General features: G+C 39.5%; 2 protein-coding genes across 6 annotated transcripts; both read left to right on the top strand.

Annotated features, from left to right (window-relative positions):
• Positions 1-51,384: 51,384 nt before the first annotated feature.
• On the top strand, positions 51,385-91,812 carry MDM1 (Mdm1 nuclear protein). Of its 3 annotated transcripts, none has more exons than XM_039342690.1 (15): positions 51,385-51,547; positions 62,403-62,517; positions 62,996-63,360; positions 64,182-64,316; positions 64,769-64,945; positions 65,820-65,941; positions 66,515-66,614; positions 69,385-69,423; positions 69,748-69,923; positions 74,028-74,300; positions 75,124-75,248; positions 75,642-75,775; positions 77,696-77,942; positions 84,947-85,015; positions 87,772-91,812. In XM_039342690.1, exons 1-15 carry the CDS (start codon positions 51,530-51,532, stop codon positions 87,885-87,887), a joined length of 2,211 nt encoding a protein of 736 aa, XP_039198624.1. In that variant the 5' UTR covers positions 51,385-51,529; the 3' UTR covers positions 87,888-91,812. The 3 variants fall into 3 exon arrangements, with proteins under 3 accessions (XP_039198624.1, XP_039198623.1, XP_039198625.1); XM_039342689.1 differs by lacking the exon at positions 51,385-51,547 and adding an exon at positions 51,710-51,847; XM_039342691.1 differs by lacking the exons at positions 51,385-51,547; positions 69,385-69,423 and adding an exon at positions 51,710-51,847 and having other exon boundaries at positions 87,772-91,811.
• Positions 91,813-106,856: 15,044 nt separating this feature from the next.
• On the top strand, positions 106,857-111,154 carry IL22 (interleukin 22). 3 transcript variants are annotated; one of them, XM_039342670.1, is made up of 5 exons: positions 106,857-107,818; positions 108,583-108,648; positions 109,064-109,204; positions 109,604-109,669; positions 110,730-111,154. In XM_039342670.1, exons 1-5 carry the CDS (start codon positions 107,624-107,626, stop codon positions 110,844-110,846), a joined length of 585 nt encoding a protein of 194 aa, XP_039198604.1. In that variant the 5' UTR covers positions 106,857-107,623; the 3' UTR covers positions 110,847-111,154. The 3 variants fall into 3 exon arrangements, 2 of the variants coding, with proteins under 2 accessions (XP_039198604.1, XP_039198605.1); XM_039342671.1 differs by having other exon boundaries at positions 109,604-109,708; positions 110,730-110,800; XR_005556603.1 differs by having other exon boundaries at positions 109,064-109,669; positions 110,730-110,769.
• The last annotated feature ends 33,025 nt before the right edge of the window (positions 111,155-144,179 follow it).

Genomic DNA, 144,179 nt, shown 5'->3' on the forward strand with positions numbered 1-144,179 from the left:
AAAACATATAAGGAACGGTTGCTAGAATTGGGTATGTCTAGTTTAACGAAGAGAAGGACAAGGGGGGGCATGATAGCAGTATTCCAATATCTCAGGGGCTGCCATAAAGAAGAGGGAATTAAGCTATTTTCCAAAGCACCTGAAGGCAGGACAAGAAGCAACGGGTGGAAACTAATCAAGGAGAGAAGCAACCTAGAACTAAGGAGAAACTTCCTGACAGTGAGAACAATTAATCAGTGGAACAGCCTGCCTCCAGAAGCAGTAAATGCTCCAACACTGGAAGTTTTTAAGAAGAGACTGGACAGCCATTTGTCCGAAATGGTGTAGGGTTTCCTGCCTGAGCAGGGGGTTGGACTAGATGACCTCCAAGGTCCCTTCCAACTTGACTACTATTACTATTACTAAAAGGTATTGAGTTAGAAGCTGAATTTTTCAGTCTCAGGTTTGTCTCTGTATCTCTCTGTAAGAAGTCTTCATTGAGCTATGTTGCTGTAAAGAAGAATGTATGGTATTGTAAATATTTTGATATGAATATAAAAAGGTTATTTGAATCAGCAAAATGCAGTCAACTGTGAGAGCTTCTGATTTATTTTTCACCAATAGAGAAATTAAAATTCTCTAACAGGTTATGGGCGCAGAGCTTACTAAGGACTGCATTGTAATTTAAAGCTGGAAGAAGTTGCCTGTGTTTAGAAAGTATAAGAACAAGGCAGAATTAGCAGAATGGCTGCAATGGAATTTAAGGAAAGCTCTGTGCCTCGTTTGGGCCAGAAGAATTACATTGTGTGGACTGCTAAAATGGAATGTTTCCTCAAGGCTAAACAGCTGTGGTATATCGTAGAAAATCCACTGCAAGTGTTTGCAGCTGCTGATCAGAAAAGTCATGATCAAGCAATGGCTTATCTCATCTTGAATTTAGATGATGAACAATTTCTAAATGTTGCAAATTTAAAGACTGCAAAGGAGATTTGGTTGAAGTTGAGAGCTGTGCACGTGAATGTTTCTGCATGCAATATAGTGCAATTGTCAAGAAAACTTTACAGGGCCTGTTTGCAACCAGGCGAATCTGTGGAACAGCATTTAAATAAAATGCAAAGTTTATTTTTGGACTTAGAACAACGTGGGATTAAATTCCCTGAGTCCCAGAAGGTTTTATTGGTGTTGAACAGTTTAGATAAAACCTGGGATACAGTTTCTGCGATATTTGAATGCAAAGAAGAGCAAGACTTAAATTTTGAGGCTTTAAAGGCATGTTTGCTTAATGAAAAGCAACATTTTAGGAACAGCCATGAGGAGGTGAAATTCCTGAGGAGGGGGTCCAGACTGCAAGTCTCCAGAGAAGAAACAAGGAGCAGATGGGACCAAGTTGCATCAAAAGAGAGATTTTGCAAGCAGAGAGCTCAGCAAGAAAATAATTGCTACATTTGTGGAGCAAACACACATCTGAAAAGGAATTGTTTGCAGAGGAACAATTTGCAGTGAAGGACATTTGTGCAAGCAAAAGGACTGATTTGCAAAAGGAACATTTTGGAGTTGCAAAAGTTTGTTATAGCAACAACAGAGACAAGTGGCTAATAGATAGTGGAGCAAGTCAAACAATTGTTAATGACTCTGAATTATTTTGCAGGTTTGTTCCAGTAGCACAAGAAGCTGTGGCTTTGGCAAATGGCCAGAAAGCAAAAGTCATTGGAAGAGGCGATGTAAAAATTCCATATTTGGAATCAAAGTTTACCAATGTGCTTTGTGTACCTGAGATGGAACATAATTTGTTAAGTGTGTCTAATTTAGACAAACAAGGTTTTGAGATCATTTTTGTAAATGGGAAGTGTCTCATCAAAAGGAATGGGAATATTTGTGCAGAAGGCATAAAGGAAGATAATCTATATGTATTGCAGGGACAAAAGGTTCAATGTTCCCATATATTTAAGAATGTTGCAGAGCATGATTCGTGCGTTCATCTTCTACATAGAAGACTTGGCCATGCAAGCTTTAAGGTTTTGCAGCAAATGCAAGAGTTTGCAGAAGGGCTAAATTTGAAGGGATGCAAAACATATTTGGACAGTGCAGTATGCAAAGCATCAAAGTCAAAGGCATTCCCAGTTAGTAAATATAGCTCAAGACAAAAAGAGCTCTAGAGCTGGTCCATGCAGATCTGGTGGGACCTATGCAAGCCAGTTTGAGAGGAGCAAAATATGCACTGGTAATTGTTGTTGATTATAGCAGGTATTTGTTTTGCTACTTGTTTAGAGGTAAGACAGAGATGTTACAACAATTCAAACAGTGGGTAAGTTTTGTAGAGAGAAGGTACAGACAACAAGTGTGTCAGTTGCAAACTGACAGAGGTACTGAATTTATGTCAACTAAATTCCAACAATGGTTGGGGCAGTTGGGGATAAGACACAGACGTACAAATCCTTACACAGCAGCAGAGAACGGTGTAGCTGAAAGAAGGAATGGTATTTTGCAAACAATGAAAGATTCATTGTTAGAGGATTCTGGTATGAGCAGGTCATATTGGGGAGAAGCCATATTGACTGCAAATTATATAGTTAACAGGCTGTGGAGTTCATCCATTAATAATACTCCATATGCCATTCTATATGGGAGAAAGCCATCACTGGCACATTTGAGAATTTTTGGAAGTACTGCATGGGTACATATTCTGAAAGCAATCAGAAGAAAGGGACAGCAAAAGGCAAGAAAGCTCAGGTTTGTGGGCTATGAGCCAGGTCAAAAGGATATCGCTTTAGCAATGGAAGTAAAAGAATTGTAATTTCAAGGTCTGCTAATTTTGCAGAACAAAATTGGGACAGAATTAATACAAATTCTGGGTATGTCTCATTAATGAAGGTGATCTATTTAACGACAATAACTCATCTAATGATGGAAAAATGATTATTGAAGATGTCAATGTTCAGGGAGGAAAGACTGAACAAGACATGAAGCCAGATAGATTTGAGACACAGGAGCAGTTAATACCACGTAGGTCAGAGCGATGTAATAAAGGAATTCCGCCTGACAGGTAATCTGCCAGCAAGGTAAAGGTTTGCAATGTGTGGTAAGAGCCAAGAAGTTATAAAGAGGTGTTGGCATTACCAAAAGCTGAACAAGAAAGATGGAAGGAGGCCATGGATAAAGAGATGAAATCCATGGGAGACCATGAAGTATTTAAATCAGTGACTTTGCCACAGGGAACCAAAGCTGTGGGTTGTAAGTGGGTATATAAGAAAAAGGTATTGCCAAATAATGATATACAGTACAGTATAAGGCCAGGTTAGTGGCACAAGGTTTTTCACAATTAAAGAATGTGCACTACGATGAAGTATTTGCGCCAACTGTGAAAAGTGAGAGTATAAGATTAGCACTGGCCGTTGGCAGCGGCATATAAACATAAAATCTGACACTTTGATATCACAACTGCATTCCTCAATGCTGAGTTAGAGGAAGAAATTTATATGATCCAAGCACCAGGATATGAAATTGCAAAACCTAACATGGTGTATAAATTAAACAAGGCTATTTATGGGTTGAAGCAGTCAACCAGAAATTGGAATATCTGTTTAGATACTGCTTTAAAGGATCTTGGATTTAAAAGTTGCAAAGCTGATAATTGTATATATACTGGACAGTTACAAGGAGGGAATTATCTACTGTTATCATTTGTGGATGATCTTTGCTTCATCGCAAAGGATGCATCACAAGTCAAGGAATTTGCTGATAAATTAGGAAAGAAATTCGAATTAAAGAATTTGGGAGAAATAAAAAATTACCTCAGTGTAGAGATACAGAAAAATGAAAAAGGTGATTATATTCTCAGTCAAAGGAGAAAAATTGAGCAGTTATTGGAGAAATATAATATGAAAGATTGCAATACTTCTCCCACACCCATGAGTACGGATTTTTATAATAGTTTAAGTGCGGACAAAGGTGAAACCTGTGATCAAAAGATATATCACTCGGCAACAGAGAGTTTGTTATATCTATCACAGTGGTCCAGACCAGACATCGCATGCGCAGTAAGCATTTTGAGTCGTTTTACTGCGGCACCTACAAAATTACATTGGATGGGTGTAAAAAGGGTTCTCAGATATTTAAAAGGAACTATAAATTTGGGTCTTCAAATACAGATTACTGAGGAATTGAAATTAAAGTGTTATGTCGATAGTGACTATGCAAATGACATAAACACAAGGAAATCAAATTCTGGGATTATAATATTGTTTGGAGGGACTCTGATTGGATGGAAGTCCAGAAAACAAACAACTGTTGCTATTTCAACAACGGAAGCAGAGTTCATTGATTTATCTGAATTGTGTTCTGAAGTAACATGGTATGTACAGTTGTTGCAAGATTTAAATATTAATGTAAAAGTATCTGTAAAGGTATTTGAAGACAAAGCTGCCTGTATAAAAATGGCAACTGGTGACAGGATGACGAACAGAAGTAAACATGTAGACATTAAGTATTGTAATGTCAGGGAAGCTGTAAAAGGAAAATTGATTAGTTTATATCATTGTTCTTCTGAGGATAATTTGGCAGACATGATGACTAAACCATTGGGTGGTGTTCACTATGGAGAATGTATTAAGTCAATAGGTCTGATATCTCTTCCTGTCATGAAGGGAGGAGTGTTGGAATATTCATGAGCAGGAAGAGTCATGTGGTAACTCAGTCAGCCAATGTGAAGAAAGTGCTACTGAGTCTGTGCAAAAGGTATTGAGTTAGAAGCTGAGTTTTTCAGTCTCAGGTTTGTCTCTCTATCTCTCTGTAAGAAGTCTTCATTGAGCTATGTTGCTGTAAAGAAGAATGTATGGTATTGTAAATATTTTGATACGAATATAAAAAGGTTATTTGAATCAGCTAAATTCAGTCAAGTGTGAGAGCTTCTGAATTATTTTTCACCAATAGAGAAATTAAAATTCTCTAACACATTTGTGTATATATGTTTGTCTGTGTTGTTCTGTGTTACTTCCAAGACTTGGAAGAGGGTCAAAACCCTCTCTGATAACAACACACAAAAAGGCCTTATTAAAGAATAAACGGTTTGCCTAGAGAAAGTATGAAATGAAATATTTGTGTGTGGAATTGTTTATGTAAGCAGTTAGAATGGAAGTGAATGAGTTAATTTGTTGCTACCTAAGTGTGTGTGTTAGCCCTCAAACCCCACCCCCACCCACTCTCTCCCAGGCTGTGAAAGAAACAGCAAACTGCAGATTTTATTGTTGTAAAAGTAAATTGAAATAATGTTTGCATGAGAAGAGTTCCATGGAGGATGTGTGAGAGAATTTATGGAAAATGCATATGAAGGAGAGAAAACTAATTTTTAGTGGTGAGATTTTTATAAACTTTCTTTTTAAGAGTGAGAGAGACAGAAAGAAGAGGGGGAGAGATAGAAAGAAGAAGGGGGGGAGGCTGTTCGTTTTAACTTTTTTTTCCTCTGCTTAGAATTGCAATTTGAGAAGGGTGGAGTGGATGTGAAATTTGATGCCCACTCTTGTAGTTTCAGCTTGCAATTTTTTACTCAAAAGAGGAGACAGTAATTGTTGGACAATATTTTTTTTGGGGGGGAATTGTTGAGTTTAAATTGTTTAGTTAGACCTATATATCCATCAACTAAAAGAACTGACTCTGAATTGTTTTGCTTAGATTTGTAAATGTTTAACCTAGTTAACGGAAAGTTGTTTCCATCTGAATGGAATTTAATTAAATTGGAACACCTGTTTTTGTCATAAAAAAGAAAAGTGGTAGATGGCGCTTCCTTCACGACCATAGAGCTGTTAATGCCTGTATTCAACCTATGGGCCCTTTGCAGTGTGGAACGCCTAACCCTAATTTGATTTCTCAAGATCATGAAGTAATGGTAATTGACTTAAAGGATTGTTTTTTCTCCATTCCTCTATGCCCCCCTGATCAGGAAAAGTTTGAATTTACTGTGCCTGCAGTGAATCATTCAGAACCTAGTAAACGTTATCACTGGACAGTTTTGCCATAAGGAATGCTGAACAGTCCCACCTTGTGTCAGCTTTATGTTGCTGCAGCATTGGCTCCTTTTCGCAAACGTCATCCATTGGCTTTGGTATATCATTATATGGATGATATTTTAATTGGAGCACCAAAGATACAATCTAATTGGCTTTCAGAAATACAAAATGATTTAGGTCTTTATGAATTGCAAATTGCCCCAGAAAAAATACAGTTGCGTTCTTTATTTAGAGCATAAAATGTTGCAATCTTATTCTGCCCCAGCTTTTTCTTGTTTGAGCTTACCCAAAATTATTTCATTGGTCAATTTACAGCAATTGTTAGGCACCTGTAATTGGGTTCACCCATATTTTTCTTTGCCTCCAAATTTGCTCAGTCCATTATTTGACTTATTGACCAAAGGAAAAGAACCTGGAGATCTCATTGTAGTTCTACCTGCAGCACTTACCACGGTTGAAAAAATTAATGACATCTTGAGTATTCAATTTGTGGACAGAATTCTACATAAAAATTGTCAGTTAACACTTTTGATATTTACTTACCCCACACCCCATCCCAAAATGTTTTATTTTTTATCCAGGTGGTTGCTGAAATAAAAACCTTAGGACGCACACGAGCTTGCTGTTGGAATGGGACTGATTTAATTAATATTGTTCTTCCTATCCCAAAATCTGATTTTCAATTTTATCTCTTCAGTGTGCTTTAACTGACTATATAGGCCATGGGTCGGCAAGAGCCGAGGTGGTGCAGCAGTTAGAGTGCAGTACTGCAGGCCACTTTAGCTGACTGTGTTTAGCAGGTCAGCGGTTCAAATCTCACCGGCTCAAGGTTGACTCAGCCTTCCATCCTTCCGCGGTAGGTAAAATGAGGACCCAGATTGTTGGGGGCAATGTAATATATATATATATATATATATATATATATATATATATATATATATATATATACATTGCTTACTGGTGTACACCGCTTAGAGAGTGCTTGCACTTAAAGCGATATATAAGTCTCATAAATAAATAAATAAAATAAATAAACCCATGGCTCTGGAGCCGCATGCGGCTTTTTGAGCCGTCTCCTGCGGCTCCCAGCCCATGTGAATTTCCCCCCCCCAAAAAGGGTCTAAACAAATTCAACCAATCAATTCAAACTTCTCATGAAAAAAAAACTTGTGAAGTTTGAATTCATTGGACGAACTTCTCTGGTTTGTGGGACTGCCCACAAACCTCTTCTCTCTCTTTAGTCTTCACAGACTGCTAGAAAGGTGAGTAGGCCCTTTTCAAAATGGCCTCGCGTTACCTGGCCGAAGGGTTTGATGGGGGGGACTCAGCTTCCAAATGCTGCTGGGGACCTCCCTGCTCCCAGGAAAGCCTTTGCCTTGCCCGCTGCTCCCGTTGTAAATGGCCTCGGCATCAGGCAGGGCAAGGTTTTTGCAAGCGAGGCTGAGGGGGAAGCTGCTTGTGTGCAAATGTGTTTCTTTTGCAGGGATGTTGCTTTGCTGAAGGTTATATCTTCCTCTTCCTTCCTTGTTTTCTTTCTCTTTTTACCTTCCTTCCCATATTCTTCCTGCCTTTCTTCTTCCTTTCTTGTCTTCCCTCCCTCTCTTTCTTTCCCTCTCTCTCTCAATAAGCAAGCAATCTGGGTTCTGACTGGCTGCTCCTCCCCTCTCCCAGAAACAAGTAAACTGCATGCAAAAATCCCACAACATCTTGTGCGCACGTACCGTTGTGGAGGCAAGCCATTTCACTTTGCCTGATTCTTTTTGTTTCAAAAGCAGATGCTTTCTGTTTCAAAAGTAGCTTTGGTGTCATCTGGCCGGTGCGCTTGCTGGGAGGAGGGGCTCAGCCTGGATCGGCTGGTGAGCTGGCCGCTCTTCTCCAGCCCCAGTTGGCATGCTTGCAGATTCCCCCCAATAAATAAACACAAAAAGCTGATTTGAAAGGTTGTCCAGCTAAAAGGGGGGAAAGAAGATGGGCTGGAGCTTCTGCACAGGCTGGTTGGGCTTTCAGCAGGTTTCGTCTGCAATTAAGGCAGAGCGAGGTTTTTGCAAGCAGGCTGAGGAGGAAGCTGCTCACGTGTCTGCTCACATAAGAGTTTCTTGTGTTTCTTTTGCAGGGAGGCTGCTTTGCTGAAGGTTATATCTTCCTTCCTTCTTTTTCTTCCTGTTTTCTTTCTTTCTCTTTTTCCTTCCTTCCTGCCTTTTCTTCCTGTTTTCTTTCCTTATCTTTTTCCTTCCTGTCTTCCTTTCCTTCCTGTTTTCTTTTTCTTTTTCCTTTCTTCCTTCCTTTTCTTCCTGTTTTCTTTTTCTTTTTTCTTTCTTCCTTCCTTTTCTTCCTGTTTTCTTTTTTCCTTCCTTCCTGCCTTTTCTTCCTGTTTTCTTTCTTTTTCCTTCCTTCCTGCCTTTTCTTCCTGTTTTCTTTTTTCTTTTTCCTTCCTTCCTTTTCTTCCTGTTTTCTTTCTTTCTCTTTTTCCTTTCCTTCCTTTTCCTTCCTGTTTTCTTTCTTTCTCTTTTTTCCTTCCTTCCTTCCTTTTGCAGCTCCCAGTGTTTTGTTTTTGGTGGGAAACAGGTCTAAGTGGCTCTTTGAGTGTTTTGGGTTGCCTACCCCTGATATAGGTTGTATTTCATATCATCTGCCTACAGATCCTTGACTTGCTTGTTTAATGACTTTTTCTTTTCCTGTCCGCTCACTGCTTTCTCCAGCACTGGAGATGGATAATCCACTAATGGGTTAACTTAATCCTCCTGCCCAATCAGATCAAGTCAGCCAAACTTGCCACGCCTGTCCAGGGCCTGTATTTCCCAGTTTTCAACTTGATCTTGCCCAGAACAGACGTGTAGGTTTGGCTCACAGGCAGATAAGTTATCTATTAGTGGATTATCCCTTAGATTATTAAATTTCTAAAATCCCTTGACTTTTAGTCCCCTGGGCAGCGCTGGGACCAGCACTCCTCCAGATTATTCCTTCTGATTCCCATTGGGGTTTCAGTTCAAACGGAGGACTCCGTTCCCTTTACATTTTACCCCCAATCCACTCTTTGCCTGGAATAGGGGGGCTTTTTCTGGGGGGGGGGGAAATATTCTCTCAGTCCTTTCACCCTTCCAAATTCCCCCCCCCATTCCCACCACCTCTCCTCTGGTGTCGGAGCTTGCGGCTGCAGCTCCGACAACTTTAAATAGCCGGCTTGAGTCGTGGAGGCCGCAGGAGCCTCAGGTCATCTTGACACGTGCTGATCACTCCGGAGGCTTCCGGACTTCTTTAAACACCGACGATCAGCTGGGGAGGGCTCTTTCAGCCCCGTTTTTCCCCATGAAGCACGCAACAAGCCGGGCGACTCACAATAGCCTCTAAACCGGAAGGGGTATTCAAAGTGAGTCACGACCGCCATTTTGCGACCGCGTGGTTCCAAGGCCTTGCTGACTGCAAGGGAAGGTGGTGGTGGTGGGGGTGGAAATAGAACTTTCCACCTAATTAGGCAGTGTTTGCTTCAATTAAAGATGATTTCTCTCAATCACTAGTGTTAATCTGCCCTAACTGGAGCCCTTGCACAGGGGCTCCGCAGTCCACGGCCGCCATCTTGAAGGCTTTGGCCTTCTACGTAGGCTGCCATTTTGGAACATTTTAGTGCTCCAACTAAGGCCTCACTGAGGCTTCATTTGGCAAGGACCTTCACTGTTTGTAGCAGCCAAGGTTTGTCTGGGGGGGGGGGGGATAAATTCTCTCAGGTCATCCTTGGAGATTCCCTTGGAGCATTTGAAACTACCCTCTTATCCTTGGCATAAGCCCAAGACCTTGGGATTGGGCCTCCTGGTGTCTCAAGTCCTGGTCACCTCTTGGCTTGCTGATTAATACAGTAGTTCTTATCCTCTGACACTGTACTGTTGCCATCTTTTATACTGCTGGCCTGGCAACACGACAAGCCTCACTAGCAGGCCGCATTCCATTTTCCAGTGGAAGTTATAGTGACTGCAAGTAGAACTGGTTCTTTGGATACCACTGGTTTGGTGACCGGGGGGGAGGGGTGTAGGGCAACCTAATTCCAGCCTTTGCCTTACAACCTTATCAGCCAATTGATCCCTTTCCCAGGTGCACCCTCTCGCGCACCTGAAGATTTCATACCAGCATGGAGGATAACACGGCTTCCCAATCCAGGGCTGCCTCTCCTTCCTCCTCAGTCCGGAAAAGGCACAGATCTCCATCCCAAGAGGCCGCTGGTAGGATCGCAGCCAAGGTCAAATCCAAGGCTGCCTCTGGGGGGAAAACCTCCAAATTGGCTGAAAAAAAGGCCAGCAGGAGACACCAGGCATTGGAAAAAGTTTTCAAAGGCTCCAAAACAGGCCAGGGCTGAGACTGCGGACACTGAGTCCACCTTCTTTGATCTGCCTCTAAGTCTTTCTTCTTCTCCTCAGGAAGTCTAGGCACCGGCAGAACCTTCCACCTCTTATGGCCAAACTTACGTGGTACCTGAGGCACATACCTTCAGGTCTCCCCCTACCCCACTGGCCCTGCAGGCCCCAGAGGCTACCTTTATGCCCATGGCCGCGGGGCTTAAAGGGGAGGAATCAGTCCTTCCATCCTTGGACGATAGGATCCAGGCCCTGGTAGCTCAGGAAGTGGAGCGGACCCTTGTGGTCAGGGCTCCATCGGTGCCCAAAGCAGAATCCTTGCTCTCCGTCCTTCTCTCACGTCCAGTACATCACAGTTCCTGTGACCCTCCTTCCCCTTCCCATTCTTCTCTTAGTGGAATCTCATTGACCCTGGAACAGGATCAGGCTCTTAACGCCTCGTGGTCAGAGGAGGAGGAACCGGTACCGGATCCGCCCCCATTTGGAGGGCTATTTAATCCAGCTCTTTTTCTTCCCCTGCTTCGCAAGGTTAGTTCGGTTGCACACGGGGGACCAGCTAGGTCAACTCCAGTGGCTTCCACGACGGATTCAGAGGTGGACCCCATCTTCGTTGAACCGGTGGTCACCCAACACCATGTTCCATGTCCAGCTTTGTTCCTCAATGCAATTAAGAAGCAATGGGCAATGGTACCTTCCCCCTTCCAGGTGGGAATGATAAGAAACTGTTTAGCGTGGCCTCAGAATTAGATGAGGCGTGAACATTCCCACAGTGGATGAGCCCCTCTCATCTGTTCTCCCCTTCCACTATTTCAGGGGATATAGCAGAGGCCTTAAAATCTGAGGACTGCAGATCGGAAATGTCCCTTAGGAGATCACACCAGGAGGCGGCATGGTCCATCAGGGTGTCCACTTCAGCCTCCTTTTTCACTAGGTCCGCCCTCATCTGGCTTCGTCAGCTACAGGCCAGGATCCCCCCCCGACGATGTCCGCACACATCCTGACCTGAGCAAGTTAGTAGCCGTGATGGAATACGCTTCCGATGCGACTCTACACGCTGCTTGGTTTTCCTCCAGATCCTTGGCGTCCAACGTGACAGCCCGCCGCATGTTATGGCTAAGGCACTGGCAGGCAGACGCCAAGTCCAAGTGGCGTCTGGCAGCGGCTTCATACCAAGGTAACAAATTGTTCGGGGATGCCTTAGCCCCATTTCTGATCGAGAATAAGGATAAAAAGAAAATTCTGGCCCACTTGACTAAGCAGTCCAACAGAGGGTCTACCCCTTACAACTGTAGACAGTCCTTTCGGTCTGCAACTACTTCTCCAACAACACAACCGCCTCGGCCCTTCACTCCCAGGCAGGACCGTCCGGTTGACAGACTGGCCCCTCAGTCTAGACAGCAATTCCAGGCGAAACGGCCCTTTCGAGGCGGGGGACGTCCCTTCTGCACGAAGTGACTCCCCAGGGGATCCTCCCATAGGGGGAAGGCTTTCCCTCTTTGTCACTCAATGGGAGGTCATCACCACAGATGCCTGGGTCTTGGGCACCATTCGTCATGGCCTTTCTCTGGAATTCATTTCCAGCCCACCAAGACGGTTCATTTCTTGTCCTCAACCAAAAACGTCTCTAAGGAGAGGGCTCATGCAAGAGGCCATCCGTCACTTATTAGACATCAGAGCCATAGAACTGGTGCCTGCGGCTCAATGGGGGCTCAGATTCTACTCCATTCTCTTTGTAATCCCCAAGACCTTGGGGGGATGGAGGGCAATCTTAGATCTAAAACGTCTGAACCTTTATCTGGCATACCGAAGGTTCAAAATGCAGACGCTTCAGTCCATCCTAGGCAGTATCCGAAAGGGGGACTTTCTCACTTCAGTAGACCTCACAGAGGCATATCTCCATATTCCCATCATCCCTGGCCATCGCCGGTTTCTCAGGTTCAGCTATATGGGGCATCATTATCAGTACAGGACTCTTCCGTTCGGCCTGTTGTCGGCCCCAAGGGTTTTTTCCAAGATTCTGGCGGTTCTAGCGGCACACCTGAGATTGTTGCCAGTTCGGCTGCAATGCTATCTGAATGACATCTTAATACAGTCATCCTCCCTTCGGGGGGCTCAGGCAGACCTGAGATTGGTGATCGAGGTCCTACAGAGTCACGGCTTTTCAGTCAATTTCAAGAAAAGTCAGAGAGTCCCATCGACCAGGTTACTCCATCTAGGGGCCATAATAGACACGGTAGAGTGTCGGGTTTATCTGTCCCAGGAACGCAGGGACAGTATACGGGACCTGTTTCTCAAGGTATGCAGAGAAAAGACTCTGTCACCTTCCGGTCTCTCCTGGCTCCTGGGAAAGATGATATCATGCATCTCGATCGTCCCCTGGCCAGGTTACACGTGCGGTCCCTTCAGTGGTTTCTGCTCCCCTATTAGAAACAGGGGACAAGTCCTTCCACCCAAGAGGTAAGGATTCCTTCACAGATCCTACGTTCCCTCAGGTGGTGGCTCTCTCCAGTCATGTCCAAAGGGTCTCTTTTCAAGGAGCCTGGTCGGCTCATGATCACGACGGACACCAGCCTGTTCGGTTGGGGAGCTCAGTATCAGTCTCAATGGGCCCAAGGACGGTGGTCTCGGTCGGACCTGAGACAAAATATCAACTGGCTGGAACTCAGGGCCATACATCTAGCCCTTCTACTTTCGCCACAGCATAACGAAACGACATGTGCTCGTCCTTATGGACAATGTGGCGGCAAAGGACCATGTGAATTAGCAGGGGGCACCCGATCCTGCGTGCTCCTGACCAAGGCCCAGCAACTGGGATCCTGGGCAGAGACCAACCTCGCCTCGTTCAGGGTGGACTATGTCTCGGGGGAGGCAAACAGGAGGGCAGACTTCCTGAGCAGGTCAACCATGGACCACTCGGAATGGTGTCTGCACCTAAGGTTATTCAGGGAAATCACTCACAGATTCAGTCTACCCATAATAGATGTTTGCCTCCATGACAAACGTACAGCTTCCGCAGTTTCTTTCACACTTCCCAGTTCAGGGAGCAGAGGGAGTAGATGCCCTTCGGATTCCGTGGCTGGACGGCCTTCTCTATGCCTTTCCCCCTCTCCCCCTTCTTCTAGTGGTCATCCGCAAGCTTCTGCAGGAGAGGGCAGAGATTCTCTTGGTAGCCCCTTTCTAGCCGCGGAGACCTTGGTTCGCCGACCTAGTCGGTCTTTTTCGATCACGCCCTTGGAAAATCTCTCCAGACCGAATATCACTGGTCCAGGGGGACCTGACTCATCCAGACCCACAGTGGCTCCAGTTAGCCGTTTGGCACTTGAACACTGGCTCTTAGCCCAGGAGTCCTATTCCCCAGGGGTCACTGACATAATTCAGTCATCCCATAGACCAGTTACCAACCGCATCTACAATGCCACGTGGCAGATTTTTTGTCAGTGGTGTTCCACTGTCAACTACCTTTATCGGGATTGACCGTCCCACATATTTTAGACTATTTACTGGAGGGGCTCAATAAAGGATTGGCTCCTAACACTTTGTGCAGACAGGTGGGGTCCCTTTCTACCTTGCTTTCTTGCAATACTGTTAACTCTCTGGGTCAGTATCCCTTGATTCATTCTTTTCTCAAGGGTGCGACTAATACCAGGCCAACTGTGGTCCACAGGTATCCCTCATGGGAATTACCTCGGGTCCTTCAGGCTCTTACCAAGGCTCCTTATGAACCTTTCAGTTCGGGCGACTTGAGGTCCTTATCCCTTAAGGTCGCCTTGTTAATGGCCATCACTTCGGCCCGGCGTATTTCCAAGATGGCGGCACTCTCAGTCAGGGAGGATCTGTGTGTTTTTCACCGGGACTGGATCACCCTGCGTTTAGACCCCACTTTGTCCCCAAAGTTAGTTCTCTTTTTCATAGGTCCCAGGATATCGTCCTTCTGGATTTCTGCCCTAATCCTTCCCATGATCTGGAACGTCAATGGAATTCCCTGGACGTCTGCCGGGCTCTCCGTTATTATATCAAAAGGACGGCCGCCTTCCGCAGCTCTGAGTCACTTTTTGTGTTCTTCCATCCTTCTTCCAAGGGTCGGAAGGTCTCAGCCTCCACAATTGGCCGATGGAAAAGAGCTTGCATTGCGGGGGCGTACCAGTCCGATTCCTTGCCGGTTCCACGTCGTGTCACATCCCACTTTACGCATAGTGCAGCCACTTCCGCGGCCTCGGCTACGCAGGCTTCCATCAAGGAAGTATGCAGGGCGGCCACATTGTCTTCACCGTCGACGTTCATACGGCATTATAAACTGGACAGGTACGCATCTGCTGAGGCATCCTTTGGCAGGAGGGTTCTCCAGCAGGTGGTGTCTCGTGACATGGTTCCAAACTTGCCTGCTTCCCTCCCGTAGGACAAGCGGGCTTTGGTATGTCCCATTAGTGGATTATCCATCTCCAGTGCTGGAGAAGGGGCATTGTCTTACCTGAATGCCGTTTCTCAGCACGGAAATGGATAATCCACACCCACCCAGTTAGGTCCTTAGGCCTAGGGTTTGTTCTGTGAGCCAACATGTCATACTGTCAGTCAGTAGCTGCAGGCCACTTTAGCTGACTGTGTTCAGCAGGTCAGCAGTTCAAATCTCACCGGCTCAAGGTTGACTCAGCCTTCCATCCTTCCGGGGTAGGTAAAATGAGGACCCAGATTGTTGGGGGCAATGTAAATATATATACATTGCTTACTGGTGTACACCGCTTAGAGAGTGCTTGCACTTAAAGTGGTATATAAGTCTCATAAATAAATAAATAAATACAGGCCCAGGACAGGCGTGGCAAGTTTGGCTGACTTGATCTGATTGGGCAGGAGGATTAAGTTAACCCATTAGTGTATCCATCTCAGTGCTGAGAAACGGTGTTCAGGTAAGACAATGCCCCTTCTCCTTCTCCCTTGCCAAAGCTCCTAAACCTTAGGACGCACATGAGCTTGCCGTCGGAATGGGACTGATTTAATTAATATTGTTCTTCCTATCCCAAAATCTGATTTTCAATTTTATTTTCAGAATAACTTATCTCTTCAGTGTGCTTTAACTGACTATATAGGCTGTATTTCATAGCATCTGCCTACAGATCCTTGACTTGCTTGTTTAATGACTTTTTCCTTTCCTGTCTGCTCACTGCTTTTTCTTTCTCCCTTGCCACAAGCTCTTACTGTTTTTTCCGATGGAGGATGAACGAGAGGAGCAATTGCTTACAAGGATCCTCATGATGATACCTGGAAAGTGTTCTACACTGCAATGCAGTCCTCACCACAATGCTCAGAATTATCTGCTGTTATTTTTAGCTTTTCACACCTTTTCTCAACAGCCTTTTAACTTAATATCTGACATTATGTGTGCCAACTTATTTTTAATCTTCCAGGTGCTTACATCACGCCCAGGATTGACCCCAATCTCATGGCTTTGTTTTTAACTTTACAACAGTTGCTACAAGACTGAAAGCATTTATATTTTATTTTTCATATATGCAGTCACTCCTTCCTTCCTGGGCCTATTTTTTTATGTCTTCCTAATCCCCATGGTTTTGCCTCCAATCACCTATGGCAAATGGAGGTTACCCATGTTCCCTTTTTGGCTCCCTGGAATTATATTCATTTATCTATTGATAGCTATTCAGGAGCAATTTGGGCCACGCCTCAACAAGGAGAAACAACTGCACTTGTTCTTTCTCATTTTTTTCCCCGGCCATTACAGCCTTGGGTAAGCCCTCTTCCTTAAAAACTGATAATGGGCCAGCCTATTCTTCAGTGGCCTTTTTGCAATTTTTCACAACCTGGAATATTGTTTTTACTCATGGTCTTCCCTATAATTCCACGGGTCAAGCCATCGTGGAATGTGCTAATCGGTCCTTTAAGGACTGCTTCCACACAAACAAAAAAGGACGGATCTAGGGTACCCAATTAACACAACAAGTTAAAAAAGTATTATTTACATTAAACCAATTGAATGTTTCCATTCAAAATTCCACCACTTATCAGAGATACTTTCAACAGAAAACAAGCTTGCCTCCACCTCTGGTATATTATCGGGCATTACCAGACAAAGCATGGTTGGGACAGGTCCCTCTGATCAATTGGGGGGTGAGGCTATGCTGCTGTGCTTGCTCCTACAGGACCTTTGTGGATTCCAGCACATTATGTTCACCCAGCCAGGGATGTCGTGGCACCAGTCTCTGGACCCAGTCCCAGAAATGGCAAGGGTGACTCTACAGATGGCACAGCGACCAATCCGATCCCGGCATGCCAGTCGGCCAGTGATGTGGGGAGTTGTAAGAACTTGACCGCCAAAGTGCAGGCAGTGCTGCAGCAGCAGCAAGTAGAGCAAACCCGAGAACCTGTGCGCTGCCATTTTTGCGGTTTTAACTGCAAATTCCTTAGCCATTATTCGTATCTGATCGTTAACATCTGCCCTTTGGCAACAGCAGCTGTCATCCTACCCAAACAATCATTCGAGCAACGAATGAAGCAAAATCTATGGGTGCAGCTGGCTAACATCACACAAAATGATGTGTTTTGCTTATCTGAAGCATATGACATGGAAAATTTGCTTTCTACATGTTTAGTCCCTGTTTGCACCCCTTCTGCAGTAATTCAAAATTTTACTGGCTTGAGCAAAATTTTATTAAATGAGAACTTTAATTATAAGGCTATATCTAGATGGGGGGTTACTGCTTATTATCCACCCCCTGACGCTATTGCTTTGCACACCCCGGTGGTAGCAATCCCTGCAAATATAACATGTGCAAAAATAGTTAATTGTACTTCTTCAAGTAAAAAACCTCACTGTCATTGCATTAGCTCACCTGTTTTAAACTGCACAGCTTTTGAAGAGACTTCCTTTCATTTTGGACATGTTTGGCTACCGCAAGGATGGTTTTTTTACATGTAGTCAAGAAACTTTTAATTATATTCCTGCTAATATTAGTGAAGCGCAGTGTTGCCTCAGCTGGCTGATTCCTGTTTTGCTTTCCAAACAACAAGTTCCCTTGAATTGTTCTCGATGTGGGGTCACGCTAGAAAGCACTTGTGACTCTGAGACAGCCTTACTTAATAAAGCAGAATATGTAGCACTGGTTGTGTCTCTGGTGGGTGTGCCAGGACTTGCTGTTCATGCTCACCTCAACATTAATGCTACTTCTTCAGCTATCTCAGAAATCAGCCATGAGCTGCAAGATTTGAGAAAAGCTATTTTGCAAAATCGCGCTGCTATCGATTATTTGCTTCTGCGTCAGCATTTGGGTTGTGAAAGTTTTGAGGGAATGTGTTGTTTCAATATTTCTGATAATTCATGAACCATCCAGCACCAGATCAATATTTTACACAATTTGGCCTCTGATTTGAAAATTGATACTTTAGGATCTTGATGGGAAAGCCTTTGGGCTTGGTTGCCCACAGGATTACTGGGAAATATCCTACGTTATTCGGTCATAACTTGTGCTATTTTGGTTGGTGGATGCTGCTTCATTCAGTGTATTCCTTCCTTTTGCAATATATGTATCAGAGCTTTTAGCCCCAAATCCTCTCCCACATTGCCTCAGGGTCAAATTTTTGCCATGTATAAACAACTGCAAGGATGCTCCTCTCCTGATTATGATCATTTTACTAACTACTCTTACAATGACATTTTGTCTAACAAAACAAAAAAGAGTGAGATGTAGAGATGAGGGTCAGGTAGAGGTCGTGAGCAGCAAACTGCCCTTCCAAAGCCTATGTGCCTCTTCTCTCTACATGATCTCATCCATTCACATCACCATGGCAATGTAGGAAAATACCCCAGGCTGGTACATGATATCACCTGGTTCACATGATATCAGCCAGGTTACATCAACAGGATGTGGTAGAAACTGCTCTCTGGCTGGGGCCTCCTAGCTGGTATATTCTTAAGGATTGGCATACTATGCTGATGCCATCTTACTTTATGCTATTTGGAATACCTGTATATAAAGAATAAACACTGCGAAGGCAGGCAGCTATATTTGCACCCTGCAATGACTGAGCACTGATTCTTTTACCTAATGGAGGATGAACATTCACAAACTCCCTGCTTCCAGTCCAGCATATTTTAATAGTAATATTATTAAAAGCTACACTTATAACAATAAAAATAACTAAGAATAAAAAGAAAAATAGAATGTGCAGAAAAAAAGGAAAAAGAAAAGAAAAAACAACATAGCAAAGAAAATATATAAAGAAATGACTTATTCCTTCATCATGCATATAAACTTATTGCTGTCTCTTAAAATGCAACCAATAATTTCTTTTCTCCATATCCCATTTTTTAAATCTATAAACAGATCCTTAAAGCCTCATCATTTCAGCCCAGATAGATAAAAGTCCGTTAGAAGTAGTTCTCAATTTACAACCACTATTGGGATCAGAATCTCACTCATTGAGCGAACCAGTTAAGTGAGATGCCCATATGATCACTTCCTCAAAAAAAGCTGATCCAAGCATTCCCAGTGCAGTTGTTGGGCGAACTCATGGAGCTGAAATTCTTTTTTTAAAAAGTTTTATTAGTTTTTAAGAATTACAATCTTTAGAACTTAGTAAACAACATGTTGTCTGGGTCCACATATAAGTCTATTCAGTACTGCACAATCCAGTATTTTTTCCCTGATCCTCCTTTCTTCCCCATATTTTTCCATTTCCCCCTCATTACACAATTAGAATTCTTGGTACTATTGATGTATACAGATATAAACATCTTCATCATAGTTTACTAATGTTATACAAAATAACAATAGTATCAATTCATAAATCAATATCCTATTTTTTGTGCTCTTGTTAAGGTTTAATTTCCCATTAATATTTAAAATATCTTTGCCAGTTATGAGTTTCTCAACATTAATTACATTTATATACCTAAAAGTTTTATTCATACCAATCCTCCTCTTATTTTTATATTTCCCCTATCAAAAAAGAGAAAAAAATGCTATCTTAATTCTAAATCATATCTTTCATTATAAAATGTCTAATTATCTCTAAGGGTCATCTGTTCTTTTAACCATATTCAAACAAGTATTTAAACATATGATGCCTCCTCTAATAGGTCAACTCTTCTATTTTTTAAAATTTAACTCTTGGTTTTTTTCTTTGCCAAGTAGCTTTCCAAGCCAAAGCAATTAAATCGCCCAGGAATTTTCTTTCTATTTTTATGAAAGTTGCTTGGCATGAGAAAGAAAATTTAGGTAGGGTATTTTTGAGGGGGAATTCCGCCCATTTATGTTCCTTCAGCAACTCTCACCTTCCTTCTCCCTCAATTTCTCCCCTCATCTTTTGTCTCCCAAATTGTAACATTTCCCCTGACTGCTCTATGTTCCATTCCCCCAAATCTTTTTCCTTGTCATCAGGTGCATCTTGCAAGCTTAAAGGGTAAAGGGTCTTTTGCAATTTCATTGTTATGGGTAAATCTTGCTGTATTTTATTTGTGTATAATAGTTTATATTTCCCTTCTTTCATCTTTTCCATTTCTAGGTCCATTTCCTCTGCTTCATCTTCCAATCTCTGGTTTGTTTGTTCATACTTTGTAGTTGTTGTCTGGGAACTTTCTAGTTGTAGATTTAATTTGGAGATGTGATATTTTATATTATCTAAATTATTTTTAGTTTCATTGTGTTTTTTTTTTAATGTCCTCTTTGTATGCAACAATTGTTTGGTGAATTAGTTGTAGCATAAAGTATATTTCCTTCTGAAAGATATTTGTTTTTTCTTGAGGCATCATTCCTGGAGATCCTCTAATATCACCAGTCTCAGTAAGAGTAGAAAAAAACTTACTCTAGCTTTCTGGTCTTTATATGCAATCTTTATAATCCAATATATTTTAGAGTACAGATCCAGCCCTCCCTTCCTGCGTCTGTCTCGCCGCGATGCAAAACCGGAAGTCTCCATGAATCTGAAATTCTTGTTTCCCTGCCTCTTTGTCCCTGCTGCTCTGTAGGCACAGAGAGGCAGGGAGGCAAGGACTTCAGTGCTTTTAAGTGCTGTAAAGCTTTAACAAGCCTCTTTTGTAAATTCAGTATAGGAAGATTACTCAGATTACTGTCTTGGTTTGTTATTTTTAAATCATTTTTAATTATTAAGACTTCTGCTGACTTTTTTTTGCATGTCCATTGCAGCTTCTTTTTCCATATCATTCTTGTAGCATATCATTTTAAATCCATTTTCAGTTCAGCTGTAGTCTTGCCTGGTAAAATTTGTTCCTCTTCAATAATATCTTTTAAAGATAATCTATCTATAGACCAGACATGTGAAACACAAGGCCTGGGGGCCGGATGCGGCCCATGAAGTGGTTTCATGTGGCCCACGAAGCCATCCTGGAAACAGTGAGGCCGGCCAGGAGCCAAGTACAATTTTGTGGTGGCCATCTATACTGAAACGCATTCAGTCTTAGCTTCACAAGGCTGTCTGGAAACAGCGAGGAACCAACCCCTGCTGTGTTGGCCCCGCTTCCTGGGTGCATGCTGGGGAGGTGTCACCCTTTGTGAGGAATGAAGAAATGCATCATCACTGGAAGTGGCCAGCAAATGGCCCTCACCTACTTCACATATCCAGCTTGATGGGCTCTGGGGGAGGGGTTTCAGCAGGCAATGAGGCTCCTCCAGTGGACCATGCCTTGGCACTTGTCCCGGTCCCATCCCCTCAGATCTGTCCCACTCCTGCCCAGGCTCCCATAGGGACCCTGGACGCAAACGATTTAGAGCTGGCCATGGCCACTCAATAGGCCACACCCACTCCATCCACACCCACCCAGTAGGCCACACCCACCTGGCCCCCACAAGCAACCGCAATGCTGATGTGGCCCTCAATGAAATTGAGTTTGACACCCCTGCTATAGAATGAGGTACTTTTAAATTAACTTCTGGGTCCATTGTTCAAAAATATTCTTCACTATGATGAATGTTAAAATATTTTGCTCCAGATATACAACATTAAAAAAGGACAACTATGAGAGATTAATAAAACAAATAAAAGTAGACTTGGAAAAGTGGGAAAATCTCCAATTATCACTGCTAGGAAGAATAGCGACAGTTAAGATGAACATTCTACCAAAGTTAATTTTTCTCTTTCAAACAGTCCCTGTTAAATTGAGCAAGAATTTTTTTTAAACACATTTTGTTAGTTTTTTTAATTTTTTTAAGAAAAAGTACTCAAGACCCACCGTGGTGTTTGGGTGGTCAAACATTCAAAAGTAAAGACATATATAAACAGCTCAGCACAATACATTTCACTATCCCCTCTCTATTTCCCTCGAATAACATAATACATTTAAAAGGGGCGTTGTCTTACCTGAATGCCTTTTCTCAGTACGGAGCTGGAGAATCCACCAATGGGTTTTCTCTGTCTGCCTGCTCTTGAGACCAAGTAGCCAAACTTGACACGCCCCCTCTTTCTAGGAGATCCAGTCTTAACGAGGGCAAAAGTGGCTGAAGGTGGACAAGGTGTTGGCTCTCAATCCCCTATAATTGGCCTAACTGACCTAAAGGGTGGGTGTGGATTCTCCATCTCCGTACTGAGAAAAGGCGTTCAGGTAAGATAACGCTCCTTCTCCAGTACAGGAGATGGAGAATACACCAATGGGACATACCAAAGCCTCACTGTCCCGATGGGTGGGAAACCGATAAGGCCAGATTTATATCCCCGGAGACCACCTGCTGAAGGACCCTCTGACCAAAGGAGGCATCCGCAGAAGCGAAGCAGTCAATTCTGTAGTGGGGAACAAACGGGGAGGGCGAGGACCATGTCGCAGCCCAGCAAATCTCCTCGATGGATGCCTGAGTGACCCATGCCACAGAGGTTGCAGCACTGCAAGTGGAATGGGTAGTAAGATGACTTGGAGCTGGCAGGGAAGAGGACTGGTACGCCTCTGCGATGCAGGCCCTGATCCATCTGCCAATAGTGCCAGCGGAAACCTTCTGTCCCAAAGAAGCCAGACGGAAGGAGATAAATAGGGCCTCAGATTTACGAAAAGGCTCCGTGTGCTTCATGTAAGGCCGCAGTATCCTGCGGACGTCCAGTGTGTGCCACTGCCGCTCCAAGTCATGGGAAGGATTGGGACAAAAATTTGACAAAATGACTTCCTGTGCCCTATGGAATATTGAGTTGACCTTGGGCACAAAAGCAGGGCCCAGCCGAAGGACCACCTGATCATTGTGAAAAATACAAAGGTCATTCCTGACCGAAAGAGCCACCAACTCAGAGATACGTCTGGCTGACGTGATGGCAATTAAGAACGCAACCTTGAGAGACAAGTTCTGCATTGGAATAATAGCTATGGGCTCAAAGGTTGGTTTTGTCAGAGCACGAAGCACGTGAGACAATTCCCAAGAGGGGTACCTGTGTACCATGGGAGGCCTGGTGTTGCACGCAACCTTGATAAAGGCGTGAATCCTAGGATGGTGAGCTAAGGGAACTGAATCTGCACAAGTGAGCAATGTTGATAGGGCCGCTACCTGTCTACGAATAGTCACAGGGGCCAGGCCTCTGTCCAGACTGTCCAGAAGATAATCAACGATCAGAGGAATGGTTAATTTATATACATCCAGCTGTCGCCTTCTACACCAATGGCAAAAATTCTTCCAAGTAAAATCATAAATGCAATTGGTCGCTGGATGACGAGAGGCCTGAATCATGGCAATTGCGCGGGGGGGAAATAATTCTTGTGTCATGATGCTGCGCTCAAGCGCCAAACAGTCAACTGTAACCATTGAGGGTCCGGGTGTTGGAGGGACCCCTGATGTTGGGACATGTGATGTGGAGGAATCTTCCATGGGGGAGTCTGGGAAAGGGTCACCAAATCGGCAAACCACGGCCTCTGTGGCCAGTACGGTGCCATGAAGATCACTTCCGCCTGCTCCTGCAGTAGTTTGCGGATGGTTGCCGGTATGAGTGGGAGGGGAGGGAAGGCGTAGAGGAGACCTTGTGGCCATGGGGTCTGCAAGGCATCCGTCCCCTCTGCCCCTGGAAGGAAATAGCAGGAGTAGAACCTGGGGAGTTGGGCATTGGTTGACGATGCAAACAGGTCAAGAATTGGATGGCCGAATCTGTGGGAGATCTCAGAGAACAGATCCGGATGCAACCCCCACTCTGAGGGGTCCACCGTAGAGCGACTCAAAAAGTCTGCCTGTTGGTTCTCGACCCCCGAGATGTGTTCGGCCCTGAGTGAGGTCAGATTGGACTCTGCCCAGGAACCCAGGAGTCATGCCTCAGACATGAGAGACCTGGACCTGGTGTCCCTCTGATGATTCACGTGTGCTTTGGATGCCACGTTGTCCGTGAGGATCAGAACGTGATGTCCCCTGATCCAATGTCTGAACTGGCGAAGAGCTAAGTGGATGGCCCTGAGCTCCAGCCAATTGATGTTGTGCCTCAAGTCTGCGCAAGACCAATGGCCCTGCACAAACTGAGACTGTAGATGGGCTCCCCAACTGAACAGACTGGCATCTGTCGTGATGGTGGTGCGGTCCGGTTCCTTGAAGGGTGATCCCTTGGTCACCGCTTGTGAGAACCACCAGCGCAGGGACCTGAGGATGCGAACTGGGATCCTGGCCTGATGGTTGGATGCACTGGCATTCACCCGCTGAAATGGTAGGAGGAACCATTGGAGGTCCCGCAAGTGGAGTCTGGCCAGGGAACTATGGCTATGCAGGAAACCATCTTTCCCAGGAACTGGGAGAGCAAGACCAGTGGAATGGTACGGTCCCTGTACACCCGACGAGCCAGATCCCTGATGCTGACTACTCGCTCCTTGGGAGAGATAGACCATGCAGTTTGTGGTGTCTATGACGGCTCCCAAGTGCAGAAGCCTGTATGAGGGAACCGTCTGACTTTTTTGAAAATTGACCGAGAAGCCATGTTGTTGGAGGACCTGAATGGTGTGTTCCAGGTCCGCCTGAGCTGCCTGGAAGGAGGACGCTTGAATCAGGATGTCGTCCAGGTAACACTGGACGCATATTGGTACCTTCCTCAAGTGGGCAGCTATTACGGCCAGGATCTTGATGAATACCCTGGGAGCTGAGAAGAGGCCGAAAGGAAAGGCCTTGTACTGGAAATGACTGCCCCTGTAACAGAACCTGAGGAACCGCCAGTGAGCTGGATGGATAGGGATGTGGAGATACGCTTCCATGAGGTCTATTGACGCCAGGAAGTCTCCCTGTCTGATGCCCCCCAGGATGGACTGGAGTGATTGCATCTTGAACTTTTTGTAAGTGATGTAATAGTTTAGACTTTTGAGGTCCAGAATCGCTCTCCACCCCACTGAGGCCTTGGGAACCACAAAGAGGATGGAGTAGAATCCCCCTCCCCTGTGGTCCGGCAGTACTGGTTCTATGGCCTGAATCTCCAGAAGATATTGAATGGCCTCCTGCATGAGTCCCTGTTTGAGTGGATCCCTGGAAACGGGACAGGCAATGAATCAGTCTGGGGGCTTGGCTAGGAACTTTAGGGACAGACCAAACTGGATGGTTTGTAAGACCCAGGTGTCCGTGGAAGTGAGTTCCCACTGATGGAAGAAGTGGGCCAGCCTTCCCCCAATGGGAGGTGCAGTGTGAGAGTCACTTGGACTTCCTGTAGGGGCGTCCTGCCCCTCGAAATGGCTGCTTAGACTGGCTCTGCTGTCGGGACCGAAAGCCTGGTCTGTCATAAGGACGGTCATACGGTCTGTCCTGTCTGGGAGTGTATGAGCAGGGGGGCTGAGTAACTGTTGGACCTGTTGCCGGCTGAAAGGACTGCCTACGAAAACAGGGAGCAGGACGTTTGTCAGACCGTTTGTTCAAGTGAGCCATGACCTTCCGCTTGTCCTTGTTTTCCACAAGGTACGGACCCAGGGCCTCCCCAAATAAATTATTGCCCAGATAGGAAGCAGTTGCTAGACACCATTTGGCTTTGGCATCAGCCTGCCAGTGTTTCAGCCATGGCATCCTTCTAGCTGTGATGTTGGATGCTAGAGACCTACAGGCAAAGTTAGCTGACTGAAGCGTTGCATCTGCAGTGTACTCAGTGGCCGCCACCATTTTGCTTAGGTCCTCGTGGGTCCGAATGTCCTCAGCAGGGACTCTGGCCTGAAGCTGACGAAGCCATAAAAGGGTAGTCTGGACAAAAAAGGACGCACAAGTGGCTGTTTTAATTGCCCATGGTGCTGATTGATGGGTCTTCCGGAAAGTTTGGTCCCATTTCCTGTCAGCCGCTTTGAGCGCCTCTGACATGTCCTCAGCGATCACAGTCTGGGATACCAGAGGGGTCCAGGCTTCGTCTACCTTGGGGACCTTCAGTGTACCATTGAGATCTGTGGAGGTGCTAAATATCTTGTCAGTCCCGCTTACAGAAGGGAAGGAAGAAGGGGAGGCCCATTGTTTCTTGATCCCTTTAAGGAAAATAGAAGAACACGGAACGTGATGTTGGGCTGCCACCGTTTCAAAAAATATCGGATTTGGGCTGGAATCTGATGTTGCCTGCGGCTGAGGGAACTGATCAGACCATATGTTTGCCGTTGATGTGGCCTTGCGAAGCAGGGTAAGAAACAGGGCTGGATTGAACAGATCTCCCGAAGGGGAGGGCTCAGGGGGAAGTTCTCCTCTGACAGATTAAAGTCCAGCTGCTCCTCACCTTGCGGGGAAGAGTAGCTGCTCATGGAGGAATGCGCGGGAGACGTGGGCTCCTGAAGTATAGGGAGCCCCATAGGAGGAACATAAGGTGACATGGCTGATGTGGAAGCCCCCTGACCAGGTGGATGGAAGGACCGCTCTGCTAGAGCTAGGTCCACGACCTTGGATAGCAAGGCCTCAAGGCAGCCATCGGAGAAAATGTCTCTGATGTCTGGTCCCCTGAGTCCTGCAGCCGTAGGAGTGAAGGTGGCCTCTGGGGCTGAATCTGGAGCTGTCATTGTGGGTTGAACCAATGCAGAAGGAAAGCTGAGCGTTGACAGGTGTCCCTGTGAGGGACCACAAACCTTGAGCCAAAGTTGAAGGACCTAAGGGAAGGTCAAATTCAGGGACCGCCATTTGATCCATCTCTAATCTGGCCTGCCTCTGCGCTCTGGAGCACTCCTTCTCCAGAGCCTGGTGCCTACGGCTGGCTTGCTTTTCCGCCAACTTGGAAGACTTCTTGAGAGTGGTCTTAGCCTTAGATTTGGACTTGCCTGCCGCCTCCTGGGTAGAGGATTTGTGGTAGCCGTAACTGGAGGATGGGGAGGCAGTGCTCATGGGTTGAAGCATCGTTGAGTCCTCTATCCTGGTTGAGCAGTCTCAGGGAAACTGAAATGAAGCTCTGGCAGGCAAGCAGTTGGCGGAAGCGAAATTGGAACAAGTAATAAGACTGCTCCCCTGACCAGAAAAGAATCTATCTGGGCTTTGGTCATGGCAATTGAGTCAGATACCAAAGACACGGTTGGGGACCCGCTCTGGGCTCCGCCTGGAGGCCTTAGATGGCCAGTCAAGGTGCACCAGAAAAGGCAAAAACTCCCAATGAAGGATGCAGAGGGCCTGAGACAATGCCTGGCATGAAGGGATCAGGTTTAAATGGCAGCTGATCAATGTGGTCAAATTGTGATAAATGATTTGCGATGAAGAATGGTGGTGGATTGAAAATTTGGCCAATCTGCCAATGAAAAATTCACAATGGTAATGTGATGAGGCCTGCAGACAGTTACTGAATCAGGGTTCCAATGTGGCCTAGATGAACGACCGCGTGGCATTTTTTAAAATGGAGGCTGCGATGGGTCCACGAAAATGCTGTTAAATTCATGGGGCTGCAGTGGGACTTAAGGACCCTAACCCCTAGAACACCAAAGGTCTTTCCCAAGAACTCAGGAAAAGGCCCCAAACAAGTGAAATTTCAAGTGTTTCTTTACTCCGTTCGCTATGCAGCAGCCCCAAAATGGCGGCCGCAACTTGCTCCCCGTTGGGAACAGCACCGGAGGCTTCAAAAATGAATATTCAGGTGCTGGGGGCAGACGCAATGGCAGCGCTAAGCACTGCGCCGAAATCGAGCTTAGAAGGGAAGCTTCCGAACGGCAGGCAAAAACCGGTCAGTTTGAGTTTGTTGCTTTCGACGGCAATCAAAATGGCGCCCACAGGTGTTCCCGGCTATTGGGGATGATCCGGAGGGCCTGAATTGAACTAAAAAAAAAATTCCAAGTCTGCAGTGATATCCTGCATGGTTTAAAGAAACGGGGGGGGGGGGGGAGAACGAGGAATATTCCAGACAGACATGCCCGAAGTATTTCCCCAGAGCCCTGGGGAAAACAGGAAAGGCAAACTGTAGAAACCTCCCCCCACCTCCCACTCCCCAATTCTGTTAATTAAAAGTAGCACTGATCCCAGTGTTACTAAAAGATTTTAAGGGAGGATTTCAAATTAGAATTTAGAATAAAGGGGGGATTCCAAATAATATTTCATCAATTTAGAGGAAAAAGGAGAATTCACCAATGGATTTCTAACCTGCTATCTGTTGAGAGCCAAACCTGATACATCTTCAAGAGCTGAGACCAAGTTAAGACTGGATCTCCTAGCAAGAGAGGACGTGTCAAGTTTGGCTACTTGGTCTCAAGAGCAGGCAGACAGAGAAAACCCATTGGTGGATTCTCCATCTCCTGTACTGGAGAATATTCCATTTCTATTTTAAATTTCTATAACTGCTCAACCTGTTTTATAACTTTATCAGTTTACAATTACCATAATTTAGCTTTAAAACAACAATTCTAATTCTTAATCTCTCACATCCCTCATTTTATCACCAATCTCAGTTGTTTCTTCTTCCACAACACAGTAAATATCCTAAGAGCAATAAAGTATTAATCAACCCTATACATATAAAATCCCACAATCAATCCATCTCTTTAAAATAACAAAATAATATTAAACCTTAATTCATTCAAGTTCATTAAACAGAATTCAAATTTTCTCCAATTACTTATCATGCCTTATCATGTCTTTGTTGTCAAAACAAAAGGTCATCTTACTAATTTAAAACACTCCATTGATTATTGAAACCATTCAATCTAAATAGTCATCATTTTTTCAATTCCAATACATAATGATTTTCATCAAATTGAGTCTATTATTCACTACATGAATACACAGATCCAGTACATTTTTAATCTGTTTAAAATATCTATCAGCCTTGATCCTTAAAACAGTCCGTAAATCCAGCATTGCCTTATATTCCATTACAACATTTTTCCTATGCCAGATAGGTTTCCATAAAGACGCTTCCCTTTCAGCCAGTAGAACTATTTTTGTTGCTTGCAGTAAGCTTTGAAAGAATAAGAGTCCCATCCTCTGTGTCAGGTGTCTGTCTCTCTCCTCCTTAAAATATCGTTGCTTTGTAGTTTCAAATCTCAGTCTTTGCTTCTTCTGTTCCTGAAAGTTACAAATGAGAGATTTGTAAGGTATGATGAGTTCCTCTTTTATTTCTGTTAATTCCTCTTCTGGTGTGTTTTGATTTGTCAAATAGTTCGATGTAGTTTGAGCATCCATTTGAGTGTTTGACATGAGATTTCTGGATTTTAGTTCTGTAATAGGTTCTTTCAATATGGCACAAATTTCTGCAGTGACCTCATATATCTTTTCCAGTATAAGATTATAGTTTAGTTGTGAATGCGATTCCTCCATTTTAATAGTAGGTAGAAAAAAAATCTCTTTTTTCTTTTTTTTTGTTGGGACTGTATTTGATAAAGATTAGTCAGTGTCCACCTCCACAGTTCCCAACAGCTGCATAGCTTATCTTTTTTCAAAAATAATTTGAAAGTCAAAACTTTCCAAACAATAAACAGAAATTACAATGTTAAATTTTCGCCACTAGATGTCCTCAGTAGGTTAAGAAAAAGTCTTTTCCAGTCTTTAAAAGTATAGTGTGAAAGAAGAAATAATCTTCCAACACCAGATGATAGTACAATTCTTAGAAAAAAGGAAAATTTTCTGTATCCCAAAAAGTATGAAAATAAGATATAGTCTTAAAAAAAAAGCCTTCTTTCCCAAACATGTAAAAGCTTCCTTCTCAAGCCAGGGAAATAATTCTAACAAGGCTCTTACAGGTTCCAAAAGCAAAGTAAAGTAGAGAAAGTGACAAGAAAAGGTCTCACCTGGATTCACCACTGGGGTTCTTACAGCTTAGATGTTCTTTGACTTGCGGTTTGAAGCAGCAGGGTGATCAGCCATTTTACTGGCCGATCTTCTTCTTCGTCGGCCCTCAGAGATCACCTGGACAGCTGGAGGAGCCACTGCTCCTCCTCAGCCGAGCTGAAGCCTCCTCAACGGAAGTCGCACCCTCCAGGGCGACTTTCGACCCGTGTAAGGGTCGACTGGCAGAGGGAAAGCTAGCCGACGAGGAGACAAGTCTCCCCATGCGACTAGGAGCGCCGCAAACTGGAACCGGAAGTCGAGCAAGAATTTTTTTGACGATTTGAATGCAATAATACTAAGATTTATACGGCAAAGAAAGAAAGCAAGAATTAAATGTAAACTTTTACAAGATTCCAAAGACAGAGGGGGCTTTGGACTGGAGACTTTATTATCAAACAGCTATTTTGCTTTGACTGAAAGAATGGATTACGCTGAGAAATAAACGACTTCTCTACTTAGAGGGACATAACCTCCAATTAGGTTGGCACACCTTTTTATGGTATGAGAAAACTAAAGCACATAAATACTTTCAAAATCATGCCATAAGAAATGTATTGCTTTCAGAATGGGAGAGAATTAGACACAAAATGTACATGAAAGTACCTGAGTGGCTTTCAACAATGGAAGCATTTGCTTATCCGAACTTGATTAATTATGATAAACTTGATAGTTATAAAGATATTTTGGATAAAGATGGGAAACTTAAAGACAGGCAAACTCTTCAACAACAAGGTATCGAGTTAACATGGTGGTCTTATTTGCAAATTCAAACAAGATATGAAAAAGATATAAAATCAATGGGATTTTACAAAGAGCAGATTCCACTTGATAAAATACTTTTGAAGACAGACGAGAACTTGATTAAGAAACTTTATAAATGTCTGTTAAGCTGGAAGATGGAAGAAGAACAAGTAAAAGAAACAATGATAATATGGGCAAAGAATTTTGGATACTCTATAGACCTAGAAGACTGGCAGAAACTTTGGGATAAAAATATTAAACTTACTAAAGCAGCAACATATAAAGAAAATCTATATAAGATGTTTTATAGATGGCATATGACACCAGTTTGATTAGAGAAAATGTTTAAAAATTTATCAAATACTTGCTGGAAATGTAAACAAAACTCAGGCACTTATTACCATGTCTGGTGGATATGCCCTACCGCAAAGAAATAGTGGCTTAAGATTCATAGATAGCTGGAAAAGATGACAAAAGTACAGATAGAAATTAAACCGGAATTGTTTTTGTTAGGAATAGTAAGATCTAGCTATGGTAAAGAGAATGACTATTTAATACTACATATATTAATTGCTGAAAGAATAGTATTTGCCCAATTTTGGAAAATCTGACCAGGCTATAATCTCGAAAATTTTAGATTGTGCAGAAATGGACAGATTAACTTTGAAAATGAAGGAGAAAGAAGACTCAATTTATTTTAAAACTTGGGAAAAGTTTTATCGATGGTTAGAAATACGGCAAAACATGAATTGAGTTTAAATTTGAATGGAATTTTAAAATTGAATAGAATAAATGATAGATTTCTAATTAAGTTCTATTTTGTTAGATTAATATCTTTATTCCTAGTGATGATCAGAAATAATTGATAAGTTATTAAGTATGGATATTTACTTAGAGGAATTTTACCCATTTATCAAATTTTAGTTATGTGATTATAGTTAATTTGATCTTTATAACTGTTTAGTATTATATAAATTTTGTATTTAAATTTCATGTTTATTCCTATGAATTTTTTTCTTTATTTGTGATTCTAACAATAAGTAATTGTAACTAATGAGTAATATATTAACGTGTTAAAGTTATTATAGTTAAGTAGTAATATATTAGTAATATTATATTAAGTATCACTATTTTATATTAATTAGTATGACTGAATATGTATACCCGGACGGGTTTACTTGTTGAAGCGTTGATTTATTGTGGGGGACAACCCCACTATTATACCTATCCCTTCCCCTGATCTAACCTTTTTTGTTTGTTACCCCTTGTCATACCCTTATTGACCCTACTTTCCCTTTACCCTCATAAAATTTAATAAAATATATTTTAAAAAAATATTTTGCTCCATTGTGTAGCAGTAAGTCAAATGTGTGTGCATTTATCTGTGTAAGGACCTACCCCACTTTGCATCTTAAAAAGACAGAACTCTTGGAATATTTCTTCCAACAGGCATCTTTATTAAGAGAAGATGGTTGCAGGCATTCTAGACAGGAACTGAGGGCCCCCCCACCATTCAAGATTTTAAGTGTCCCAAGTATCCCCCCCCACCCCACCCCCCTTCCAGCGACAATCCCAGGTGTTACATTTCCACCCCCTTTTCCTCATGGCCGGCGGAAGGGAGACTTCAGAGAGGAATACATGAAAGGTGATGGCCATATTGTTATGGTCAGTCCTCTGGGTAAGATCCACATTCAGTCCCTTTGAAGTTTTAATGAAGGAAGTGAGAGCCATAAAATCCCTTTGCTCATCCCCCTTCCCCTTCGTAGTATGACAGAATCCAGAGAGGGCAGAAATGGGGCTTTCCATAGTCGATAACTAGAGATGAAATATAATTGGATTCTGACAATTTGTATGTTTATGGAGGGAGAAACAGTGCCCCACTCAACAATTTCAGCAAAATTTCATTGTAATCATCCATGCAGAATCTATGTAAGCAACTTATTTATATATCACAAGTAGCAATTTTCAATTTATTGGGTAATTGGAATCATACATTTATCTTTTCAATGGTGAAGGACTAGTCTCTTAGTAATAGGAAGTGCATAGAGAATTATAACATGTTCATTGTTAAGTTGCACTTGTGTGATAAACCATTTGTCTCATTTGTTCCAGATGACCAGTAGAAGATTAAGTAATAAGATGACATTTATTTATCAAACTTATAGCCTGCACACTCCTGAAAAATCTAGCTTACAGTGATTCACAATAAGTTAGCATCATTAATCAAATCAATAAAATTTCAAAATCCATTATACAAACCATAAATAACAATAGCAAAGATAATATAAAATTTCAGATACCAAAAATAACAAAATCACAATATTAAGACTAGATTGCTAAGGGAGAAAAGCATGTATGTAAAATAAGTCTTTAGCCTTTTTAATAAATCAAGGAGAGTGCTCCATTGGCTTGATGCTGCCGTGAAAAAAAGCCTGGTCATAATCAATTGTAACTGGTTCTCTCTCTGAGGCACCACCTATATAAAACCCCTCAAGGACAATGAGAGTTCCCATAATGTAAAAGGAAAGCTATACTTTCAGACATGTAGGATTGTCCCAAAATTCTGTTATTCAAGTTGAGGCATAAATAAATGCATAGGTAATAGACTGTAATGGCTTTGCTAAAATAATTTTAGAAAAAACTTGGTGCAGTATGTTTTTCACTGGTTCTAAATCAGTTTTAGAAATTGACACTGAACAAGCAATATTTAATTTTTTTAAAAATAATACACATGAAGCTCAATCTATTTTACCCTGCCACCTACTGGCAATACTTAATAGTTTCCTCATGATGCTGCTTTAAATTGGTAAATTACGAAATATTTAATTTAAAAGAGGGAATGCAAGTTTATTGAACAAAAGTTTCACTTTGTAAGGAAATAAAGCATCAATTGCTACAAGTCTGTAAAGCATATGTTGACTATGCTAGCATTAGTCAACTTCTACCTCTTTAGTTATAGTTATAAAAAGTTATATTAGGGAACTACACAGCTGATGACCCAATGGATCATCCTTTCAGAGCTATTTCCTAGCTAATTTCCTTCAACAATCAGAATTTCGAGTATACTAGCTTCACTGAAAAAGATGGGATACATTCAGATAAATAGCCCATATTGAACTATATAGTAGTCAAACATCAGCATGGGAAATGTTTTAATGTTTCATTGTTTAATTTTGTATTATAAATTGTTTTATGATAATTTTATGTCATAAAATGTGTTATAAAATTTCAGTTCCACAGGAGTCATGACTCCTGGATTTTGGATACATTCTTTATATTAGCCCATTTGACATATCTTGGTTCAAATGCCTATTGGTGCACTGTTTCACCCAATTAAAAGTTACGGAAAGAAAATTTTAGTAGTATATAGATAGATAAACATTAATAAATTATTTCATGATACTTAATATACATAATTTTACTTAACTTATGACTATCATTTTACTAAAGATTACTTAATAGGGCAGCTATAGTCAAGTACATATTTTCTCAGAAATAAGTTCCTCTGAAGGACTTAATAAGGCTTATTTTTAAAATTTGAATAAGTTGAAGTTCAAGTAAAAGTAGAAATCCAACTGAAATCAACAGGGTTTATTTTTAAGTAGACAAATATCAAAATATTATGGAAATGATTAATCAAAGATCCACTGTCTAAGTTTGCTTAATAAGACTAAAATATGACTGGCTGGTTTGTGGGTAATGTATTATGGAAATCTAGGTAACTGACTATAATAAACCAATTAATCTTAACATAACACTTATTATTCCAAGGATGAAAATCTAGTATCTTTCTGTTGTTTACTTGGTGATGAGAAGGAGACAATAAAAAAGAAAATGAAACAGAATGACCAAATCACTTGTTTACCAGAAGGAGCAGAGATTAACACCAATATTAACATTAGATCAACAATCAAGAAGCAAACAATACCCTAATCAAGAACTTTCAAACAAGCTAACAGTATATCACAGTCCAATCAAAGAATTGCCAAGACCACTCCCACCAACACTGATAGGAGAAATCAGTATATGAGACCAACCCTACTCCCTTCTAGCAATGATGTTACCTAGCTTGGTAATGAAATGTTTTCAAGCAAACAATTAAGCTCAGAGAGCACCGAAAGGCCCATAGTTCAACCCTGAACTACAAATACTACAAAAATAGGTTCTCCTGCTTGAGCAGGGGGCTGGACTAGAAGACCTCCATGGTCACTTCCAGATCCTATCCTATCCTATCCTATCCTATCCTATCCTATCCTATCCTATCCTATCCTATCCTATCCTATCCTATCCTATCCTTGTTGTTGTTGTTAATTGCGAAGTCGTGTCCGACCCATCGCGACCCCATGGACAACATTCCTCCAGGTCTTCCTGTCCTCTACCATCTTCTGTAGTCCATTTAAATTCACACCTACTGCTTCAGTGACTCCATCCAGCCATCTCATTCTCTGTCGTCCCCTTCTTCTATTGCCCTCAATCTTTCCCAGCATTAGGCTCTTCTCCAGTGCATCCTTCCTTCTCAGTAGGTGGCCAAAGTACTTGAGTTTCAACTTCAGGATCTGGCCTTCTAAAGAGCAGTCGGGGTTGATCTCTTCTAGGACTGACCGGTTTGAACGCCTTGCAGTCCAAGGGACTCGCAGGAGTCTTCTCCAGCACCATAGTTCCAAGGCCTCAATTCTTTTGCGCTCAGCCTTTCTTATGGTCCAACTTTCACAGCCATACATTGCAACTGGGAAAACCATGGCCTGGACTCTACGTACTTTTGTTGGCAGGGTGATGTCTCTGCTTTTTAGAATGCTGTCGAGATTTGCCATAGCTTTCCTCCCCAGGAGCAAGCGTCTTTTAATTTCTTGGCTGCAGTCCCCATCTGAGGTGATCTTGGAGCCCAGAAAAATAAAATCTGTCACTACCTCCATTTCTTCCCCATCTATTTGCCAGGAATTGAGAGGGCCAGATACCATGATTTTGGTTTTCTTAATATTGAGTTTCAAGCCAACTTTTGCACTCTCCTTCTTCACCCGCATCAAGAGGCTCTTTAGTTCCTCTTCACTTTCTGCCATCAGAGTGGTATCATCTGCATATCTTAGGTTGTTGATATTTCTCCCGGCAATCTTAATTCCAACTTTTGATTCATCTAGCCCTGCCTTTCTCATGATGTGCTCTGCATATAAGTTAAATAGGCAGGCGACAGTATACAGCCTTGCCGGACTCCTTTTCCAATTTTGAACCAATCAGTGGTTCCGTGTTCGGTTCTCACTGTTGCTTCTTGACCCGCATATATGTTTCTCAAGAGACAAATGAGATGGTCTGGTACTCCCATCTCTTTAAGAACTTGCCACAATTTGTTGTGATCCACACAATCAAAGGCTTTTGCATAGTCAATGAAGCAGAAGTAGATGTTTTTCTGGAACTCCCTAGCTTCCTCCATGATCCAGCGTATGTTGGCAATTTGATCTCTAGTTCCTCTGCCTCTTCGAAATCCTGCCTGTACTTCTGGTAGTTCTCGATCCACATACTGCTGGAGTCTAGATTGTAGGATTTTAAGCATAACTTTACTAGCATGTGAAATGAGTGCAATGGTGCGATAGTTTGAACATTCTTTGGCATTGCCTTTCATTGGAATTGGAATGTAAACTGACCTTTTCCAATCCTGTGGCCACTGTTGAGTTTTCCAAATTTGCTGGCAAATTGAGTGTAGCACTTTTACTGCATCTTCTTTTAAGATTTTGAGTAGCTCAGCTGGAATACTGTCACTTCCACTAGCTTTGTTGTTGATCAGATTTTCTAAGGCCCATTCCACTTCACATTCTAGGATGTCTGGTTCGAGGTCAATGACCATCTCATTGTGGTTATCTGGGATGTTAAGCTCATTCTTGTATAGTTCTTCTGTGTAGTTTTGCCATCTCTTCTTAATCCCTTCTGCCTCTGTTAGGTCTCTGCCATTTTGGTCCTTTATCATGCCCATCTTTGCATGAAACGTTCCCTTCATATCTCCAATTTTCTTGAAGAGATCTCTGGTCCTCCCTGTTCTGTTGTTTTCTTCTATTTCTTTGCACTGTTCATTTAAAAAGGCATTCTTATCTCTTCTAGCTACTCTCTGGAATTCTGCATTCAATTGGGTGTATCTTTCTCTTTCTCCTTTGCCTTTCGCTTCCCTTCTTTCCTCAGCTATTTGCAAAGCTTCCTGAGACAGCCATTTTGCTTTCTTGCATTTCTTTTTCTTGGGGATGGTTTTAGTTGCTACCTCTTGTACAATGTTGCGAACTTCCATCCATAGTTCTTCAGGCATTCTGTCTATCAGATCCAGTTCCTTAAATCTATTTGTCACCTCTACTGTATATTCATCAGGAATAGGATTTAGTTCATACCTGAGTGGCCTAGTGCTTTTCCCTACTTTTTTCAATTTAAGCCTAAATTTTGCAACGAGAAGCTCATGATCTGAGCCACAGTCAGCTCCTGGTCTTGTTTTTACTGACTGTATAGAGCTTCTCCATCTTTGGCTGCAGAGTACATAGTCAATCTGATTTCTATGTTGACTGTCTGGTGATGTCCATGTGTAGAGCCGTCTCTTGGGTTGTTGGAAAAGAGTGTTTGTTATGACCATCGTATTCTCTTGACAAAATTCTATTAGCCTGTGCCCTGCTTCATTTTGTTCTCCAAGGCCAAACTTGCCTGTTATTCCCGTTATCTTTTGGCTTCCTACCTTAGCATTCCAATCCCCCATGATGATAAGGACATCATTTTTTGGTGTTAATTCTATAAGGTGCTGTAGGGCTTCATAGAACCAGTCAATTTCATCCTCTTCAGCACCAGTGGTTGGGGCATAGATTTGGACTACTGTGATATTGAATGTTTTGCCTTGGATTCGAATTGAGATCATTCTGTCATTTTGGGGATTGTATCCCAGTATTGCTTTTCCTATTCTTTTATTGACTATGAAGGCTACTCCATTTCTTCTGAGGGATTCTTGCCCACAGTAGTACACCTGATGGTCATCTGAGTTAAATTCACCTATTCCTGTCCATTTTAGTTCGCTGATTCCTAAGATGTCGATGTTCAGTCTTGTCATCTCTTTTTTGACTACGTCTAGCTTGCCTTGATTCATGGATCTTACATTCCAGGTTCCTATGGAGAAAAGATCTTTACAGCATCGGACTTTCCTTTCACCACCAGATATATCCACAGCTGAGCGTCCTTTTGGCTTTGGCCCAGTCGCTTCATTCTTTCTGGCACTACTAGTACTAGCCCTCTGCTCTTCCCCAGTAGCATATTGGACACCTTCCGACCTGAGGGGCTCATCTTCCAGCGTCATATCTTTTTTTCCTTTTAGTACTGTCCATGGGGTTTTCATGGCAAAGATACTGGAGTGGTTTGCCATTTCCTTCTCCAGTGGATCACATTTTGTCAGAACTCTCTGCTATAACCTGTCCGTCTTGGGTGGCCCTGCACGGCATAGCTTATAGCTTCATTGAGTTACGCAAGCCCCTTCGCCACGACAAGGCAATAATCCATAAAGGGGATCCTATCCTATCCTATCCTAAATATTCTCTTCTATCTGTTGAATCTTTTTTCCTGATATGTTTGTTATAGAGAGATTTTGTTTTCTTCTTTGGAAGAACAAATAAGGAGGCATCTGGAAGTTGAGTTATGTTAACTGGACTTTTTTTTCTTGTTAGTTCAAAATGTTTAGCTGCTTATCCAAGTAGCATCTTCAGTCTGAACAGGTTAGTTAGGGGGACCCCATATACAGTATATCTTCCAGGGAAGTTTCATTTCTCACTTAATATGGATAGGCTCATTAGATGAACAGGCAGAGAGTTATAGGATGTAAGCGTTCCAATTCCTAAACCCTTTACCATAGGTGGGTTGTTAAATGTGGCCTTCCTGGTGAATCTGTGAAGTGGTCTTATTTCTTAATCACAGAAGCTACTTGGATAGGCAGTGGAATGTTTCGAACCAATAAGAAAAAAAAAGTCCAATTGCCATAACGAAACTTCCAGACAACTCTATCTCAGTGACTGACAATCTTCATTGGCAAGGAAGCAAGAGCACACAAATTTTACACGTGCTGTGTACGTTTGTTTTATTTTCTTCGCAAGGTACCCTTTTAGAAGGTAATGACAGAGCAGCTCTATGTACTCTGTAAAATAATATACTGTTCAGATGAATAATGAACTAGCAGCCAAATATATTTTAGCACAGATCTTGTACCAACCCAGTTGAATGGTTAGTTTATGGTTCAGTGTATTGTACAAAATGACAAAACTGAGTTGAGTAACTATAGGCTAGAAGTACCTAAAATCATTAATGCATTTTTTCCAATTGGAAAAGGGAGAACAATACTGACTGAATCTACTGAGAATATTTTTCTATTTCATATAGTGGCTCAAGCCTTCCTTTTCCCTTTTGTTACAAAAATTTCATATGCATAAACCAAAAACTGTGCATACTACTAACATCTATTAATACACATACAGTACTTGTATTTTGGTAACCTTGGATCATTTTATTTTGTTTAAATTCCACATTTTCAAAAGAATAAAAATATAATTTCATTATGAAGCATTACATAAAGAACATGCAATAATACAATTTAATAACCTGGGCCTCTGACCAAAGCAATGATTGCATACTTGCGTCTACAAATTGCATATATTCTTAAAGAACAGCTGCTATTTTGCACAATTTCCAAAAGTAATCATTAGTATAGTAAGTGGCACACCGGCTATTTTTTGCTAAGTAATTTGAAATACAGCCAACCAGTAGCTCTTCTCTATAGAATATTACTTATAGTAAATTTGACATTATTAAAGATGAGATTATGGCTTCTAAAAGAATAAGCTGGAAGAAATAGTCAGCAGAATTCACTAAAATATATTTTACTCCTTTGGAACAATTCTTTGTTCCTAGTTGGAATTTAATCCTATGATTTTGATACCTAGATTTAAGTTCCCTTTAACTAATGGGACAAACTTGTGAAGAAACATGAAGAGGATCAGGCAATAGGCTACGTTCATGGGACTTTCACAGGATTAATTTAACCAAAGTTTTTACAATTCAATTTCCTGAGTCTATTACAAACTGAACCATACACTAAAGACATGGGTTGGTTCTCACAATACGTTAAGCCAAAATGTAGTTTGACAGCTTGAGGTTTGGTATTGTGGGAAGAATCCAGAGAGAGAAATATTTTGGGAAATATTAAAAAGGTAGAATATATATCCCCAAAGGAATAATGGAGAAGATCTTTAAAAAAGGACAGAAACCAGCCCCCAGAAACCAGCCCCACCCCCTAGGCAAAGGCCAGCTTTTAGAAATGCAAATTCAATAATCCTTTTAGAAAGGTTAGAGCCTTCCAGCTAGAAACTTAAGAGATTAGGAAGACAAAGACCCTTAAAATCTACATACCCCACCCAAACTCTAAGACAGAATAGGATTAACCCACCAATGCCAAAGGGGCACACTCAGACTCAGGTCAATGTACATGACAGAGGAAATACAAAGCCTCAAACAGGAACAGGAAACAACCTCAAGAGCACCAGAAGGTATAAAAACCCACTCCCTACTCCATGTGGTCAGTTTTTTTCCAGAGTCATCTTTCTGACTGCCTCTCCTCTTCAATAAACTACAGTCTTCTTTCTAAAGCAGTCTCCATGTTGTTTATTCCCAGCTTGGACTGGACCCTGATGAAGATTTTTCTTTCAACAGTGTGTCATAAGAACATATCTACCATTTGGCAACCATTTATGTCATATGATTTTATACAGATAAACTACATGAAGTTTGGTCTGAGCAATTTGAAACTAAAAATAGGTATTTAAATAAAACAGCTTGCGTACTTATAGTTGGACTTTATGCTCCAAATCAACAACAGGAACAATTTTATAAACAGTTACACCAAAAAATAACTTTGCTTGATTATAGATCGGTGGTATTAATGGGTGATTGGAATGGTGTCTTAGATACACAAAGGGATAAGAAAGGTTCCTCTCCTTTTCTTAAACAAGCAAGGCGACCTAAAGCCTTTTTTGATATGAAAGAAGACTGGGAATTAAGGGACTATTGGCGGGAACGTAATCAAGAGGAGAGAGACTTTACTTTTTTTTCTGACAGACAACAATCTTTTTCAAGAATTGACTTTTTCTTGATTACCACGGATTTGTATAATAAAGTAAAGAATGTAAAGATTTTTCCTAGATCATTGACTGATCATAGTCCAGTTTGGATGGAGTTGATTCAAGAGAAAGAGGAAAGAAGATCCTGGAGAGTTAATGAAAATTTGTTTAGACAAGAGAAGAATGTTCAAAAACTAAAGGAGTGTTTAAAGGACTATTTTGCTTTGAATATGTATAAGGGGACTTCAATGTCAATGGTATGGGATGCAGGTAAAGCATTTATGCGCGGTGTTTTTATAAAAATGAATAATTTTTATAAGCGAAATCAGACTCAGAAACGTAGAGAACTTGAAGATGAAATTAAACTAAAAGAAAGGGCTTTGATTCTAAATCCTTCTGATGAAAGTACTAAAGAATCTGTAAAGTTATTAAGGTCACAATTTTATATGTTGATAGCAGATCAAGCTGCAACCAATTTATTATTTATGAAACAAAATACATTTTGTAATGCTAATAAGCCGGGGAGATGGTTGGCTTATCAATTAAGAAAGAAACAGAGACTGAGAATAATAGAGAAAATAAATTATAAGTGTAAACTAGTTTCTCAGAAGGAATTAATTAAAAAATCTTTTTTGGATTATTATCAAAACCTATACAAATCTACTAATGTACAACTGTTAGATATAAATAAATATCTAGCTGAGGCAAGTTTTCCTAAACTGACTGAGGATCAGAAATATGAAATTAATGGTTTAATTACTAAGGAGGAAATTGCCTCAGCAATTCAACAATTGAAATTAGGTAAAGCACCGGGTACGGATGGGTTAACAGCTGTTTATTATAAAGCTTTTATGGAGGAGATGATTCAACCATTAAATGATCTTTTTAATGGTATCTTACAGGGTTTAGAGATTCCTCCTTCATGGCGTAGTGCTTTTATATCATTGATTCCAAAGGAGGATCAAGATCTTACTTTACCAAAAAACTATAGGCCTATATCTCTTTTAAACGTGTATTATAAGATATTTGTAAAAATTTTGGTAAATAGGCTTATGAGGGTGGTGCATCATCTTGTGCATAAAGATCAATCAGGGTTTATAACAGGAAGGTATATGAAAAACAATGTTAGACAAATTATTAACTTATTAGAATACTTATATAAGAACAACCAAGTTCCTGCAGGGCTCATATTTTTAGATGCTGAAAAAGCATTTGACCAACTGAATTGGCATTTTATGCTAAGAGTAATGGAAGAAATGAATTTTGGTGAAAACATATTACAAGCCCTTAAGGTAATATATCAAAAACAAACAGCACAACTTATTGTTAATGGAGGTTTGTCGGAGGTTTTTACAATAGAGAAAGGTACTAGACAGGGGTGTCCTTTATCGCCATTGTTGTTTGTTTGAACATTGGAAATATTATTGATCAAAATTCGAGAGTCTCAGGAAATTAAAGGAATATATGTTAATAAAAAAGAATATAAGTTGAGAGCTTTTGCGGATGACTTGTTTGTTACTTTGTCGCAACCTGATTATTCTGTAGTAAACTTATTACAGTTGATTCACCATTATGGTTTGGTCTCGGGTTTTAAGATTAATGTAAATAAGACTAAAATTTTACCGAAAAATTTGTCGAGTCAGGAGAAGCAGATTTTGGTTAACTCGACGGGTTTTGAGATTGTTAATAAGGTAAAATATTTGGGGGTGATGCTGTCTGTTTCTAATGCAAAATTATTTAAAAACAATTATGAAAGGTTGTGGGTCGTGGTACAGAAAGACTTGAAGAACTGGGAAAAGCTGCAATTATCCCTCATGGGAAGAATTGCAGTGATAAAAATGAATATTCTACCCAAGTTTCTTTTTTTGTTTCAAATGTTACCAATTTTGAAAAGTGAGATTAATTTAAATGAGTGGCAGAAGGGTCTCAATAAATTTATTTGGGCAGGGAAAAAACCAAGGGTTAAGTTCAAAATTATGCAAGACTTCCGTGAGAGGGGCGGACTCAAGGTACCAAATTTGAAATTATATTATGATGTGGTGGTTTTAACATTAATTAGTGACCGGGTAAATTTGACAAATTCTGAGATACTTTATCTAGAGGGATGGGATTTACTTTATGGGTGGCATGCCTATTTAATATTTAATAAAAAAATAGATTGGGCTTTTAAATCTCATATTTTAAGAATATCTTTACTTAGGATTTGGAGAAAATATTATAAAAGTGATTTTAAAGTACCATTATGGGCTATACCTTGGCATGCGATAGAAGGAATAAAAAGAGGGGTTAAAATGGATATGGTTTCTTACAGACAGTTACTTAAATGGGATGGACAAAACTGGCAATTAAAATCACGGGAAGAATTAGCACAAGAAAATTTTACTTATTCTTGGTTCCAATATAGGCAACTACTAGATAGATGGAAGATGGATTGTAAGGTGGGTTTTCTTAGAGAAGATGAAAATCTTATTAAGCAACTGAAGGATCAAAGACAAACCCACATTAAGAGAATTTATGGGGTGTTAGTTGAATTGGACTCAGAAACGGAACTAATTAAAGATTGTATGATTAGATGGGCGCAGAACTTTGGTGAGACAGTTTCATTGGACACCTGGGAAACTATTTGGGTGAGAAATGTCAAATTTACTCAAGCACAGAACTTAAGGGAGAATTTTTATAAAATGTTTTATAGATGGCACCTTGATCCACAAAAAATGTCTTATATGTATCCTGACGTGCAACCCAAATGTTGGAGATGTGGTTATAATGAGGCTTCTTATTATCATATTTGGTGGTCATGCAGAGAGATAAAAGCATTTTGGATTAAAATATGGTGGAATATCCAGAGAATTTTTAGAAGGAGGGTAAAATTTACTCCGCAATTATTTTTGTTAGGTATTGTTACAGATTGTGATACAAAGGATGTTGTATTGATGTTAAACTTGATCACAGCCGCGAGGCTGTTAATTGGACAATATTGGAAGAAGGAATCTTTGCCTACATTGCAGGAATGGTTTTTTAAAGTAGCTTATCTGGCAGAAATGGCAAAGATTTCGGCTTTCTTAAAGCAACAAACGCAAGAGAAGTTTTTTGCTATCTGGGACAAATGGATAAAATTTATACAATTTAGATTGGGTATACAAAAATATTATATATCTTTTTCATAAGTTTTATTTTTATATATATTATAGATATCTTTTTTATATATATAAATATAAAGTTTTTAATTTAATTTTTATTTTTTTTTTATTTTTTTTTTTTATTATTATTATTTCTTAAGCCTATATTCTGCTCTGGGAAGCTCAGGGGGGGGGAAGGGAGGGTTTTTGGGAGGGGTGTGGGGTGGGGGTTTTTTTTATATGTATTGTTTAATTTTTTTTTCTTTTTTTTTCTTTTGTATATGTTGTTTTTTGTTCTGTATTGTTCTTGTTTTTTTTTGTAAAATTTATAAAACTTTTAATAAAAAAAAAAAAAAAAAAAAAAATAAAACAGCTTGCTACCTTTAAATAAGAATGCACAAATACAAGCTATATTTGTATTTGCCTCTCAGAAGAGCTGTACAGTTAGCCATCAACTTAAGACCACAATTGAGGATAAAATTTCTGTTGCTAAGCCAGTTGAGTTTTGCTCCATTTTATGACCTCTCTTGTCACAGTTGTGTGTGAAGTTTTATATCAAAATATATTTTATTCTTTATACTGTCTCCATTTTTCCTTAAACCAGGGGTGTTAAACTCATGTGACATCTCGTGGCGTCTCGTGACTTTTTCCCCATTGTCAGAGCTGGGGTGAGCGTGGTTTCGGCATGACGCATCCGGCCTGCAGGCTGGCAGTTTGGCACCCCTGTCTTAAACATTAAGAGAATCCACAATGGACTTTCGGTCTTGCGCAGTACCGCAGCAGCCAAGGGATTTCGGGGCTCCATGCCCTTTGGCTGAATTTCTTCCTGTTAGGGAATCCTAAATGGGCCAGAAGCTGCCCCAAAGAGGCAGCAAAGAAGGAAGTCCCGCAGACCATGGAGAAACAGTAGTCGACCCAATCGGTCCAGGAGAAGCCTTCCAGAAACCAACAGGAGAAAGGCTAGCCTAACTTCAGAGTCTAGCTCAGGGGTAGGCAATCTTGGCTCTTTTATGACTTGTGGACTATGCAGAATTCCTGAACCAGCCATGCTGACTCAGGAATTCTGGGAGTTGAAGTCCACAAGTCATAAAAGAGCCAAGGTTGCCTACCCCTGGTCTAGCCCAAGCTACAAGCAACCGAAGTAAAAAAGCACTATTTTAAGCTGATTGTAAACAGCGCGTTTGAATCTGGGTAAGATCATCAATTTTCTCTATCCTACTTATTAACTTTTCTGGGAAAAAAAATTCCCAAGAAGCAAAAAACCTCCGAATGTGAAGGAGGGGGATTTTTGTCCCACCCTTTTACTAATGGAAGCGGCTAATTCTACCTTTTATGGAGGACCAAAACATACAGAAATGAAATGAATATAAAACCTAAATTTGGAATTGTTGAATGGTTAAGATTCTCATTTTAAAGGCAATTTTCTATTTTGATAATTTGAAAAATAAACTGGTGCTGACATCTAGTGAATAAAGACTATGACAGCTATAGCTTTTATACATTACTTGGCAAAATCTGGAAAAAAACTAATCTGTGCTTGTGACCTTCAAAACTATCACAATAGAGAACAGCTGTGACAAAAAAAGAAATTTTGGGTTGCAGACAAAGAGAGGATTATAAACTTCAGGAAACCTTTTTGAACCTTTTTGGATTATAAATATCTACTAAACTGCGACTCTAAAGCTATTTGCAGAGAAAAGAAAACCTCGATTCTTGACCATTATGAAAAATCAGAGACTTGCAGAAAGAATTTATCAAGAAAAAATAAATGCCTTTCAAGAGGAGACATATGAGATGCTGCAACTAATTCAAACAACAATGACTTCAAACTACAAAAAAATCCAAAATAACTTTGAAAACATAAACCAATTCATCTCCAATTTAACTTTACAATAAAAAATAGAGAAAATTTAACTTTACAATAACAATAGAGAAGGAGCAGATAAAACAGATAACTGAACACAAATTCGAGGATAGAGACTCAAAGATGGAACTTAACACAACATAAGAAGTATGATTTAACTGAAGTGGAACAAAAATTACAAGAAATATTGGTTTTGGAAAAGGCAACTTATACTTCAAGACCACAAGACAAATTTGAGGATAAGAAAAAAGACTGGTCAAAATGGATTGCAGAGACGTCAGGAACACCACTAGAACTGGAGAGACAAAAAATGATAAGAGATACAGAGATAAAAAGAAAGAAAAAGATTTTCAACAAACATGAAAGAGCAAATGCCTCTTACAAAGATATTGTACTTGACTTATTTTTTATATCTAAAGTGACAACTATAAGAATATGGAAAGACTCTTTGATTCAGCAGAATATATAGATTAAAAATATTGGGCAAAAGAAGAAGGCCAAAGTGAAAATTAAGAAAATAGATGATGGGACTTATCAGAGAGAATATTTAAAAAAGGAACACCTGTTTGAATATGGTTAAAGTAATAGAAAGATTTTGGATATGAATTGTACTTCAAGAGGGAGGAGTCCCTCAAATAACATAGTACTTTCTCTTTCTTCTCTTTTCTTCTCTTATTTCTTGATATGAGTAATATAAAAGAGTTAGAATGGCTTATATATAAGGACATATTTTAATATGTCCTTATATATAAGGACATATTAAAATGTGATTCATTTTAAGAAAATTACAATAAATTGAAAAAAATATGTTTTGAATAAGAGTTAAAAGACCAGATGACTAGATTTATTAAATGGAATATTTAAAGATTAAATATATTCTTAATTATGGTAAACAAAATGGAAAGATTTTGGAAATAAATATGTATTAGCTTAGGTGAAATCTGGACTTTGGGTAGTATGTTGTTGTTGTTAATTGCGAAGTTGTGTCTGACCCATCGTGACACCATGGACATTCCTCCAGATCTTCCCGTCCTCTACCATCTTCTGGAGTCCATTTAAGTTCACACCTACTGCTTCAGTGACTCCATCCAGCCATCTCATTCTCTGTCGTCCCCTTCTTCTATTGCCCTCAATCTTTCCCAGCATTAGGGCCTTCTCCAGTGAGTCTTTCCTTCTCATTAGGTGGTCAAAGTATTTGAGTTTCAACTTCAGGATCTGGCCTTCTAAAGAGCAGTTGGGGTTGATCTCTTCTAGGACTGACCGGTTTGAATGCCTTGTAGTCCAAGGTACTCGCAGGACTCTTCTCCAGCACATAGTTCAAAGGCCTCAATTCTTTGGTGCTCAGCCTTTCTTAAGGTCCAACTTTCACATCCATACATTGCAACTGGGAAAACCATGGCTTTGACTAAACGCACTTTTGTTGGCAGGGTGATGTCTCTGCTTTTTAGTATGCTGTCTAGATTTGCCATAGCTTTCTTCCCCAGGATCAAGCGTCTTTTAATTTCTTGGCTGCAGTCCCCATCTGAGGTGATCTTAGAGCCCAGGAAAATAAAATCTGTCACTACCTCCATTTCTTCCCCATCTATTTGCCAGGAATTGAGAGGGCCGGATGCCATGATCTTTTCTTAATGTTGAGATTCAAGCCAACTTTTGCACTCTCCTTCTTCACCCGCATCAAGAGGCTCTTTAGTTCCTCTTCACTTTCTGCCATTAGAGTGGTATCATCTGCATATCTTAAGTTGTTGATATTTCTCCCAGCAATCTTAATTCCAACTTTTGATTCATCTAGCCCGGCCTTTCTCATGATGTGCTCTGCATATAAGTTAAATAGGCAGGGCGACAGTATATAGCCTTGCCAGACTCCTTTCCCAATTTTGAACCAATCAGTGGTTCCGTGGCCAGTTCTCACTGTTGCTTCTTGACCTGCATATAGGTTTCTCAGGAGACAAATAAGATGGTCTGGTACTCCCATCTCTTTAAGAACTTGCCACAATTTGTTGTGATCCACACAATCAAAGGCTTTAGTATAGTCAATGAAACAGAAGTAGATGTTTTTCTGGAACTCCTTAGCTTTCTCCATGATCCAGCGTATGTTGGCAATTTGATCTCTAGTTCCTCTGCCTCTTTGAAATCCTGCCTGTATTTCTGGTAGTTCTCGATCCACATATTGCTGGAGTCTAGCTTGTAGGATTTTAAGCATAACTTTACTAGCATGTGAAATGAGTGCAATGGTGCGATAGTTTGAACATTCTTTGGCATTGCCTTTCTTTGGAATTGGAATGTAAATTGACCTTTCAAATCCTGTGGCCACTGTTGAGTTTTCCAAATTTGTGGGCAAATTGAGTGTAGCACTTTTACTGCATTGTCTTTTAAGATTTTGAATAGTTCAGCTGGAATGCTGTCACCTCCATTAGCTTTGTTGTTGCTCAGATTTCCTAAGGCCCATTTCACTTCACATTCTAGGATGTCTGGCTCGAGGTCAGTGACCACCCCATCGTGGTTACTGGGACATTAAGCTCGTTCTTGTATAGTTCTTTGTAGTTTGCCACCTCTTCTTACTCTCTTCTGCCTCTGTTAGGTCCCTGCCATTTTGGTCCTTTATCATGCCCATCTTTGCATGAAACGTTCCCTTCATATCTCCAATTTTCTTGAAGAGATTTCTGGTCCTCCCTATTCTATTGTTTTCTTCTATTTCTTTGCACTGTTCATTTAAGAAGGTATTTTTATCTCTTCTAGCTATGCTCTGGAATTCTGCATTCAGTTGGGTGTATCTTTCTCTTTCTCCTTTGCCTTTTGCTTCCCTTCTTTCCTCAGCTATTTGCAAAGCTTCCTCAGACAGCCATTTTGCTTTCTTGCATTTCTTTTTCTTTGGGATGGTTTTAGTTGCTACCTCTTGTACAATGTTGCGAACTTCCATCCATAGTTCTTCAGGCACTCTGTCTATCAGATCTAATTCCTTAAATCTATTTGTTACCTCTACTGTATATTCATCAGGAATATGATTTAGTTCATACTTGAGTGGCCTAGTGCTTTTCCCTATTTTCTTCAATTTAAGCCTAAATTTTGCAACAAGAAGCTCATGATCTGAGCCACAGTCAGTTCCTGGTCTTGTTTTTACTGACTGTATAGAGCTTCTCCATCTTTGGCTGCAGAGTACATAGTCAATCTGATTTCTGTGTTGACCGTCTGGTGATGTCCATGTGTAGAGCCATCTCTTGGGTTGTTGGAAAAGAGTGTTTGTTATGACCATCGTATTCTCTTGACAAAATTCTATCAAACTGTGTGCTGCTTCATTTTGTACTCCAAGGCCAAACATGCCTGTTATTCCGGTTATCTTTTGGCTTCCTACTTTAGCATTCCAATCCTCCATGATGGTAAGGACATCATTTTTTGGTGTTAATTCTATAAGGTGCTGTAGGGCTTCATAGAACCGGCCAATTTCATCCTCTTCAGCACCAGTGGTTGGGGCATAGATTTGGACTACTGTGATATTGAATGGTTTGCCTTGGATTTGAACTGAGATCATTCTGTCATTTTGGGGATTGTATCCCAGTATTGTTTTTCCTATTCTTTAATTGACTATGAAGGCTACTCCATTTCTTCTGAGGGATTCTTGCCCACAGTAGTATACCTGATGGTCATCTGAGTTAAATTCACCCATTCCTGTCCATTTTAGTTCACTGATTCCTAAGATGTCAATGTTCAGTCTTTACATCTCTTGTTTGACTGCGTCTAACTTGCCTTGATTCATGGATCTTTTTATCCCTTTTTACTCTTGTTCTTTTTTCTCTTTTTTTAGTCTTATTTATTCCTTAAGTAAGGTAAAAGTTATGGGATGGTTTACACGAATAGAATCAAATATCTAAATATAATTAACTTTGAGAAAATCTTAACCAATAAAAATGTCTTGAATATTGTGGGAAAAACAAATGTAAACAAGAACCGTAAACAGGATCTATAATGAGGCAACCAGAATGACTAGAAAAGAAATATTATATTGATGTGATTATTTGCAGAAATATTAGAATTTTTTTTATATTCAATTGTTATCTATCAAAACAAGAATTGTATTAACTTAAGGTTGGTAAAAGAGAACATTATGGGAAGAAGAGGAAATCAAGTAAAGCTATTATGTGCATTATAGATCATAGAAACCAATTGTTAGTGAATGTTTTTTAAATGTAAACCCAGACAACACACTGTTTACCGAATATTAAGGTGACCATGTTAAAAAATTAATAAAATATATTATAAAAAAAGAGAATCCACAATGGACTGAGAATCAGCATCTCCACTAGATAATTGACAATCAGGCTGAAACTAAGTTAATCAAGTAAAAATAGCAAATGAGAAAATCTTTAACTCAAACTTTTTCAAACCCCCAAATAAGTTACCTAGACCTAATCCACAAATCAAAGGAGAGGTTCTATAAACACAAATAGTTAATTAAAATAGTCTCCCAGTGGAACCGTATGTTGACAAACATAAACATCATAGATATATACCTGCACATACCCATGCTCAAGTGTCATTCTAGAATCAGCACATACGCACTTCCACACCCAGGACAAGCTCCCCTATAAAACAATCTCCTTCTACCCCATTTCTCTGCAGTTGCCCTCAAAGCAAACCTCTTTGCTTTTGGGACTAAACATTTTCCCTTTCCTCACAGCTGTCTGGATTTCATTTTTATTTATTCTTGCAGAACTCTGGCTCAAGTTGGAATCTCAAATTATTCTTGCTGAGTCCTGAGCCTGCAAAAGCAGGCTCGGGACGTTGCAAGGTCCTGGGCAATTGCAAAAGCTGCCCGGGACCAGACTGAGTGACGTCGGTCTTGTGCGCACATGCAAGGCGCGAAAGCACTCAGTAATTGTTGCCATTATGTTCAGGTCTCTGAGTTGTTAAGAGAGGCTGCGTGCCTCGTAGATTGCCAAATTGGAAAAAGCTGTTACTAATAAAAGAGTGCTGTGTTCAAGATGAGCCTCCTCACTCTTCATTACTCTCAGGACGTAACAATTCTTCTGACAGTTGTTAAGCGAATCACTGCAGTTAAGTTAGTTACACAGTTGTTAAGTGAATCTGGCTTCCCCATTGACTTTCCTTGTCAGAATGTTGAAAAAGGTGATCACATGACTCCAGGACAACACAATCATCATAAATACATCCCAGTTGCTAAAGAGTCTGAATTTTTATCATGTGACCATGGGGATGTCACAACTGTCTTAAGTGTGAAAACTGATAAGTCACTGTTTCTGTTTGTTTTCCTTGTCTATTGACAGACTCACAGCCTAGATTTACACTATTTCCTGATTCCAGCTCCTTCTTTCAATCCGTGCCCTTCAAATCTATCACTGTTGTCTGTAAACCACGACTCATTATACCAATAGCACTTACTTATATGTAGTGAAAAAAAGCATGTTGTTCCGAATTCTTTACTCTCATTAGCATATGTTCTTGAAAATAAAAATATATTGTAAAAATTCTGCAATGTCTTTTTTCTGGAAAAAAGTGATTTTATACAGTACATTTTTTCTTTTTCAATGTAATTTTTGTTGCAGATGCCAAGAGAATTAAGCAGCTAGTGTGTCCTGCATTGCCCCCCTTCGTCCTCCTTTCCAATTCTCCAAATCCTCCTTTGCTTCATGAATTATCTAGGGCTAAACAACGTGGAAGGGAAGCGGTATTAATTACACATTAAGGCACCCGGAGTGATGCTCCTCTCTGCCTCATTTTATTTCAACAATCTGATGGGGTAAGTATCGTAAGGTCATCTCATTTACCACGGTTTATTTGGACACGAATGTGCGTATAAAACACAAACCCACCTTATTCTACAGCAGTTACAAGTACCCAAAGGAGGAATTCAACACGATTATAGAGATCTCTCCAAGATGGAAGAGATCAACATTAACCCCTCCCCCTCCCCTCGGACGCGCGACTACCCTTCCTCCGCTAGTAAAGAAAGCGCTCCTGCTCAAGAAAGCCCGCCGGCGGTTGGAAAGGGCAGGGTCAGAGGGGCGTCGAAGGCAAATACACGTGCAGGCTCTGATTGGTGGCTTCTCGCGCAGGCGTCCAAAGACCGGAGACAAGTAGGCCGCGGGGCTTTTTGTCAAGGAAACGCTACTGTTTACAGCTGTTGCAACCGCCCTCTTTTCTCAACCCTTAGAAGACTTGCACGTTTTTGCTGCCCACGTCTAGTTCCAGCCAGGCGAAGAGTCATGCCTATACGCTGGAAGGTGAAAGGCTCTCCCCTCTTTTCCTAAGAACCTTTAAGCTGCTAGACAAGCCCTCCCCCCACCGCGCATACTTGGTATTGGCCGTTGTGTTATTGGTCGTTTCAAGAGAAGCGCCCATTGTTGCCGCTTCGGGGGTTTGTTCCATCTTCATCAGCAAATAATCCGGGTAGGCCGCTTCTGGTTGTCTCGCAGACCTTTTGCCAAGCCCAGCCTAAGTGGACCCCAGGATAGGAAGGCAGTGAGTTAGATAGCATGTGGTTACCAACGGGAATGAGCTGGCATGGGAAACTAGGATCGGTGGTAAGTCTTAAGGCTGGGTCTCTCTTTATTCAGGTGTTAAAAGCTGTACGACGACGGGAAGTTCCATTGTTTGCTCAAATGGAAGAACTGTAGTATTATAATAATAAAAGTTCACTTATTAGGCTAATGTCTATAATACATTTAACATCATTGGAGCCTGCCAGAAGAAAAGGTGGGAGTGCTAGATAAAGACAAGGATAGTATCATAATTCAGTTGTATCATTTAGAATAGAGGATGACTGTCTTTGCATCTTGGGCATGTTATATTATGGTCTATGCCAGTGTATTACTGAAATGAATTTCAGAAAAGAATATAGCAGAAAACTTCTTGGATATTTGTGGGATGAAGTGAGTTGAGCTGTGGGAAGTGCTGTTTGGATTATTTGCTTTGAGTTAAGAGAGGTGGTGAATTGAGTATGACATGGTGTCCTAAGTTTGTGGAAATAAGGATGAGTGTAACCATTGTGAGTGATACAGGATAAAAAAATACATAATTCAGTTTGCAGCCAAAAGCTATTTTTATACAAAGCCATTTAAGTGTGAAATAAAAAAAGCTGAATGGTTTTTAAGAAAAAGTAGATGTATTTTCAAGGTATTTGAAATATATATGAATATTAGCTAATTTTAACATTATTTCACAAGCAATAAATTACATGGCACTTGCACATAGATTATATATTTTGTGCCTTTTAATTTATTTTTTCCTGCTGATAATTGATCCATTTTTATTTGCGCTACAGGTACAGCATGTGTAAAGTAGGCAGGTTTCAGATTTATTGTTACACAGTACAATTTTACCAATGAGAATAGGTGTACAAAACCTTGAAGCATACAGGTAGTCCTCATTTAGCAATGACAATTGGGTCCAGCACCTTGGTTATTAAGCAGAAAAATATATGACTTCTGACAGACTTCTATCATTTCCCATTTGGTCAGTAAGCGAATCAATGTTTAACGACCATTTCAAGATCATAGGCATTAAGCAAGACATCACGTGATTGTAATTTGCTTCTCTGTTTTCTACTAACTGCTTGTTCAATGCCTGTTGGGAAGCATGCAAAATAGTAATCACATGACTACAGGACAATGTGATAGTCATAAATGCATGCTGATTACGAACTGCCCAAATGATGATCACATGAATGTGGGATGTGACAGTTGTAAATGCAAGGACTGGTCGCAAAGCTGGGTGTTTTTAACACTGGTGACTTCAAACTGTTGCTAAATAAAGCAGTCGGTAAGTGAGAGTTATCTGTATTGAATCCAAATATTGTTTCTCAGCCTCATTAGACATTCATTCCAACTTTATAAGAAGTGATCTGATATCTAAATAGACCTCTCCAACCTTAATTTCACTGTTGGAATAGTCTATATTTCAATACTGGAATACGTCTGATATGTTTGGAATGGCTTTGGAATGAAATATTTAAAAGTTGAGACTTTGTAATCTTGAAATACTACCCACACATTTAGAAACAGCCCGTAGTCCACCGATATCAAACTCGCCGTGTCACATGACATGTCGCGATGTTTTGTGACTTTTTGCATTGCCAGAATGGGGATGGGCACGGCCTCCGCATGATGCAACTGGTCCATGCCATCATCCTTCAAAAACAGCTTTTTTCAAAAATACCATCCAGAAATTTGGATCTTGGAAATTTGGATTTTAATTTTCTTTATTAGTTATCCTAATTATCCTAACCCAGGCCTAAACCTATAAAGTACTTTATAAATATAAAAAGAAAAGTCCATATATATATATATATATATATATATATATATATATATATATATATATATATATATATATTAGCATTCCACTTGTTTCAATCTTTTATTCAGTGGAGATGAGTGAGTGGTCAAGAATAGAGAATCCACATTGTTCTTGTTGTAAACCTAGCATTGGAACCAATTAAGTTGTGAAAGAAAGGAAATCCACTTTATATCCTGTTTAGAATACAATCTTTCCTCCTCCCTCTGGTGAATAGAGTTTTGCTCTATTAACTTTTATTCTCCTATAAGTAATAGAATATTACTTAAAGAATATTAATATGGAATATTAATATTAAACCACCCACAGAAAAGATCTCAAGAAGTACAGTATTCTTAAAAATTATGGATTGTTAAAAAGCATAATGTATCTGAATTTGTGAAGAAAGAATAATCAAACTGCCTTATAAAACTGAGTGTTATTGGTTTCTGGAATAAGAAAGTTGAGAGCAATTAATTGTTAAGTAAAAGAGAAGAAAAGTAAGAAAATAATAAGGAAAACCGAAGAGGCTTGTTCACTGCCCAGATAGCTTGTATAGTATTTCATAAAAGAGTATCTTACTATTAGATGCGGTATTAAACACATTTTAATGGTTTCTGTTTATTAATATGTGCAGATGAAATTACCTATTACATGCAACAACACTTCATGACATGAAAATATTTTTTGTCAGTAATTGAACAGAATTTCAAACTGCTTTTAAAATTAAGTCTAATCCTTGGAAATTTAACCAGAAACTTCAGTCTATTTACACAATGAAGTTAATGTCTCCTCATAAATTGGACAAAATATATACCATATTTACAGTTGTTAGCCTTTACTGTGATGTTTAAATTATAAGTGCAGCATCATGTTATTAAGAGTATTATTCCCATCTGTAAGCAAATTGCTACATTTGCAAAGATGCTTCTGACCGATAATGTGCCATGTAGAACAATATATGAGATGATGCTGATTGACTTTTTGTTCTAATATGTATTATAGCCTTAATTATTAAATAATAATGTATCTAAAGTTTATAATTCCTTTTAATTGTAAATTAACAGAACAGTTATCACAAAAGGACTTACTCATCCAGATTTTTTAAAGAAAACTAGTTGCTTTAAAATTTCAACAAATGACTGTTTATCAATCTTTTGAAATAATAGCAGCCTTGGACAAAGTGACTTATGACCTGTACTTGTATTTATGACTATCTCACCGCTCCTGTCATGTGATTGCAACTTGAGCACCTGGCAGCAAGATTTTATTTATGACCATTTGCAGCATTCTGCACTCGTGCTCACAATTTGCAACCTTCTATGCAAAAAATGACCATTGGGGAAGCTGGATTTGATTAATGATGACATGATTCACTTAATGTTCTTGATGATTTGCTTAATGACTGTGTAATATTGTCGTAAAATCGGGTCAACTCAACTTATGACTATAGTGACAATGATAGAAATTCTGATCCCAGTTGTGCTTGTAAATCAAGGAGCACCTATACAATCTCAAACATGTGAAGTTAGATTCTGATGGGTTAAGTAATATGAAGTAGAAATTTAATAAGTTTTTTTCCCTTTCTACAAGACATTTCCTATTAGTACTAAAGTAAATTTTACCATATGAAGGAACTGATGTCAACGCTGCTAACATCGGATGTTCTTGCTTTTATAATATATGGAGATGCAGCCATTTTCCTTCTTATGTTTTATTCTTAGAATTAGAGTTAGAATTAGATGATACTGGGGGGGGGAGGGGAGGAATGTGCATGGGAGTTTAGACATAACAGTATTGTAACTAGTGTGAGAACCAAGGTTTTTTGAAATAAGAGATGATAAGAAATGGCGGGTTGAAGAACTGGAGGGAAATCCTGCATTTCAAGCTAATTGGAGAATGTGATTTATGACTGTTAATTAGAGGAGGGAATTGTGCTTTGATACTATGTGCTCAGGGGAGGGGAATTCAAATTTTGGCCTTGCCTATGTACGTGCTGATGCTATGCTACTCGAATAAAGATTCTTTAAGGCAAACAATGCCCTGAAGTTCTTTGAAGAGTTTCATCTGTTGGAACCATGACATTAAGTCAAAATCTCCAACTTTCCTAACTATCTAGGGGTCCCAAGCCCTAGTCACTGTCCCTAGAATCAAAGGACAAGCTGACAAAGATTCGGGGAAGATTTCAGCATGAAGAAAGAGAAAACGCCTGAAGCAAGCACCCAGGCAGCAGCTGCTACCCCAGTGGGGGGAGTAACAGCCAGCGTGCCGGTGGAGAAGAAACTTTTTCAGGCCTCCCATCTGGGGGCAAAACCCAAGCCACAAAGACAGCTGATCTGGTCATCAGAATGGACCCAGCCCAGTGGAGACTCCAGACACCTCAAGACAGCCTTGCCACCTTCAAGTGCTTCAAAGGCAGACTAGGTTGAGCTACCACGAAGGGATTCCCACATATCGCGTTCCCCAGATTGGTGGAGAACTACCAAATCATCTGCCACTGAGGACTTGGATGAGTGGAAATAACTGTCCGCAGCTCGTAGTCAGTCAGTGGAGAAGTTGGTGGAAAGGTTCGAGGAGCTAGAGATGAGAAGCAGAGAGCAATCTTCCCATTCCCCACACACCAGCAATCAGGATGATCGACGAGGCAGCCCCAACTCCTGCAGAGAAGAACCCCCAGTCCCTCCTTCACAGATCCTGCCTTCTTGCCCCTGAAGCACCGTACCAGGGCCTCCAGCCCCACAGAGAGAGACAGCTCCAGTCACCGCCCCTCCAGAAGCCCCGACTGCCGCTGACGAGATGAGGGCCCAGGCAGTTGCCAGGACAGCCAATCCCCAGACCAGTGTGCATATTGATCACCCAGCCTGGGGCCCCTGCAGCAATGGGGAATATGGCAGCCCCACAGGTGGGAGGTCAGCAGTCTCTGCCAAGGCAACAGCAGCTGGGGTGGTCGCAGCCCCTAAGCTTGCAGCATCTGATAGAGGCCTTGCATCAACTTGGGGTGATGCAGAGGCCAGGAGACCAGCAACCGGTGGGAGGATGGTTTCAGCAAGGGGGTTGGTCACTGCCCCTGAATGTACAGCAACCACTGAGGGGCCTGCAAATGATGGGAATCCAGCAACAACCCCCTCTGAGGCCTCAGGGGGGCCTACAGCAATTGATGCCACAGCCCCCTGCAAACCAGCAGCAGGGGGGATGGCAACAGCCCCCACCCAGGCAGCAACCATTGGGGGGCCTACAGCAACTGAGGGTGCCACAGCTCCCTGCTGACCAGCAGCAGAGGGACAGCAGCAGCCCCCACCCAGGCAGCAACCATTGGGGGGCCTACAGCAACTGAGGGTGCCACAGCTCCCTGCTGACCAGCAGCAGAGGGACAGCAGCAGCCCCCACCCAGGCAGCAAGCTTTGGGAGACCTACGGGAACTCGGGATGCCACAGCTGCCGGTACTGTAGCAACAGCAGGGGGTGTGGCAACAGCCCCCGAACATAACAACCACTGGAAATGCGGCAGCTGCCAGGATGGGGCCAGCAGCAACCGGGGGTACAACAGCCATAGTGGGAGCGGCAGCAGCCATTGATTGCTCCACTTTTCAGAGCAACCTTCGATGGGGACCCAGAGAAGCTGCTTTTTTCTCAACAAAATGCACGCTCATTTGAACCGCTGTGCCTATCTTTACCTGGACCCAGCTGCTGTGGTCGACATGATTGCATCCAGCTTAGAGGGAGAGGCATCCGAATGGCTGAATAATTTATATAACGAGCAAGCCCCCAAATTGGAGGACCCCCACCTCTTCCTCGTAGGACTGAGAGCAAGGTTTGAGGACCCATCCATTGCCCTTAAAACAGAAGAACATATCCACAAAATAAAGCAAGCCGGCAGGCCTGCTCTGAAGTATGTACGAGAGTTTCGCAAGATCACCGGCCAGATAGAGAGGTGGCCTGAGCAGTCCCTAGTCTAGTGGTTCTCAACCTGTGGGTCGGGATCCCATTTGGGGTCGAACAACCATTTCACGGGGGTTGCCAAACAACGCAGTCCGCCATTTTTTCCCCCTTTTCCTTAGCTGTGCTACTCCCTTTTATTCTATTGGCTTTTGAAAGTCAATAGAATAGACTCTCTTGAATAGAGTCTAATTCTATTGGCTTTCAAAAGCCAATAGGAATTGTCCAGGCTGTCTCTGCCCTGCTGAGCCCGCCAAAAGTCCCATTCTCAAACGGTGCTGCACCAATTGAGTAGTCCTCGACTTACGACCGGTTGAGTAGTCCTCAACTTACGACCAGTTGGGGGTCGCGGCATTTAAAAGGTTGAGAACCACTGCCCTAGTCCATCGCTTCAAAGAAGGATTAGATGATCAACTCTCTCAGGCCTGCATCTATTGAGCAGTACCTGATCAGCTGCAAGAATGGTACTAGACAGCGGTAAGACTAGACGTTCAGCTTGCCCGCTATAAGAAGCCTCCCCCACCTGAAGCCGAGTCGAGGCCAGAGCAACCCAAACAAAAACCTCCAATTGCTGCGGCTGCCAAAATCCCAGGCCACCTGCAGGCCCGCCGATCAAGTGCTTCCGATGCGGACAGCTGGGACATCGAGCAGCAAATTGGCCAGTCCCCTACCCTCAACAGCAGAGTAGACTAGGACTAGCAGCGAGAAAGAAATCTGCCCAGCAGCCAACAAGAGAGGAATCCAACTGGATCACACAGGAACCTGTTGCCCAAGTGGCATCCTCCACACAGGATTCCAGGACTCAGGCTGGACCTGCCCCCACTCTACCCTCTTTCAACAGCGACGATGAAGGAGAGAATGACCCGATGGTGAGTTGACACGTCCCACCTTTCTCACTACCTGCCAAACTCATAATCCCTAAGTCAGGGGCACAGGTAGATTTAAAAGTGCTCGTTGATTCTGGATGCTCCCGATGCGTCATTAGCTTGCCATTTGCCATGAAAATGGGCATACGAGCAAAACTGCTCTCCAAACCCATGAGGTTTGAGCAAGCCGATAGCTCCCTGATGGGAGGGACTTTAGTCATGCAATTAACTGAGCCCCTATACTTAGAAATAGGTGAGCACTGGGAGTTTATTTGCTTCCTGGTGGCTCCAAAAATGACTGAGGCTGTGATCCTAGGATTAGCCTGGTTGGACAAATGGAAGCCATTTATCTGGTGGGAGAAAGGAATGAGAACTGTGAGGCTACCTATAGGGCCCAAGGCCCCCATTGATTCACCAGACATTATAGGAAACTTTAGCCCACCCAATGAGCTAGCGCACATGGCTGCCTCACTGCCACCAGGTGAGCCACTCATCCCCAGCGAGTACCGGGACCTAGCAGAGGCATTTAGTGAGAAAGAATGTGACACCTTACCTCCTCACCGACCCAATGATTGCTCCATCAAACTGTTGCTGGGAGCCAAACTCCCACAACCGAGAATGTACGCTATGTCCCCCCTCGAAATGGAGGAGATGCAGCGATATGTGGACAAAAATCTAGCAAGGGGATTCATTGAATGGGCGAAGTCTGCTGTGGGAGCCCCTGTGTTGTTTAAAGAAAAAAAAGGTGGGCCTCTTCATCTCTGCGTTGTTTATAAATCTCTGAACGCAGTGAGTGTGGAAAACTATCGGTTCAAAGTCATGCCATTTGGGCTACAGGGGTCCCCAACTGTATTTATGCAGTTGATTAATGAGGTCCTATATGATCATTTATACAAAGGGGTTCTGGGGTATCTTGATGACATCCTGATATACAGCATGAATATAACTGATCATATAAAGCTGGTGAGAGAAGTGTTGAAGAAACTATTGAATGCCAAGCTTTATGTCAAACTGTCAAAATGTGAATTTCACCAGACCTGATTAGATTATCTTGGCTATAGAATTTCCAATGAGGGCATTGAAATGGACCCAGCCAAAGTGAAAGCTGTAATTGAATGGCAGCCCCCAAAGACTCGCAAACAGCTCCAGAGCTTCCTAGGTTTTGCCAATTTCTACTGTCAATTCATCCCCTCTTTTGCCAAGATTGCCCTACCCCTTACCGAACTACTCAAAACAGGCAAAGGAGGAGGGAAGCCGTGACTGGACCAACCATTAGCATGGACTATGAGCTGTCAAATCACTTTTGAGAATTTAAAAAGACTGTTTGCTGATGAACTGGTCCTAAAGCACCCCTGCCCAGGGGAGCCCTTTGTAATTCAGGCTGACACCAGAGACGTGGCCGTCGGAGCTGTATTACTGCAAAAGAACCAAGTGGAGCCTTGCTACCCTGCACCCACACCTTGAAAAAATTTACTGAGAGCGAAAGGAGTGGGCAATCTGGGAAAAGAAGGCTTTTGCAATCAGATGGGCTATATTAAACTGGCGATACTATCTAGAAGGGAGCAAGGTGCTTTTTGAAGTATGGACAGATCACACAAATCTGGAAGCACTAAAAACTCCTCGCAAATTGACCCTGAAACAAGTAAATTGGGCACAGTACTTTAACCGTTTTAACTTCACTCTAAAGTACATTCCAGGAGGGAAAAACTTCCAAGCTGATGCTCTATCTATCCAGACTACCCCAGTACAAAAGCCAGCACGAAGAGGTTAATGAGGCATTTATCTCCAATCCACAAACTGCTGCTCAACTCTCGCCTCGCAGGGCTCCTAATCCTGATGACCCTGGGGCCAAGAAAATAAAACAAGAACTCCTCATCTATCAATGATTCAATGACAATCAAACCTCCCTAACATGCAGGGATGGTTTGGCTTACAAGGGGAAATTGTACTTGTCAGAAGTCCTCCATCTTAATGCTCTCAAACACAGCCATGACGTAAAACAGGCTGGACACTTTGGATATTTAAAAACTCTACATCTCATCCGCCGGCAGTTCTGGTGGCCAGGATTAAAACGGGATGTGGAAAATTATGTCAGGAGTTGTACTGTATGTGCCACCATGAAAAGAATTCCAGGGAAACCCCCTGGGTTATTGCAGCCAGTGGCAGACCCTTCTCAACCATGGAAAGAAATTGCTATGGACTTTATAGTAGACCTACCTGAAAGTAGAGGAAATACAGTGATCTGGACTGTGATAGACCTGTTTTCAAAGCAGGCTCACTTCATTGCCTACAAAGGATTCCCGTCTGCCCAACGACTGACTAAACTGTTCTTGAAACATATCTACCAGCTGCATGGCACCCCTAAACAAATAATTTCAGATGGGGGGGGTGCAGTTCACAGCTAGGCTTTGGAGGAGCTTTCTTAAATTAATTGGATCATCACAAGGTCTATCATCTGCTTTTCACCCATCTACTAATGGGCTGCAGAATCCGCTAATCAGATGGTGGAGCAATATCTCAGATACTATGTTTCCTACCAACAAACCAACTGGACCGACCTCCTCCCTTTTGCAGAAGTGGCTTACAACAACTCTGTTCACAGCCAGCACTGGCTTCACACCTTTCAGAGTAGCCAAAGGAAAAGAGTTCAACCTGAATACCCTCAAGCGCCCTCCACTTCTCAGACACTTGATCAATGGTGAGGGGATGGGAAGAAGTTTGGAGAGCCACGGAAACTGCTTTAAAAAAGACTTCCGAGACTTATAAAAAGCAGGCAGATAAAAAGAGGGCTCCTCAAAGAATATTCCAAGTTGGGGAAAAGGTTTATCTGTAACTAAATATTTACACCTCAAATTATCCAGCAAGAAATTAGGACCAAAATTCTAGGGGCCTTTCCCCATCGTAAAGATCATTAACCCAGTCACAGTAGAATTAAAACTCCCTAGGCTTTTGGGGAGAGTTCACATTGTCTTCCATTGCAGCTTGTTGAAACCTTTTTGGGGCTCTACTTTAAGACCTCCCCCTAAGAAGGCACCCAGACCCCTCGTGATAGTGGGTCAGACTCACTAGGAAGTAAAGCATATTCTTGATTCTAGAATTTTTAAAGAGAAATTGCAGTAGCTAGTACAATGGGAGGGATACTCTCTGTCTGAAACAACTTGGGTGAAAGGTAGTGATGTGAAAGCCAACAGACTCATCAAAAGATTCTATAGGAAACACCCTAACAAACTGAGAGACAGTCGCTAACATATGCTTTTGTTTACGTTACAGGATCTGTCCTTTTTGTAAGTGGGGCTGGATGTCAGTGCTGCTAATATTGGATGCTCTTGCTTTGACAACATATGGAGATGCAGCCATTTTCCTTCTTATGTTTTTCTCTTAGAATTAGAGTTAGAATTGATACTTGGGGAAGGAGGAGGAATGTTAGTAACTAGTCTGAGAACCATGGTTTTTGAAATAAGAGATGATAAGAAATGGCGGGTTGAAGAACTGGAGGGAAAGCCTGCATTTCAAACTAATTGGAGAATGTGATTTATGACTGTAAATTAGAGGAGGGAATTGTGCTTTGATACTATGTGCTCAGGGGAGGGGAATTCAGATTTTGGCTTTGCCTATATACTTGCCAATGCTATGCTACTCGAATAAAGATTCTTTAAGGCAAACAATGCCTCGAAGTTCTTTGAAGAGTTTCATCTTTCAGAACCATGACAACTGCATGTACATAATAAACTGCTTGAGGAAATAAGATAGGCATATTCAAAGTGTGAATGTAACCAAGTTTATGCAAATGTATGAAGTGGATTCATATAGAATCAAATCATATAAATAGGAAAGCCTGTTGGCTAAATCTTTTGTCTTTATTTTTTAGTGTTATGAGAAATTATACCTTGGTATATATTGGTATCAAGTAAAAATGCTTACATTAACTCTTCCAGGTTGTGACTTTACTGAGTTTGGAAGAAATAAGGCATAAAATTACTATTTCACATTTTATATTATTGTAGGGATTAAGTGAGTACAAAAGAAACTTCAAATGGAAGCAGCTAGAACAGCCTAGATTCTGCAACTCTACACTTGAACAAAAATGCCAATGGGCTGGTCTTCGATCAGATGAGTTTGGTAAGACAAATTAGATATTTTGTGATGTATTTCTTGTGTAAGAAATACTTGCAATAGTTACTGTTTCCACATGCTAATTATCCAGATTTCATTAAATAAATTTTATATGCAGTAGGGGGTAAACACAGTTTCATGTTTGTGTTTATGTTCATAATACAGCATTAGATACCATTAAAACACAACAATATTAGATATTAAATTAACTTGCTTCCTGTTAAGACGAAAAGAGAATATACTTAGATATTTGGTCTGAAAAATTAAACATTCTTCATTGTTTGATGTGTATTTGGTAATAGAAAATAGTAAGACAGAGGGTTAATATATTAATAGGTGTTATCCAAACTAAAAGAAGCATTTCTTTGATGAAATGTTTATTTGTGTTAAAATCTTTCTCTTCTTCTGCATGCATGCAAAAGAAATAGATTGGTGCTCAAATTTTTCAGAATTTTCAGAATATTTGATATTGCATGTATTACAGGGATCACAAGAGAACCAAATTTTATTTCTAAGAGAAGAGTGCCTTATTATGACACACAAATTTCAAAATCTTTTCAATGGAATGGAGATAATGGCTTGGAGAAAGCTGCGTTATCAGAATTCGAAGTCAGTGAGCCAGTTGAATTGCACAAAACTGACAGCAAGGATGTTGAACTGAATAAGGACCTAATTGAGACATCTGATGCACCCAGGCTTCCTGAAAAACTGCATCTCAGCTCTGCAGGATCTAGATCTGAATCAACTGAAGCACTTGGAAGAAGCAAGAAGTCAGTGCCCCAAACTCCAGTGCATGAAAATAAAGTATTAGCATCTACCAAAAAAGAATTAGGAAAAACAGATCATGGGGTAGGAAGTACAAAAAAAAAAAAGTTTGATTTGATGTTGCAAGTTAAAGCTCAGAAATAATTCATTGTAACTATTAATATGGACAAAACAACTTTCCCTGCCTGGGTATATTCCAGATTCATGAACTTTAATTTGCAGAATTTTCCAGAGAGCCAGAATGGCAATTGCTAAAAGTTTTGGAAATCAGAGTCTACACATCTGGAAGATGCCTAGTTTAGGAAATGTAATCATTACACTAGGAGAGGTGCAAGAATCTTTGGATTCTAACAAAGGATAAAGCAAGCAATCCCTGAGGGCTTTGAAAAAGAAAGGAATGACTTTTACAGAAAGAGGGCTAAAATATCAGGTGATTATAAAAAAAACCCCACAAGATTAAATAACACAAGATTCAAAGAAGAAAATTTTCCTACAACTGTTCATTAAGAATTTAATCACATAAATTTAATAGATTTTCCCCAAACTCTCATATAAGCAATATAAATTAGCCAAAAGGAAAAAAAATAATAGAAAAGAAAGCTAATGTTGACACATTGGTTTAAAATTTACAGGCATATTGTTTCATTATTCAATTAAATAAATTGCCACTGACTTTATATGACAGCCTAAATATTTCCAGTGCTGCTGCCATGTTAAATAAATGGCAGTTTTAAGCACTGATGGTAACAGGTTTAGATTTAAAAAGTATTTTCCATGTTTATGTACAGAATGTTATACTTTGCTTTTATCAGCAGTGTCCATCTTAGTTTTGATAATAATAACTTCTGATATTTGACCACAAAAAGAAATGATGTTCTGAATTTATTATTAATATCAACTGTCAGCTGAACAGAGTTCTACAGAGGAGAGCAGGCATAAATATTTCACAGTCAAGAAGCTTCCCTAGAAGTTCTGAGTATCAAAGAGAGTTTGTTTGGAAAACCCCACAGAAGCTTTCTCCAGTCCTTGCAGCAGATCAGGTAACTTTAAGTATTTTAAGAAGTGTTTCCATTTTTGAAAGGTATTGCACAACTTTATATTTTTTAATTTAAAAATAAGCTCAATTTTGCTCAGTGAGGCTTTTCCCAGAATTCCTTTGTATGTAGACTAAAGTCTTAATAAAATGTTGTGATACTTATTCATTGCAGATTTAGTATGCAGGACAATGTCTTCATTGGGGTTTTTCCCAGTTATTATTTGTTGTATTGCATTTTTTGATGTATTACATTGTATGCTAAATACTCTATTTTGTTCCAAATACTGTATAATTGGTATTTGCTAAATGGCTGGATCATTCTGTATCAACTGATTAAGACTTTTCTGCTGTGCAATAATATAGCAGAGATAAAACATCACTAAGTCTCTGTAATTTCAATGGCAAAGTTACTTAGCTTTATTGAAAAAGTAAATTAATGTATTTTATAATCCAAAGTTTATTCACAGATCAAATCAATCCATTCCTCCATTTAAGTCTCCTGTTATTATCCCTGAAACTGAATATGAAAGGAATTTCAAACCTTCACACCCTATAAAACAACTAAAGCAATGTTTTCTGGAAGAGAGTGAATGTCCTAGATCTGAATCAATAGAAGTCTCCTGTGGAGAAAAGGTATTGTACTTCATTTATTACATTTTAAAGCATTATGTCCCTTTTCAGTTTAGCAATTTCTATACTTAGAATTTCTAATTTGGCTGATCGATTTCATGTTCCCATCCTGATGGTTGCGATACATAAAGACTTAAATGTTTTTAAAATATTTTAATACATAAAAACATTAAATGTTTTTAAAATATTTTTTAAAATATCACAGATTCACAACTCATTAAGTGAGTTTTGCCTGATTTTATGAACTTTTCTTGTTGTTGTTAAGTGAATCACTGCAATTGTAAGTTAGTAACTTGGTTGTTAAGTGAATCTGGCTTCCCCACTGACTTTGCTTGTCAGAAGGTTTCAAAAGGTAATCACATGACTATAGGACACTGCAGTCATAAATATAAGTCAATTGCCAAGCACCTGAATTTTGACCATGTGACCATGGGATGCTGCAATGGTCGTGTGAAAAGCAGTAGCTTTTTTTAGTGCCATTGTAACCTTGAACGGTCACTAAACAAATCTTGTAAGTTGAGAACTACCTGTAATATGAAAAACATTATATATTTAATAATTTGTATTTAGCTCTCTTTGTTTCTACTCTTATTTTCTGATCATATTTCAGTCAAATGCAAATACATATTTTTCCCAGCAACATAGTATATTCAAATTATTTCTGACAATTATTGAGTTTTTGAAGTTCACGAATATCATACCAAGAACTGTAATCAATAAGTGTTCTGTTGGAAACATTCTACAATAATATTTATATCACATAACATTAAGATTAATCATTACACTTAAAAGTTAAATTTTTAATAAAATATAGTTATATATTTTAATAAATTATAATTTATATGATCGACAAAGTATTTTTGTTATTTTTTGTTAGAACGAAAAAAATAAAAACACTACAAAGACAACAGAAAATTCATCAAATCAGAATGAATTAGAAATAAAGCAGAAAGAAAAAAAGCAAAAACAGAAGTCGCTGTGTTCACACAGATGTTTTAAGTAAGTATAAAGTATATCAGAATATTAAATGCCTTGAATTCTCTTTTCACTACACATATAACATATTAGACCAGATTTGAACAACAGTATATAAATTCCTCCATTATATCTATATTTGTTTAAATAGAGTCAACTTTGAAAATGAGTAGAGAAAGTGTTTTGTATCTCCTGATTATTCGGTCAGTTGAAATGCTTCCCTCCTTCCTTGTGTTTAAGAAATAGGGATTGCTTACTGTCCCCATATGAACTCACAGAGGATTTGGAGATTTCCTGATTCATCTCTTAGTTTATCTCTCTTAGCAAAGTTTATTCTGTTCATTGATTTCTAAAATAGAAACTCTGTTGATGTAGTGGTTTTGGTGCTGGCCTAAAAACCTGATATTCTTAAGATCTGTATATTGTATCTGTCTTGAAAAATTAATTTCTGTCAAAGACACACTCTTCCTACACAAATGTTGTTTGTCTGAATTTCTATTTTATTCTATGTATTACTTTGCTATTTAGCATTCTTATTTTCCTACACAATTACAAAATAATATTTACACCTTCTTACTTGGAACTGTGTTTTTCTAGGAAAATGAACACAGAATATAGATCGAAATTCTTGTCTCCTAGTCAATACATCTATAAACAAGGAGCCTGGATCCATGTCAGAAAAAATATACCATATCAAGTGAGTATATGATTTATTTCCAAGAAATTCATTTGAAAGTTTTGATATTGCTTTATCTTTTGAAAGTTGTCCTTTTAATATATGCTATTGTATATTTTATAAATAGTATTGTACAGCAGAAAAATGAAAAATAGAACATTTTTACTGAACATGATAGAACTTAAATACAACATTTAACCAGCAGCTGTTTTGGATCTCTGCTCTTGTTTCTCAGAAATGGCTTTCTCTATGCACCCACTTTTTCAAATAATTACATCTCCCTCATTTGAGGGTTAGGGTTAGGGTTAATCCTTCAAGACAAATTCTTCTCTTCGTGGATCAAGGCAGTTGAGTCCAACCTTGCCAAACTAGGCTTCTCTTCAGCCTCAATACTCAAATTGGACTATGATCAAGCAAAACAAACCTTGTGACAAAGGATAGAGGACATCGAGAGGCAAGTGGACTTAGGTATGGCCCCGCTGTTTCTGGCTCCAGACTCCATTAGATACGTTGTTATACCTGCCAGTTATCTTAGCCAGTTGGACTTAGTAAACCACCGGAAAGCATTTTCGCTCGCACAGTGCCATGCATTTCCATTGGCTATCTTGTATGGCAAGTATAAAAAAACACTACTGACTGAACGACTCTGCTCCTGTGGCTCAGGAGAGATGGAGACCATTGGACACATACTCCTTCGATGTTCCTTCTATAGAGCTATTAAAAAAAACCCATATCCTCCTCATAATTGATAGGTATCCTGGTTGTTCGGAAAGTATTTATCTCCAGTGGCTGCTTAAGGATGAGCAGGCAGTGATCATGGCGCAGGTAGCTAGATTCTGCGCAGCAGCATTGGAGATTTGCCAGAAACATAAATACTTTTAGATTTTTTAATAATCTTTTATAATTAATTTTATTACATGTTTTTATTCATCATTAGACCATACTCAATGTATTTTTATTGTCTGGTCAGTATGATTCAGTTTCTCTGGAGGTAGCTAGGTTTTATTATACTGTCAGTAAAATTAGACAGACTTTGGTCACCCATTGATTACATTATTAATTGTAATATATTGCTATGCCTTATGTGTTCTGTTCCGTTTAGTTTTGTTTTATTTGAACGTTTAATTTTGTATTGGCTCATGGCTGTAATAATAAACATTTGATTTGATTTGATTTGAGGTCTAATATTGCAAGGCAGCTCTTTTCACTCAATTTTGATTGGTAAATGTGCTTTTGTCATTTTGTTGGCTTTATTTTACTTTTTATATATCTGCATAGAGAACAAGATTGGACTCAGTGACTGAATAGGCAGTTTTGTTTTCAAATATTTCTCCATTAAAAGTTACAGAGGGTTTCCTGAATTAGTTGGAACTGAATTTCTGTAATCAAGAAGACTAAAATAGAGATTAGTTTCATGTGTTACATCTCTTTGATCTTTATTTATGTGCCCAAACTTTGGCATTCTGCTTTTGTTATTGGATAGAGAAAATAATTAGCTTTTAGAACAAACTGAACAAAACTACTGTTTTTTGCAAGTTCTCTGAATTTTTTCTCATCAACTGGTGTTGCTGGGGTTTGTATTTACTGAAAAGATGATGATTCTGAGTTTAGGATCATCCATCTAAAAAGAAGACAAGATAATAAATATTTAAACATAGAGAAAGATCTTATGTAATGCTGATCTTTTCTAACCTGTCATCCTAGAGTTAATAATTTCAGATGAACCATTTCTAAAGATCGCATGTAAAAGCTATACTCCAAAAAGGGCAGAATCAGAATTCAAGCTTTCTAGCAGGTTCTATAGCAATGTGCATTTTTGCTCATTCCCAGTATTCAAGACTTTCTAACCTTTTCAATAAATGAAAGATAATTCCCTCTCCCAACATAAATAATAATTAATCTTATTTAATTAATAATATAATGACATTTAATGTAAAAGCCATAAAATCATACAGGAAATTGATATTTCCTATATTGGAAATTAAATACTTTAATGCTATACAACTAATCTTAACACTGCTGCTATCCTGTTTTTGATGCTCTTGGGATATCTGTTGGTTTCTGTTTCTGTTACAGTACTGTACTCTTTGGAATTTTTTTAAAAATGAGAAATGTCATCACATTTTGAGGAGTAAAGGGAACCACCATCAGCAGCTTCTGAAACAGCTGTCTGAATCTTGCAAAGGATGGGGCTTATTTAATCATTAAAAAGGAAGTGCTTTATTTGTACTCCTGTGTATTGTGAAAAAGAATATGATTTGATGAAATAGTTATGTTAGGTTATAAAATAATAAAAAGGTGTGGTCTGTTGTGAAACAACCACCACTGAAGTTAATTCAAATTCCCTCACAAATCACAAAGAACTGCAGAATAAAACCCCAAACACTTCAGTTTCTCCTACCTTGGCTGAAGTCAGTATTCCCCAGGAAAGCAGTAGTAAAAATGAGATTTATGGAACAGTAACAAAGGAGTAACTGTTTATTTAATTTGGTGAAGACTGATGCTATAAAAATAACAATACACATGTAAAAAATAGAGATCAGTTGTTGCCATTCTATCAGTTCAGAAAATGTACTATGTATCATTTTACAGTTGTCAAATATTTATTCAATCTGTTCATTAAATATGTCATATTTTTAAGGAAGTTAAATTACCCTTCTGTAGTGTGAACTCTAGGAGGCAGTATAATAACATAGTTATAGCAGAATGGAAGAAATCATTTTAGTTTTTGAAGTAAATTTGTAATATTAATATAAAATTAGTAAATATTGTTTATTTTTGTATTCCTCAGGGTTCTCAAAACACTCTAAATACCATGTGGTATATGGAGGTTGGTCATGTCTAAGTTTTTCATGTTTGGAGCAATTATAAAATTTATGAATCATAAAAAAAGTATTGTTATATTAAGCATGTGCATTGTTTGATGCTTGCTAGTAATTGACTGACTAGTGATCTTTGGCTTTGCTTAAAAGGAGCATTCATTGAAAATGTATCTGTATCTTTTCCTTTGATATTTGCGCTGCAATGTTTATGCATTGTCTGTGACATGCTGTTCTGTGCTATTGGTGGCTGTTAATTAGCCATCAAAGTTGACAAAAATAGTACAAGTTAAAAAAAGAAAACACATCAATAAGTGTGAAATCTTCATATCCAGGTGAAAGAACTTCGAGAGAAAGCAGAAGCTTATAAGCAGAGGACACAAGGAACCCACTTTTCCAGAGATCATTTAAATCAAATCCTATCAGATAACAATAGACTCTGGGATTTGTCCTCTGAATCCAGTGTGGAAGAAACCATGAGCAACAATATCAGAGCGCTTGATTTAGCAGGGTAAGAAATTAGACATAGAAGAAGATCGTGTTTTAAAAATATGGTATTTTGGGCTAAAAAATTAAACAGAACTGGGCCTGGTTAATATTTAGTTAGAAAACCTTCAGACAATCCCTTTGCTGCAGGCTAGCCTGGAAAATTAAAAAAAAAAAGTAGTTTGAAAGAAAGTGATGGTATATCAATCATTTACTACATGAATATATCCATTCAGGCTACATCCAAAAACATTTTATCCACAATATGAACATGTTATTAAATATTATCTTGACTTTTGCAGATTTTTCCACAAGTATTTGATTAAGAATTTGTAAAATAGGGACGGTCCTTAAGCACTGTATTTATGTGTGCATTTATGTGTATACTATGTGTACAGAGAGATTTTAGATACGCATAAAGATTGTCAAGCAGATTGTTCTTCCTTTTCCTTTATTTAGCAGATTGCTAGCATATATTGCAAACTTACTTTGAAAATCTGGGTTCCATGTGACATGGAGACTATTTTTTATTTTCAACTCAAGCCCCTACTGTCATAGAGAGCTAATTGTATAGTTCATAGGCCCTCCTGGATTACTTTATTATTAAATTTGCAGATGAGTATACTTGAAACATAAATGTATTTAAGTTGATATAACTGCCACTAGTCATATCTTTGAGGAAGATCCTAAATATTTCTTAAAATACATAAATGATTATTAAATCTTCGATTCCCAGAATCTCTTAGCCAGTGTATGTTGACTATATGATTGTTTTTTAATTTTCTCTTCGTTTTATTGTATTAGGGTGTGTATGGGTGTGAGTGATGGAGCTGGGAACGAGAACTGGTGCCCCCTCTGCTGAGTGTGTAAATAGAAGTGGAGGGGGGGCCGGATGTACTTCCCGGCTCGATTTGAATGTGAGATGTGGCCTGCTAGGAGGGAGGGATGGTGGGAGGGAGACCTGCGGGCTGGGTGGGGAGTTTTTGGGGTGGAAGTGGGCCGGAACATCCCGGTTATCGTAGGGAGAGGTAGATATGGCGGGAGCCAAGGGGTGGGCCATCTTCGGGGAACAAGGACTCGCTGCATTAAAGCGATTACCTGTTCCGACCCCTTGGACTCTTCTCCAATACCTGGAGAGGGGGGTGTTCAGGACCCTGGCCTCAGGTTGCTGCTTCTTAATGCCAGGTCGGTTATTAATAAAGCCCCCCTCATCCGGGACTTGATACTAGATGAGGAAGCCGACCTGGCATGTATTACTGAGACCTGGCTGGGCCAAGAGGGAGGTGTTCCTCTCTCAGAGATGTGCCCAGACGGGTTTCAGATAATGCACCAACCGCGACTCCAGGGAAGGGGTGGGGGAGTGGCGATTCTTATCCGAGAATCCTTGAGACCTCGCAGGATCCCAGCCCCAGAGGTTGTTGGGTGTGAGTCCCTTCTCTTGAGGTTGGATTCAAGGGTTCAGTCGGGCTTGTTGTTGACATACCTGCCTCCCAGCTATGTGACAACAGCCCTGCCTGAGCTGCTGGAGGGGGTAGCTGGGTTGGTGGTGGAATTCCCCAGGCTTATGGTGCTGGGGGATTTCAATCTGCCGTCACTCGGCGAATCCTCTGGTGTGGCTCAGGAGTTCATGGCTTCCATGACAACCATGGACCTGACCCAGATAATTCAGGGTCCGACCCATAGGGGAGGACACACGCTTGACTTGGTATTCCTCTTGGGGCAGTGGAGACGTGATTTCGATTTAAGGGGTATAGTTACTTCTCCCTTGTCATGGTCGGATCACTTCCTATTGAGGTTAGTTTTCTCGGTCCTACTCCACCACTGCAGGGAGGCAGAACCGATTAGGTGGTTCCGTCCAAGGCGTTTAATGGACCCGGAGGGGTTCCAAATAGCGCTTGGGGGTTTTCCTGATTCCCTCCTCCACGAACCGGCTGAGTCCTTGGTCGCTGCTTGGAATAAGGCGGCATCAGGGGCGTTAGACCGGATCGCGCCTTTGCGACCTCTCCGTGATTGTGGATCCCGGAGGGCACCTTGGTTTACCGAGGAGCTACGGGAGATGAAGCGTCAGAAGAGATGTCTAGAGCGACGCTGGAGGGCTAGTAACTCCGAATCCAACCGGACACTTCTAAGAGCCTATATTAGGACTTATTTAGTGGCGATACGAGCGGCAAAATGTTCTCATTTTTCCGCACTTATTGCGTCTGCAGAATCTCGCCCCGCCGCCCTGTTTAGGGTGACCTGTTCCCTACTTAACGTTCAGGAAGCCGGGGAGCCCTTACAGGGTAGAGCGGAGGAATTTGTGCAATTCCTATCAGACAAAATCGCTCGGATTCAGACAGACCTAGACTCCGATTGGGCAGGGCCTTCTGAGATGACCGGGGCAGGTCTTAGCCCAGTTTTATGGGGTGAATTTGAGTCTGTGACCACCGAGGATGTTGACAGAGCGGTGGGAGCGATGAGCGCCTCCACTTGTTTATTGGACCCGTGTCCTTCCTGGTTGGTCTCGGCCGCCAAGGAGGTGACATGAGGCTGGCTCCAGGTGTTGATCAATGCTTCGTTGAGGGAGGGGTCTTTCCCGCAACCCTTGAAGGAAGCGGTTGTGAGGCCCCTTCTCAAGAAGCCTACCCTGGACCCGGCTGATTTAAATAACTTCCGCCCAGTCTCCAATCTCCCCTTTTTGGGGAAGGTTGTAGAGAGAGTGGTAGCGCTCCAGCTCTGATGGTCTCTGGATGAAGCCAATTACCTAGATCCTTTTGAGTCTGGCTTCAGGCCCGGCTTCAGCACAGAAACTGCTTTGGTCGCGCTGATGGATGATCTCTGGCGGGCCCGAGACAGGGGTTATTCCTCTGTCTTGGTGCTATGTGACCTCTCAGCGGCTTTTGATACCATCGATCATGGTATCCTTTTGCGACGGCTTGAAGGGGTGGGAGTGGGAGGCACCGTTTTACGGTGGTTCTCCTACCTCTCTGGCCGGTCGCAATCGGTATTGGTGGGAGGGCAGAGGTCAACCCCGAGGCCCCTTGAATGCGGTGTGCCGCAGGGGTCAGTCCTCTCCCCCCTCCTATTTAACATTTATATGAAGCCGCTGGATGAGATCATCAGACAGCACGGGGTGAGGTTTCATCAGTATGCTGATGATACCCAATTATATATCTCCTCCCTGAGCTCTCTCAGTGAAGCGGCCGATGTGATGGGCCGTTGCCTTGAAGCCGTGAGGGTCTGGATGGGGGTTAACAGACTCAGGCTCAATCCTGACAAGACCGAGTGGCTTTGGATGTTGCCTCCCAAGGACCTTGTCGACTGTCCAGTATTGACTCTTGCGGGGGAAAATATACCCCCTTCGGAGCGGGTTCGCAACTTGGGTGTCCTCCTTGATCCACAGCTGAATTTGGAACATCATTTGACGGCTGTGGCTGGGAGGACCTTTGCACAAGTTCGTCTGTTGCACCAGTTGCGACCCTACCTGGACCGGGAGGCTCTCCTTACAGTCACTCATGCCCTTGTCACCTCACGTCTGGACTACTGCAACGCACTCTACATGGGGCTACCCTTGAAAAGTATTCGGAGACTACAGTTGGTCCAGAATGCAGCCGCGCGAGTGATAGTGGGTGCTCCTCGATACACCCACATTACACCTATCCTCCGTGAGCTGCACTGGTTGCCTATTGGTCTCCGGGTCCAATTCAAGGTGTTGGTTATTACCTTTAAAGCCCTATATGGCTCAGGGCCAGGCTATTTGCGAGACCGCCTACTACCTCATAGTTCCCTTCATCCGGTTAGATCCCACAGGCTGGGCCTCCTTCAGGTCCCGTTGGCCAAGCAGTGCCATTTGGCAGGGCCGCGGAGGAGGGCTTTCTCTGTGATGGCGCCCACCTCTTGGAACCAGCTCCCCCCGGAGATTAGGACTGCTCCCACCCTGTTGGTTTTCCGTAAGCTGTTTAAGACCTGGCTTTTCCGGCAGGCCTGGGGTTTATAAAATCTGACCCCTGGATGACTGTTTGTTTTGTTATGTTTTATGTGTTTTTATTGTTAGCCGCCCAGAGTCCTCCGGGAGTGGGGCGGCTTATAAATTTTTAAAATAAATAAATAAATAAATCTTACATTTAATAAATTGTTATTCTTTATTTAGGGTTCCTGAAAACAAACTCTCTTCAGGTCCTAACATATTGGTACAACCTGCACCGTTGCAGCAAAGTAACATTGAGAATTTAGGTGCATCAGATGCTTCTACTATTCCTGTCAAGCGACGTCTAGTTTGGGATGAATTGCATGATGATGAGCAACAGGAAACTCTGTCACCTACATTAGGGGAATGCAAAGAAGAAGAAAATAAGCAAGAAATTGATGAAGTTAAAAAAGTGAAAAAAAATGACAAGGATGCCAGTATAAACAATCAGCAAAAGTAAATATTTGAAAGATTATTTTTCCTGTTTGGAGTTATGGGGTATTTACTTCTATGCCCTGTTAGCTAAGGCAATGTTAATTTCACCATTAATGGGGAGCTCTGATGCATTGACGTAAATAAGATTAGATTTTTATGCCAAATAATTTGAGCTAGAATTTGGGTATACAAATTCTAATAGGTAATATACCTTAAGCAAATATTCAAACAGCATACTCATGTCAGTTCTAATTCTTTGCAAGGCTTGGTAAAGCATAGTTTTCTGGCTTGAATAAGGCTATAAATAATTACTTACCAAAATTAAAGATATTCAGTGATTTAATCCAATGTTTTTTTAAAATAACATTTGTATAAACATATGAAGAAAAACTGCATAATCATTTCATAGATATTTATTGAGAGGTTTTTATTTGAAATTATGTCTGGAATGATATTTAATAAGCATTTCTGGGACAGTAAAGTAACTGTAAAATGATTGAATTTGTATTCTTCAAATGTAACAAAGGAGAAAGTGCAATTTAGAAAATGATAAGACCAATGATTGAAAATTGATCTGTAATTATTTTGATTAAATTACAAAAATTTACTCAAGATTTTATAACAAAATCCCAAATAATCTTCAAAAACAATTATAATTTCAAAAAAAGAAACAGAACCCAGAGACTGGAGATAATAACTTGGAAGCTCTTTTGTGATACCTTGTTTGTGACTCAAATAATTCATAACTTAGAACCCCTAATGCAGACTAGGACTTTAAATAATTGTTCATTGGATAATCATATTTTGTCACATTTCTTACTTATTTTGCCATGGAAAATATAAGTTCTTCAGAAGACAGGGGAGATTCTTCAGAATCTTTAAGAGCATGTGGTAGGCTTCCAACTCCACAACTTAGAGCACTTGGTGGAATCCAAAGAACACATCATGATTTGAAAACCCCAGTTACAGGTAAAAGCCTGATAGTTTTCATTTAACTTCCTAAAATATGATTTAACATGCATCCTAAGAATTCATTTTATGTTAATTTTAATAATTGTGTCGATGAATTGATTAAAGCCAATCTAGCTCAGTAGTCTGTTCCAATGTGAATGTAGAAAATAAGGAAGTTGATCATCAAGGCCATCTTCCTTATTCTCAGCAGTGACTACCTAGCTGCCCTTGGGAAGTCTACAAACATAATATGAATTTAGTAGCTTCCCCTTTGTATTTCTATACATCTACAATATATGCAGGTGGTATAGTCTCTTAGATATTGGAGATAATATACAATATAGCCACAATTAGTAACCATATCCTGTGATACATTTAGCATTAAGGAGAAGTTGTTCATTTTTATTTTAGGCGGTGCTGTTTTAATATCTCCTCAGAAAGGAAAGCATTCATCCTCACTGCAAATAGAAAAGGAATCTTCAGAAAAGCAGTCTTTGGCAAATAGTCAAGTTTCAAGAGAACAAGTAAAAGGAAAAACTAACAGGGTAAGGTAACATTGGTGTAAGAAATATTTGTAATGTCCATTTCTGCTTCCTATAAAATATATAATTACAAAGAAAATTATAATTTTGTCAAATAAGAAACTGTAAATTAGTACAGGTAGCTTTTGACTTTAACTTATGACCACAATTGGTTGTAAGTCTTTATGACTGTTAAGTTGAAGCACCCATGTGACTGAACCTGATTTTACCACAGTTTTTATGGCAGTCATTAAGTGAATCACTCAGTCATAAGTGGGCAGGTTTTTTTCACTGAAACTGGCAAAAAACATAGCAAATTGCAGTTTTGTGACTGGGATGTTGCAACCAGTCATAAATGTGAACTGGTTGCCAAGTGCCTAAAGTGCAGTTGTGACTGCTGTAGGAATAGTGCAACATTTTTCAATAGCCGGAAGTGCTTTATGGACTGTACAGCACTCTTTCCAAGGCCATCATAACTCCAAACTATTATTAAATGACCAGTTGTAAGTCGAGGATTATGTGTAGCACTGGAGAAATTACATATGGCTATAATGAAATCTGTAACAGTTTATTTCCTGTTTTAAATTTGACTTAATTGATTAGAATTTGTGGTTTGCAGGAGAATGTTAGGAAATAATGTGTATATTTACTCTAACACCCTTTATCATAAGTCTCATTTTTTTTTAATCTTGGCAGATCATTCTTGCTTCCCTCAGACTTTTGTATTAATTTATATTTTGACCTTTGTTCTTCAATATCTCACCTTTCATTTTAACAATGTCACTGAGTCTGTGCTACTGTGACCTTCTAAATCTTATCCTGTCTGTTAATCTATTCTTCTTCCACATATTGGTTGTGTAGTTTGATAGATATTTACTTTCTCTTTATGACCAAACTGCCTAAACAAACATTTTGTACCTCTGATACAGGAATATATAACAATACTATCAATAGACATATCCAACTGTTACTTCAGTATAACAAAATGGGCAGCACCATAAAAAGCACAGATGATTTTGTTTCTTGTTATATTTATTCTTTGCAATAGACACACTTTTTAACTATGTTTCCAAATCTTTCCATTTATCACTTTTCCCATTCTTTTAATTTGGTAAATATTTTTCCAACTTGCATAAACTGATCTACTGCTATGGTTTTATCATTTAGGTATATCTTGCACTCCATTTTCTGAATTAATTATCTTGATACATTACTTTTCAAATGTAAGCTTACTTGTACAGTGCAACATACTGTATAAATTATTTAGGTTTTCAATTAACAATATGGCATCATCTCTATAGAAAACTATCATGGGGCTAATAACTACATATTCATAATATATATATATTTATTTACTATATAAATTATAGCACACAACTACTTGCAGGATTTTTGAAATCTCTACATAAGAAAGCAGTTGCTGTGAGGCACTTTATAGTAAATAAATAACAAAGGTTATTAACAATTTTCCAGATTCACAATGTCTTTATTTCAAATTTGGAAGTAATTTATTTCAACCTTACCAGAAGTGTTCTAATGCTGTTTTTATGATTTAAGGTTTCAAACTCAAAATATTGAGCACAAAATGTTGTCTCAAAGCTTAAAAACCTTTTGCTAAAGTTGGGATAGATATTTCAAATTCAAAACAGATCATTTTGAATTTGAAATGGAGTATTTTAGCTTCAGACATTTCACATTTGGGATGGGGTATTTCAAGTTTGAAACACTTAGAATTCAAAATGTTTTGCACATCTCTTTGAGTTAATGTAAGACATACAAAACAGAAGCATGGCTGATTGCTTTCATTTAATGACTTTAAACTATTTTCACATTTTAAAATACCAATTATTACTATGGCCTTTGGGGTTTTTTTGTTAACAACATTAGGAATCTTAGCAAATAGCAGAATTATTTATAATGGGAATATTTGTTTTGACATTTTAGGGTGAAGAAAAAACTGTGACTAATTCCCCAGCTGCAGGGCTGAAAACTTTGGACCCTTTGCCTCTACGAACAGATCAGTGTTCCAATCAAGATATTTCTGGTACAAGAAACTGTGCAACATTAATGCACTCAGAGCAGATGCCTACAGTTTTTGAAACAAAGCTGGTTAAGGGTTCTGATGTACCCTATTGGAGACGGTTGTGCCGCATTCAAGGAAGTCTCCGGGATCCAGAGTTTCAGCATAATGGTTGGTTTGCATCATAAATCTTTATCTTTGTTTAGATTGACACATCTATTTGAAATAACTTTAGTATTTTGTTGCAATAACAATAACAAATCCCCTTTATGGATTATTGCCTTGTCGTGGCGAAGGGGCTTGCGTAACTCAATGAAGCTATAAGCTATGCCGTGCAGGGCCACCCAAGACGGACAGGTTATAGCAGAGAGTTCTGACAAAATGTGATCCACTGGAGAAGGAAATGGCAAACCACTCCAGTATCTTTGCCATGAAAACCCCATGGACAGTACTAAAAGGAAAAAAGATATGACGCTGGAAGATGAGCCCCTCAGGTCGGAAGGTGTCCAATATGCTACTGGGGAAGAGCAGAGGGCTAGTACTAGTAGCGCCAGAAAGAATGAAGCGACTGGGCCAAAGCCGAAAGGACGCTCAGCTGTGGATATATCTGGTGGTGAAAGGAAAGTCCAATGCTGTAAAGATTTTTTCTCCATAGGAACCTGGAATGTAAGATCCATGAATCAAGGCAAGCTAGACGTAGTCAAAAAAGAGATGACAAGACTGAACATCGACATCTTAGGAATCAGCGAACTAAAATGGACAGGAATGGGTGAATTTAACTCAGATGACCATCAGGTATACTACTGTGGGCAAGAATCCCTCAGAAGAAATGGAGTAGCCTTCATAGTCAATAAAAGAATAGGAAAAGCAATACTGGGATACAATCCCCAAAATGACAGAATGATCTCAATTCGAATCCAAGGCAAACCATTCAATATCACAATAGTCCAAATCTATGCCCCAACCACTGGTGCTGAAGAGGATGAAATTGACCGGTTCTATGAAGCCCTACAGCACCTTATAGAATTAACACCAAAAAATGATGTCCTTATCATCATGGGGGATTGGAATGCTAAGGTAGGAAGCCAAAAGATAACCGGAATAACAGGCAAGTTTGGCCTTGGAGTACAAAATGAAGCAGGGCACAGGCTAATAGAATTTTGTCAAGAGAATACGATGGTCATAACAAACACTCTTTTCCAACAACCCAAGAGACGGCTCTACACATGGACATCACCAGACGGTCAACATAGAAATCAGATTGACTATGTGCTCTGCAGCCAAAGATGGAGAAGCTCTATACAGTCAGTAAAAACAAGACCAGGAGCTGACTGTGGCTCAGATCATGAGCTTCTCGTTGCAAAATTTAGGCTTAAATTGAAAAAAGTAGGGAAAAGCACTAGGCCACTCAGGTATGAACTAAATCATATTCCTGATGAATATACAGTAGAGGTGACAAATAGATTTAAGGAACTGGATCTGATAGACAGAGTGCCTGAAGAACTATGGATGGAAGTTCGCAACATTGTATAAGAGGTAGCAACTAAAACCATCCCAAAGAAAAAGAAATGCAAGAAAGCAAAATGGCTGTCTGAGGAAGCTTTGCAAATAGCTGAGGAAAGAAGGGAAGCGAAAGGCAAAGGAGAAAGAGAAAGATACACCCAATTGAATACAGAATTCCAGAGAATAGCTAGAAGAGATAAGAATACCTTCTTAAATGAACAGTGCAAAGAAATAGAAGAAAACAACAGAATAGGGAGGACCAGAGATCTCTTCAAGAAAATTGGAGATATGAAGGGAACGTTTCATGCAAAGATGGGCATGATAAAGGACCAAAATGGCAGAGACCTAACAGAGGCAGAAGAGATTAAGAAGAGATGGCAAAACTACACAGAAGAACTATACAAGAATGAGCTTAACATCCCAGATAACCACAATGAGATGGTCACTGACCTCGAACCAGACATCCTAGAATGTGAAGTGAAATGGGCCTTAGAAAATCTGAGCAACAACAAAGCTAGTGGAGGTGACAGTATTCCAGCTGAGCTATTCAAAATCTTAAAAGACGATGCAGTAAAAGTGCTACACTCAATTTGCCAGCAAATTTGGAAAACTCAACAGTGGCCACAGGATTGGAAAAGGTCAGTTTACATTCCAATTCCAAAGAAAGGCAATGCCAAAGAATGTTCAAACTATCGCACCATTGCACTCATTTCACATGCTAGTAAAGTTATGCTTAAAATCCTACAAGCTAGACTCCAGCAGTATGTGGATCGAGAACTACCAGAAGTACAGGCAGGATTTCGAAGAGGCAGAGGAACTAGAGATCAAATTGCCAACATACGCTGGATCATGGAGAAAGCTAGGGAGTTCCAGAAAAACATCTACTTCTGCTTCATTGACTATGCAAAAGCCTTTGATTGTGTGGATCACAACAAATTGTGGCAAGTTCTTAAAGAGATGGGAGTACCAGACCATCTCATTTGTCTCCTGAGAAACCTATATGCGGGTCAAGAAGCAACAGTGAGAACCGAACACGGAACCACTGATTGGTTCAAAATTGGAAAAGGAGTCCGGCAAGGCTGTATACTGTCGCCCTGCCTATTTAACTTATATGCAGAGCACATCATGAGAAAGGCAGGGCTAGATGAATCAAAAGTTGGAATTAAGATTGCCGGGAGAAATATCAACAACCTAAGATATGCAGATGATACCACTCTAATGGCAGAAAGTGAAGAGGAACTAAAGAGCCTCTTGATGCGGGTGAAGAAGGAGAGTGCAAAAGTTGGCTTGAAACTCAACATTAAGAAAACCAAAATCATGGCATCCGGCCCTCTCAATTCCTGGCAAATAGATGGGGAAGAAATGGAGGTAGTGACAGATTTTATTTTTCTGGGCTCCAAGATCACCTCAGATGGGGACTGCAGCCAAGAAATTAAAAGACGCTTGCTCCTGGGGAGGAAAGCTATGGCAAATCTAGACAGCATTCTAAAAAGCAGAGACATCACCCTGCCAACAAAAATGCGTATAGTCCAGGCCATGGTTTTCCCAGTTGCAATGTATGGCTGTGAAAGTTGGACCATAAGAAAGGCTGAGCGCAAAAGAATTGAGGCCTTTGAACTATGGTGCTGGAGAAGACTCCTGCGAGTCCCTTGGACTGCAAGGCGTTCAAACCGGTCAGTCCTAGAAGAGATCAACCCCGACTGCTCTTTAGAAGGCCAGATCCTGAAGTTGAAACTCAAGTACTTTGGCCACCTAATGAGAAGGAAGGATCACTGGAGAAGAGCCTAATGCTGGGAAAGATTGAGGGCAATAGAAGAAGGGGACGACAGAGAATGAGATGGCTGGATGGAGTCACTGAAGCAGTAGGTGTGAATTTAAATGGACTCCAGAAGATGGTAGAGGACAGGAAGACCTGGAGGAACATTGTCCATGGGGTCGCGACGGGTCGGACACGACTTCGCAATTAACAACAACAACAACAATAACAAATACTCAGATTGCAATACATTGAAATATAGGTTAGTATCCAACAGGACTTGATAGTGTGATTATCCTTTGAAGAATAACGATCAGAAGAAGAATATAACTTACTTAGACAGAAAGTTACTGTTGGTTTTATATTGAGATAAACGCTACTTTCAGCTATTTCTTCAGTCCAGTGTCTTCCAGTTGTGCTGAACTTTCATAAACTTTAGAGCAACTTGTTACAGTCAGGTTTAAGAAATATGTGGCATATCAGGGTGTGATCCAAACTGTTTTGAAGTAATTTCATAACTGTCCTCTACTGAGCAGCTGGCAATGTTTCCTTTAAACAACCTATTCTGAAAATATACTGTACATTATTCTCACCTCCCTATATAGCGATAGCACTTAGACTTATATACCGCTTCACAGTGCTTTACAGCCCTCTCTAAGCAGTTCACAGAGTCAGCATATTGCCCCCAACAATCTGGGTCCTCATTTTTACCGACCTTGGAAGGATGGAAGGCTGAGTCAACCTTGAGGCAGTGAGACTTGAACTGCCAAACTGCTGGCAGCTGGCAGTCAGCAGAGGCAGCCTGCAGTACTGCATTCTTACCACTGCACCACCATGGCTCTTACATGCTATTTTATATATATATATGTATCTATGTATGTATGTATGTATGTATGTATGTATGTATATATATGTATGTATATATGTATGTATGTATGTATGTGTGTGTATATATATATATATATGTATGTAGATCTTTGGTTATTCGGGTTTTCTCCCATGTAAAATTGGAAGTGTCTTGGCGACGTTTCAACGAAGTCTCATTCGTCATCTTCAGGCTGGTGCTTTCGGCTTCGTGCTTCTAGGAGCAATGTGTGGTTGTAGCTGTTTCCTCCTTTTAACTGCCAGTGTGGGTATGAACTGATTGGATGAGAGCTTGGCTGTGTTCTGATTGGATGGAGGTGTGTTCTGATTGGTTAGGAGTTTGGCTGTGCTCTGATTGGCTGGGGGGTTGGCTGTGCTCTGATTGGCTGGGGGGTTGGCTGTGCTCTGATTGGCTGGGGGAGTGTTCTGTTTGGGTGGGGGCTTTGTTGTGCTCAGGTTAGTCTGAATTGCCGGGGGGTTTAAAATTGTGAGCTGCATTGCTAATTTTTGGGTTCGTGGTCGTGCCTCATCTTCATGGTGGGTGTCAGTTTGCTTCATGTATGGATTGTAGGGGTTTAAAGTGGCTAATGATGCAGCTGTGGTCTGGCTTCTGGTTTGTGGTCGTGCCTCATCATCGGTGTGGCTTTGGGTTTGCTTTTTGCGTGGATGTGTGGTGGTGACATCCTGTGTGGTTTTTGTGAGTGTGGGTCTGGTATCATTTTTTGTGTTAGGGAGTCGTTTGTCAATCAGGGCGGGTTTCCAAATGGTTGGTAGGCGGGAGGTATCATCTCGTTTGTTCATGCTGTGTGGGCGTTTTTCTATCTCGATGGCTTCTCTTATTATTCTGTTATTAAAATGTTCAGTTTGGGCGATAGTTCTGGTCTTTTTAAAGTCAATTTCATGTCCTGTGATTTTTAGGTGTTGGACCAGGGAAGATGTTGGTTCCTCTTTTTTGACTGAGTTCTTATGTTCTTCAATGCGTGCACTTATTCTTCTGTTGGTTTGTCCGATGTATGTGGTGAGACAAGTGGTGCATGGGATTTCGTATACTCCTTGATTTTCTAATTCAATTTTTTAATAACAGAATAATCAGAGAAGCCATCGAGATAGAAAAACGCCAAAAACAAATATAACCCCCCCCAAACACATCTTAGATCTGACCAACCACTGCCTATCCAACACATACTTCATCTATAATGGACAAAAATACAAACAAACAGAAGGAGCACCCATGGGATCACCCCTCTCACCTGTCATTGCAAACAACCTCTACATGGAACACTTTGAAACCCAAGCTCTAGAAAAATCGGATCACAAACCCAAACTCTGGCTCAGATACGTAGACGACACCTTCATAATCTGGCCACATGGGAAAGAAAAACTGGACAACTTCCTCACACACCTCAACAGCCTACACCCCAAAATACAGTTCACCATGGAAACAGAAGCTAACAACCAACTTCCCTTCCTGGATGTCTTAGTCTACAAGAAATCCAATGGCTCCCTAGGACACACCATCTACCAGAAGAAAACACACACAAACCGCTATCTGCACGCTCTCTCACACCACCACCCAGCACAGATCAACTCTGTAGCCAAGACACTCATCTCCAGAACAAAACGCTTAGCTGACGAACAACACCTAAAAACCGAACTACACACTCTCACCAATGTACTAACATCCAATGGATTCCAAAGAAATAAGATTACAAACCTAATCCAAAAAGAAACCCCCACTAAAATCCAAGACAAAGAACAAGAAAACGGCAAAGCCCTCCTCCCATACATAAAAGGCACCACAGACAGAATCAGTAAGATCCTCCATAAACACAACATCAAAACAGCATTCTGCACAAACAGAAAAATATCCACCATCCTTAGAAACCCCAAAGATAAAATTGACTTAGAAAATTAAGGAGTATATGAAATCCCACGCACTGCTTGTCCCAACACATACATCGGACCAACCAACAGAAGAATAAGTGCACGCATTGAAGAACATAAGAACTCAGTCAAAAAAGAGGAACCAACATCTTCCCTGGTCCAACACCTCAAAGCCACAGGACATGAAATTGACTTTAAAAATACCAGAACCATTGCCAAAAGTGAACATTTTAATAACAGAATAATCAGAGAAGCCATCGAGATAGAAAAACGCCCACACAGCATGAACAAGCGAGATGATACCTCCCGCCTACCAGCCATTTGGAAACCCGCCTTTATTGACAAACGACTCCCTAACACAAAAAATGATACCAGACCCACACTCACAAAAACCACACAGGATGTCACCACCACACATCCACGCAAAAAACAAACCCAAAGCCACACCGATGATGAGGCACGACCACAAACCAGAAGCCAGACCACAGCTGCATCATTAGCCACTTTAAACCCCTCCAATCCATACATGAAGCAAACTGACACCCTCCATGAAGATGAGGCACGACCACGAACGCGAAGCCAAAAAATAGCAAGGCAGCCCAAAATCTTAAACCCCCCTGCAACTCAGACTAACCTGAGCACAACCAAACAGAACCCTCCTCCAGCCAATCAGAGCACAGCCAACCCCCCCAGCCAATCAGAGCACAGCCAACCCCCTAGCCAATCAGAGCACAGCCACGCCCCTAACCAATAAGAACACACCTCCACCGAATCAGAACACAGCCAAGCTCCCACCCAATCAGTTCATACCCTACTGGCAGTTAAAAGGAAGAAACAGCTAAGACCACACATTGCTCCTCGAAGCACGAAGCTGAAAGCACCAGCCTGAAGATGACAAATGGGACTTTGTCGAAACGTCGCCAAAACACTTCCAATTTTACGCGGGAGAAAACCCGAACAACCAAAGACCTATATATATATATATATATATATATATATATATATATATATATATATATATATATATATATAAAACGTGGGATCAAAATTAGCTATACAAAAGCACATTCTCATTTTTCTTTAGATAACATTCTAATTTAATTTTCTTTTACAAAATAAAGTATTTCTGAATTGATAAAATGCAGTAAATGTATACTTTTCCTAATAGGAAACATTGCAAGCCCCAAAAGGAGCTGGTTACAATTACCCCTTCAGGAAAGAAACTATCATGATGAAGGTTGGTTAATATATTTTAGCTATCGTTATATAGCAAATAAAACATAGTAATAATTATATAAATAATAATAACATATAGTAATAAAACATATAGTAATAAACATATAGTAATAAACATATAGTAAAAATTACACACCTAAATAAGTACTGCTTCGTTACTAATGTTAATAGAAATTTTTTATATAGCAAGGTTTATGTCTTTTGGATATAACTTAAAATGGAAAGTTTTCATTTGAAAGCTTATTCAAATTTGTGAGGATTATTAACTTTCATAGATATTTTAATGCTGTGATAAAAAACATGGATGTAGTTGCCTGTCCGGTTTATCTTCTAACAAAGCTTATGGAGCACATTTGGAATCAAAATGTATTCTTTAAAATAAAAAAAACATGCTAGCTGATGATACTTTATTTTATAGCATTCCAACTTCCAGTTTTCTTTAACATGAAATAATTTTAATAAATATGAAAAGGTAGAATATGGTACTTGATAATAATAAATGTCTATTGGCACACTGGCACTCCCAAACAGCACATACAGGATTTCAGTTACAGACCAGCTGCCAGGAGCTTGGCATTAATTTTAACTGACAGCCTGCAAACTATTATGGCTAGTTTAATAGGCTTGACTTGTCCTTGCATCAGCAATTATGGAGCAAGTGAGCGCAAGGCCTTCTAAACTGATTCTAGCACTGTAGTGACTTAAGTGATTATGCTAATGACCATACAAAGACTGAAATAAGAAAAAATAAAAATAGTAGAATGCAAATCAGCCAAGGTCCTATTGGATCTTTTTAAAGATAAAGATGGCATCAATGAGAAAATGATAGCACACTGATAACTTCCAAACTGTGCAACAAAGAACATATAATGTTGGTGCAGAAACTATCCTGCTGCAGTTAAAAGCCTTCAAAAACTATTTTAAAAGTACCTTTTTACCATATGCTCTTTTCGATGGGTAAGATTGCTGACATGCCTCATTGGCAAGATTAGCCTTTTTTGGAAATAGAGCAATAAAAGTGGGTGGTAGTGAGTTTAAAAATATTCATGAGATGATAAAATTAGTTTATACAGATTTGGCACAATTTTTGTACCTGGAACTATTGGAGGGCTAGAAAATTGTGTCATGTTAACCACTAAAGAGGAAATACAGTATTTGAAATGTAATTTTCTTTGTAACTTGACATTTTTATGCACAGTCATAACTTGCAGAAAAATAAAATCAATATTTGCTGTTTTTTGCACTGCAAAACATTACTTTACCTCAGAGGGCAAATTGTTATGCAATACTCTAAATGAGAAAAGGGAAAATTTGACAATACTTTGCCTGGATCTGATCCATGCATCTGCATACACAAAATTTCTATGTTGAAAAAAGAAATAGAAAAAGAGACAGATCTTCTGCAACTTCATACTTCCTAACAACTGAGACTAGAAAGCATGGGGCTTGTTCAAATTGCTTAGCAAAGCTACTGAAAATATTTAAACATTTCAAAATTATCAGATCTTTACCTATGCCTTGCCATTTTCCTAATTTTTGTGCGATGATATTTGTTCAACCATTACAGATAGTACTTGGGTGAAAATGGCAATTGGGACTGGGATTGCTATTGCTAAGCAATGTTGTCATAAAGTATGACACCATCAGATGACTACATTATTTAGCAATAAAACTCCTGGCAGTTTTAGTTGCTCTCATATGCCCAAAATGTGTCGGTCATTAAACAGGAGGCTGCAGGAGTCTCAGGCAAGGAGTGTGAAAAGTGCCACAGGGAGGCAGTGCTAAGGGAGGCCAGATGCAGGCCGTGAGCGCAGGTCAATGGAAGTATAAGGAAGCCAGGTGAAGGAGGCGGTAGTGCTGCATGAGCACAGGGAGGCCAAGGGAGACTGACTGGTGTGACTTGCCATCTTCCCTGCCAGCTTCCCATTGTGATGATCATGGGGCACAATAAATATCTTAAGTGTGGTCAGTTACCAAATGCCTGAATTGTGACCATGTGACTGCAGAAGTGGTAGAGCATCTAGAACTTCCAAGTACCACTCATTCAGTGCTGTTGCAACTTAGAATGGTCACTGAATGAATGGTCAGTAAGTAGGGACTACTGGTATAACTTTGCTAAACAGAAAAGCAAAGATAACGAAATAATCAAGAATCCTTAGCAGTAGGAGTTTCAAAAATTGAATATCATAGAAATCAGGTTCTGTTAAATACACACATTTATTTTGCATAGTCCTCATGGGGAATCTTTGCTTATAATATATGTTTGCCTATGGTGATTACTAAGTTTTACTGTATATGCCATATACGATCTGTCTTCATTTGACCATTGTAATTCACCTAAATTGATTCTATGTCAGTGTAGATCTGTGTTCAGAACTCCTAGAATGTATGAGATTGTTCACCAGGAGTCCCTTATGTATACTTGCAGCTAGATGCAGTTTTCACAAACCCTTTTATTTTGTTTTGACTATGTCAAATCATTAGTAAAGTATTTCTGATTGTTCTTCAATACTGTTTTATTTAAATTATTTCCATCTGTTATTTTTACTTCTCAAATATTCTCCAAAACAAAACATTGAAGTGTTATTAAATGGGCCATTTTGTCCTCCCATGATAAACCATGCAGTGTAGTGTATGCTAGATGGAGATCTCTTTCTTATTTTAGATAATATTTATTTCACTCATGTTTTTCTCTTATGTTTTGGGTATATTTCGTACTAACAGCAATTTTCATATTCTTTTTCTTTGTACTTACAGATGATGTTGACCGACTGTCCCAGTTGTCTGCTCGATCTGCTGCTTCTGGTTCTCTTGCATCTCAGGTTCTAGAACGAGCTCAAAGAAGAAAAGAAAATTTCTGGGGCAAGATGTGATTGAATTTTGCTATGCTTATAATTTGTTTTATAGTAGGGTATTTTAACTTTTGCGAGAAAAAAATAGTTAAATAATGTTTTTTTTAATCAATAAGGGGAAAGGATCTGATGTAAAAATGCTGGATATTCAAATACTCCTTTTGATTTGGCTTAATACTCAAGTACTTGATTTGAAATATTAACTTATCCAAAATCTGTATTCTACCTCACTCTAAAAAAAACATTACAAATAGACTATATCATAAGCTATTTTTATTTGATGAATTCCAAAGGACTCCTTATCATCTTTAAAAAGCAATGAAATGGTGCCATATTATAAGGTTCAAGAAGTCCTTGATATTGTAACAGAAATGCAACCTTAAAAATAGCCAATGAAAAAGTTAAGTGGAAGTAAAAAAAAAAATGGAATAAGAATAAACTATCTGCTACCTTTATGGCTTACATAGCAGCTAAGGATTATTTGTGTTATTCTAAAGATTTTGTGTTATTCTAAAGATTTTTTTTTATAAACCATCATTCAGTACATTTATATACAAGTTTTAGTTGGATTCTTTATTATTAATCCCTGTGTTCCAGCATGGACAATCACTTTACTGGCTTTTGTTTTTGATAGATCAAATACAGTTTTATTATTCTACAAAACTAAACTAACTTTCCCCAATTGGATGATCTTTCAGAATTAGTATTCCTATACTTCCCAGCCATTAGGACCAATAGCCATGTTGCTGGGAATTCTGGGAATTATAGTTCAAAAAATTTTGGAAGAAACCAAGTTGGGGAATTTTTTTAAAGCAGTTTTTATTATGAAATTATCATGAATAATATAGTCACAAATATTACTGTCATAATCAATTTTCAAATAATTACTTTGGCATTTCAGTATTGCCCACCTTTTTCCTTTACCTCAATATTTATATCATGATGGCCAGCTTAAAACTAAAGTCTATTGCATTTCAGATTGTAATATTAACATGACTGGTATAATAAAGCACACAAGCATGTATTACTCTTGTGTGATAGTTCAACATTTCAGAGCAAATGTGTTCTTGGCAATCCTCTTTGTTGTGTTTAAATCATAATATAGCCTTAGGTTTTGTACATGAGAATCCTTAGCCAAACTAAGAGCAATTTTTTTTTTAAATATTATGTTTAGGAACTACTAATTCTTCCCCAAACTCCATGGTAATTTGAAAAAGCTGAATTAGGGATGTGGTTCCCTAGCTATTGGACACCAAGTTTCATAATTTATAATCAACATTACTAGTGGTAAGAGAAATTTGAATCTAGTCCAGCAAGATCTAGAAGCAATATATTGTTGGTCCCTAAAGTATACTTTAGTAATTCAGAAATGTGATTATTGCATTATTGTAAAACATAGTTTTAAATTAGAATAAAATTTATAGTAAATATGCAGGATATAATTAGTTCTTTTCATATATTACTATTATTGCGTTTAAACATTAAAAAGATAAGATTTGTGCAAAAAACCTTGACTTTTCTGTAATATTTTAAAGTTGGTTAGATTTGTATATTGGGAAATCAAGTTGTACATGCTTTAAAAATTGAGTAATATTTTGAATACAACAAATTCTTAATTATAAATGTTCATATCTATGCCATATTTTCATGTTTCACTTGCAGTATTGTTTCAACATAAATTTCAGTTAATTCAAAATTTTGCTTTATTTTAAAATATGTATTCATATTGTACTAATACATTTAAATTGTCAGGAAATGTATTGAAACATTTGGAGAAACAGAAAATCTTGGTGTCTTCATTTGTATATCTATCCAGAAATTAAGTATAGATCAGATCATTTCATTTTCAACTCTACAAAAATCGATTTTATGAGATAGTTTTAGTTGAGAAAGAAACATTAAATATATGAACATTAATTTAACAAAATGAAATAATGATTGAAAAATTACTGCTGAACCATTCGGTCTGATTTACCTGAAAATGATCCCAACTGATTCATTAATGTAACAAATTGATTATCTTTGCAAATTTTTGTCTTTCACTTTGGGACCGAAACAAAGCAATTACTTTGAATACAATAGATGAGGGTTTTGATTATTTAATTCTGTCTGCCAAGCAGAATGAGTACACCATTTTCTTAGCAAGTTGTTCCTGGAAATATTTGTATATTCAGATTTCTGGCACTCCTGCTTGTAGTTAACCTCTCTAATTTGAATGTATATATTACAATCCAGAAATACGGTTATGATACAGTTTCTGCATTGTAGCATTCATAATCTCTCCATCTTCTGGAAAGATTAGAAGCATAACTGAAGATATTTTAGATTTATAAAGAAATAAGATAGGCAACAGTCTGTCTCACATTAATAACTGTGTAAAGCAGAGGTCCCCAACCTTTTGGACACCAGGGACCGGTTATGTGGAGAGAGGTTTATCCACAGACCAGAAGGGGTATGGTTTTGTGTGCTGGCTGCATCCTGCGTATAGGGCTTTCCTTGTTTGTGCAGACTGGTTTCTGGCATGCCACGGACCGGTATTGCTCCACGGACCGGGGGTTGGGGACCCCTGGTGTAAAGCGTACATGGCTAGAGTTACCTGAATAGAATAATTAAAGTTGTGAGATAGCTAGTATCTGGTACTTTGATCAATATTTTAATCAAAAGATTATAGCTCAAAAGTTTTGAACCACATTTGATATTTCTACTAAACCAAAGAGTGAAGAAATGTATTCACTTCTATCAGTTTTTAGACAGCCCTATATCTAGAATGCTTTTCTTGGTACCTGCCAAGTTCTTTCCTCTCTAGTGCTTTGGTTGGAAATACATTCTAGAAAAGGCAAACTGTTTTGATAGAAGTATCATGTCTGGGTACTAGTAGGAACACCCTTATGAATTTTGTCTTCTGGTATATGGGTGTCTTGTAAATTACCATATGCATCAAGACATCATAACTAATCAATAAACAGTATGTATGTGAATGTTCTACTGAAATGTACCCACTAGACCAAAATGTCCATGCAATTTTCCCTAAATGATTTTAGGATGCAGTTTTAAACCTTTTAATAAATCACTGCTTAATAGACACCACTTTAAAACTGATAATAAAGAAACATTCATTCACCTAAGTAAGTCATCAATGGAATATTGTCATAACTTTCTTTGATGGTAAAAACCTGAAATGAATTGTTTATACCTAGGTCACTGCAGTTATAGCAGGGATCCTCACCACTTTGCGTTGAGAAATAAAAAATATTCTCCAAAAATGTAGGGGAACATATGGGAAGAAAACTCAAAGCACCTCATCTGTTTTGCATCATTGCCCTATTTACTGCAGATGTCAGAATCTAATTATATTTCATTTCTAGCTACTTACTCTGAAAAAAACCCCCATTTCTTACTCTCTGGATTCTGTCATACTACAAAAGGGGAGGAGGAAGCAAGGGGGTTTTATGACTCTCACTTCCTTCATTTAAACTACAAAGGACTGGATATTGATTCTCATCAAGAGGACTGACCATAACAATATGGCCATTGCCTTTCATCTACTCTCTCTCTCTGAAGTCTCCCTTTTGCCGGCAGTGAGGGAAAAGGGGTGGAACAATGTAACGCCTGGAATCTGGAAAAAGAGAGGATGAGTGATCGTCGCCCGGAAGGACTGTGGGGTGGGGACTGCTTGGGAATACTTAAAACATTGAATGGTAGGGGTTGATCCCTCCGATCCTGTCTAGAACGCCTGCAATCATTTTCTCTTAATAAAGATTCCTGTTGGAAGAGATATTCCAAGAGTTATGTCTTCTTAAGATGTAAAGTGAGGTGGGTCCTTACAGCAAGTTTATATCCCCTCCAATCATTGTGCAGCATTCAGCTACCATTCCTGATCATTTCATTCATTGAAGTTGGGTTCACGGGTTCAGTTGGGCTTGCTGCTGATGTACCTACCTCCCAGCTGCATTGCAACAGCCCTGCCTGCGTTGCTGGAGTCAGTAGCCGGGTTGGCGGTGGAGTTCCCCAGACTTATAGTACTGGGGGACTTTAACCTATCATCACTTGGCGATCGCTCAGAGGCGGCACAGGAGTTCATGGCTTCCATGGCAACCATGGACCTGACCCAGGTAATTCAGGATCCGACCCATAGGGATGGTCACACACTCGACCTTGTGTTTCTCTCGGGGCAATGGAGACATGATCTGGAATTAAGGGGAATAGAGATCTCGCCCTTGTCATGGACAGATCATTTCCTATTGAGGCTGGACTTCAGAGCATTACTCCCCCATCGCAGGGAGAGGGAACCGACTAGGTGATTCCGCCCCAGGCGCCTAATGGACCCAGATCGGTTCCAGGAGGAGCTTGGGGAAATACCTGACTCCCTTGTCCACAACTCGTCCGGGTCCCTGGTTGCGGCCTGGAATGAGGCGGCGTCCGGGGCCCTGGATCGAATTGCACCTTTGCGACCTCTCTGTGGTGGTGGTCCCCGGAGGGCGCCTTGGTTTACTGAGGAGCTCCGGGAGATGAAGCGCCACAAGAGACGTCTAGAGCGACGTTGGAGGGCCAGTAACTCTGAACCTGACCGATCACTATTAAGAGCCTATCTTAGGACTTATTTAGTGGCGATAAGAGCGGCAAAGTGTGTTCACTTTTCCGCACTTATTGCATCCGCAGAATCTCGCCTGGCCGCCTTGTTTAGGGTGACCCGCTCCCTTCTTAAAGTGGAGGAGGCGGAGGAACCCTTGTAGGAGAGAGCTGAGGAGTTTGTTCAGTTTCTTTCGGACAAAATCGCTCAGATTCAGAGGGACCTGGACTCTGACTGGGCAGTGCCAGCCGAGTTGCCAGGGGCTGGTCTTAGTCATATTATCTGGAGCGAGTTTGAACCTGTGACCCCTGATGAAGTGGACAAGGCCGTGAGGGCAATGAATGCCGCCACCTGTTTATTGGACCCGTGCCCCTCCTGGCTGGTTTCTGCCAGTAGGGAGGTGACACGAGGCTGGCTCCAGGCGATAATCAATGCCTCCTTGATGGAGGGGTCTTTCCCGCAACCTTTAAAGGAAGCGGTGGTGAGGCCCCTCCTCAAGAAGCCTTCCCTGGACCCAGCTGTTTTGAAGAACTTTCGTCCCGTCTCCAACCTCTCCTTTGTGGGGAAGGTTGTAGAGAAGGTGGTGGCATCTCAACTCTTGCGATCCTTGGATGAAACCAATTATCTGGACCCTTTTCAATCTGGTTTCAGGCCCGGCTACAGCACTGAGACTGCTTTGGTCGCACTGACCGATGACCTCTGGCGAGCCCAGGATAGGGGTCATTCCTCTATCCTGGTGCTTCTTGACCTCTCAGCAGCTTTCGATACCATCGACCATGGTATCCTTCTGCGTCGTCTCGGAGAGGTGGGGCTGGGCGGCACCGTATTGCGGTGGTTCTCCTCCTACCTCTCTGACAGGTCGCAGTCGGTGTTGGCGGGCAGACAGAGATCGACCCCTAGGCGCCTCGATCATGGGGTGCCTCAGGGCTCAGTCCTGTCCCCCCTCCTTTTTAACATCTACATGAAACCGCTGGGTGAGATCATTCGGCGACACGGAGTGAGGTATTATCAGTACGCGGATGATACCCAATTATACATCTCCACCCCGTGTCCTTTCAGTGAAGCAGTCGACGTGATGTGCCGGTGCCTGGAAGATGTGAGGGTCTGGATGGGGGTGAACAGGCTTAGACTCAACCCTGACAAGACCGAGTGGCTCTGGGTCTTGCCTCCCAAAGGCCAACTGGATGGTCCATCTTTAGTCCTGGGGGGGGCAAATTTACCTCCCTCAGTGCAGGCACGCAACTTGGGTGTCCTCCTGGACTCACAGCTAAATCTGGAACAACATCTATCGGCTGTGGCCAGGGGGACCTTTGCACAGGTTCGCCTAGTGCACCAGTTGCGGCCTTATTTGGACCGGGAGGCTTTACTCACAGTCACTCATGCCCTTGTCACCTCAAGACTGGATTACTGTAATGCGCTCTACATGGGGCTACCCTTGAAGAGCGTTCGGAGGCTGCAGTTGGTTCAGAACGCAGCCGAGAGAGTGATTGTGGGCGCGCCAAGGTACGCCCACGTGTCACCTATCCTCCGCGAGCTGCACTGGCTTCCTGTGGGTCTCCGGATGCAATTCAAGGTGTTGGTTATCACCTTTAAAGCCCTTCATGGCATAGGGCCAGGTTACTTACAGGACCGCATTCTGCCGCACAGCTCCCAGAGACCGGTGAGGTCCCATAGATTGGGTCTCCTTCAGGTCCCGTCGGCCAGACAATGTCGGCTGGTGGGCCCTCAGGGAAGGGCCTTTTCTGTGGTGGCTCCGACCTGGTGGAATCAACTTCCCCCTGAGGTTCGAACTACTCCCACCCTGCCGGCCTTTAAGAAGGCCGTTAAAACCCTCCTGTTCCGGCAGGCCTGGGGCTGATGTCCCTGGGGGGCCGGGATATGATCGGACTCGCGGTATGACTGTTTTATTTTATTGTTTTATCATTGTTTTAACTTTGTACACCGCCCTGAGTCCTTTGGGATTGGGCGGCATATAAACACTGATAAAAATAATAATAATAAAATAATAAATATGTAATGCAAAAAAATAAACAGAAATCAGTAGATGTGAAGGTCAGAATGATTTGTGGGTGCAGAATCTCTCAGAATTTGAAATGGATCCAGAGCAGAAGGCAAAGTAATCCCCTTGATATCCACCAAGCTTTTAAAATTGAAACTAAATAAATAATGGAGAAACTGGTGTGCTGCTATAAAGCAGCCCATTAACTTCAAACATATTTATTTATAAAATGTATCTGGGCCATATCTTGGTTTTGCATATAGGCTTAGAAAATAAACACGACTGGAAGCTGTAGCCATTCCCCCCAAACCTGCAAATGAATGCTAGGGTGGTAGGATACCATTTTGTCTTTTAATTTCGCTTCAAGTGCCCTTCTAGCCATTTCATTCCTCCCCTCCTCCCTCTCCTCCCACCTTTGTGCCAGAACAAGCTCTGAAAATTGCAGACTCTTCTACCAGTCCTCAAAATTAGTTGCTCTACTGTGTAACTTTTATTATTATATCAATCAACATTACAGACAAAGAAATGGTAATTGCAAGCAGAACCGTTTTTCCCATTCATAAGTCAATAAGACTCCCCTATAAGAATCACTTGTAGATATCAGAAGAGTAATTTCCACTAGCTAGGTCATTAACCATAAATGTGTTTGATAGTTTGGGAACAGCCAGTCTTGGTTCAATGGGTATAGAAATCGTAATATTTGAGTGAATTGCTTACTATTAGCAGTTCACTCAAATATTACGATTTCTATACCCATGGAATCAAGACTGGCTGTTCCTGAACTATCGAACACATTTATGTCCTAGTAGCTCAAGTATAAAACAAAGTTTGTTATTTGATATATATATATGTATGTATGTATGTATGTATATGTATATGTATATGCATGTATATATGTATATATGTATATGTATATTTATATATGCACACACACACACACACACCCACATATATATGTTTTCTGAGGTTTTCGCGGGTGTTTGTATGTAGGTCTTTGGTTATTTGGGTTTTCTCCCACGTAAAATTGGAAGTGTCTTGGCGACGTTTCGACAAAGTCCCATTCGTCATCTTCAGGCTGGTGTTTTCAGCTTCGTGCTTCGAGGAGCAATTGCTCCTCGAAGCACAAAGCTGAAAACACCACCCTGTGCCAAGACACTAATTTTACGCGAGAGAAAACCCAAATAATCAATTCGATCAGCTGGGGCCGATGACACGCTCCAGGAGCCGGAAACAGGCATTAAACAACTGTATATAAGACTTCCCCCGGTGTTTGCCTTTTAACCCTGATGATGTCAAATGTATTTGATGAAAGCTTGGTGGATTAAATTCTATTTTTGGATAGATATACTCTTGGTGATCATTATTTTGACTATATACACATACACACACACACACACACACACACACACACACACACACACACATATATATACACACATACACACACACACACACACACACACACACACATTTTGAGCTTCTTAGCTCTCTTCAGCCAAACATACCCTTCTGAGATTCGAACCTGGGCTGCTTACATGTTAGGCAGCTGTGTTAACCTCTAGACCACAGGCTCTTTCTCACTTTGTCAGCTGTATCAGGGAGGGAAGAGACAAGGGGAGGAGATTTAGCTTGAGTGTTTTTTGATGCACCCTGTCGGCCCAAATATGGGAGAAAGAAATCTTTCTTTTTCTTTTGCCTGTATCAGCTCAATCTAGAGCCATCCACAGGCAGCAGTCGCCAACTGCGATCTCTTTTGTATATATACATTTTTTTGGATTGCTAACAAAGAATAAGGGAGGATGGAATAGCTATTTCAAGCTTCTTAGCTCTCTTGAGCCAAACATACCCTTCTGAGATTCGAACCTGGGCTGCTTACATGTTACATATATATACTGTATAAAATATAAAGATTGTATACAGTATATTTCCAGTGCCTTCTCCTACAAAGCCAACATAACATACATCAGACTGTCTACTGGTGCTTCTCACAGTCAGAATAGTTTTATAGGAATGTGGTGTATACCATACTGCTCACTCAGGATGAGCATCTGTTAGAGATTTCTATCAAATGTCAGTTTTTACATGACTGAGACAATTTTCAGAATAGGATCCAACTTGGACCACAATATTTAAGAAATTTGGTATAAATGTAAGAAGTTAGTCTAAAATCCCAGGTTTGTATGATTAAATACTTCAAAGTTTTTTTTTAATGTCTAATCTCAGCAAAATTCTACTGTGTTTCCTGTTTCTGTGCTTAAAGAGATAAGAAATCTGTTTTCTGGAGTGGTTGGCTACGATATGCAGAATGCAAGTATATAGAAATCTTGAATATCATGAATAAACTGATGACTAATGGATATATAAAATTGGTTGTAAATAAGCATAAAGGGAACATCTACAGTTGGAAATAGTTATTTAGGGCATTGAGCTCAAAGCTTCTTGGTACAGAATCCTTATTATCTTTCTTTCCAGTCTTGCCTTGAACTAATTCAATAAAGATTACGACTCACTTTTGTTGAGAAATTGATTCCAGTGTTAAACTTGTTTTTTTCTTAGGATTCTTTTTCTAATATTTAGTCAAAATGTGCCTTCTGATTGAGGCATTTAACTCTAATTTCCTGGAACATCTTTGTTACCTGGTCCTCTGCCAGCATCCTCAGAGTGGGGAATACGGGGGAGGGGTATGCCCGACCCCAGGGGACTGATCAAAAGAGAGGGGGAGAGAGAAAAGAACAAAAGATGAGGCACGTACGATTGGGAGCATATTCATGGGTGGAGAGGGGATATTTGAGAAGGGAGTAAGAATGGAGAATAGTCAGGAACAGCAGGTAGAGCTGCAGATTAGAGGGGGGGAGGAAACGGGAGAGAGTGGAGTTGATAGGTATGGAAAAGGGCAGGCAGGAATAATAGGTAGGAAAGCAGTTTGGGGGGGAAGTTTGGGAAGGAGAGTCCAATAGGAACGCAGGTCGGTAGATGGGAACAGTACGTAGGACAGCAGGCAAGGGAGGGAAGAATGCTGGAAGAAACAGCAAACAGAGCAGTGGATTGGAGGGGGGGGGAAACAGGAGAGGGGGGGACTGACAGGAAAGTAGAAGGGCAGATAAGAATAGAAGGCAGGATGGCAGATTGGGGGGGAGGAAAGCTTAAGAAGGAGGGTTTAACAGGAATGGATGTTGGCATGTGGGAACAGCATGTAAGATGGCAGGTCAGAGGAGGAGGAATACTAGAAAAGAGAGAATGTACAGAAATGGATGAACCACAGGCAAGTCAGCAGATGATGGGGAGGACATTGGAGAGGGGAAGATGGACAGTGGGGGAGGAGGGTAAACAGGAACAGCAGGTAGAGCAGCGGATCAGGAAGGAAAAGATATTGAGGAAGAGAACATCAATAAGAATGGTTGGTGAAAGGCAGGAGCAACAGGTTAATCAACAGGTGGGAGGGTTGAAGGAAGGAGGGGGAAGGATGACAGGAATGGACAACAAAGGGTGTATGAATCGGCAGGCTGGGAGAGGAGGGGGGTTGGAGGAGGGAGTTGTAATAAGAACTGGCAATGGTATGCAAAAACGGCAGGCAGATCAGCAGCCCAGGAGCGTGCTACTGATAATAGCACAGGGAGGGGGAGACAGCATAAGGATGACAAAGCAGGAAAATACAATGTTAGAGTGCAAAAAAGAGAGGGCGGATCAGGCAAGGCTGTCACAGGCAATCAGGAAGAGTGGCCCTATCACGAGGGCAATGAGTAGGCAATTGGATCAGCAAGGGGATAAAAAGAACTTCCCACCCCCTAAGCCCCACTCTGAGGACGCTGGCAGAGGACCAGCGAAAGCTAAGTTGTTTTAATTTTTGTATATAACTGTTTTTATTGTTTTAAATGTGGTTTTAACAATACATAGAATGGAAAAAGGGGGTTGTTTTATGGCCCATTTTTACGTTCCACTGGAATGTTACGAACTGGCTGTTTCTAAAAGAATAAAACTTGTAACATTGAGACTGTTGCTTGCTTGACTTGGAAAAGCACCCACCACTGTAAACCTTTCTGAACTTTGCAGCTTGCCACACAAATACCAGCAAAATCCAAGCCAAAAGTAACACTGAATGGAATAATTTCAATGAAGGCCATGAAAGCATAAAAGATAGTAAAATATATAGCTCTTTACCATTAAGAATCATGATTGAAAATAAAATGATCATGGCATTGATACAATCAAACAGCACAGCTTAAAACAGTCGTGTTTTATCTTGAATCCAGTATAAAACCAGTTAGTATGAAGTTGGGACAAAATCTCAGAACTTGATTGCTTTCTTTCAACTTTAAATGTTTGAAATAATGATTTAAAAATTTGAAATCTTTCAAATTTTCTTTCAAATTTCCAAATCATTATTTCAAACATTTACAGTGTATGAATCAACATATATGTGCAAAACAAATCTGTACAAGTTCTAAGATAAAAAATAGAGATCATCTAGATCAGACATGTCAAACACAAGGCCCGGGGGCCAGATGCGGCCCGTGAAGTGGTTTCATGTGGCCCGCGAAGCCATCCTGGAAACAGTGAGGCAACGGCCCTCTCTGCCTTGGCCCTGGCTTCCTAGACTTCCGGTTCTGGTTCGCGGCGTCGCTAGTCGTGCTGGGAGACTTCTCGCCGGTTAGTTTTCCTTCCATTGGTGGACCCTTATACAGGTCCAAAGTCACCCTGGAGGGTGTGACTTTCCATCGAGGATTCTGCTGTCCAGCTGCAGAGGAGTGACGGCTCGTCCAGCTGTCTGGATGAATCTCCGAGGGCAGACGGAGAAGAAGATGGGCCAGTAAAATGGCCGATCGCCCTGCCGCTTCAGACCGTAAGTCAGAGAACATCTAAGCTGTGAATGCCCCCGTGGTGAGCCCAGGTGAGAACTTTATTTTCAACTCTCTCTTTTCTATTTTTCTTTTTTTTCTGAGACCTGTAAGAGCTTTTGAAATTATTTCCCTGGCTTGGAAAGGTGGCTTCTGCATTTTTTGGGAAGAAAGGCGTTTTGTAAACATAGAAATAGACTATATTTTACTTTTATATATATTTTTTCCCTTTGGATACAAAAAAAAAAAAAGACGGAAAAGATCTTCTTTCTTCCCTCTTTGTATGAACTGTATTATTATTATTTTTTCTTCTTCTTGTATATTATTATACTTTAAAAGACAGAAAAAAGGAATGGATTGTTGGAAAAGATCTTATCTAATTCATTGAGGACATCTACTGGCGAAAGTTTGACACTACAAGTTTGGCTATTCTATTAAAGATTTTCAAAACACTTTGGAGGGAAAGATAAGATGTGCAGCTGTGGAAGCTGTGGAGGTGGATGTTGTTTGTATGAAATATAGCCTCCACAAAAAGAAAATGAGATCTTCTTTTAAGCATTAGTATCTAAAACGGAGACTCAGCTACAATTGAACTATGCACTTATATTGGAAAAGATCTATGAGGCCTCTGCTGAAATACGTGCTACAATTAAAAACTGTACTTTAGAACCAAGATCTAGAGAATCTACTACATCTATTCAAAGTGATCTCCAGGTTACATCTGATTATGGTATAAATCAAAATATACCAGAAGAGGAATCTCTAGACAGTAGAGGAACTTATTTTACTTGACAACCCCTTCTTCTGCAACTTAGAGAATCAGAAGAAGCAAAGACTAAGACTTCAAACTATAAAGCAACGATGTGGCAAGGAGAAAAGGAAAAGATGTTTATTGCAGAGGAAAGGATTTTTACTTTCTCAAAGAATTCTACAAGCAACAAAAATGTATTCACTGGTTGAAAGGGAAGCTTTGCTATGGAAGCCTGTGTGGCATAGAAGAAAACCTAGAATTAGATTGAAAAAGAAATTTAAAATTGTTTAATGGATTAAAAGGCAATGTTGGTTCTATGGAATGTTTTAAGGATAATGATTTAGACTTAGAAGTAAGAATTTACAATTTAGTTTGATGATTTTTTTTGTTTTATGGAAATTTGTTTGGTGTGGAAATATGAAAATTAAATGTGGAGTGAAAAAAGAAACTTGGCTTTATAGAGACTAAGAATGCACTCCTTGGAATAATAGATTGATTTAGAGGGAAATTATGTACTGAAAATGAAAAAATGTTGAGTTTCTTAGGCTGGAATTTTGAAATGTTTAATTAATTAGGAGATTTTTGTGTATAATAATATGTTTTTATATGGTATGATAATTAATTGGATGGAATTTGGTTTGTTTAATCATTGGAAATGAATTAAGTTAAAGATTATTACAAGCAACAAAAATAGATTTACAGGCGGAAAGGTTAAGGATAATGATTTAGACTTATAAGTAAGAAAACTATAACTATATACATGTGTAATGTTTAATTAATTAAGAGATTTTTGTGTATAATAATATGATTTGATAAGATATGATAATTAATTGAATGGAATTTGAAGGTATAATGAATTGAAATGAAGCAAGGTTTAATATTGTCTTTTTGTTAACTAAGCTAGTTATTATTGGATGAAGAAATAAATAAGATTGGTGATAAAAAGAGATGAGAGAGATTAAGAGCTTGAATATATTTGGAAGAGATATTTGAAGTGATAATATGTTGATGTAAAACATTATCTGATTATGCTAACTGAAATTGATAAAGTTTTAAAAACAGGTTTAATAGTAATAGAAATTTATGATAGAAATGAAATATATTAAATTTATTATGTTATTTGAGGGAAATAGAGAGATGATAGCGAATGTATTAAATTGAGCTGTTTTTGTGTGATTTTATGTTGGAATCTTTGTTTACCCAAACATCACGGTGTGTCTTAAATACTTTTTCTTAAAACTATAAAACCAATAAAATATATTAAAAAAAAAAAGAGATGCTACCTTCTAACTCAATTTTGTAGCCTGGATATGATACGCCTGTTACAGTCATACTTGGTACTAGTATGTTTGAGAAAGAATATACCAAATGCAGAACCCTGAACATGTATATGATCAATAGTGTCATGAAAAAAAAATCCACCTCCATGATGCTTTGATATATTAGCCCTTCAGAATCTCATCCAAAATTTGAAATCTTTCAAATTTAACTATAAATTTAAAATTCATCTTTAAATGTTTGAAATAATGATTTAAAAATTTGAAATCTTTCAAATTTTCTTTCAAATTTCCAAATCATTATTTCAAACATTTACAGGGTATGAATCAACATATATGTGCAAAACAAATCTGTACAAGTTCTAAGATAAAAGATAGAGATCATCTAGATCAGACATGTCAAACACAAGGCCCAGGGGCCAGATGTGGCCCATGAAGTGGTTTCATGTGGCCCGCGAAGCTATCCTGGAAACAGTGAGGGAACGGCCCCCTCTGCCTTGGCCCTGGCCAGGCCAGCCGGGAGCCAATGTACAATTTTGTGGTGGCCATCTATGTTGAAACGCATTCAGTCTTAGTTCCACAAGGTTGTCTGGAAACAGCGAGGAACCAGGAGAACGTTGATCAGCAGCCTTGAGGAAGTGGGGCTGGGCTTGGTGCTGCGGGTGCTCAAGGGCCAGGTTGGGCATTTGACCTCTGCTGCCCAGGCTCCGGGCAGCCCACACCACCATCCAGCCCCCATGCATGGCCTGAGAGAAACGAGTGGATCATGCCTTGGCACTTGCCCTGGTCCCATCCCCTTCTGCCAGAGACCCTCAGATCTGTCCCACTCCTGCCCAGGCCCCCATAGGCACCCTTGACACGAACGATGTAGAGCTGGCCACGCCCACCCAGTAGGCCACACCCACTCTATCATGCCCACCCAGTAGGCCACACCCACCCTGGCCACACCCATCCGGCCCCCTGAGGGCAACCGGAATGCTGATGCGGCCCTCAATGAAATTGAGTTTGACACCCCTGATCTAGATGACTGAAAGCTAAAATTAAGGAGGAAATGATTGTGGCTTTTGATGCAACTACTGTTTCCTTGCTTTTAATATGGGTTAACTTTTGAAAGTAACAGTCACTCTGACTTATTACCAAACTGGGAATCTCAATATGTACATGTGACTTGGAACCCCTCTTTAGTTTATAAATGGGAAAATATATATTTCCAAAATGTTACTGGAAAGAAAAAAAATTCTAAGTAGGATTTACTATATCATGTCTTTCATTATTACATAATGTTTATAAAAAGCAAAGAATGTCATGAAGCAACTGGGAATGTCTGTTATAATTCTTCAGCAATAAATGCTACATTATATTAATGTTATTTAGACTGAGCAAAAATTGTGGGGTAATACATTAGTCTATCCACATTAGACAAAGAAAAGGTTAAAATGTTTAGGAATCGCAATATATATACTGGCAGATCATACCAGTACTGCCAAAGCTCTCATTAAAACAACAACAATAGCAGCATCAACAACATAGCTCAAAACTCAGTTGGACTTGGGAGGCCAATATGCACAATTTTGTAATGCTAGAATAGAATAGAATAGAATAGAATAGAATAGAATAGAACCATTTCAGACAAATGGTTGTCCAATCTCTTCTTAAAAACTTCCAGGGTTGGAGCATTCACAACTTCTGAAGGCAATTGATTAATTGTTCTAACTGTCAGGAAATTTCTTTTTAGTTCTATGTTGCTTTTCTCCTTGATTACTTTCCATCCATTGTTTGTTGTCCTGCCTTCAGGTGTTTTGGAGAATAGCTTGATTCCCTCTTCTTTGTGGCAGCCCCTGAGATATTGGAACACTGCTATAAGGTCACTCCTTATCCTTCTTTTCATTAAACTAGACATACTCAATTCCAGCAACCATTCTTTATATGTTTTAACCTCCAGTCCCCTGATCATTTTTGTTGCTCTTCTCTGAACTCTTTCTAGAGCCTCAACATCTTTTTTACATCATGATGACTAAAACTCGATACAGTATTCCAAGTATAGCCTTACCAAGGCATTATCAAGTGGTATTAACACTTCACATGATCTTGATTCTATCCCTCTGTTAATGGAGCCTAGAACTGTGTTGGCTTTTTTGGCAGCTGCAGCACACTGCTGGCTCATATTTAAGTAATTGTCCACTTGGACTCCGAGATCCCTCCCACAGTTACTACTATTGAATGAGATACCACCTATATCAGGGGTGTCAAACTGCCGGCCCGTGGGCAGGACATGTCACATGGAAGCCACGCCCACCTCATTGCCAGCAATGGCAAAACCGGCCTGACGTGTTGCGCGACGTCACGTGACATCATGAGTTTGACATGCCTGTACCTGTGCATTTGGGTTTTCTTGCCTAAATGTAAAACCTTACTTTTTTCATCACTTTTTTCATCATTTTGTTAGATAGTGCCTAATGTTCAAGTGTGTCAAGATTCTCCTGTATCTTAAGCCTATATTCTGGAGTGTTGGCTATTTTCCCAGCTTGGTGTCATCTGCAAATTTGATGAGTTTCCCATCTATCCCCTCTTCCAAATCATTGATGAAGATGTTGAAGAGTACTGGGCCTAAAACAGAGCCTTGGAGTACCCCATTGCATACTTCCCTCCAAGTAGATGCAGTTCCATTGAGGACTACACATTGAGTGCAATTGGTCAGCCAATTACGAATCCATCTGGTGGTGATGCTGTCTAACCCACATTTTTCTATCTTATCTAGTAGTAGGTTTTGGTCTACTTTATCAAATGCCTTACCGAAGTCCAAGTAAATGATATCCACAGTGTTCCTCTGGTCCACTAATTTTGTCACCTTGTCAAAGAATGCGATAAGATTTGTCTAGCATGATTTGTTTTGACAAACCTATGTTGGCTTTTAGTTATGACTTTGTTTGCCTCTAGGTGTTTGCTGATTCATTGCTTGATTATCTTTTCCAGAATCTTCCCAGGTATTGAGGCCAGGTTGATAGGTCTGTAGTTTCCTGGATCTCCTTTTTTTTCCTTTTTTGAAGATGGGAACTACATCAACCCTTTTCCAGTCCTCTGGTAGTTCCCCGGTGCTCCAGGATCTTTGAAAGATATAGTTCAGTGGTTCTGAGATCACGTCTGCCAGTTCTTTCAGAACCTTGGGGTGTAATCCATCTGGTCCTGGTGATTTGAACTCGTCTAGGGTGGACAGGTGCTTACTTACCATTTTCTTGCCTATTTTAACTTGTGTTTCTGATCTGTTTTGTATGGTACTGTTTTTGATAGGTTGCACTGTTTTTTTCCTTTGTGTAAAGACGGAGGCAAAAAATGAGTTAAGTAGTTCTGCTTTCTCCCTGTTGCCTGTCACCTTCTTGCCACTTTCTCCTACTAATGAATCAATCGTTTCCTTGAGTTTTTTCTTGTTTTTTATATGTTGAAAGAAGCTTTTTTTGTTATTTTTTACTTCTTTCGCAAGCCTTAGTTCACTTTGAGCCTTAGCTTTCCTCATTTCATCTTTGCAGATTTGGGCTATTTGCTGATATTCTGCCTTAGTTATGTTCCTCTCTTTCCACTTTTTATACTTGTCCTTTTTGTCTTTCAATTTCAAAAAAGAATCCTTTATGCAGCTATGCAGCTGTTATTTTTCTGTTATTGTGCTAGACTGGGCTTTTATGCTAACTGAGAACTCCAGGAAGAAATAGTAGGAACTCTATTACAAAAGCAACTTAGTTAAGATTGCAAGATTCCCAAAATTCTGCAGTGGTCTCACTGACATTTTCATTTTTCAGGAAGTTGAAGAAGAGACAAAGAAAATAGTCCTTCTAGATTCGATCCAACCAACAGGGAAGGGCAGATTGAACAAGTGAAAGTGGCAGGATAAACTGACCACATCATTTTGATGTTCAAGATACTATAGAAAGTGCAGTAGAGTTGTATAGGCATAACAGAATCAAGGAGAGCAATTTTCAATCAATTTAATGATGTTCTAGATGGGATCTCATATAACATGGCTTAAAGCAGTGATTCTCAACTTGTGGTTTGTGGACCACTGGGAGGGCTGCAATGTCATCACAGGGGGTCCGGGAAAGCTTAAAGAAATGTTATGATTTAAATCTTGAATTGAGTCTTGAGGGTCCATGACCCTGTTCCATGATCACAAAAGGTATTTAAAGGGAGTCGATGGTGAAGAAAAGGTTGAGGATTACTGACTTAAAGCATTACTTTTTTTAAAAAATGTAGAAACTACTGCTTATCAGAAAAAAAACAATATTGAAGCAATATAAGCTTTAGACTCCCTGCTCTTCTGATGATATATGTTAGAAAATGTAATTCAAATTAAGTAGAGAGAAGTGATAATAAGCAAACAATTATTTATCTCATATTAGTCATTCCGAATAATTTATGATTGATTTAAAGCAGCTGCAATCTTGCACTTTTGGGAAGAATATTCTCCTGTATAGTCCATTTTGGCTCTTAAATTACTAAACACTACTGGACATATCTTGAGTACCTATTTTGGCTTTGTCCAGCAGGGTTTCAGTACCTTTCATAGTTCCTCCTTTAAAGAAGATGTATGAAGTGTGTTTGTAATTTTTAGTATAGAACATAGAAATATGTTGTAAATAGTATAAACATTTTAAAAATATTTTCAGTAGTACTGAAACTGCAATTTGTCACATAGATTTCAATCTATGCTAAATCCTATCATTCTAGACTCTCAGTACCTTTAAATATAAAATGATAGTTGCTGCAAATGATTTAACAAATGATGGTCCATTTTGAAAAAAATAGAAGCTATTGAATATGTATATGTAAAAATGTATAACCTGTTCTTTCAGTGTTCATACCTCAGACAGTTGGTTTTCACCCTCTGTTTTCTTTTCTTTTTTTATAACGTTCTCCTTTGGTCTGAAAAGATTAGCAAGATATTTGACCAATTACTCTTGGTTACTAACTTTGTTGCATAGTATATGTAGCATAAGGAATGGGGAGACAATTCCACTTTTTTTAAAGAAGGCTTCCAAAAAAAATGATACAAAAAGCCCATACAACTATAGGCACAAGGCTAATATTTCCATAAAGGTCTGTTTCACTTTCTGGTTTGTAGACAACACTGTACTAGTAATCATTAAAGAAACTGAATGTACAAGTAGTCCTTGACTCACAACCTTTCATTTAATGACCATTCAATATTACAATGGCACTGAAAAAAGTGACTAGTGACCAGTTTTCATACTTATGACCTTGCAATAACTCCATGATTATGTGATCAAAATTTGGGCACTTGGCAGCTGGCATGTATTATCCTGGGGACATGTCATTACCATCTGTAATCTTCCTAGTTGGCTTCCGACAAACAGTCAATGGGGAAAGCCAGATTTGCTTAATGACTGCATGATTCACTTAACAACTTCTGTGATTCATTTAATATATGTGGCAAAAAGGTTATAAAATGGGGCACAACTCACTTAACAACTGTCTTGCTTAGCAATGGAAACTTTTGGCTCAATTGTGGCCCTAATTCAAGGACTACCTATATTCCACAATATCTCACAACAACAGCAGCAGTCCAAACACCATTGATGTCATTCTGGTTTTAGTACCTCTTAGAAAGCTAACAAAATGTAGGCCGGTCTCATTTCTAGAGAGAGATTCTTCCATATTATAGGATATATTGTCTGCAATTCTAGCAACCACCAGAACTGAATCACTGATATTTGGAATTTCCAACAGTTTGTCAGTTATCTTTTCAAAAGGTCTAATAGCAGACCTGTGGCTATGATCTTGATGGGAAAAAAAACAAGAGAGGTTTTAACCCTTTGCTGTGGGCCTGACCCAGATATAATGTCTTTCCCGCCTGTAATTTGCATTTTTAAACTGTGATATCACATTTAGGTTGACCTTAACTTGCACATATCAAGGTAACAAAACCCCTTTTTGCCCCCGGCATCATCAATTGGGACACTTCATAAGTAATTTACTGTATTTGTGGCTTTTTTTAATGTTGTGGTTAATAAATTGTCAGGAAGTGGAAAGTGCAAGACCTGATGATGTCATTTTAACTCATCTCTACTGTCTGAGCACAGTAGTAATGGATATGCACACAAACATATATATAAGAGTACCTTCATCTGTTTTAAATTACATCCCAAAAGTTCAAGTAAGTACCAATGTATACGCCTTACATGTTTTATAGATATGACTAGACTAGTACTGTTCATTTTATGTATCTTTTTGGGATAATCCTAATTTTCTGTGTCTATTAAAAAGTCCAAGGCTGTAGCTGACACTTTCCAGGGCTGATTGCCATTCTTTTGGAACTATGGATCCATGGAAGAATTGGATAAGATACACTCTTCTGTGGGTATTCTGCTGTTATTACTTCCTCCTCCTCACTGTTTCAAGTCCTTTGCCCTTGAAGCAAACAGGCACTCTAAATAATAACTCCTGCAGCCTCAGCCAACACCACTTCCAGAGAATCACCATCAAGAACCTAACCTATAGCGTGGCCAAACAGGTAAAACCAGAGGGCTTTGCTCAGTGCCAGAGTATTGGCTGTTGGACTTTTCTATTGTGTATTTTCTAGTTTGCATCCATTTTTTCTGCCATTTTTTTCTTTCTGAAAAGAGACTATTTTGTGATAGCTGGATATGTCCTGGTGAGTTAGGGTTTTCCAAATTGCATTTATAGTATGTATAATTTGGAAAAGCCATAACTCAGTAGAACATATCCAGAAATCTCTGCTGGGCAATCTGGTAGCAGCTTGGTACATGTCTATTTCCTTATTGGCTTTCTGTATATTGTCAGCCATATAATTTTATTTCCTGTTATGTTCTGTCTATAAACCTTGCAAATTTCAGATTTGTTAAATATTTACAATATATTGTGAGTTCCATGTCAGAATTCACCAGCAAATTCCTCAGATTTCCTATTTTGGTGGGTTTTACTCTTTTTGACAGGTTTTCATATTGGTTTGTATGATTTTGGCTTAGCACAATTTGTGATTCTGCCATGGTTTGTCAGTAATGGCATATTGCTTACCAAGTTATGCAGAAATCAGCTGTATATATTTTTTAAAAAATTCAAAATGCAGTGTAAGAATCTATGGCTAGCTCAAATAAAAATGTGTTTTTTTATTTCTACCTTTTTCTTGGTTTCTACAATTCCCTGGTGAAATTAGAAAGCTATTGCAGTTCCAGTAAATTGGTAGCTAGAAAACAGGACTTTCACAAAGTTAAAGGCTCATTTTCTGTGCTACAGTTTTCCTGTTTCTTTTATCAGGCAAGGCTTTATGATAAGGACACAGATAACAGATTTGTGGGACAGCATCTATATACCAACATCACGGTGAGACTCTATTTTAAACATGCATTAATTAATTTAAATTTTATTGATATAAACTTAAGGCTTCTGCAGCAAAATCTATCAAAAGTGAGATAGAAGCTGTAACTATGAGATCAAAGTCCTTTTTTATATGCATCACATGTGCAACTCTACTTAAAAAGGGAAGGGTCTTCAGGCGCAGAATCAAAGCTATCTTGGTTTCAGTGACCCACTCCTGCAGATGGCAGCAAACTGTCAAAATGCTAAGACAGACATAGTGACATGATTCCAATAATTACATACTTACATCCTGACCACTGGATGCTAGTATGTACCTTGTGGTTTTTGCTCAGGATAAGCATAACACATTCTATGTACAGTATATAGGTGCTTATACCTGCATAGTCCAATCTCTATTTTTTGACTGTTTATTTTGCAGAGGAATGAACGTTGCTACTTAATGAAAAGAGTAACAGATACTGTGCTCACACATGTCCTCTATAACCTGAAGAACCAATATCCCAGTCTCCAAGAAGTAATATATTTTTTGGTGTATTTGAATGCGGAACTGCGTGACTGTGTAAGCATCATAAGAATTGTGTATTGGGCAGATACTCTCTCCTGTCAGAATCCAGACCATTTCATTTCAGATGATGGTGGGAGGACTATTTCAGCATATGTAAAGAAAATACCAGTCTTGAAAAAACTTCAAATGGTTTTTATTTGTTCTCTATCCCTTCTTCTCAAATTTCTTCATATCTTCCACTTCATATCTAATTTTCTTTCTTGGATGGTTTCAAACTGCAAATAGAGTTGGCCTCTGTTTATCTACAGTACATCTACATCTACATCTCAACTACATCTAATACCATAGCTCTGGTGCTGACAGCACTAACAGAGGAAACATCAAATCAAAACATCCAAGATTTCTGAAGTTCAACACAAACCACATTGTTATATCTTTTTCTTTCCTTTTCAGAAACCACTGGAAGATAAAACATACATTGAAGGACATTTGAAAAGAATGAAAGACAAATTAGAAGAGGTACATTAATTTAAGAATAGATTGATGAGAGCAATGGAGGTATGCTGCCTATTTTTGTCACTATGAAAGGTTGAATTAAATGTCTAGAATAGTTCTGACCAGCTTTCAGGGGATGTGGATATATTATTGGAGAAAAGGTAGACCATGTTAAATCAAGACAGTGCAAGACTGAAATTGGGTAAAGTTGACATGTAGCATCTTATAGTTGCATCCACATTATTTGTATTTCTTCCTTCATCCTCCATTTCTTCAGTTGTTTTCAACATCTCCTATTCTGATTTTCAGTTTTCATTTGAGTATGTTATTTTGCCAAACTTTGAATTGTTGCATATTTGCTTTTGCATATTTTCATTATGATGGCAAATAGTATCAGAGCAAAAAAGCAATAATCTTGGTGATGGCAGTGCAAGTTCTCTCTTTGCAATATATTGGGAAGGTTTTTCTTTTTACATGATGCAGGTAAACATGCACTACAGGTAACAGTCGGAGGAGCTATGATCTTCTTTCAACAGAGAATTAACTCTCCAATTTATGGATTAAAGAATCTTTCATGTTTTCACATCTATTAAGTCTGGTCAAAATCTATAGTAGCTATGGGATTGCATTATGACAGTTTGAAGTCCAAATATATTTAATATAGCATATGCTTTCTTAGTCTGACCATAGGATATCTTAAAATTGCAAATCTTTTTATAATTTTAATTACATTTTATTTGATGTCATGTATATGAGATAGCAGAATTATTTTAACTTTACCACTGAAGTTCACAAAGGTGGTCACAGATTCTGCAAGGCCAGGGTTACCCTGAACAGGCTTGATAATTGACCGTATCTCTTATGTCTTCCATCATATAGGATCACACTACTGATCCTATAGAACAAAAGACCTAACAAAACAAAAAACCCTACCTTCTATACATCAAAACAAACAAATAATATTTTGCCATACTAGATTAGATAGAGCCTTTTATAAAAATAATTCCAATCACCAAATAAATTCTAGGCAAAGCAATATATACTTGGATCTGCTGAAGACCATACTTTTGCTTTGATTTTTCAGTTGGGAGAGAATGGAATGAACAAAGTAGTTGGTGAACTTGATTTGCTGTTTGACTATCTGGAGAATGCATGCACTTCAAAGAAAGCAAGCAGCGGGCACCAGGGCAACAAGAACTGAGTGGACCATCAAAATTATGATATGTTTTTCATATACTGGAGAAAAAGCAATACATATTATAGGTCAATGTTAAGGTCAAGTTCCAGAAATCTTTGATCATCTGATACAAAAAAATTATAAATATGTTTGGATGCTGCAGTTTCTGAGATTTCTGATAGGTCCAATGCAACTAATGGCTCCCTTGGAGTTATAATTGAATAAGTATCAATTTGCCAAATTATAAAAGTGGAATTTTGGATAGCATCCTGATAAGTCATACAATTTTATTTATTTAAGTATCTGAATAATTTTTTTAGAATATTTTATCTACTAACAGTACTTATCTTCAAAGAATCACTATATATTTGCCATAGCATTTTAATGAGTATTACTACTGCATATAGCTAATAATTTATTGTTATATTTTGATATATTTGATATATTTTGATATAATTTATAATGTATTTATAGGAATATTCTAGGATATAGTTTGTAACTTTTAAGTATTATATTTTAAGCAATATAATATGATGTAATTGTGTAAGTTTAGTGACTGTTTTCTTATAGTAATGATGCATTTTGATATGATTTATTTATGTTATTAAAATAAGTATCATTTGAAACTATATGTTCACATATGTACATATTTTTAATACATGAATATTAGATTTGTTTAATATTTGAAAATTATCAATAAAAAGTCAACAGTATAATATATCCCGACTGACTACATTTTATGAGTTCTATATGACGTTAGGTTTTGGAATATTATCAGTGGGTGGCAGGGATAAAGGAGAAGAAAGAATTTCTTGTAATAGTCATTTCATTATTTTGTCCAGTCCCTCTCTTGGGATCACTCCACGTTGCAACCCTTCATTCCAAGTCTCATTTGGTGCTGGCAGTAAACCATGGGGGAGGTTATTACTGAGATGACATGCTTTTAAAAACTGATTGTACCTGATTGACTAATGACTGTGGGGATGGGAAGGAAATGCCAAATAGCTTTTTGCTTTCATTGAATAGGAATTGTGTTATTAACTAATAGCCAGCTCTATTGTTAATAATAATAATAAAGTTGGAACGGACCTTGGAGGTCATCAAGTCCAACCCCCTGCTCAGGGAGGTAATCCTATACCATTTTGGACAAATGGCTGTCCAGTTTCTTCTTAAAATCTTCCAGTGTTGGAGCATTCACCGCTTCTGGAGGCAGGTTGTTCCACTGATTAATTGTTCTGTCAGGAAGTTTCTCCTTAGTTCTAGGTTGCTTCTCTCTTTGGTTAGTTTCCATCCATTGCTTCTTGTCCTGCCTTCAGGCGCTTTGGAAAATAGCTTGACTCCCTCTTCTCTGTGGCAGCCCCTGAGACATAACAGTAGTCTTCTCTAATCTTCTTTGACCAAAGAATTCTACTTTGGGGCAGCTATTGAAACAGGGGGGATAAACTAAGAGCACTGTCTAGACCACTTTGTTTTCTTTGTTCCAGTCTTTTCATTCTTCACATGCAGCAAAAAAGTCGTAAAATTGGGCACGACTCACTTAAAAACCACCTTGCTTAGCGATGGAAATTCTGGTCATAAGTTGATGACTATTGAGGGTGGGTGGGAGAGACATTTTGCATATTCTAACAATCTAAGCAATTCTAAATAGCTTAATGTAATCTGAAGGACACAGCTTGTGATAGTTAGTCGTGTAGTTTTCCAGTAATTCTGAAGTTATTTTGCTGCTTTTTCCTCCAAATAATTCAGTCTAAAGAATATGGATTAGAAATGGCTCTCAGCAGTAGATGCAGATTTTCAGCTCTTCAGCTGGATTGAAACAAATAATTGAAACAAACAAATAAAACAAATAACCTGGCAAATACTTCTGCACAGCTAAACATTCCTTGCCTGACATGTAGTCTTGTGTCATGAAATGTGTCCCATATATGTTTCCATGATCATCATGAGAGTCAGAATTTTTTACTATTTATGTAATCAATTAAATGATAGCAATGTAAATCTCATTTATGGGAGTGCTAATCTTAAACACATGAGTTCATGTAGTAATATTTAATCTCCTTCCACTTATCAATCAAAAGATTTTCTTTCTAAAAAAAATGTTAGCTCTCCACAACTGTTGCTGTGAAGAGTATTGAAAAAGAAAAAAATATTCCAAAAGCTTAATTTGTTGACTTTGTTCTATTTTTTTTATAAATGTTTTATTAATTTTCTATTTTCACATACAAGTGCTCAATAGACAACATGATGACTGAGTTCATTAGTAATTCTGTGGTACGTATAAGCTTCTTTATATTACACTATTACACTCACCAGTACATCCTCTCTTTTTCTGGCAATAACCATTTTTCCGTATCAAGCAAATACAATTCTTATTATTGTTAGGAAACATACAATTGCATATCAATATTTATTACATTTTTACAATAATATCAGTTTAAAATATATTTTCTAACCAAAGCATATCTTATTAAAAGTTTTAAAGATTTTACACATTATATACCCCAAATCTCTCCCCCCCCCTACTTCTCAAAGCTGATTTACAGGGTTAAAAATAAACAATCATAATCTAACGAACATTACCCAACTATATTAACAATCAAATCCATAAGATACTTTAACTCCTTTTCAAAATAAATATTAACAAATTAAAAACAAAAATAATAATACAATTATTAAACTATTAATAGTAATCTAAACTCTACTCATAAGCTAAATAATACTTTTCAGTCTCATATTTATTCTGGATATAATCAATCCATCTTCTCCAAACCGAAATATATTTTTCTTGTGAATAGTCCTTCAAATAAGCAGAGATTTTTGCCATTTCTGTTAAATTAGACACCTTAAGTATCCATTCTTCGATAGTAGGCAAAGAATTTTTCTTCCAATATTGCCCCACCAATAATCTTGCAGCTGTTATAAGATTCAACATCAAATTAATTTCTTTAACATCAAAATCTACAATAATACCTAACAAAAATAATTGCGGCGTAAACTTTATCTTTCTCTTAAAAATCTTTTGAATATTCCACCAAATCTTAATCCAAAAAGCTTTTATATCTCTACAGGTCCACCAAATATGAAAATAGGTTGCATCTAAGCTTCCACATCTCCAACATTTAGGCTGTAAATTAGGATACATACAAGACAGCTTTTGAGGATCCAAATGCCACCTACAGAACATTTTGTAAAAATTTTCTCTTAAATTTTGAGCTTGAGTAAATTTTACATTTCTAACCCAAATTATCTCCCATGTGTCCAATAAGATCGGCTCATGAATATTTTGAGCCCATTTTACCTTACAATCTTTAACTAACTCCATTTCAGAATCCAATTCTATTAAAACATTATAAATTCTCTTTATATGGGCTCGAGTTTGATCTTTAATCTGTTTAACCAAATTCGCATCCTCTACAGTAATACCAACCTTTTGATCTATATTCCATCTAACTAACAATTGATTATACTGAAACCAAGTGTGTACAATATTTTCTTGCTTCAACTCAACTAAAGATTTTAACTGCCAATCCTGCCCTACCAAGCCATATAATTCCTTATAAGAAAGCCTATCCAGATTCACTCCCCTAGATACCCTCTCTACCGCGTGTCCAGGAATTCCCCAAATTGGAATTTTATAATTTAACCTATAATAATACTTCTTCCAGACACATAGTAAAGCATTTCTTAATATATGAGATTTAAAAACCTGATCTACTTTATTATAGACCTATATCTCTTTTGAATACAGATTACAAGATTTTCTCAAAAATATTGGCAAATAGATTAATGCAAGTTTTGAAGCAATTGATCTATAGTGATCAATCTGGATTTATAACTGGAAGATATGAAAAATAATGTAAGACAAATTGTCAATCTAATTGAGTATTTGGTAAGAATAATCAAATCCCTGCGGCTTTGATATTTTTGGATGCTGAAAAAGCTTTTGATCAACTAGATTGGCAATTTTTATTGAGAGTTGTAGAGAAAATGAATTTTGGGGATAGATTTTTGTATGCTCTTAAGGCTATTTATCAACAATAATTGGCACAAATTATAATTAATGGGGGGTTAACAGAAGTATTTAAAATTGAAAAGGGTACAAGACAGGGATGTCCATTATCCCCATTGTTATTTGTTTTAAAAATGGAGATTTTACTTATTAAAATTCGTGAATTTTTTAATAAAGGGAATAAAAATAAATAAGAATGATTATAGGTTGAGAGCTTTTGTTGATGATCTGGTTGTGACATTATCTCAACCGACAGATTCAGTAAGGGATATGTTAGTTGAATTAATTTGAAGGATATGTTAGTTGAATTAACAAGTTTTGAAATAGTGAGAAAGGTTAAATATTTGGGAGTATATATTACAGCCTCTAATGTTAAATTGTACAAAAATAATTATGAGACATTATGGGTGAAAGTGCAAAAGGATTTAAATGATTGGAAAAAAATACAGTTATCTTTGCTGGGAGAATCTCAGCAATTAAAATGAATATTCTTCCAAAGTTTCTTTTTTTGTTTCAAATGATACCTATTTTGAAAAAAGATGCTAACTTGGAGGAATGGCAGAAGGGGATTAATAAGTTTATTTGGGCAGGGAAAAAACCAAGAGTTAAGTTTAAGATTATACAAGATGCACGGGAAAGAGGAGGACTTAAGGTGCCTAATTTAAAATTGTATTATGATGCGGTGGCTTTAACATCGATTAGTGATTGGCTTAACTTGACTAATAAAAATATAATTCTTCTTGAGGGATGGGATTTATTATATGGATGGCATGCATATTTAACCAAAGCATATTAATTGCATTTGCACTCAATTTCCACTTATTTATTTATTATTTATTTATTTGCAGTACTGCAGGCCACTTTAGCTGACTGTGTTCAGCAGGTCAGCGGTTCAAATCTCACTGGCTCAAGGTTGACTCAGCCTTCCATCCTTCCGAGGTAGGTAAAATGAGGACCCAGATTGTTGGGGGCAACAACAATGTATATATATACATTGCTTACTGGTGTACGCAGCTTAGAGAGTGCTTGCACTTAAAGCGGTATATAAGTCTCATGGGGGCAACAACAATGTATATATATACATTGCTTTCTGGTATACACTGCTTAGAGAGTGCTTGCACTTAAAGCGGTATATAAGTCTCATAAATAAATAAATAAATTGTTATTGAGGTGGAGTATAGATCAAAAGGTTGGAATTATTTTAGAGGATGTGAATTTGGTAAAACAGATTAAAGATCAAAGTCGAGCTCATATAAAAAGAATTTATAATGTTTTAATAGAATTGGATTCTGAAACAGAGTTGGTTAAAGATTGTATGATCAAATGGGCGCAAAATATTCAAGAGCCGATTTTATTGGATACATGGGAGACAGTTTGGGTTAGAAATGTAAAATTTACTCAAGTGCAACATTTGAGAGAAAATTTTTATAAAATTTATTTATTTATTTATGAGACTTATATACCGCTTTAAGTGCAAGCACTCTCTAAGCGGTGTACACCAGTAAGCAATGTATATATATATATTTACACTGCCCCCAACAATCTGGATCCTCATTTTACCTACCTCGGAAGGATGGAAGGCTGAGTTTTATAGATGGCATTTGGATCCCCAAAAGTTGTCCCGCATGTATCCAAATTTACAGCCTAAATGTTGGAGATATGGAAATTTAGATGCAACCTATTTCCACATTTGGTGGACTTGTAGAGATATTAAAGCTTTTTGGATCAAGATTTGGTGGAATATTCAAAAGATTTTTAAGAAAAAGATTAAGTTTACTCCGCATTTATTTTTGTTGGGTATTATTGTAGATTTTGATGTTAAAGAAACTAATTTGATGTTGAACCTTATAACAGCTGCAAGATTATTGGTGGAGCAATATTGGAAGAAAAATTTGTTGCCTGCTTTGGAAGAATGGATACTTAAAGTGTCTAATTTAGCAGATATGGCAAAGATCTCCACCTATTTGAAGGATTATTCACAAGAAAGATATATTATGGTTTGGAGAAGATGGATTGATTATATTCAGAAGAAATATGAAATTGAAAAGTATTATCTTGCTTTTGAGTAGATTTTAGATAATTATTAATAGCTTTAATTATATTATTATTTTTGACTTAATTTGTTAATATTTGTATTGATAAGGAGTTAAAGTGTCTTATGGTTTTGATTGATAGTATAGTTGGTTTATGTTAGTTGGATTATATTTGTTTATTCTTTTGTTTCACCTTGTAATCAGCTCTGGGAAGTGGGGGGAGGGGGGAAGGGGGGGTTATATTGTAATAAATTTATAAAACTTTTAATAAAAAAAATTCATATCCTGTTTCCACTTTTTTCAATTTTAATTTCCCATCATGTTCAAAGTATTCCAATCATTTATCATTTTGAAACAAGTTGTATTTGGGCAGCCAAAAGCATCCCTTATTCAAAATTCTTAACATATTTTTATTTCTCTTTTCATACCAAGATATAATATTCTGATTATAAATCCTAACTATCTACTTATAATAATACTTCTATTTCTAACAATCTATTCTTAACTATATTCAAACCTCTAATTAATAATATGGCATCCCCTCTAATAGGTCAACACTTCTGTTTCCTTCAATCTTACTCTAGCTTTCTTTCTTTGCCAACTAACTTTCCAATTCAGTGCATTTGGATTATCAAATAATTTTTCCTCTATTTTTATTTGGAACAAGAGAAACAATTTGGTTGAAGTGTTTTTGGAAGAGCTAGCCCACTGATATTCATTAAACCACTTCCCTCCTTCTCCAGTTCCCCACAGCTCTGTTAACGACTTCATCTTCCATTCCATCAGCTCTCCTTCCTTGTAATCCAGTATGTTCTGAAACCTTTGTTTATAAAATGTCTTTTCAGTTTCCAGTATTATTGTTGTGTCTTCTGAGTTTTCATTTATCTGATTTTGGTCATTAGTTTTTTCCTTTAGATCCTCAATGTTTGTGTCAGCATTCTCTAGTTTTCCTTCTATTTTCTGGGTTGCTGGTTCCTTCTTTGTAGTTGTTTTCTGAGTTTGTAGATTTAGGTTAGAAAATTGTTCTTTTATCTCCTTTGTGTTATTTTTAACCTGCTCACAAGCTAAAGTAATTGTTTTTTGTATTAACTTCATCAGGAAGAGAATTTCTTTCTGTGTTTCATCAGTATTTTCTTGGTGATATGGCAAGTTAAGGTTACTGGGAACAGATGTTAAAGATGATGTTTTGCTATTTAACGCTGAATACGGAACATCCATTTTATTTTTTTATTTTTTTTGTAAGTAGTCTTTATAGATTTATCCAACCAACTGTCTGTTCCTGAGTCTACCCTAAACAGATATAGGTAAAATTCAAATTTTTCTGTCCAGTAAGAAATATATCCTTTCTGTCCAGGGAGAAAAAAGAACCATTGAAGGTTGTTCAACAATCAAGATTTATAATCCAAAGTGTTCCATATGTTTCTTCTACAAGAAAATAATCCCACAATATAGTTCTAAAAGTCAGTATTTATGTTCAAAATTCAGACAGGCCAAACTTAGAATATTTATCATCTCTGCCACACAGATAAGCAGCCCCCAAGCCTGTTCCTTTTTTCTCAGCTGAAATTCTTAGCAGTAAAACCTTCCAAGGCCAGCCAAAGTCTTATCTAATTCTGGGCTTCAAGCCAGGTTTCTTTTAGGCATAAATAAGCTGTAGTACCATAGTTCACCACTAGATGTCATTAATGCCACTTTTTAGTCCCCAAATTTTCAAGCTGTATGTATATATTTATTCCATTTAACCCATTTATTCTTATGGGTTTCACCATTTTCCCCAAGTAATTAATTCGCCGCTTTTTTTTCCTGAGGGAATGGGGCAGAAATTCCCTTTCCCTCTTTCATCGGGAGGAATGCTTTGGGCAGATTTTCTAGAAGAGTTCTTAAAATCATAAAGAAAGGATCAGGTCTCACCCAGTTGCTGTAAAGTTGCTTGGTAGTGCCTGTTGACTTCTGTTGTCAGCAGCTTTGGACTGGCTTCATGAATGCAGCCAGTCTTTTCCCCGCCAGTTTGGAGGGCTTCCTTGGATCAAACAGGAGGGCTTTCCCCCCATGATCAACGAGAGTCCCCTCCTTGCTTGCTGCATCTACGGGGCAACTTTCCAGGGTCCCCCAGCAGGGCAAAACCAGATGCGAAAAACGGAGCCCCGTCTTCCTGCGCCTGCATCAGTGCGACGTCAAAACCGGAAATCTGACTTTGTTCTATTGATAAGCCTTGGGAATGTAAGAAAGCAGTATCAGCAGTTTTGCAACTATGGGATTCCTTCAGTACTTCTGAATGTTGTAAGTGGCTAGAGTGGCAGACAGGGTACTCATACTTTGTAAGAAGAAGGAAGAAAATAATTTAAAATCTCTTCTGCCTGGGTGCAGGTTGAAATACCATTTATTGTCAGTGGAAATACAAACTGTCCACAAATTTTGTTAAACTCCAGCTTTCTTCAGATGGAGGGAAAAGAGGGATATCCAAAGCTGGCTTCATAAGATAATTACATCTAGATTACAAAGAGAGTACCAAGAGAAGGAGCTTTCTGTAATTCTATTAACATTTAGTGTATCTGGAGTTTTGCAGATATGGTAGCCCCACTTATTAGAAAAACTAGATGTGTGTCTGATATATGTCATGGGAACTGATGATTGTATGGATAGGTTTAGAGTATTATAGTCAGTTGTAGGGCAAATTCTTCCCTTCTGATATAATCATTAATAGTCTAAAGTGAAAAAGTCAACAACTGCTTGTAATCATTGAATCCTGTCTCATGCACTGTACAAGAAAACTCACCAAAATTTATTTTACAGTACAGAAAAATGAAATTTTACAGGATTATTGGGCTTGGGTATATTTGCATATTTCCCTACTTAATATGGTTATTTTCATACATACATTCTTCATGTGAGTATATTGTAGAAATGATTTGATCTTCAAAAAAGTCTCTGGAGTTGTATCTTTGGAAATCTGATAGGATATTCATAGAACATGGCTTGTATTAAAAAAAAAAATCTTGCCTTTGAGGCCCTAGATATCCTCACTGCAAAATGTTTTGCTTCTTGCTGCTGGCAAAATAAATAAATAAAAGCCATATGATTTTTTAAACAGTGGAGGACCAATGTGACTGAACCTCATGTTGAACAGGCAATAGAGACCTTTGCACAGAAGAAATCCCACATCCTGCTGAGTAGGTGGCAGTCTATATTTTTTAGACTAGGTGGAAATAGGAGTTTTTTTAATATGACATTTGTGAAATTATCAAGTAACCTAGATCCTGATTCAACCATTAGGCAATTTCAGAATAGCTGAGTTCCTTTATTAGAGAGAGCAATTTATGTACTATGCCAATTCAGAATGCAACTTTTAGATGTGGTATAATTGCATTTTTGGTATGCTCTTTCACATATGAAACAAACAAACAAATTTTCCCCCAGCAAAGTTCTCCAACACCATATAAAGGTTATACTGGTTTCTTATGACAAGAAGAGAATTTATAAAGTTCCTTCCGTCTTCTCACCTGCTGGGAACCTGCCATGGATATTTGCATATGACTGGCTGCAATGAAACATGTAATGTAAAGGTAACATTTTCTTATTGTCTTTATGCCTCTCCAGGAGAAGAATAGAGACAACTATGATTATCATGGGATTGTTTTTCTGAGTTGAGTTCAGTTGATTGTTCAAGGTTTATATGGGTAATAAATATAAAGATATTGTTGCTATTACTGAAATTTGTGGAATGAAACCATGACCTGGATATACTGCTAGAACAATATATATTGTTCAAAAGAAACAGAATCAATTCAAAGGGGAGGGGGAGGAATTGCATTGTATGTAAAGAATTACTACTCAACAGAAATACATCATACTAGAGATGAAAATATTTGGATGAATATCAAAGGAAAAATAAATGACATTGCCATAAGTGTGCACTAAAGGTCACCTAAACAAGTGGAGGAAATAGAACTCTTTGCTAATCAGTTATCAAGGTATGCAGGAAACACAGCCCTGTAGTAAAAGGGGACTAACTACCCTGACCTCAACTGGGAAACAAACTCTGTAGCAAATGGGATATTGAACAAGTTTCTGACATGCCTAGCTGACAACTTTGTCACTTGAGAGATGGAGGTGGGTATTAAAGGGTCAGCTATACTGGATTTAATCCTAACTAATAGACTTGGATTAATAGAGTGCTGTAAGAACTTTGGGGAAGAATGACCATGTCATATTAGAATTTGCTATAATGCAGGAACAGATAATTGAACAAAGTCAGAACAGTGTTTTAAACTTTGAGAGAGCTGACTTCAATGAACTAAAATAAAGTTTAGGAAGGATTCCATGGATGGAAATCCTAAAAGGAAAAACAGTTCAGAATGCATGGGTAACTCTGAAAAATAAAATACCAAGGGTCCAAATAAAAACAATACCATATAGGAAGAAAAATAAAAGACACCAGACAAGATCAGCATGATTGTACAAAGATCTCTCTGACAAACTGAGAGACAAGAAGGACAAGTGTAAAAAATGGAACAGGAACATGTAACTAAAATATCAGCAAATAGCCCAAATCTGCAGGGATGGCGAATAAGGCTAAGAGTGAATTAAAACTTGCAACAAATGCCCAAAATAATACCTTCCCCCTTTCTTTCAGTAGTCAAGGGAACAATCAATCCACTTATGGGGGACGATGGCAAGAAAGTGACAGGCAGCAGAGAGAAAGCAGAGCTACTTAATTTCTTCTTTGCATCTGTCTTTGAGCAAAAGGAAAAATAGCCCAACCAATCAAAAGCAGCACATAACAGGAACATAGATCAAAAGGGTAAGAGATTAGTTAAAACCCATCTATCCATTTTAGATGAGTTGAAATTGGCAGGACCAGATAGTTTAAATCTTAGGATACTGAAAGAGTTGGCAGATATGATCTTGGAACCACTGAACAAAACTTTTCAGAGCTTCTGGTGCATGGAATGGCCATAGAATTGGAAAGAGCTGATGTCATTCCAGTCTTCAATATCTGAGAAAATTCTAGAAAAGATAATCAAACAGGAGATTGTGAGCAACGGCCTCGCCGATGGTGGCTTTTTTCAGCCGTCTGCCCTGGGATGTGTCAAAGCCAGCTGAGACAGCGAGCAACAGCTGTCTCGCGGCTTGGAACCACTCTCCCCGGGTGAAGGGGAGGAGGTGAGCTTTCCTCAGATAGTGATAGAGCTCCCAGAGACCCCAAAGCTTTCTTTTTGGTGGTCGGAGGGTGAGAACTTCCATGGAGTCTGAGGTGTCCTCTACATTCCAGGATGCCTTTGCCCTGATTTTTATCCAGGGCAAAGCTAGATGCTGCTTCCACATCTGCGCTTAAAATGAATTTATGAGTAAAATTTAAAGCAGACAGAGCTGACCAGAAGAGATTAAAATGGTGATTATTTTCTGACTTTAACTCTGGAAAAGAATTTATCTCTTCCTTTTTTTTTAATTAAGAGTGGTGAAAAATGGCGCTGAGATGTTGATTCTTTGAGTGAAAGGACCAGAACTTCTATTTGAAACAATGTAACAGATTTTGTATTTATATAAAATGCAAGAATCTTTTTTTTTCTTTTAAGGGGGCTTTTGTCTTTTTTCCTCCCCCCTTTTTGGTATTTGTTGATTTTATAAGATTTTAGCAGACTTTTTAACAAGTGGTCTTAAAAATAAAATGGCTTCAAAGTGTATCAGAGCTTCTATTGTTTCTAAAGCCTCGATCTTCCCGGTAATGCAGACAGCTCAGGAAGCTAAGTTTAAGTTACCACCACCTTCTCCATCGTTACCAGCATCTATATTAAAGATTTACAGGAGGCCTTGGGAAATAAGGCAAGACAGATTAAAGAAGAGATGGAGGAATTTCTTGAAAATAAAATTAGGGAACTGAGAGAGGATATTGCGTCTGCGTTTCAAAAGTTTGTTGGTCGTATAGATCGACTGGATGATCGTATTGATGACGTTGTGGAAAATTTTGAAAAACTGGAAGATCGAATTGATAAAGTAGAAAATAAGGCGGAAATAATACTGGATGAAATTACAATGTTACAATATAGAGACATGGAATTTGCTTTAAGAATAAGGGGAATGAAGGAAACACGCAAGAGGATTTGAGACAAGTGGTGGTAAAAGATATAGCTTTCATTTTGGGGGCTGAGCCTGAAGAAATACTGAGAGAGATGGAAAAAGTTTTTAGGGTTAATTCAAGGGTTGCGAGGCAGAGGAATTTGCCACGAGACGTGGTTATTTATTTTTCTAGAAGATCACTTCGTAATGAAATTTTAAAGGCTTTTTATAAGCAGAGATTTCAAATTGCAACTCAAGATGTTATAATTTTAAAAGAAATACCTTCAAAAATTCTTAGAAAAAGAAAGGATTTTGCTTTTTTGGCTGATGAGCTCAAAAAACGACAGGTCCAGTTTAGATGGGACATACCGGCTGGAATAGCGGTGAATTATGCGGGGATATATCATAGACTTAACACAATTTCAAAGGCGAAAGATTTTTACACTTCTGTTTTGAAGGCAGGCTCTCCATCATCTTTGCGACCTGAGATTACAGAAGAAAAGTCGGAAGGGCAGCTGGTTGAAGGTGCTATGTTATTGGATGTAGGAGACATATAGGCTGAACCTCTGCAGCAGTCTCTTGTGACAGAAGATTTTTTAAAGAAACCAAGAATGACTCGTGCAGCATATAGACGTAAAGTAAAAGAACAGCAGAAGGCAGATGTTGGAATAAAGAAAAGGAAACGATGAACTTTTGTAGTTTTTTTGAGATAGAAGATGTTTTAAAGGAATACTGAATGATTTGTGTAATATGTAGAAGTAAAGAAAAAGAACAATAAATAGTATGTTTTAAAGGAATAGTGAATGATTTGTGTAGTATGTAGATGTAAAGAAAAAGAATAATAGAAGGTGACGATTTAGTGGAAATGTTTAAATATGTGGGAGTATATATATTATAAAATTTTTAATTTAAAGTGTATAAAAATAATTATGAGATATTATGGATAAATGTGTAAAAGAAATTCTAATGATCTCTGTTGGTGAGAATTTTAGTGATTAAGATGAATGGATTGTTGAAACTTCTTAAGCAGGAGGGTATTAATAGATTTACTTAGGGGTGGGAAAAAAAGCAAATAGCCAAGTTTATCGAATGTAAGTTTGTTGGTTGGGTTATATTGGAAGGAAAATTTTGTGTTTATTATGGATGAATGGTTGTTTAAAAGAAATATACACCTCAGCGTGGAGAAGATGGATAAATTACATGTAGAGTAAATAGAGTTGATATGGGATTAAAAATTATTATTTAGATTATGAATAATTTTTAGTTTTTTAATTTGGAATAGTTTATATTGTTATTTTTGTTATTTTCTTATATATATATATATATATATATATATATATATATATATATATATATATATTATTTGCTTAAATTTGTTTTGTATTCGAGTTAAATTACATTATTGATTTTGTTATTTGTATAGTTGGATAAGTTTATTTAGAATTTGTTTGTTTATTTGTAACTCTGTAACCAGCTCTGGGAAGTGAGGGGGGAGGGAGGGGGTTATTTTAGGGGCGGATATTGTTAAAAACTTGTATAAAACTTTTCAATTAAAAAAAAAGAAATGAAGAAAGCAGGCTTCCTGTTTTGACATCGCGGTGAAGCAGATGCAGGAAGATGGGGCTCCATCTTTCGCATTTGATTTTGTCCCACTGGGGGATCCTGGAAAGAGTCAAAAGTTGTCCAGTAGAGGTGGCAAGCAAGGAGGGGACCCTTGTTGATCACAGGGGGTGGCAGCCCTCCCGTTTGATCTGAGGAAGCCCTCCAAACTGGCAGGGGAAAGATCGGCTACATTCACGTAGCCAGTCAGAAGCTGCTGTCATCAGAAGACAACAAGCACTATCAAGCAATCTTACAGCAACGTGGATGAAACTGGATGAGACCTAAGCCTCTCTTTATGACTTTAAGACCTCTTCCTGAAAATCTGTCCAAAGCACTTCCCCTGAGGAGGAGGGAAAGGGAATTTCCACCCCATTCCCTCAGGAAAGTGGCAAATTAATTACTTGGGAATATGGAGACTAAAAGTGTTTTTAAGACCTTTTTTTTTTTTTTAAAAAAAAGAAAGACTTGAAAAGTTTACAATATAAGTTTTGGATTTAAAAATTGAAAAATGGTGTCGATGACATCTAGTGGTGAATTATGGCACTACAACTTATTTACGCCTAAAAGAAACTTGGCTTGAAGCCCAGAGTTAGATAAGACTTTGGCTGGCCTTGGAAGCTTTTACTTTTGAGAATTGTAGCTGAGAAAAAGGAACAGTCTTGGGGGTGGCTTATCTGTGTGGCAGACACAATAATATTACTCTAAAATTGGCCTGTCTGAATTATGAACACAAATCCTGACTTTCCGAACTGTATCGTGGAACTATTTCCTGTAGAAGAAACATACATATGATGGAACACTTTGGATTATAAACCTTGATTATTAAACAACCTTTAATGGTTCTTTTTTCTTCCTGGACAGAAAGGATATATTTCTCATTGAACAGGAAAATTTGAATTTTACTTATATCTACTTAGGGGAGGTTTAAGAATGGCTAGTTGGTTGGATAAATTTATAAAGTCTACTTACAAAAAATAAAATGGATGTTTCATACTTAGCTCTAAATAGTAAAAAATCATCTTTAACATCTGTCTCCAGAAGCCTCAGTTTGCCATATCACCAAGAAAATACTGATGAACCACAGAAAGAATTTCTCTCCATGGTAAAATTAATATAAGAAACAATTGCTTGTGATGAGAATAAAAATAACACAAAGGAGATAAAAGAACAATTTTCTAATTTAAGTCTACAAACTCAGAAAATAACTACAGAGAAGGAACCAGCAACTCAGAAAATAGAAGGAAAACTAGAGAATGCTGACACAAACATTGAGGATCTAAAGGAATAAACTAATAACCAGAATTATGAACACAAATAAATGAACACATAATAAATGAAGACTTAGAAGACACAATGATAATATTGGAAATGGAAAAGACATTTTACAAAGAACATACTGGAGGATAAGGAAGGAGAGCTGATGGAAGATAAAGCTATTAATAGAACTGTGGGGAACTGGAGAAGGAGGAAGGCTGTTTAATGAATATTAACGGGCTAGTTCTTCCAAAAATACTTTAACTAAATTTTGTCTCTTATTTCAAATAATATACATAAAAATAGAGGAAGAATTATTTGATGATCCAAATGTACTGACTTGGAAAGTTAGTTGGCAAAGGAAAAAAGCTAGAGTAAGACTGAAGGAAACAGAAGCTTTGACCTATTAGAGGGGATGTTATATTACCAATTAGATGTTTGAATATGGTTAAGAATAGATTGATAGAAATAGAAGTATTTTATATTTAGATAGATAGGATTTGTAATCAGAATAGCATAACTTGGTATGAAAAGGGAAATAAGAATATGCTAAGAACTCTGAATAAGGGAAGCTTTTGGTTACCCAAATATAATTTGTTCTGAATGATAAATGATTGGGATATTTTGAACATGGATGGGAAATTAAAATTGAAAAAAGCAAAAATAGGATATGGACTGAATCAATGGATAACGAGTGCAAATGCAATTAAGATATGCTTTGGTTAGAAAAGATATTCTAAACTGATATTATTGACACTATTAGAAAAATATAACAAATATTGATAGGCAATTGTATTTTTACTAACAACAATAAGAATTGTATTTGCTTAGTGTGGAAAAATGTCTATTACCAGAAGAAGAGAGGATATACTGGAGGTGTAATATTGGATTTAGTTTGAAGAAGCCTACATGTACCATGGAATCACTAATGGACTCAGTCATCATGTTATCTATTAGGCACTTGATTGTAAAAATAGAAAATTAATAAAACATTTATAAAAAGAAAAGAAATGAAGAAAGCAATCACTAGAAGCCAGCATGGATTTGTTAAAAACAGATCATGCTGTCAAATCTTATTACCTTATTAGAATAGAATAGAATAGAATAGAATAGAATAGAGTAGAATAGAGTAGAGTAGAATAACTTTATTGTCACTTTAAATGTACACTAATTGGCATACATTAAAATGAAATTTCATTGCATTCAGCTGTCAAAGGGTCCCCACCTCTGATATACACTACATAAATATGACAAAAATAAATTAGTAAGTAAGTAAATAAGTAAGTAAATAAATAAATACAGAATTATGCACACACCCACATATATTATATGACATAGAGAAACAACAGTTTAGTTCGGGTTATACATGTGCATGGCTCCAGATGGACACTGATCAAGGAGAGATTCAACCTACAACTAAGGAGACATTTTCTGAGAGTGAGAACAATTAACCAGTGGAACAGAAGTTGTCTTCAGAAGTTGTGGGAGCTTCATCACTGGAGGCTTTCAAGAAAAGACTGGACTGCCATCTGTCAGAAATGGTGTAAGGACTCCTGCTTCAGTGGGGGGGGGGCGGTTGGACTAGATGACCTACAAGGTTCCTTCTAACTCTGTTATTCTGCTATCTTATGTTCACTTATGCTATCTTTGATAAAGTGACTAGAGAATCGGGGAAATGCTGTGGACATAGTTTATTTGGACGTCAATAAGGCATTTGACAAAATAGACCATAGCCTACTTCTTAGTAAGATAGAATAATGTGGGGTAGACAGTACTACCACCAGATGGATTTGCAGTTGCCTGATAAACGTCAGCATTGAGCCCAGTGCTCTTCAACATCTTCATAACTGACCTAGATGAATGGATAGAAGGGGAATTAATCAGATTTACTGATTTATCAGATTCATCAGACACAAGACTGGGGTGGGGGAATTGCCAACAATTGGGAAGATAATTAATATAATGAAGAGACTGATAGGGGTTACAAGCTAGCTACCTTCTGGTACTTGAGGAGCTGTCACAAAGCACCTGAGGGCAGGACAAGATGCAATGGGCGGAAGCTTGTTAAAGAGAGATCCAGTCTGGAACTAAGGAGAAATTTCTTGACACAATAAAAACGATTAATCAATGGAACAGCTTGCTTTCTGGAGTTGTGGGTACTCTATCGCTGGGGATCTTCAAGAAAAATTTGGACAGCCATTTGTCCAGTTGCAATAAGGTCTCCTGTTTGGGCAAGTGGTTGGAATAGAAAATCTTTAAGGTCCTTACAGCCCTGATTCTATTATTCTTCCATTTGCAATCTTTTCCTCCCATGTGGCTATGTAGATAAGAAAAGAAACTTCTCACTGACATTAGCTGGACACTTTTTCTCTCTCCAGTCTCCAGTCATTTACAGTAGTTCCTGGAGTATTTCCTGGGCTAGGTGGCTCTGAGGATCCAACCCAATGAAATGGGAGGCTGCCTGAATTAGCAGGCTCTGTCCTTGTTTCATCAGACTCATGTTTAGCACAATGGTTGCCATAGGATTTATTCTGTTTCTCCCATAGTTCCATTCACATTAGTGACTTGAGATAACTATAGTTGATTTTTGTTTAAATATTATAGCAACATTTCTTTGCAAAGTTTTATTAGCAACATTCCTTGAGGAAAAAGAAGTGGAAACTGGATTTTCTCTCTCTGTGGTTTTTTTTTTTGAGAACTTCATAGTATTTTTTCAACCTCAGTTCTCTGTATTACACTGTATTATTATTATTCTTCCTTAATAATTTTAATAATCCTGCAGCACTGCAGTCTCTAATATTATTTTCAGTTGTCTCAGTGTTAGAAAGCTAATGTTAGTTCTTAAACTAGTTTTTTCAGTTTAATAAAGTGTGATAAAAAATTAAGTTGATCAGCTGTGCTTCTGAGCCATTTTTTTTGGTCAAGTTAGCTTAGAAAAATTAATTATAAGATGATTATAACTTACTGGCAAAGAACTGGACACCAAATCCAGATTCTAATATAAAGCCTGGATGGGAAAACTTTTCAGTCTCAAATGCCACATGTTGCCCTCAAACAACCTATAGTAGGAGATATATCTGGGAATATACTCCCTCCCACTCAACCCTTCTCCCTAGTACCCATTTTCAAATCTCTCATACCAAGACATCTCATTATTTTCTCTACTATTCAAGGTAGTCACTGCCCACTTTTTTGACTATTCTGCTTTTAGAGTGAAGATCTCTCTGTGAGCCTTTGTCTCCCCAAAAAATTGATCCATAACTGACACTCTGTTTTTTTACCATCAACTTTGGAAATTTGTCTCCAAATTCTTACTAATGGGGTGTGGCTTGCTGACAAAGTAGCTAGTTAGTTTGCTTAAATATCTTGCTTGTTATTGCATTATCGTCCCTCCAGTGTAGTTTCCCTGGATTTCCATGTTTCAATTAAATCCCAAGGGAAAACAATAAGGTAGAGCTCCTTCCATTGGATTCTTTCAGATTGGCTGCCTTTCAAAAGCTTTATGTTGATGAATGTGCAGCAATAGAACCAGTAGTAGCACCTTCCAAGCAGGTAAATTCAAAAATGTGGAAAAATAATTTGAAAGCAAGTGCTTTCAATGTGCAAGAGCACATTGAGAATAAGGAAGAACAATGGATGCTTTAGAAGGAATCAGATAGTACTTTTTCTCAGTGTAAAGCTACATCAGTTTAGACATTTACTGCATCTGATCAAGTGAGCTGTTAATTCACAAAAGCATATGCCTTTTAATAAAATTTGCTAGTCTGAAAAAGTGCTATCAGTCTCTTCTTGATTTTTGTCAGCTGTAGACTAATATGGCTCTTCTGGAATGTTTGCAAAGGCATATTTCAATGTTACCATAACACAATCTCTTCATTTATTATTTTGTACATTTTGAAGATTTTGGAGGCCAGGCTGGGAGTAAGCACTCTACTGATTCTATAGATCAATAGTGAAAATTATTGAAGAAGAATTTAATCTGGCTGTATTAAAAACCCAAGTACAGTTAGAATTATAAAGGATTAAGATCTTATCAAAATAGGAAGCTAGATTTTTTTCAGACAATACAATTTCTTGCTATTCTCCTTGTCTGCTATTAGAAATGTTCAAGAAAGTGACTTGAATATATTCATCTCAGTACATTATTTTCAATGCATGGGTTTTTATTTTGAATAATATTTATACGTGATCTAGTAATTCATATGAGCATAAGAATGCGGAGTTAAAATAATAAGCCATCCAGCATAAATGACAGACTGTCACAGCATTAGCCTGTTAGCTCTGTGTTGTGCACATATATAAAATTAACAGAGGTTTTACCTTACTCAGAGAAGAGGAAGTTAAACTCTATAATTACAAAGATTGCTGTTCTTGAAAAAATGACACTGATTGAACAGAATGTTTTGACAGGACAGAAAACAGCTTTCACTGACTAACTCTAACAGTAATAACAACCCAACTCACTGTAATACACATGTGTGTATATCAGTGACTGAAACAAAGACATCAGCTTGAAACACAAATATTTGGTACAGGGTCACAGAAAAAAGAACAGACACATTTATCATTTGGTATTCTTCTATATATTGATCTAAGCAGAATGTCAATTTTTAAATAATAATAATAATAACAGGAATGCTATCAAATTTTAGTCACACCTAAATCACATTTGTCCAGGTTTATCTATGATGTTATATTCTGTGGTGAGCTGCTTTGCCACTGAAAATGATCTTCTAGTTTAGTTTTGAAAATATATTATTTATGCATTTATTCGTTGGCTGGATTTTTATCTGTGTCTGATTTCCCACCTGATTCTCCTTTTCCTTATTTAATCAGAAAATTCTCATAACTAAAGCAAATTCTCTGATCACTTAATTTGTTGGTTCACTGTCTTTTGTTTTTCCCCATTTGGATAGCACTGTCCATCTCCTTTAAAGGGCAGGATAGTTTTTGGCACAGAACAATGGAGACTTCAACTCCTTCACAAGTTCCCTTTCTCTCTCCACTCCTGTGCTTTCCTTGTACTGCAGTGGACAATGAGGCTTCCTAGTTACCATTTCTTCAGCTCCAGCAATGATGAAAATGTCTCTTTTCCTCACTCCAAACAGGCTGTTGGAAACTTGTAGAGTTGCAGACTGACTTCGGTTTTGACACTCAAAAGAAATTCTGATCTCAAAAGCTTTCCCCCAAAAAACTCTGGATTTGCAACAAAATAGTAGAAGCAAGAAATAGAAGTTGATTTAAGTTTGAGAGATAATAATGTACTATGGGCTCAATTAGAACTGGCAAAATGGAAGGAAGGAAGGAAGGAAGGAAGGAAGGAAGGAAGGAAGGAAGGAAGGAAGGAAGGAAGGAAGGAAGGAAGGAAGGAATTGTTAACTATGGATTTAATGGATACCTTAATCACTGCTGTGATATTCTCGTTATAAAGGTAGTGCAAGCCAGGTTTGCATTCTATTCTATTCTATTCTATTCTATTCTATTCTATTCTATTCTATTCTATTCTATTCTATTCTATTCTAGTAATTATTCAAAATGCCAATCTTAGTTCCCAGTGACTGAGATAGCCAATAAACCTGGGCAGATCACTGTCCCCAGTCTGTACCATCCCCATAATTATCACTGTGGTTCTTTAGACTGTCTCTTCAGCAGGCTTTGTGTGAGAAGAACACCATTTTTATACCAGAATAATTATAAATGATTTCAAACTGATTCCACAGAGGATGAAAATGACATCATTAAGAAATAGCCCTTAAAATACCTATTGAAGTTTCTTCATGCTGCAGTAAAAAAGAACATCATTATGAATCCTCCTGGAGGATCAATGCTTCACTGCAGTGGTCATGGTATCCATGAAACCCCAAATTTAAAGTATATGTGTGATATTAGTTTTTCTAAAAATGCTCCTCGGAGAGCAAAAATGTGACTTACACCTTTTTAAAGAGCAGCCACAAGGGGGAGATACCTTTACACATTGGCTGTCCAAGTAGGCAGGCAGAGAGAAATCTGGGGTTTGGGGTTTGGCCCTTTCATTAGGCAAAAAGGAAGACTTTTGACCTATGAAAGCTACAACAAAATGTATATAATTCATTGTTACTGCATTTCTTGCCAGAAATGAGAAGGACTGTGTCTTGACTTGGGAGGAGGATTCAACCAATAGCTTAAATTCAGCAGCTAAATTCTTTGGGCCAATTTTGCCAGAGTATTTATGAAGTCTGTTTATAGCAATCAGAGGAACTTTAAATCTTAATCTTTTGTCTGCCAATAGCCTGGCCTTATTCTCTTTTTATAAATCATCAGTATTATGTGGTCATCCAATCAATGGCCCCCTTCCTGTCTTTTCTCCATTCATGTTTAAAAACAAAAAGGAAGAGTAGACCATTTTCCACAGATAAAATGTCAGTTTGAATAAATAATAGATATATTTTGTTGTTGTTTTAGTTTTCTGTTAATTTATTTTATTATTTTCTTAGGAGGCAACAGGTGGAAATGACTCCTACCACTCATGAATATGTTATACATCAGACATTCATCTACAGTGAACATAATCAGATCACAGTTACAATAGAATTGATTTGTCCTTTCATCTCAGAATATATTTCTATAATGTTCTATGTTTCTGTGGAGACACATTACATTTTGTATTTTTTTAAGATACTTTATATTGCACTACTCTAATTTATATCTGCTTTATATTTAATTGTTTTTCAATGAGTTATTGGCTTTATGTGCCGTTCACAATACCATATATAGTTCTTTGTTTTCTGTTTCTTTGGTATTTTGACAGCAGGTATTTTAATTTACACTAAAATGTTCTATATTAAAGTAACTGCACTATGGCACATACTGGTAGGTAAAAACAAAAGTTTCTGGGCTATTTCATTTTTTTAAAAAAATGTTTGTATTTTGGGCATATCATTTTAACCAAATTTCATCATATCCACTTAATAATTCAAAATTATAAGACTTCTGATCTAAAACTATCAGAGCTTGACATAATTTTACATATTATGATACTATTGGTCAATCATAGTTAATAACTAGTAACTATAATGTAAGATTAAAAAGTGATTAAAAAATAAATCATATAAAAAGTTTCAGAGAACTGGTTGCTCAGGGGAATTATATTTTCATGTCCACATATAGAGTACAACAGGAAAATATAGATACTATAAACAAGTAAGTAATAAAAGCAGAATGTGTGAAAGTCATTTGCAGTTTTTCATATAACTTATGGAACAGTTTTTGTTTAGTTCTAGAAGATGCCTGTTGGAGAGAACACTCACAAATGCCGAGCAGACAGATGCTCTTCACATGTTCCTACAGCTCAGAAGGGGCGTTGTCTTACCTGAACGCCTTTTCTCAGCATGAGGAATGTAGATTCCATGAATGGGTTGATTTAGTCTTCTAGCCCAATCAGACCAAACAATCAAGGTTGCCACGCCTCTGCAGGGTCTGACCATGCCCCAGTTTCGAAAGGGCGAAGCGAATGATTGTGTGACGTGATGGCTCTGAACTGCTGACACTAACCTAACTGCTAGTAATGATCAGGGAGGGGGTGGAGTCTACATTCCTCATGCTGAGAAAATTCAGGTAAGACAACGCCCCTTCTCCAGCATGTAGAGGAATGTAGACTCCATGAATGGGACATACCAAAGCCCCTATGATCCCACGGGTGGGAAGCAGGTTGGTTAAGTGTCGGTGCTGAAATGGACCACTTGTTGTAAAACCCGATGGCCAAAAGCGGCCTCCGCGGAAGCAAACTTGTCGAGTTTGTAGTGGTGAATGAATGGTGAAGGGGACGACCACGTAGCCGCCTTACAGATGTCCTCTATGGACGCCTGAGTCTGCCACGCCGCCGATGTGGAAGCGCTACGAGTAGAGTGCGCTGTCAGGCAGCTTGGGACAGGTAAAGAGGAAGCCTGGTAAGATTGAGCGATACAGGCCTTGATCCACCTGGCTATAGTAGAGGAGGAAACCTTCCGTCCCTTGGAAGTTGAGTGGAAAGAGACAAACAATGCCTCCGATTTGCGAAAGGAAGCTGTCCTCTTAATGTAATGACGTAATGCCCTACGTACATCTAGGTAATGCCACTGCTTTGCTAGTGTGTGAGAAGGATTGGGACAAAAGTTTGGTAGTACAATGTCCTGAGCCCGGTGAAATAGTGTATTCACCTTGGGAATGAATGAGGGATCTAACCTCAGCACCACTCTGTCCTGATAGAAGGTACACAGGTCTTCCCTAACTGAAAGAGCAGCCAGCTCTGACACGCGTCTTGCGGACGTGATGGCTACTAGGAAAGCCACCTTGTGGGACAAAATGTGAAGAGGACAAGACCTTATAGGTTCAAAGGGAGACCTAGTTAGTGCCTGCAGAACACGAGGTAGTTCCCAAGATGGATACTGTGTACTACCGGAGGTCTGGTGTTGGAGACTCCTTTCATAAAGGATTGGACCCTGGGATGATGGGACAATGGAGTGGCGTTGGACAGGTGAACACCGTGGAAAGAGCGGCCACCTGTCTATGCAAGGTGTTGGGCGCTAAGCCCTTATCCACTCCATCCATGAGGTATTCAAGAATCACTGGAATAGTGACAGAAGAGATAGACAAACCCTTACAGGTACACCAGTCACAGAAGTTCTTCCAAGTGACATCATAGATTCGGTTCTTCGCCGGCCCTCTGGAAGCTTGGATCATAGCTATCACCCTTGAAGAGTAAGATCCGCACATCAGGAACTGGCGCTCAGATGCCAGACGGCTAGTTGTAGCCACTGTGGGTCCGGATGGCATATGGCTCCTTGCGTTAGAATTATCTTCTCTGGAGGGATTTGCCAAGGAGGGGCTACGGCGAGGTTCACGAGATCCGCGAACCTTGGACACCTCGGCCAATACGGGACCACAAGGATTAGCTCCGCTCGTTCCTGTAACAGCTTCCTGATGACAGCCGGGATCAAGGGAAGGGGTGGAAATGCATATAGAAGGCCCACCGGCCAAGGGCTGCGGAGGGCGTCTGCTCCTTCCGAACCCTGGGATGGGTACCGAGATAGAAACTGGGGAAGCTGGGTGTTCTTCAGGGATGCAAACAGGTTGACTTTGGGCCGACCGAAATGGTGAGTTATCTCCCAAAAGAGACGGGGATGTAGACACCACTCTGAATGATCTATCGTAGATCGACTCAGAAAATCTGCCTGGTCGTTTTCCACCCCTGAAATGTGTTCCGCCTTTAGGGACAACAGATTCTGTTCCGCCCATGACCCCAGACACTGGGCCTCGGACATTAGAATCTGCGATCGAGTGCCGCCCTGCCTGTTGACATGGGCCTTTGCCGCCACGTTGTCTGTCAGAACCAGCACATGACGGCCCGCCAACTTCTTGTGGAAATGGCGAAGTGCTAGGTGTATGGCTCTGAGCTCTAACCAATTGATATTTTTCTTGAGTTCCCGTTGAGACCACCGTCCCTGGGTGAATTGGGATTGCAGATGTGCCCCCCATCCAAACAGACTGGTGTCTGTGGTCAAGGTTACCCAAGTCGGTTCTCTGAGCAGGGATCCTTTGGACAGTGCTGGGGACAACCACCAGATGAGGGATGTGAGTGTCTGTGGTGGGACTCGCACCCTCTGTGGAAAACATGCTACACCCCGTTTCTGGTAAGGGAGTAGAAACCACTGTAGTTATCTCGTATGAAGCCTGGCCCAAGGCACTATGCAATACATGAGATCAGTTTCCCTAACAGCTGTGACAGTAGGAGCAGGGTTACACGTTTCTCCTTGCGCACCCTGGTAACCATCGTACATAAGCTGAGCTGACGCTCCTGAGACAGGAAAACTCGGCACTGGCTGGTGTCTATTATTGCACCTAGGTGGAGCAACGGTTTGTTGGGATCAGATGGCTCTTTGGGAAGTTGATCATAAATCCATGATCCTGGAGTATCTTGATCGTCAGTGCCATGTCTGAATGGGCGTTCAGTGCCGAGGACGACTGGATTAGGATATCGTCCAAGTAGCACTGAATGCGGACTGGTACCAACCTGAGCTGTGCGGCGAGAACCGCCAGGATTTTGGTGAAAACCCTTGGAGCTGATGATAGGCTGAATGGCAGGGCCCTGTACTGATAGTGATGGTTGGAATACCTGAATCTGAGGAAACGCCTGTGATTTGGATGTATGGGAATGTGCAGGTAAGCTTCTGTCAGATCTATGGATGTAAGAAAATCCCCTGGCCGAATACTGCCCAGAATAGAATGAAGAGATTGCATCTTGAATTTTTGGTAAATTAGGTACCGATTTAGAGCCTTGAGGTCTAGGATCGCCCTCCATCCTCCTGAGGGTTTTGGTACCACGAATAGGATGGAGTAGAAACCCAGTCCCCATTGATCTGGGGGTACCCGCTCTATTGCCTCTATGTTTAACAGATGACAAATGACCTCCTCCATGAGACCTTGTTTCACGGGATTTCTGGATAGGGGGCAGGAGATGAAGCACCGAGGGGGGAGTGTGAGGAACTCCAGAGACAGTCCGTCTCTGATAGTGGTTAGAACCCAATTGTCCGTGGTGGTACTTTCCCATTTGTGGAAATATAGTGTCAGTCATCCGCCAATGGGAGGAATCCGCCTCAAGTCACTTTGACTTTTGGAAAGGACGAGCTCCTCTGCCGCGAAAGGGCCGCTTAGCCTGGAATTGTGGCTTTGGCTTGTCTCTGTAGCTGGACCGGTCCGATGAGTGGTCTGGCCCTGCTTGAAAGGGCCGATACCCGCTCCATGTAGTTTGGTCTGAGCCAGACTTGAACGACGGACGCCGGTTGTATGGAGAAAAATGTCTGCCCATTTTTTTTGACAACATGAGCTAGTACTTTCAACTTTTCTTTGTTTTCAGTCAGGTAAGGAGTGAGAACCTCTCCAAAAAGGCAACCCTTTTGATATGGTGCCGCAGCTATTCTCCATTTGTGCCTGGTATTGGCCTTCCAATTTTTTAGCCAGAACAACCGGCGTGCGGCCACGTTGGAAGCTATGGCCCGAGCTGAATATTTGGCCGACGGCAGAGACACATCCGCCATGTATTCCAGTGCCGCCCTTAGTTTAGTGACATCCTGGTGAACCCTTACTTCGTCTGGGGATAATCTGGCCTGTAATTCCCTGAGCCAGATTAATGCAATTCTGGCGAAAAAGGAGTTAGATGTTGAGGCTCTTATAGCCCAAGCCGATGCCTGATGGGTCCTTTTGAGGGAAATCTCAGACTTCTTGTCCTCAGCCTTAAGGGCCTAGGACATATCTCCTGGGATTTTGGTGTCTGACAGTATGGGGGCGAGAGCCTCGTCTACACTCGGAACTTCAAGGACATCATTGAGGGAAGGGACCGTATCTAAGAACTTACGATCTAATCCCCCAAGAGCAGAGAAACTTCCAGGAGATCCCCACTGATCCTGAATGGATTTGAGAAACATGGGGGGGGGAGCAAGGTATCGGTAGGTTCTTCTTGACTGGTTCCAGAAACAGTGGGTCAGAACTCTGTCTAGAGTCCTGATCGGTCATCTGTGGTTTCACAGGTTCAATTTTTCCGGTGACATAGGCCTTTTGTAAAAGAGAATAGAAGGAATTTGGATTAAACACCCCTATCATAGGAGTGGCCTCTGCCTGAATGTCTTCCCCATCTGACCACATGCCTTCTTCCAGAATCTGAGCGGAAAAATCCAATATCTCGCTCCCTTCAGATTGAGGTGGAGAACCGTGATCTGAGATCACATACTCCCTGGGATGCATAGTTTCCGTGGACGTAGGAGGGTTTGACGGTCCTTGGACCAGAATGGCCCTCCCTGAAGCCGCCATTGCCTGAGCCACCGCCTGTGAGATCATGGCTTGGAGCTGGACAGTAAATGAAGGATGTTCAGGGCCCCGAAGACCTGCCGCCATCGGCATGAAAGATGCTGACGGGATTGGGGGAGGGACAACTGTAGTAACCTCCCCCTGAGACCCACAAGACACTGAGGAAGGTCCTGGCTCAGCAGCTGGAATTGAATCTTGGACCTGTAATCTCAATTCTTGGTCAAAGAGGGACAGATGGTCCCATTCATATCCCAGCAAAGATATGGGCCTGCTCGGGAGACCAAGTCCGTGTAAAAAGGGAAGGTCGATGCTCCCCTGATGTGGATGCAAGAGGAGGTGAGGGGATAAGCTGCGTCTCTCCTGTCTGCCGCTGGGCTTTGGAGAATTGTCGCTCCAGCACCCTATGTCTGCTATCTGCTTGCTTGTCATCGGCCTTAGAGGTCCGTTTGACCTTGGCTTTGGCTTTTGCAAGTGTATCCAGACTGGATGGCTTGCGTTTTATATTTCCACTAGAAGTGTAAGCCTGTGAAATGATGTTATCCGCCATATTGAAATAAGCAATAGGATATAAACAACAGGTGTTCACCAGGAGATCCCTGGATCTGGCCTGTACTGCAGTAGAAGAAAAGACAGGTTTTCACCAGGAGATCCCTGGATCAGTCCTGTTCTGCAGGAGAAGAAAGGGCAGGTTTTCACCAGGAGATCCCTGGATCGGCCCTTGGTCTGCAGGAGAAAGGAAGGCCACGGCCCACCTGAGTGGTACAGGCCTGCACGAGGGTCTGTGAGGTCCGGCCTGCCGTTAAGCACGGAGTCACTACGCGATATAAGCCGCGCTACGTTCAGGGGCTGTCCTCCCTGTTCAATTTTTCAGGCCAACTGTAATAGAGACAATTTGGCCGAAAAAGTATCAATTAAAGATAAGTCTTATATGAATATAGATATATATCTTGTTTAATTTAATTCTGTTTTATTTTAATTGATTATTTATTTATTTTTTATCTTTTTTTTTGACCCTCGTGTCTCACTTAGTGATGGCTAGGACAGTAAGTGCCGACCACTATGCAGACAGCGGAAAATAGGCAAGGCAAGCAGCCATCCAATCTGTTGGCACTGGATATTTAAAAGGTACTGGTAAGTCACACAGTCTGGAATATTTCCAGATAAAATGGAGTGAGAGACTCAAGGTATTTTCCCTATGTCCACTAGGTAACCTGAGATGGTGCCTATTAAGCAGCTGAAGCACGAGGTAATGAAGATCTAAAGGAATGTAATTAGAACTCCTATTCCCCCCCCAACTTAGGGAGAATCACCAAATAAGTAAATTACTTCATTACTGAAAAGGCTGTAATTAGGACAAAGCAGTCAATTTAATGTGTGTGATCGGGCGGAGCCCAAAATGGTGGCCGGGACAATCTAATGAGAGATGAAACAAGCTGAGAGAAAAGATCCTCTCCTGCAAGTAATCTGGTAATAAGCTCTTTTAGTCAAACAGTTCACCTGCTGTTTTTTTGGGTAATTTACAGTTGACAATCAACAGTAACAAGGAAGTACTTGAGTAGTGTGAGGATCGAGCCTTCTAGAGGCTCAAAATGGTGCCCGCAGGTTGTTTGAATTGGTAATGAACCCAGGGTGATTTCAGTTTTCAGCCAAAAATTAGTAGTTTAAAGCTTCGCATTCACAGCAAAGATCCTGGGAGGGGGTGGGGAAGGGGGATTGTAATGAGGCAGCAATCTATGATCAGCTGTCTGCCTCTGAAAAACTCACAGAGAAGGGAATTGATTAAGAGAGAAGAAATGGTGCAGCACTGAGCTCAGAGCTGAACCAATCCCCCCCCCAAAGAAGGAAAAAAAGGATAGAGAATCCACGAATGGCAATAACTACCTTTCTGAATCTAAATTGGAGCCAAATTCTCACCTGTCTTCAGGGCTGAGACCAAATGAAACTGGGGCATGGTCAGACCCTGCAGAGGCGTGGCAACCTTGATTGTTTGGTCTGATTGGGCTAGAAGACTAAATCAACCCATTCATGGAGTCTACATTCCTCTACATGCTGGAGAAAAATCTGTTCTTTATCATCTCCTAAAAAATAATCTGCTGCAAAGAAGAAACCAACCTCTCATAGGTTGTGTAAGCCAAGGTTCCTGCTAGAGGAATGTAGAGTCTTTGTTCAGCTTTGGCTGATAGATTATTTGTGACCTTACTTGACACAGGACACACTGAAGACAGTTACATTATTTAGATGACTGTAAGAGTTGCCTTTGAAGACCACCTAGAGGTTTTACTTGGTTCAAAATGTAGAATTTATATATCTGCTGGTTAGCCTTGACCCTTGACCCTGATATATTATGCCAGTGCTGTAGGAGCAGCATTTCAAAGTGCGGGTCACAATTTTTAGAGCTCTTAGACATATATTCTAATGGCAGAAAGTGAAGAGGAACTAAAGAGCCTCTTGATGCGGGTGAAGAAGGAGAGTGCAAAAGTTGGCTTGAAACTCAACATTAAAAAAACCAAAATCATGGCATCCGGCCCTCTCAATTCCTGGCAAATAGATGGGGAAGAAATGGAGGTAGTGACAGATTTTATTTTTCTGGGCTCCAAGATCACTTCAGATGGGGACTGCAGCCAAGAAATTAAAAGACGCGTGCTCCTGGGGAGGAAAGCTATGGCAAATCTAGGCAGCATTCTAAAAAGCAGAGACATCACCCTGCCAACAAAAGTGCATATAGTCCAGGCCATGGTTTTCCCAGTTGCAATGTATGGCTGTGAAAGTTGGACCATAAGAAAGGCTGAGCGCAAAAGAATTGAGGCCTTTGAACTATGGTGCTGGAGAAGACTCCTGCGAGTCCCTTGGACTGCAAGGCGTTCAAACCGGTCAGTCCTAGAAGAGATCAACCCCGACTGCTCTTTAGAAGGCCAGATCCTGAAGTTGAAACTCAAGTACTTTGGCCACCTAATGAGAAGGAAGGATTCACTGGAGAAGAACCTAATGCTGGGAAAGATTGAGGGCAATAGAAGAAGGGGACGACAGAGAATGAGATGGCTGGATGGAGTCACTGAAGCAGTAGGTGTGAATTTAAATGGACTCCAGAAGATGGTAGAGGACAGGAAGACCTGGAGGAACGTTGTCCATGGGGTCGCGATGGGTCGGACACGACTTCGCAATTAACAACTAGACATATATATCTAAGAGGATATCTAAATAGCTGATAAAAGTTGCCATGGACTAAACAAATGACCATTACCTTAGTCAAGGACTACCTGTATTCCAAAGTCTCCAGATGTGCATTGTTCATTATCTAGACATTTTTGTCTTTCTTGTCAACAATATTTAAGTCTGGGGTGTAATATGGCAGTTGTTTATCTGTTGGTAGAATTCAGTCCCAGGGCACTTTAGCTCCTTCATATTATTATGGTTTGTTACACTGTATATTTTGTTGCATAGTCAGCCTGATATTCCAGCTGGATTTGGCATTTTTATCCATCTATTGACCTAAGGATAGGCAGATGTGGATGTTTGATGGATTGCCTTTTATTGTATATGTTGTAAAGATTTCATAAATAAGTAGTAACTTTTTAATTATGACTATCACATTGTAATTCTATTAACACTGAGGTGGGGTTTTTTTTTTTTTTTGAATGCTTGTATACTTGTGTCAGCACTTAGTTTTTCATTCTCATTCTAGGATGCCAGCTGATTTTTCCTAATTGGAGTTCATTCTTAAAACCATTGCAAGCCCTGCATGCTTCATAATGTAAATCTGATGGAGGATCTGTTGAGGCAGCCCCCATGTTCAGTCTTTGTCTGGATTTTTCCAATATAATTAGAATTGAACCTTATTTGACAATACCTACTGTAACCCTTGTGTTCTTTATTGGAAGTATTACAACATTTTCTCTAAGTGCTGGAGATTTGAGATGTGGATATATAGCCAGTGGCATCAGCAGGGTGTCTGTGTATGGTAAAATATGGCAGCCATGGCAATATGATTAATGCCTTCCCCTTTTTAATATGCATCAGCATACAAAATAGTAGTTTAAAAAAGAGGGTGAAATTTATATCTTATTTTTTAAAAATGCTTCATTCTGTTTATTTTTCTCCTATTAACTTCTAAAGCAGGATGGACAATCTTAGGACTGCATGGAATTCTTGGCTTAACCTCATGAGTATTCTGATAGTGTGCTATTATTGACAGTTTAGCAAATTTAGAAATGGAGCATATTTCTCTGATAGTATAGATAGCAATGCAATCTACAAAACTGAACATGGACATTTTTCCCACTCCACACTAGATGGCAACCTTGTATATTGCTATTTTCTCTCCCTTTTTTCTCTCCAAGTTTAATGTCCCTGCACCTTCAAGTCAAATTTAACCTGGAGATTCTTATTTAGGATCTTCATGATATATATTTGCCTATATTTTCCAATTTCAAAGCAATGATGAGGGGCTACTAGTTTTCTTGGACTTTTTTTTGCCTTTGAATCTGTGTTGACTGCTGGTGACTATAGTTTTCTTGGCAAGATTTTGGAAGTGGTTTGCCATTGTCTCCTTCTTAGGGCTGAGGTCCAGGGTCCAGGGTCACCCATCTGGCTTCATGCCAAAGGTGGGCTCAGAACTCATGCTTTCCTGATTTGTAGCCTGATGCCTTAACCACTACACCTAACTGTCTGCGTGTAGTGTTGGATTAATGGATTGTGTGTGTGTTTTGCAAACAAATGCTACAAGCTTAGTTATTACTGCATAATCTCAATGACGCAAATAACTTCCAAAAGGGGGTTCTTTGCTAAAACTGCATGGGTGCTTTGCAGTTGGTATGAGCTCCTTGCTCTTAGCTCTGCAATCAGCCCTGAGCTGTTTCTACACAACACACCATCTAGTCTTGTTTTGATTAATATTGCAGCTAATGGTGCTTCCTGGAGCGGAAACTGCTTTGGTAGCAGAAATGCTAAAAAATGGACCATAAATTCTTCAAACTCCGCTGCATATAAGATTAGAATTAGTTTGGGTATGTATTAAGTAATCTGGGCTAATGTTTGTTTTAGCAGATTAACTAGTGTTTAGCTTCTGTTTGCTAGTTTTGTCACTACAGTCAGCAGAGTGCACTTGCAATTTTTGCTGCTGTTGATTCAAAATAATCACAGCCATTTGTACCTACCATATTAAATTATCAGTCACAAGTAGATCCAGAATTGCATAGGTGCCTGAATCATTATCTAGTTCCAACACTTTTTCTCAAAGTTAGGTAAATGCTCCTAATTGCAGAACAGTAATTTGTATTCCAGTAATAGCTCAACTTGGAAGTTGACAGGGAAAGAAATATATATAGAAGTCCAGAATGCACAAGAAATAAGCTGTTGCACTTACCTTGTAAATATAGCAAAGGAAAAATTTGAACTAATACAGCAAAGCAACTTGGGAAAACTCACACTGAATTGGGGTTTCTTTTCTGTTTTCCCCTGAGAAAAGGTGTAGATGTTCTTTTATTCACTGCTAGAATATGAAAGCCACTTTGCAGAATCCCTCTGTCAATTATAATAAACCTTGCCTACTGGTATGTGTCTGTGGTCTAGAGTTGGGAAGGGGAGGTAAATGAAAGAATCTGGGCTATTGTCTTTGTTCTGAAATTACTAACAGTAAACACTACTATCAAAGATTTCCTGGAGAATTCCTTTTTTTCTCAAGGAGTTTAATGAAAGCAGCCCCAAATTGTGCTGCCTATTGTTAGTTTATGCACATTCCTTAATAATAATAATAATAATAATAATAATAATAATAATGATGATGATGATGATGATGATGTTGGAAAGGACCTTGGAGGTCATCTAGTCCAACCCCCTGCTCAGGCAGGAAACCCTATACCATTTCAGACAAATGACTGTCCAGTTTCTTCTTAAAAACTTCCAGTGTTGGAGCATTCACAGCTTCTGGAGGCAGGTTGTTCCACTGATTAATTGTTCTAACTATCAGAAAATTTCTCTTTAGTTCTAGGTTGCTTCTCTCTTTGGTTAGTTTCCATCCATTGCTTCCTGTCCTGCCTTCAGGTGCTTTGGAGAATAGCTTGACTCCCTCTTCTTTGTGGCAGCCCCTGAGATATTGGAACACTGCTATCATGTCATCCTTTGTCCTTCTCTTCATTAGACTAGACCAGGGGTAGGCAACCCAAAACACTCAAAGAGCCACTTGGACCCATTTCCCACCAAAAATAAAACACCGGGAGCCGCAAAACCCTTTTGATATCTAAAATAAAGATAACACTGCATATATCCTTTTTTACCTTTATTATAGGTGTGTGTGTTTGTGTGTGTCTGTGTTTGTGTGTGTGTGTGTGTATGTGTGTGTGTGTATGTATGTCACCTGCTGGCATCAGTTTAATTAAAAAACGCCAAGCTTTCGCCGTCACCTGCCGGCATCATCAGAGCTTAAAATGCTAGGAAGTGAGGAAGTCCCTTATAAGCAAGCCAGACCTTGGCTTGGTTATAAGGGACTTCCTCACTTCCTAGTGTTTTAAGCCCTGATGATGCCGGCAGGTGACGGCGAAAGCTTGGCGTTTTTTAATTAAACTTTTTATGTAGGTCTTTGGTTGTTCG

This window comes from Crotalus tigris, unplaced genomic scaffold, assembly GCF_016545835.1.
Source record: "Crotalus tigris isolate CLP2741 ecotype Arizona unplaced genomic scaffold, ASM1654583v1 scf7180000017801.1383879, whole genome shotgun sequence".
Classification (NCBI taxonomy): Eukaryota; Metazoa; Chordata; class Lepidosauria; order Squamata; family Viperidae; genus Crotalus; species Crotalus tigris.

What these genes read in the sequence shown, in the direction of transcription:
- MDM1 (XM_039342689.1), top strand. Translation starts at nt 51,800, where the DNA reads ATGTGGTTACCAACGGGAATGAGCTGGCATGGGAAACTAGGATCGGTG. An exon ending in AGTATAAACAATCAGCAAAA is followed by an intron (nt 74,301 to 75,123) that starts GTAAATATTTGA and finishes GGAAAATATAAG; the next exon opens with TTCTTCAGAAGACAGGGGAG. An exon ending in TAAAAGGAAAAACTAACAGG is followed by an intron (nt 75,776 to 77,695) that starts GTAAGGTAACAT and finishes TTGACATTTTAG; the next exon opens with GGTGAAGAAAAAACTGTGAC.
- IL22 (XM_039342670.1), top strand. Translation starts at nt 107,624, where the DNA reads ATGGATCCATGGAAGAATTGGATAAGATACACTCTTCTGTGGGTATTC. An exon ending in CCTATAGCGTGGCCAAACAG is followed by an intron (nt 107,819 to 108,582) that starts GTAAAACCAGAG and finishes TTCTTTTATCAG; the next exon opens with GCAAGGCTTTATGATAAGGA. An exon ending in ATGCGGAACTGCGTGACTGT is followed by an intron (nt 109,205 to 109,603) that starts GTAAGCATCATA and finishes TTTCCTTTTCAG; the next exon opens with AAACCACTGGAAGATAAAAC.